Here is a 107,518-nt window from a genome sequence, read left to right on the forward strand (position 1 = left end):
TTTTCCTGCTGTATTTCTCTAAATGGTTGTCTCAGAGACTCGTAAAAAAAACTAGTATAAATACGTTATTTTGCAAAAGGAGTCTGTCAGACCACTTTCCAAGCCTACACATCTATTTTCGTTCACTTCAACAATTAATGTAAAATTCACTCACTTGATGCATCGCACTCCAGTAATCCAGTTTGTCGCCGTGTCGCTTCCCAAGGTCTTCAAGGGAAGCGGTAAAGTCTGACGCTTGGGTCACCTGCACGACCGTGGCAGTCTTGCACGCAGCAGTAGCGGCGTTTATTTTTGGGGAAAACTCTATGCTTAGGGGAGATGTCACAGGAACCCGGAAAGGTCATAGAGACGTGAAGTTGAGACTTAATTTTATAAAAAAAACAGTTCCAAAAAGGCTCACGCCGATCCAAAATGCCACGTTCACACGTGGTTTCTAAATCCCCACAGTCCTCGCGAGTCGCGACCCAGGCCGTCCTGGACTATCCGAGTTGTTTTATTTTTCAGTCGCTAGATGGCGCAACGTGCCGTGCCAACTTCCAAACTGCATTGCTGGTTGCCTATGGGCACACTTAGCAAACTGTGGAAGCTACGACTCAGTGGGCCAATTAGAGCGTCGCATAGAGACAGGTGGCATCTAGAATGGACGCCTGTGAGACGCTGCCATGTGTCTTACTCCAATAAATCTACTGGCTCATCGGGATTCGCAGAATTCGCCGTGTGCCGTGTGCCTTCGCTGACGGAGGCGCGCAGTGGCCGCAACGTCGCGGCGCCTGCCCCACGGCCACGGCCGGGTTGCCGGCGCGCCGGCTGGACGCGACTCCGAGGCGCCAATTGCCCGGGCTTCTCGGGCTTCGTGCGTGACGCTGTGCTCCCCTTGGCCGTTGTTTATTCATGTTTCTTTTTTACGTTCTTATGGTCTAATGCATAGGTGCTCAGAGTGGGGAGGCACTCACTTGATCGAATGACGTTTTAGCGAACGCCCACGTTTCATCGAACGACACTTTAGCGAATAGTCGGACGCCGCGAAGCGGCGTTTTCGGGTGGGCCAAGTGAGTTCATATTTTTGTAATGAGTTGCCGCAGACTGTCGCCGCGAAGCGGCGTAAAGCGCAGCGCGACGGATGGGTTAACGCGCGCCCCCGTTATTCGCTAAAACGAGCATTCGCTCAAATGTCGCCGTTCGCTAAAATGTCATTCGCTCTTGTGATATGGACCCTACAGTATCACAAGAGCGAATGACATTTTAGCGAACGGCGACATTTGAGCGAATGCTCGTTTTAGCGAATAACGGGGGCGCGCGTTAACCCATCCGTCGCGCTGCGCTTTACGCCGCTTCGCGGCGACAGTCTGCGGCAACTCATTACAAAAATATGAACTCACTTGGCCCACCCGAAAACGCCGCTTCGCGGCGTCCGACTATTCGCTAAAGTGTCGTTCGATGAAACGTGGGCGTTCGCTAAAACGTCATTCGATCAAGTGAGTGCCTCCACTCGGGAGGCACTCACTTGATCGAATGACGTTTTAGCGAACGCCCACGTTTGACCGAATGATACTTTAGCGAATAGTCGGACGCCGCGAAGCGGCGTTTTCTGGTGGGCCAAATGGGTTCACATTTTTGTAATGAGCCGCCGCAGACTGTCGCCGCGAAGCGGCGTAAAGCGCAGCGCGGCGGGTGGGTTAACGCGCGCCCCCGTTATTCGCTAAAACGACCATTCGCTCAAATGTCGCTGTTCGCTAGAATGTCATTCGCTCATGTGATATGGACCCGTACGCACGGATGAGCACTATATAAATAGGATTACGCTTCCAGCGAGAGCTCGCGCACGTAGAAGCGGTCAGCTGCCCTATGGCAAAGAAGACGACGTAGGCGATTGAGGAGTTTCAGCGACGATGTCACCGCCCTGGCGGCCGGTCGCCGAAAGAGAAAGAGGGGGATAGGTTAGCTGGGCGTTGGCTTTGTGTAAATGCGTTAGCCACGAACGTAGGCTTATAAACTTAAGCAGCAAGAATATTACGCGGCTCTAGTGTTCCGGTACGAGCAACAGAGCTGACACGATCTGTTACGACTAGCTACGACCACCCGCCGCAGCGATGCAGACGTCGAAGGAGCGCAACCGCAGTCAGTCGCCGTCGCCCGACGCAGATCGTTTGGCATTCAGGGCTTTCCGCCCTGGATTCTTCGCTTGTACTTGGAACCGAGTTTTATTTCCTGTGCTTGTTTATGTGCTCAGTGGTTGGATATGGACCTCATAGAGCAGTTCTTCAGACTCAACAGCGACTCAAAGTTGACGGCGGAGGTGCTTGCAGCAACGCTTTCGTTTGGTGCACAGGTGTGACGACTACACGGGTAAAATTTAAGATAGCTGCTAGCATGGCGGGCCATAGTCGCTTTATGTTGACACGATTTTAAGTTTAAGTACTCCGTGCAAAGGCGAATCTATCGCGTTTCTAATCCACCTTTGTTTTTGTTGTTGTTTTTATCACGCACGACCGACTACTGAGCAAATGCTTCTGTACCGATCACGGAGTGAATAGGGTGTTGTAGTAGATCGTTTTCCTCCTCCGCTACGGTATCCCCGAAGAAAACGCCGCAGCTGCGCCTGCGCGCCGTCAGCCTTCTCTGCATAGTTCAAGGTCTTGTGGCGGATTACGGAGCGCTATCCGGGTGCTTAGCGGGCTGCGGAAACGGTCTACTACAACTCCCTAATAGGGAGTTTTCGTAGACCGCGCTGCCCCCTCCGCTAAGCCCTCCGCAACGAAGAAGTTGCTACTGCGCCTGCGCGCCGATAGCCTTGACTGTGGAGTTCCCGCTATCGTAGCGGGTTGCGGAGGGCCTTGCGGGACGGCGAAAACGATCTACGAAATCTCCCTATTGTCTTCGGCCTTACATTGCGGAACGCCCAATAAAAAGTAATGTTCGTTCGGCGAGAAAACTTCCCTTTCGAGGGTCCTTCTTTGATTGATTGATAATTTCTCCCGTATCTAGGTGCCTTAATCAACACGATCGATTAAGTTTGCTTCCCTAGTTAGGACATTTTGCTGCCACACGCGGCACTAATGCTTGGCACGATGTATGCCACTGGTGGTATTGTGAACTGGTTTACTTCCAAAGCTAAAAGTGTAACAGGTGGGACCATTCAGTTTGCTAAAAATGTGATGATATGGGAATTTCGTCTACAGCATAAGCTTTCCAGATCTAGGATGGGTGTGCTGGTGGCTACAGCCTCAAGGTTTTTAATGGACCAAATGGGTGATTACACGGCGATAATGTGGTGGAAAACTGCCCATTGACTCGGTGAGTTTTGATTGTGACCATTGGTGTGCTGTTGGCAAATTAGGTAATGGCACACCTTTTCCCTGACCATCTGGCTTTAAGGAACATCGTGTCTAGATGTGCTTAAATATGTTTATTTCAAGGTTCAGTTGACCCCTCTGTATCATTACAGGAAGGCGGTCTCAAAACGCAACAAACAGTGGTGAATATACAATGCATAATAACAGGCAGTGTCGAGGCGTTTAGTCCGCAGAAGCCAATTTGAACCTAAAAATGATTTTTTTTTAGATAGTTTGCATTTGGTGTATACTCCGCAGGGCCTGGTTTCCGCGACCAGTGCATAGTCCACCAAGCTGGTGCGTTGTGTCTTCGTGCTTTTTTTCCTGGGTGGCATTTTCTTCGCAAGTTCTTCGGCGAATGCTATTGAGCCTGAAGAACTTCTCTTGAGGCCGATATCCAGCCACTGAGCACAGACACAAGCACAGAAAATAACACTTGGTTCCAAGTACAAACGAAGCACCTGGGCGGAAAGCCGTGAATGTCAAACGAGCAGTGTCGGGTGACGGCGACTGACTGCGATGCACCCCTTCGACGCCAGCATCGCTGCGGTGTCTGGTCGTAGCTAGTCGTAGCGAGATGATCTTCACTTCAAGCAAGAAATCTTGCCATACCCTAGTCATGATATGGGTGCAAGTGTTCGACGACGTGGGCTCTCTCACGTTGGTGCAGTTGTCATCAAGAAAGGTTTCATTTTGATAAACAGCGCGAATACCACACGGACAAGAAGGAGGAACACACAGGACGAGGCGCTGTCCTGTGTGTTCCTCCTTCTTGTCCGTGTGGCATTCGCGCTGTTTTTCAAAATGAATTCATACCAACTCGCCCAACTTTCCATTCTAGTAAAAATCAAGAAAGGTACATATCAACAATGTTTGGCGTTTGAGGCTGAAACTATGACGCATACTTTATCTAAACCTAAATTTATCGGTCTGCGGCTACAAACATTTTCGTTGACGTTGCTTAGATGATGTAACCATTCAGGCCTCGCATTAAATGGTGTTGCGAACTCTTCGGTTGTGTTTGAAAACCTATTTTTGCCCTAATAAAATACATTTTCAAAAGGACACGTGCCTTCTGCTGATACATATCTTTCAATTTACAATGCAGAGGCAAAAGAAAATTAACTGTGTACATCTACCACTTAGCATAAGCACCTTTTGCCATTCATTCTTGAGCATACTCAAATATCAGCTTAGGTTGCTCTTGTTTCAGAAGCTTTGCCCTCTTTTGTAAAAAGAAAAAAAAAGTGAAAAAAGCTTTACCTTTGTTCTCTTTCTGGCATTTAATACGGACTTGTTTATTTTGCAGATCGCACACAGCAGATATCACCGTGGTACATACAACTCGACTATTGCTATTACAATAAAGCTTTCCACAAGAGCCAAAAGGAGGCTTGTAGGGGTGCACAAGCACATCGAAATGAGATTGGCGCTTCCGGGGCTTGTTTACATTATGCATAAAAACAGGACGATCGGCGACCAGCTGATCGCAATATAACACCAAGGATACCGATGTTTCGACACATAAAACGCAGGATAAAGACCTCAGTCGTCCCTTAATTGTATGCTGTAGCTGTCATACTTTCCATCCAACTGCTTTTTAGCACTATTAACTAGAACAACCGAAGAGTTCGCAACACCGTTTAATGCGAGGCCTGAATTGTTACTTCATCTAAGCAACGTCAACGAAAATGTTTGTAGCCGCAGACCGATAAGTTTAGTTTTAGATAAAGTACGCGTCATAGTTTCAACGCGACATTGTTGATCTGCACCTTTCCTTTGGACCCAAGTACATTCGGTTCAACTTGATGACAGCTGCACCAGCGTGAGAGCTCACGTCGAACACTTGCACACATATCTTGACTATGGCAAGATTGCTTGCCTTCGACTGGCTTGAACACTTCATTTGTAGCATCACGGTAGGTCTTGGTTGAAGCGATGATCATCTCGCACACGTAAACAAACAGAACAGCACGCTTTGTTTAATTTATACGCTACCGATCTACGGGCGCCGCAAATCTATCCCCCTCTTTTCCGCCATGTTGGATCGATCGGAGTGCCCCCTATATTCGCTCAAACTCCTTATGCTCCGACTCTATAACAATGCAAATACCTCGTTCATTGGACTTTTAAAGACTACCGAAACCGACATATTAACCTCTACGTCACAACCTATTTCGGAACACTTGCAAAACGTCAGTTGTGGAATTTCGCGTGCATTACTGGGCACAAAATAAGCCTCACATGACGCTACAAAAAATGAGCGGTATACTAAGCCACCACTGCGTCGAGAAAAACTCCTTTTAGAAAAAGTTTGGAATGATTCAGCATCTCGCGAGCGTCAAGTGTGCACGCGGCCAAAAGCACGACGGAAAGCAACGATTACGTCCGACCGTCTGGCTGCCGAGCTCCGAGCCTCAGTTCCCCCCCCCCCCTATAGGGCACGCTCCTTTCGTAAACCAATATCCGCTAGACAGGCCGAGCACGCGGCCAAACGGTCATACGTGTGCAAAAGGCCGCCGCGCCGCACGCACCACTCCAGCAACGTAAGCGACGTAAGCGCACAGCCAACACCACGCACAGCACACTGCACTGCATGCGTACAAAGAGTGAGGAGCATTTGCGCTTGCGCCACCTGCGCCCTGTCCGAAGCGGACACCGTAGTGCGCTGCGAACACGCGAAGAACGCATGACGTCAAGGAGCCAACGCCGCGTCGATGAAAGAGAGACAGAGAAATGTCGTTAGACGTACGAGTAAAACAAAACGAACAAAAAAAGTGTCGACGAAATGTAGTAATATGGTGGCTGAGTAATAAGCTCTGTCGAGCATCGAATGTCGAAGAAACGATTTTCGGATGACACATCGATGAAACAAATGTTGAAGAAACGATCTGCCGATGAAACATCGCAGTGTCGATGAAACAATCTGTCTATGAAACCTTGTTCGACGAACTGATTGCCTATTATAAAACTGCGTGTCAAGAATGACGCGGCTTGCCACATGAAAAGTGGCACGCCCTACATGATCGAGTGCGCGACAAAGAACCACATGGGGACGGCCGCAAACCCCCAAACCACTCCAAACCAAACCAAGCAAAGTCATGCCAAAGTCAAACCAATCCAAACGAAATCAATTCAAGGACGGCTGCATGTATCAAGATAATGAATGCTGACAGTATTTTATAAAGGCCGAGATGACTGAAAAACATTGCCAGCCGATGATTCTCCTTAAATCGCAGCCTACTCCGGCAGGCACGGTCGATCAACAAAATCAGAAGCAACTCAAGTGAGAAGAAAACTCGGCCACCGCGGCCTCTGTTCATAGAATAGCATACGACTGACAGACACCACTGTCAACAGGGATTATAGTGAGATTTCAAACCGTCGTCACGTGCAACCACCCTACCTAATATAACCGTTCTCTCCCCCCCCCCCTCTCACACACACAAACACACAAAAAAATATGGGTCGATGCCCATATGTTTACTATATATACATTCTGCATAAACTTCCGTAGAAGTACCTGTGGGTGGCACAAAAAAAGAAACGGAGGTGATATATGTAGTAATTGTTTATCTGTGTACAAATGAGCGAGGTATGCACAGCGAGGCGATGTTCTAATCACTGCGACATTGTCCGTGTAACCTGTCGGAAGGCGCGTTTCTGTTTTCCCCGCCGCCCTTGTCAGCAGGCGAAAGTTAAACGCACCCACTTTAGTCAGCTTGCATTTAGTTTCTTTCGTAATTCATCCAGGTTTACGAAATTCGGTAGAAATGTGCGGAGCATAAACATTAACATAGTACATTTCTTTCAAATTGGATTAGTGGCTCAGAAGTTTCCCCGCCGCACGACTCACGCGAAGACAAACCAAAGGCTTGAGAAAAACAAAAGAAAAGCACAAAGAAAGCAACCGGCAAGCGTGATGACCTGTGAGTGTGATGAGCGTGAAGACCTGTGTGAGGACCGTGAGGACCTGTGTGAGTGTGAGGACCGTGAGGAGCGGTGAGTGTGAGGACCTGTGAGTGTGATGAGCATGATGACCTGTAACAGTGAGGATTGTGAGAAGCTGAGAGTGTGAGTGCCGTGAGGACCGTGATGACCTGTGAGTATGAGGACCGTGAGGATCTGTGAGTGTGATGACCTGTGAGTGTGAGGACCGTGAGGAACTCTGAGTGTGATGACCTGTGAGTCTGATGATTCGTGATGACCTGTGAGCGTGATGACCGTGATGATCTGTGAGCGTGACGACCGTGATGATGACGGCGAGTGAGTTTTGGTTTTGCGTTGAGCCGTGAGGGTGAGTCCGGGTGATGATCCTATTTTGAATAAATCGTGATCGTGAGGGGGCGTGAGTTCTGATTGAGGAAAAAATAGTGATCGTGAGTTTGAGTGAGGACCGCTTAAAATGCCGACCTATGCTCGTGACTAACCGCTGCGGACCCTATACGAGCCATCCCAGCCAACCCAGCACTGTGGCCGTCATGATTACGCACCACCAGGGGGCTTCACGCGCCCCGCGCACCGATGTCATAGTTATTATAACGTACGCTAGAGATTCATCTGGCGCTAGAGCCTAGGCGATTTGTGGGACGCAAATTGAAGCAGACAGCAATCAGTCTATGTTTGCGGTGCTCCTGTGCGTCCCCATGGGAAAACGCGCGTGACCTTTGTCTCTTAGCCGGAGAATAACGCGCACCGATTTTGGCATTAGGCTCGTACCGAATAATATGTACCTTCATTATCATCGTAAAAGTGTAATTGATTTATTCTGTGGGTCGATTGCATTACCGAGCCCAATCAGGACGCACCTCGCTCGTCCCCGAGGAAGGTCGCACAACGCAAAGCGCAAACAAATGTTGTTGTTTTTTTTCTCACTGTTTTCGATCGGGCTTTGGGAGGTAGTGCGCCGTGCCTCCTCCTGATTCCGACCGAATGTCAGTCTGTCCGAGCCTCTCGTGCCCGTTTAGGCCTCTGTGCCCCCCCCCCCCCCCCCCACTCCGTCGTTTCCACCCTCTTCTTTCTCTTTATCTCTAGCCGCCATCTGCACAAGTGACGATATTTTTATTAATCGGTGAACGATGTTAAACTTGGCTATATTCAAGAAATAAACGTCTGCTCCATCGCAGGCGTGTAAAAACAATCGACGATTCTAAGCACAATGACAATCGAAAGGAATTAGACAGTGTTCAAGATTCTCCAGCATTTCGGTGATGCTAATATATTGCTAATGTGTAATTCCTGCCACTATATGAAGATGACCCCGTCGTGCCTTTTTAGGAGCAGTTAAAAACATTAAAAACGTAGATGATAAAGTACTTGGGCTATGAAAGGTGTATAGTTTTATTATATCTTACGCGGGGCAGATTTTATCGGGCACCTGTTCTCTGGCTTCTCCCTATTTTCAAAGATACGAGCGCTCTGGTGATGTTTTGAACGCAGAACAAACATCTTCGTAAGTATGCACGAGCAGAAGAAATTAGACACTACTGATTGATTGCAAATCGGACTATGTCCCATATCGTCTACATTCACATGAAGGTACTGATCCAGTGTAGCTGTGTAGTTCTTGCCATCTTTCTTGGTTTTCCAGATGTCCTTCGTTCACTTGACACGTTAATCTCCCACGCAGGAAAGCTTCCACGTCGTTTTCGCGCTAACAGTGCCCGACAGTGCACATACATGCAGGTATGAAGCTGGTTTAGCCCTGCGTTGAATGCGATGAATTTTAAAGAGAAACATAACTCACCAATATATTAAAAGCATCGGAAAAAGCAACGATGCTTTTGGCGTTTGGAGCGTGTACGCCTTGATAAAATAATATATATCTAATTTAAAATCCACCTACATAAGTCCTAATTATCAACATGAAGAGGAAAATTATACAATCTTGGTGCGCAACAAAGACCAGGACAAAAGCAGAGAAGAGGACACAACAGGGCGCAACTTTCAACTGAATTTTATTGAAAACGTGTTCCGGTATATATAGTCTCAAACATCGTCACAATGACAACAAAACGACAAAAGTAAAAGAAAAACACCAACACAGAGCATAACTGGGAAACAACACTATCTCGTTCTCAGGAAAAACAATTCCTTCTCCGATAATGCAATCGACGGCATAGCAACACACGTGTCTCTTAAATAATCATTGTGCTCGGCTTCTATGATTTCGCGTGTTACCGCGGACTTGCATTTCCCAATTTTTACGCATTCATCCATTAGTGGGGTACAACCGCATGTCCTGTAATGCAAGTTAAGAAAGCCACCGTTCTTTTTTTGCACGTTGTTATTGTGCTCGCGAAGCCGATCATTTAGGCAGCGCCCCGTCTTTGTTGTCACAAGATTGTATAAGATGTCAAAACAACTCGCCCAAACAACCACTCTTGTTGAGGAAAATTAGTAATGCTCCGCGAGGAGCCGGACTTGTTTTACTCCGGATCTTAAGGTAAAAAGAGGTATAAGAGTGTGTTCGCCTCTGACCCGACTCGACGACGACAAGTCGAGCTGCGCGAAGAGGCGATGTATATACATATATATATATATATATATATATATATATATATATATATATATATATATATATATATATATATATATATTTCTGATTTGTTTTCTGATCGCTGCCTTCTATTATGGCAACACTGCGCCACCCGCCACCACCCGCTAAAAAATATCGTAGCTCTGATTTTATCACGCCGAACCGTTTCCAATGAACCGATAACCGCCACATGACATAGCGGTTTCGTTCCCGCTCGGGTTCGAGTTTAAATGTTCGAATATGGTTTCGGTTTTGTTTTGGTTCAATGAAAAAAAACTGTTTTGATCCGGTTTTCGGTTCTTGTTCGGGTTTGGTTCCGCACTAACCGAAACAAGTTAAACATTTGATAGAAAAGAAAAAAAATTAACTTGCGTTCATGCCCCATTGTGTGTAAGTCAACAAATCTCTAGAAAAAATATTAAAAGATATAAAAAACAAAAATCGGCTTCCCAGTAGTATAAATATGCTATATGCATATTCTACGCGTGTACAATAAACTAAGGTTCTTGGCGCAACAGAGACGGCGCAGGCCAGCTGGTTGAAGTTTACAAATTAAACACATAGTCAAACCCGAGACTGGCGGAACAAAAAACAAAAAAAACACGAAAGTACAGTGCAAGATCGGCGTAAAATAGGGTCTATCTCACCCTGTCCACTCGTCTTCTTTCCTCACAATCGCCCGATATTTTTCACACATGTAACTGTCAACTCCTAAGTTTTTTTTTTTTAATGTCTCTAGAGATCTCGAAAATAAAAGAGGACATAAATTTACTTTACTTTGAGTGCGGCACAAACTGCCCTAGGCCTTTTTATTTGTGCACTGAAAAGTACCCCATCCAATCCACAAAACAAAGCTCTACATATCAGGATGAAAGAAAACATCAATGCCCTTTCGAAAGTTTCCGTCCGATCCAAAAATATCAATACCAAGATTACTTGGGCTAGATCCAAATCTGTTGAAAACCAATTGCAAACGAGTCATGGGATCAGTTTTGAGCGAAGTAAAAGGATAAAATAAGGAGTAAACACGCCTTACCCTCTGAGGAACTCGGAAACATACCCAGTTCAGTAGCGCCTTTGAGTCTAGACAACCATTTACAACCTCGTGCAAGAACATAAAATTTCGAATCATCCGTCTAGTACACAAAGGTTTTAAGCCAATCAGATTCCAAATTTTGTTGTATGCATGACATATTCTGGATTGTAAATAACGATCATAAAACACAGTTATAAATTTACTTTGGATACGCCCAATACTAGACGATTCGCTCACTCCAATGGAGTTCCACACGACCGATGCAAACGGAAGGCGGCTTCATGCAAGGAAACGAAAAACCGCTAGCGTTAGGTCTACCCACTAACCAAACCAATCAGAGCTCGGCATTCTGACGTCCTAGAGCCCTCTCGTCTCCTCCTCTCTCTCAGTTTCTCGGCGCATTGTCCTCTATGCCCCTTTTTCGCTTTCGTATTCTACTCACCAACATTCAAATTTTTACCCAGTTCTACGAACTCAGCAAAAATTGCTCTTTCCTACTTTGTTCATGCTCGTGACAATCCGTGTCTGTGTGTGTGTGGCGCGCAGGGGCGAGGGGCAGCCCGGACGCCAAGCGGCTCTACGACGACCTCATCTCGCGCTACAACAAGCTCGTCCGACCCGTGGTCAACGACACCGATCCACTCACGGTCAAGATTAAGCTCAAGCTGTCCCAACTCATCGAAGTGGTGCGTCCTTTTACCCCTTGTATTGGCAACGTCAACCTCGTGTATTTAATCTCCCTTTCTTCCGTCTCACATCTCGGTCGCCAGGCCATGTCCGTGTTCGCTGCACACTTAAATAGGCAGTTTGTTTCCCCCTGCTTTCCTTAACCGTCTTCTCCGCTGGGTGGCGCCGCCGGTTTTAGTGCTGCCTTTTTTTTCTCACTCTAGATTCGGCGTGCTGTAGTTTCGCCGCGTGACTAAAATAGACAACAACGGAGCTAAAATGAAAACGGCAAGGAATTCGGGAAAAGGTAGTGGAAACAGACTTTTTTATGCACTGGAGATTAATGCTTCAGTCATGCTTGTGATCAGCTTGGCCAATAATGAAGTCTTGAAAAGTATTTTTCGTTGAAATTGCAAGTATTTTGGCGAACGAAGTCAATTCTAGAGGGATTTTGAAGCAGGTCGTTAGTTTGCACGCGTGTAACAGGCGCAACGCTGGCGGTCGGAAAGGCGGATGAAAAGATTATCATATACGCGTTTTCGGAGAGCCAGCTTTGAACCTGTTGCACGTGTGGAAACTTCAACGCGCGCCCGCGCTTAGCACGTGCTTCAAATCATGCAAATATTTAGTGGTTCTAGATGACGCTCAGAAAGATTATAGGTAGAATCATGTGTCTATTTTTACAAATTAGAAAGGTAGTTAAGAAGTTGTACGTAAATATCTTTCTTGTCGTCACGATTATCCTTTTATATTATGTCTCCCTCGTCGCGTAACTCAGGTTCAGATACCACGTTAGTGTAAGCAAATTTCACGGCTGTTTTTTTACTAAATTTGTTTGTGTCAGTGTTGCGGAATGGGCACCCCCATTCCATGCCAATTCCATTCCGGAGAATTAGAGCATCCAAAGATTCAATTCCTTTCAACTTCTCGGAATGAAAACACTGGGCCCAATTCCACTGCCTGAATGGCTGAACTTCACCATTCGATTCCTTTAATTTCTTAATGTGGAAAAAAAATGGAAATTGTCTGCCACAATGTGTTACTGGAAAAAAGAAACATAAAGTTGCTAACGTTATCAAATGTGGGCGCAACTGCAAAAGTATGCAAAAGTTTACTCAAATCATTCATTTTACTGAGTCGAAGGATGGTCGCACAAGCGCTTCGTGACACTTGGTGTCACCGCAGAAATCGATCGTGCGGTCAAGCGTAAAAGGTTTCTGAGTCGCAAGAGACGGCAAAAATGTAAACCACCTATTTTCTTCGCAAACGGACCGTGTACCCTCTACAGGTAGATGGTTAGCGTGTTGTTTCTTTGATAAAGCCTTAAAAGTGTCTGGTTCCTGCGTGCCGCAAAAAGAATCTAACTTGCTTTCTGCTTCGAATACTTGCACTATACAACACCGCTGGTCCGCTGTAAAGGTTCTGTTATACTTCGACGTTGAGCGCAGCGAACGCAGCGGGGCGCAGAACGCGAGCCTCTCATTGGCCGGCGAGCAGGAACTCGATATCTACGACCAATCAGAATCCGCGTGCACTACGCTACACCGGGTTTGCTACGCTCCACGTCGGAGTATAACAGAGCCTTTAGAAGCGACGCCGCGTATACCTGCCCCCAATCTCCACGCAGTGCGGCAAGAACAAAAAACCGCTGAAAAAGTACGATCGATGTACGGCGCTAGGACAGAGGAGTGTAGCAGCATATGATAGAACCTGCCTTAAAATGCACACTTTTACGGTTGCTGTACGATTCTTGCAATATCCTAACATATTCAATCAAATTCTTTATTTCTGTTCCACGCAAACACTATATAAGATCGGCAGGGTTAAAAGTAGGGAGTCGAACTTATTATTTTTCCTGTTCGATTCTGGTTTAGTCGCATTGAATTTTGTTCCAGATCGGTTCTGGTTCAGTGATTCTTTTGAAATAACGGTTCGGTTAACAGTTCCGCCAAGGGCGAACCAGTGTAAACCGGTTCTTAAAAAAAAAAAAAAAAAAAAAGGTTAAGGTTTTTAGTGGTTAAGAATATAATAATAATCATTAATAATAATAATCGCTTTTATTTACAATATACATAACATATGGTGGGAGCTAAGGAAAAAAAGTTGTCTAGGCAGCTTGACTGGTCCTCAGCCCCCTTACAGGTATACAGCGGCTGCAAAAGCATATAAAATAAATTATATAAAGCAAAAACTAATAAAAGCAAAGAGCAAACAAAAAGCACCCACGAGGGAATCAGTGTAATAACATAATTACTTTTATAGAAAAATATCTCATAATATCAGAACAAATAGCAAACAAAAAAACACCTACGAAAGAATGAGTGTAGACAAATAATTACTTTGATAGAAAATATCTCATAATATTACACATGCTACAGGATTCTATATCGAAGATAGACCAGATCATTTTGTTCATAAACGTTGGCAGTGGTTTTTTTAATCATCTGTAATCCATAGTTAGTGTAACTATAGGCATCTACTACCCAGAAATCGGAATGGCGAGTGGAATATACCATAGGTTTATTTCTGACGGATGCTAAGCGTATCAAAAAGCTGTTTATATCTCGATATTCCTCTTCATATCTTACACACAGTCTAAAATCATGGTATCGAAATACATTTAGAACAACCAGCCAACATAAATTTCGTTAGTATGAAAATTATTTGGCAAGTTGCATATGATCCTTAGCACCCTTTCCTGCAGTAAAAATAGTTTTTGCAGATTAGGTTTTGTGGTAGTACCTCAGACTAGATGACAGTAGTTCAGGTGAGATAAAAATAACCAGTTATATAAAATCAGCTTAACTCCCACAGGAAGAACATGACGATGCCTATGTAACATGCCAGTTATACGGGCAAGTTTAGAAATTAAATAGTCAACAAGTTCGGTCCAAGACATGTGCTTTAAATAAATTACCCCCATAATTTTAAATTTTAGAAAAGAAAAGGTTAGTTAACTACGGCATCATCTGCACTAAAAAAAGGTCATCAGAAGCCGTGCTGCTGAAACAAGGACAGCAAAACAAATCTTTATCCTCTTTCGTTTTGTAATCTTGAATTTTTAACGCAAACACCATTGAATGAAAATTACGTGGTTGTACGGGCGCTTGGAAATAGTACCAAAGTAGAGCACTCACATGTGAAGTCAACCAGCCAGCACGCACAGTGACAGCGGGATGGTAGCACGCCCCATACTCTCAAACTAGCCACAAAAAACAAATCAGTCGAAAAGTGGTTAGACCGCAGGAGTTTAGTCTGGCAGAGTATGGCAGCAGTGTTACCCACTCTAGATGAAAATATCCGGTGCAGCGTGGGTCTTGAACGGATATCACGCAGTACTGATACTCGGCCATACGCCGGTGCGATGCTTATCAAGATCAAAACGGCACCCACACCCCACACCCGAACGACTTGCTCGAACGACTGAGTTGAAGAGGAGAAAGACAGCAAAGGCCCGTCGAAAGACGAGTAAAACAAAAGACAAAAAAATACAACAGTTGACTTGCTGTTTCTAAAAAACGCACACACACACATATATATACACACACAGACACGCACGCACACGCATACAGAAACACACACCCACACAAAATTACTTCAAGAAGCGTGCGGGGCTCCCTGCGACTTTCGTTCCGGCGACCGGCGCCGCAGTGTCGCGCTCGTCGCGGCTTCGCCTCTTGGTGCCTCCAGATTTCGCCTCCGCGGAACAAACGCGCCGACAGCCGTAAGCTTTTTGATTTGATTTTTACGTTTATATTTTCTTTATCCTTCATTGTGGAATATTGCTTGGAAGCAAGAACATAACATACACACACACACACGCGTGCACACAAAGAATTGCTCTTTAGCTTCTCGCCCTCGTCAGTAATACTCAGTTTCGCTTTACGACGTACCGCGATGGACGCTACAAGCTACATGGGCCAATCCGTAGTTCGTAGCTTGTCTCGTGAATTCGCGCTCTCCAGGTCACTCCGCCCCACCGGAAGGACACGTGACGCCCTCTGAGCTATTAACTGACTCCGGTGGCTGGTAGCGTCTTTTGAGGTCCATCGCAAGGTAAAACCAAGTATACAAGTGTACGCCTTTACGCTGACTCGCCGACACCAATTTGGGCCCTACATAGACGTGAAATATACTTATTTTTGCATCCTCGAAGGAGCTTAAGCCAGTGAGGCATTGAATGTGTCAGTCACCTTCAGTGCAATGATGTTGTTTTAAGAGCCACTTACCATGCGCTAGCGAATTGCGCCAACAGCCCGTATAGGCCCTAGTTAGAAATCGACGCAGCTCACATAAGAACCGAGGCCATTCCATTTCCACTCCATTCCCCCCAGCGTTCCCGCCATTCCATTCCCATTCCATTCCGGGGTCGCGAAAGTGGAGAATGATTCCGGAATCTTTCAATTCCCGACTGATAAATCCCGCAACACGGTTTTGTAATTAAATCAAACAACTTGTATACGTAGTTGCCTGTACCCCAAAATTGAGTTTAGTATCTGACCTTCACTCTCAAACAATGTATTTTTGACAAAATAAATCGTGTTTCATTAAAAGGTCCACCCCTTGCTCCCCCTTCAACACAAATGCAGGATTACGAGCATGCCCTGAATAAGAAAACTGGGACATGCCGCCAACCATCCTAAAAGCAAATGCTACTATGCATTACGTTTTACGCGTGTGTGTTGTGTGCATCTGCTCGTGTTTGTGAGGGGCGGATTTATGGGTCAGGCTTGTGGGGGGGGGGGGGGGGGGGGGGGTGGACTCGGCTGGATGGGTGAGTCTGCTCAGATATGACGTTACGGCCAAGACTTGGCCCAGATCTATTTTCTTGACCCAATATTGTCTATTTCACCAAAAACTAAACGTTTAGCTGGTGTATATCAGTTGTTTCATTTAAAAAAGTTTACCTTTGGGGGCTTAAAGGGAAAGAGCGGTCGCCTCCCCCCCGCCCCTCCCCCCCTCGCCCCCCCCACCCCTCCCCCCTATATCTGCCCCTGGTGTACGAATGTATCTGTTTGTTTGCCCGTGTGCATGCGTGCATTTGTGTGTGCGTGTATGTGCCGTATATGTGTATCAGACTTGTGCCTATCTCAAATACTTAACTCAAGATACTGTATTTCAAACACTTTTTAAAGTATCTTGCAAATACGTTTGGTCGAGAGTATTTGATACTGTAGTTTAAGTACACTTTGAGTATCTTGTACTCATTTTTTCAAATACATTTTTGACATTCCGCCATTTCCAGAGTTTTTCGGTATCAAGTGGCGTGGGCGTGGCTAGAGCAAACTTCAACATTCTTTCGAGCAACCAAATCCTGTTGCCAGCTCCGATAAGCTCCGATAACTTAGATTAAGCTCGTGAAAGCATCGCATTCGTGCCTATTGTGAGTCATATTTCACCCCAAAGTTCGCACGATGAAGGTTTTCTCCCTCGTATTCTGAGCATTTTTTTTCCCTAGAGTTTTCCTCAAAAAATCTTGAAACAAAAGAGGTGCTCTTAAGGAAGTACTGATTGTTACACTGAGGCGCAACCCAGAACGGGAAACGACCCACGACATCAATGCAGACTTCAGTTTCAAGAAAATAACATATATAAGGAAATAAGAAGTAAACACAAAAAGAAGACACTTTTTTTACTTGTTGTATACTTGATTCCGCTACGGCAAAACGCTGAGGCTTCTTTTCTTTTTTTCTTTTTGTCGTCAGTCCGGCGCTTCTAGCTCTCGCCGACACTGATTGTCTGTAAGCGAACATTGATAATCATAGAACAGGACAGCAAACTATAGTTTCCTGTCCTGCTGCAGTTGTTGCATTTTAAGAGGTCATCCTGCTCGTGGTTATACCTACGAGCAGGATGACCTCTCAAAATGCAACAAATCGTCTCCCAAAGTTGAGTGCCTTTCTGAACGCAACCTACATGAAAAAAGGTGCGACCAGTGCCTTGGCTATTATGTGGGCTCTCTTGGCTATCCGTTGACTCATTTCCATATCCCAAGCTCGTTTATAGTGAACTCCCCATATAGGGAATTGGGATCGCGCTGCCTAGGTCCTCGGTGATCGCCTTCACAAGAAAGGTGACTGCCGTCACCTTCCTGGCTGGAAAAATAAGGCAAGGCTCTAATACTGCTCGTATAAAGCAAAACTATAATTAATTACGAGTCGCAGATCCTGCCTCTTGCTGCTGTTCTACGACGATTATCCAGATGACAGTCATTTTGTTAGACACCAGCGCGCCCCTTATAGGTTGTGAAAGTTGCAACAAGCTAAAACAACCTTTTTTACCTGAGAAACGTGTTGTAACATGTACCAGTGATATTCTGCTCCTTACGGTTGGACTCCATAAAATAGCCCTACAATGTTTCTTTTTTGTGTGTGTGTGTGTTGCGTGTTTATAAATTTTCTAATTACTTGTACTCTACTCAAGATACTTCACAGTGAAAGTAACTTGAGTAGTATTTTAAATACTTTATGCAGCAGGTATTTAGTAACTTAACTTAAATACTTTTCTTGAGTATTTTGTCCAACACTGATGAGTATGCGTATATATGTGCGTATGTGTGTCTGTGTGTGTGGGCATGCGCGTCTGTGTCTGCGTTTGCGTGTGTGCATGTCTTCGTTTGCGTGTGTGTGTGTGTGTGTATGCCCGTGCGAGTTTGTATGTGCGTGCGTTCCCGTTTGCCTGCTCGTCTGCGTTGACATTTACGTGGGAGTGTGCGTGTGTGTGTCTGTGTGTGTGCGTGCATGCGAGTGTGCTCGTGTGTGTGTGCGCGCGCGTGTTTTCATGCCCCACAATGCATCTTTATGGCTCTGATTTGTAAAGCATGCTCACTGTGTGCATTTTCTGACATTGTAATTTCTGTCACTTTGGCAATCGTTTGACGTATCTCAAATGTTTGCCAAAGTGGCGCGTCCGTCTGCTAGTGAGTTCGGGAGCATACTAAGCCCGTTGTTCCGGTAAAGCTATAGCCAACAAATATTGCTAAAGATGACTTGTTGCACGCACCTTTTTAGCAAACCTTTCTAAACTCACCGAATGGCAACGAAAGAACACGTATGTGCTCATGCGGTATTGAGGAAATCCGCTCGGGTCGCTCCGCTAGCATTAGTCATTAAGCAGACAGTAAAATTGAACCTACGTCTCGTTTCGTAATATAGCGCGGCACACTACCTGGCCGCCGCGGAGTGCCGTGATGATAAACATAAGCACAAAGCGAACTCGCATTATAATTTTGATCATTTTCTTTGACAGAAAACATAAAGCCCACCCCGCTAAATCTGCGCAAAACTCGGCATATTGAGGAGAGTGAATATATACACCGTGCGCGTACTAAACGCAGGCTAGAAGAATTTTGTTTTGCACAATAAAGCCTGTAACAAAAGTAGATTCAGACGACTGCGCGTTCACTAAGATTCGCAATGTTAGTATAATCCTGTTAATTCATTAAAAATAGCAAGTATGAAAAGAACAAGGTACTATTCAAGTATTTTGTCAACCAAATTAGGTTCTCTCTCAGCGACCCATTAGCTGACGGGGTTAATAAAAGTCATATGATACTTTGGAAATTGTTCTTAAAACGCAACTAGCCTTTGCGATTCCCAATACCTGAGTAACTCTGTTTAGAAGTGAACAATCCTGCACGTAGATTTTTAATTATTTTTTTTCACTGATACTATTGTCATGCAGAGCATATGATCAAGGATGAGCTACCTTACAGTAGATTACTTAGCCTATATCGAACTTGCATTCCTGAACCCTTGAAACGGTAATAATTTGTCAAGGCGACGGAAAGGCAAAGCGAGACCTTGAGATTTTGAAAAGGAAGGAGCCTTGCATTTTGTTAGACGCTGTAAATTTCTTTAGCCGTTTTGTTTTCTTCTTCTTACGTTTTATTTTAGTGGCTACAGAAATAAAATATAATAGATTTATTAACAACATAATTCGAATTAAAAAAAAAAAAACTTGGGTTCTAAAGTTATTTCCACCCTTTAAGATTGTCAATCGATATGGTACAAAATACTAAGAATGCTATGAAATATATTTTGTTTAGTTTAGGCACTCAAATTCTGAACGTCGGGTTCCAGCATATGACTGACGCGTAATTTCAATAAGGGCGGCATATATGTGTGTGTTTTTTTGTGTGTGTGCGTGTTTTTTTTTTGCTTTTTTTTGCCTATGGTATTTCATACAAAGTCGATCAATGCCGAAATGTCTGGAACTGTCGTTTTTTTTTTCTTCTTCTTTTTTCATATGACTTTGACAGCTCCATGAAATATTTTATGCACTTAATATCTCTTCTTTCTTCTCTATATTTTAACTTCATTCTTTGCATTATAAAATTATGAAGACTGATGCAAGCTTCAACTTATTTTAATCAAGACACTGTCACTCTCAGCCGGCCTATCACGCCGTTCAGTTTTAAAAATTCGAACACGTCATCAGGGTCGATAACTGGGTGAAACAAAAAGAATTGGCTAAGGCATAAAACATGAGCGACCTTCCAAGATACATCGCTTCGATTGTAGATTGTTTTCAACTGCTAACAAAATGCAAACGATCACACAAAGTGTGCTGCGGTTGAGAGTGGCAGCTGCTGCATGATTGAAAGATGTGCTTCAGGAAATTTTCATCTAGTCGATGTGCTTTACGACCGCCGCTTTAGACACTATTGAACCAGAATGAAGACGTGCTTGAAATGCGCAGGCGTCGGGTCTCTCAGAAGCCAAAACCGGTCGCAAAGGTCGCACGTGTCTCCGAAGGGATTGTCCCGGACCGTTCTCTGAAATTCGCCAGCGAAGCAGTATCGCCGTCGTGCAGGTCTCGCCGCCTCCGCCGCTTTGCGTTGGCGCCGTGCTCACGTAGCTCGCATTCTTGGGTCCGCCATCAAAGGAAAGCTGAAACAACTTTAAATATAAAAACAAAAAAACACAAGCTTAGTTAGTTAGACTTCAGCTATCACGAATATCACATTCGTTTGGTCATTTCATGCGCGTATTAAAAGAAAAAAGCTCCGTCAAAATAGCGCTGAAGCCGCGCCCTTCCGGGACAGTTATTCGCGTAGTTATTCGCGTAGTACACAAGGACATCGCGGTGGCAGAACGGCTACCCTGTCTCATCATCCGTCGCACCACAGGGGAAGCTCTCACGTCGCCCGAAGTCGGTTATACTATCCCTTCAAACCACTTGAGCCTTGGTTAACAATGCAGCCTGCGTGCTGACGTGTCCAGCAGCTGCCAAGCATGAAGGCTGGTGTGTGCCGAATTCTTGTCCTCTGACAACGGAGGCCGCCAGAGGGCCAGCTTGGCTCGACCATCCCCACGTGAGCTCCCGTCCTTTTATTTCTTTCGACAAACTCTCTGAACGTTTTCTATCAATCAGTTCGCACAAAACAAAGCACAAACACGTAGAAAACACACAAGATAATTTGTAAGATCCACTCGAGGATTAGAAACCTCGATAAGTTATAGGAAAGAAACTCAAGACGTCGGCCAAATCCAACATGTCCCCTCATCGACGTGATGCTCCAGGGAGCCCAAGGCGACTTCACCCCTGACCTCCATGTGCTCGAAGTGCCCACGCTGAGCGACTCCCATGGATGTGAGACGGAACGGTTCAAGAGAGTCCACCGTGCTCAAGACAACCAATCGTCAGCATCCCGTCATTGAAAGGTTTGACTCGGGAGAGCCAGCGGTCAAGACGGCCCTACAGGTCGGCGAGATTCAAACCGGGACCATTGCCGGCCTTCCGGGATGCCTGAAGGGAGGCCACACCAACGCCCCTCTCCCCTCCCCCAACTTGTCGACGTCACCCATTTCGGAAGACGGAGAGAAAGAACACGCTCCTGTTGCGGCTCCCCCCTCACCCCCCAACCCTTGCCCCGGACTCGCCATGAACGTCCTCGACTCGGCGAGAGGTTTCCCTCGTCCCGCGCGCCATCCCCATGCCCGCCGAGGGTCTGACGAACGAGGCACTTGAGTTAAGCACCAACAACGCCGAAACAACGGGAGTTATCGTGGTGACATCGAACAGCTTCGAATGCCTTGGGCAGGACAATCCCGACGGCGGGCCTAACGTCGGAAGACCAGCACCAGCCAGTCATGTTCCGCCAGGTGAGCGCCGACTACGCAGGGTTGCGCCTGCCGAGTTGCTCACCCAGAATGGCTTCACGCTGCTCACATACCGATCGGATAGAAAACTCAAAATGCCAACAGACCAAGTTGAAAAACTCTACACCGTTCTTCTTCACCCCTCGCTAGAACGTCGGCCATTCGAAACAACACAACGGAGCAATACTTCTAAAAAAAATCAGAAGCACTTTCAGCAAAACGGCCGTCACAAACATCCGTCTACATCACTCCAAAAACATCCTAGCGGTTGACGCACCCTACATTGAAACAAGAGACGGGCTTCTCCTCAACCGCAACCTGGTTCGAATTCCGGTGCGCTTCTTTCCAGCTGCACCAACAAACGTGTTTGTGGGAACAGTGCATGGCATGGCCGGCGAACACTCCCAACAGGTGATTTGGACTAAGGTAAAAGCATAAGGGACCATCCTGAACATCGCCCGTAAGAAAAAAATCATCAATCTCGTTTTTTTGTTTTTTTTTTGAAGGATTAAATATGACAGACCACGTGACCCTGGGCCCGTGGTGGTAAAGGGTTTATTCGGCTAAAAACCAAAAACCCAAGGTTCACATGGATCGCCATCACGACCGGCAGACCTCCATGGAGGAACTCGCGCTCTTATCAACATCAATATCGGAACCGCCACAAGCAGAAAACAACCCTTGTAGGGGCAGACCTGTCTTCGCGCGTGCGCTCCATGCCAGCCGAAGCGAGAAAACCAGAGGTCACAAACCACCGAGGCAGAGCGCAGAGCTCTCCGTGTGGAACAAACTCACCACCGACACTCCATGCCGGGGTGCACCTGTGTCGCGGCGGCGAGGAGAGAGATCCTTCTCGAAACGCGGGGACACCTGGATTCCTGGCGGTATAGACACTCGGGGACACCCATCATAGTCAAACTGTGGCCACAGTCAGCAACTCATGCAGTGCGGTGCAGCCGAGGACATAGCGGGATGCCCAGACGGGAGATGCGCAGCCGATCCGTGCCGTCACCCAGTGAGCGGTCCCAGTTGCAGGGAGCGATGACTGGAGGTCGGCATATCGAGCCCTTTGGTTAGCCGGAATCATCCTCCCGCAAGACATTTTGGCCTGCACTGAGCGAACTTCCTTTTGGCGACATCGATATGCGACGGATGGAAGCAGTAAGTTGGCCACCTGCTCTACCACACGCTGCTCCACCAGAAACTCCGGAGGGAAGACAGACGTCCTTACACAAACGGGTCCACCTCAGACGCGTCTGAGAGAAGCCGAGGCGGGAATTGCGACAGCAGCAGGCATCCCATGGAAATAACCAGCCTACCCTGCAAAATAACTAGTCGGCCTCACCCAACCCTCTGCATACTTCCCCCGACTCCAACCAGCCTCGGCTCCCGGTCTCTCCAAACGATCGCGGCCATCTCCCTCACAGTTAGCCTCAGACGCACGTTGTTGCTCCTCCTCTCTTCTCGGCTTTTCCGAGAGGGGACGCGAAACCAGCGCGGTGCATGTACGGTCACTCGGAGAATTCCACGGAGGTGCTGAATGACTTCCAACAAAAGCGTGTAGTGACGGGAAGGATCCTTCATCACACCTTCACTCCACTGGTCAAAGAACTGTTCTCAAGTCTGCCCGAGGCTAAACCACAAATGAAGGGAACATCTGACGCAAGCCGAACCCCACAGAGCAATGCTAGTGCTGCCCGACAACTGTAAGACACTTAATCATCACAGTCACAATTCGGTGGGGCAGCGGAGCTCCCGCCCCTGCCCTCTGGGCGGGGCAACGTCTACAACCGTTCACGCAGAGGACTTGGTGTCGTCGTTGCGGAAAAACATCAACAGCGGTCGACCTATGAAGACACAACCATCGCCGTCTCCAACAGGACTGGATTAAACGCTTCATGAAGCGATCCAGGCCGATATCAGTGCAGCCCTGACAGCCCTCGTTTCAAGAATCCCTGGCTGAGCTGAAATACATATTAATCATCTCCACCTCAGAACTCCCCCCCCCCCCCCCCCCCCCCCAAGCCCCCGCCCCCATCCCCTCCGCTGGACACAGAATTATTAACTGTACGAACAGTATCGCAGCATGTCCGGAGGCCTCGGCGAGCACGCCATGCATTCTACAGTGGGACTGTCCCACGCTTGCTAACAAAAAGAGTGTACTCACCCATCATTTTCAGACACCAGGTAGACCCATAGCCATGCTTCTTGAAGAGGTTAACGGCACGTCTGTGGGCCTACCAGGCTACGAACACCCCGTGAACCCGTCCATACCCCACAAGCCCACCCGCGCCACCAACTCCGTTCCTGCTTACGCCGGACCCGGTGCCATCTACATAGATCGCTCCCTGCCACAAGCAGAAATCGACATAACAACCAGGTGCACAGCCGGACGGGAGATCGTGGCGGTCCGAACCCAGCTTCGCATACGCAAGTACGTGGTTGTCTCGGCCTACTACTGCCCACAGCTACCTCGTGGTACGCGTCCAGACAGGGGCTGGATGTACCACCCACGCCAAAATTATCCCAAGGACATCATCCTCATTCGAGGGTACTTTAATGCCCAATCCCTGGCATGGGGATACGGCACATGTAACCTCCGGGAAGAAGCTCTCTTCCACGAGGCGCAGATTTGCAAACTGCAGCTCCTCAATGACCCGGACTTTCCGACCAGGTACGGCCAGGGCAGGTGTCAGAATGATTACAGGCCTGACCTCATTTGGGCGTTTTGTCACGCTGGACCCTATTCAACGACCCCATGGGCAGTGACCACTTGCCTATCTTTATCACGCTCAGCAATGCACTGTGGCCCACCCTTTTCAAACTGGTTTCCAGTATTGTTAGATGGAATCGCTGCCGTAAGCTACTGAATGAGTGGGACGACCCCGATACGTGGGACGACCCCAACACGGCTAGATCACCAGATTTTGCGCTCGCACTGCTCAAGGCGAAAAAACACCAGGCCCCCACAACCACACAAACAGACCCTGAAAAACCCGACCCAGACATCCACCTCCTCAATCTTTGGGAGCCTCATCTCACGGCACTCAATCGGTACCGGCTTGACACCGCCACCGCGAAAGCGAAAAAATACTGCCAGGCATTCTCACAAGATCAATGGCACGACCTTTGCAACCCGTTCAACGGCCGGGTGCATCTTTCCATGGTCTTGAATTTTTTCAGAAGTTGGAAGGTGAAATAGAAAGGTTGAAAGGCTGGGCAGACAGTGGCGCTACGCCAGAACAAATCTGACGCCGAGTTTGCACAGGGGGCGGCTAACATTTTCTTTCCACAATCCAAGTCCCTGGACACGACTCGCTACTCCGCAGAAGTTTCAGTAGACAGAGCCCATACATCTGACGCTCCGTTAACGCTGGCAGAGCTGCAGGACGCACTCGATCACTCTAACATGAGGAGCTTGCCGGGTCCGGACGGCGTGACTCCAAGCTTAGCTTCGCAATTTACCAAAGGAGTACAAGCTCAAGATACTTGAATGACTGAAATAGGTGTGGGAACCCGGCTGGTTGCCAGGCAACTAAAAACGTCGCTAGTCCTTCCCATCCCAAAGCTGCAGGCAAGCCAACCACGACGATCGGGAACCTTCGTCGTATCTCGCTGACCAGTAACATATGCAAGCTGATGGAGCGGATAGCCCTTGCCAGGATACAATGGCACCTCGACAAGAAGGACTGCCTGTATCACTGCCAGACACGGTTCCGATCAGACCTCAGCACCCAGGACAACTTTCTGATGCTCCATGACAAAGTTCTAGCAGACCCCTCCTCAATACAACCCAAGACCATCGTTGCCGTGGATGCCCAGAAAGCATTCGGCTCGGTGCCGCACCCATCGGTCATTGAGAGTGCCAAGCTGATTGGCGTCCACGCGTCCATGCTCTCAACTTTACCAGGAATTTTCTTAAAGATCGAAGTGTCAGGTAAAAATCGGGAGCAGTGTCGGATCCGAAACCATCAACCGTATCGGGGTGCCGCAAGGGGCAGTGCTCTCACCGACCTTTTTAACATGGTTATGGCTGGCCTCTCACCGCGCGTCTCACCTCTATTTCCGAATCTGCGCTTTGCCATCTATGCAGATTGCATAACCCTCTGGTCCACGACAGGCAGCGTCGCGGAGCAAGAACATATGCTATAACGTGGCCTCAACGCTGTTCAGTCGTTTCTAGAAGACGTTGGTATGACCGCTTCTCCGGAGAAGACTGAATACGTCGTGGTACTTCTCTGGCCCCCAAAACCTTTCCGACAAAATGTGCTCCCTTTACAACTTGACATTTAACAATGCCACTTTCAGGCGAAAGCGAGCTGTGCGCATTCTCGGACTATTCATAGACGAGGATGGCAGAGCCGGGACATGGCTAAGTAGGGTCAAGAAAGAAGGCGCCCATATCATTCCCTTTCTACGACGAGTTCTTTCCAGACAGCTCTTTCCCGCCCTCCTCTCCTCAAATATGTTCTACGGCTGCAATTACTACTTCCCAAGCACACCTGGCTGCCGGACCTATACGCTCATGGAAATCTCAACAAGTTCGAGGATGTAGCTGAACAACTCATGTCTGCTCGGCTCACTCAGCTGTTGGGTACCAATGCAGGAAAGGCCATTATCCAAGGGATCAGGCGCCTACCATTGTCCGCTCCAAAACCTCCGCCGCTGCCACCACCACCCTGAGAAAGGCACGTCACCTTAAAAGCTGACGCTCCCTTACCACGACGCATGGATTATCACGCATGATAGCCGGTGCTCTGCGGTTCTCTTGCCGCTGCGAGTTTCCGACTACTCTGCTCAGCGCAACGCGCTTGACATTCCCGCATCCAAAGGTCCATACGCACATTCGCGTTTGAACGCGTTTGAATGCGTTGCGGAGTCCTTGCGGCCAGGAGCGGTTGCTTGCGGTGCGACACGCACCCACCTTCCCGCAACGCTCGGCAGCGCGACGCAAGCGAGTAGAGACTCGCTCAACTTTCCTAAGCGTTGCGGTACGTTCGACCAATCAGAAGCCGACAGAGGAGAGGAGGGTGACGTGTCCGCTCGCGCTATCGGCCGACTCGGCGAGAATATCCGAACACTGATATCTATTTCAGTAGGCGGGATCGCGGATCGGGAGCCCGTCGGTGTCGCCACCGGCGGCCATTGCTTGACATCAGGCTTTACACACAATTCTATGGGAGAAAGGCACAAAAGTAGGAATATTGAAGCATGTACGATGTGCTCGGAGGCGGGTATTTTATGGTGCGCTGCGATCCTTATGTCGGGTGTTTGGAGATCGAATCGGTATTCGTCAAACGCTCGAACACCGATTAAAAAAATGAATCGTACCGGAGCACCTACGGCTGAGCTGGCAAGCTTACTCTCGTAGTGGAGGAAACAAAGGAACTTGCCGTCAATGATGCCGTCCTCGGGGAAGCCCAGAAGTTGATGAATGACAAAGAAGTTCTATCTCGACAGTGGCTTTCCGGGAGTGAGCGAATTCCGTGTAGCAAAACCTTCGAGCTTGTCGTCTGCTATACCCAACTCAACAAGACTGCCACCGGCTCCGTGGTAACTCTAGGTAACTCTCGCCTCATTGAGCTGCACTACAGTGGAGTCACTCACGACCACAAAATATTTATTTATAAGAACTGTGAGGGCCATCAGTTTTAATGTTTGTACGCAAGCTATTTGACGTGCTTATCGAAAAGCAGCCAAAACGTTTCAGTGCCGACTACAGTTTAGAAACGGGGGAAACGACACTTTTTCTCGTTTTTCCCATAGAGTCCCATGCATTGGCTGGTGTCAATCAATGGCCGCCGGTGGCGACACTCGGCCCCAGCTGCCGAGGCCGCGGTCCGCGATCCAGCCTACTACAATAGAGATCAGTGTATTTGAATCTCCGCTCGCAGCGCTTGCTTTTTCGTTTTGGGGAGCGGTGGGGACTGGTTATCCAAGGCTGCGATGTTCAAGTTCGACAAAAGGTTGGGGAAGCCGGCGGGATTGTCCCAAGATCGTACACCTCAGCGCTATCGCTGGGCGCCGCCATGTTGCCGTGGATTTCGCTTACTATTGGTGAGCCGCTTACTCAGTCCTAGGAGAGGGAATGGCAAGTGCGCAGCGCTGTGCTGAGTGGACGGAGGGCCGCAGAAGCACGAAAACAGTAAAGGGCGCAGGGCCCCGAATATCAAGCAAGAGAGGCAGAGCGTAAGAGCCAAAGGCGCCGTTTGTTGTTGATGCTGCCCCATCTTCGAAACAATCATCGACACGCTGTTTGGCAATATGATAATAAAAAGGTGCCACTAAAACTTGTTTTCATTTTGTTTTTGATTTTAAGCTCATTTGTTAGATAATTCGTTCCCACCGTCCTATCAGGAATTAAGATAACAAGCTTCACATCAAGTTTCAAAGACAACAAAGAAAAACCGTAGGGAAAATATATGTATGAGCGATAAAGAAAGAAACGTAAAGACCACGGGATAAATACGTCAAGGAGTGGCGACAGTTTCAGGAAGAGCATTTAGCAGCCGCTTCGTTATCTGCAGCGTCGCCAGTTTCATTACTTGGCGGCTCTGATATACTTTCAGCCACAGCTCGCGCGTTATATCTACAGAACTTTGCATCGCTTATCACCCGGACGAAAAATGCTGAGTCACTGAACTGTGGACGCGTGCGCAGACTCTGAGATGCCGCACAGCCAGACTTGTAACTTACGCATTACAAGCAATCAAATTACTTGTAATCGAATACTCTTTGGAGTAATATTGTAATCAGTTGATTAGTTTTACTAGGCAGTAATCACAGAAGTAACCTCGTTACTTTTTGAAGCAATAAAATTACTTCTAACCATTTCTATTTTTCCACGCCCCCCCCCCCCCTCCCCCGCATACACCTTTTTATGAAATGACAAAAATAAAATTTGCTTCTTGTTTCGAACATAAAAAAGAGATTCTTGCGGAGCTGTAGGAGACAAGGTCAACCTCCTTGTATGTACAATTTCTGTGGAATGTCCGAGTTATTTCTTTTTTTTTAAGATTGGACTGGGGGAGTTCGGAGCCCCGGGGAAGGCCCAGTGCGTGACAAAGGCTATTCAGGGCGAAGCTTGAGGGAGCAGAATGTAGCTTTGTAAGTCCTTTCTTCAAACTATAGCCCCCTCACTGACACAAACACACAAATAAAAAAAAAATCCTGTTTACGGTACGTACTCGCAGCACGTGGGAGAACCAGAACCGAAGAATGTCTAAAGGGGACGCAAGATAGAACAAAGCCAGTTCAAATACACGTCAAGATCCCGTATTTCCCCTACGTGGTCTTTGCGACAAATCCTGGAGCTGCTGCTCTTTTGTATAACATGCGAGTTCGTTCACATGTGAATATATCTGGAGAAGCGCGTGTGTGTGCGAAAGAGAGTAAGGGCCTCTTGGTTGCCAGTACAAGAAAATATATAGAGCAAGAAAACAAAATACCTTTTATTTGGAACCAGAGATTTCAAGAGGCACTCTAAGTTTCTGTTCATAAAGATCTAAGTCTCCACACAATAAAGGAATCGGAAAAATAACGGTTACTTCTTAAAGTAATGTCCAATTACTTTTCCTGTCGAGTAATCAAGTAATCTAATCAAATACTTTTTAGCAAAGAGTAACAGTACTGTCATCGATTACTTTTTTTTAGTAACGTGTACAAGACTGCGGACAGCAGAGTAACAGCGCATGTTCAGAAGGCGTTCCATAGGCCAGCAGACGAAGATGGCAGCGTACAGAAGCTGATTTTTGCAGTCCTCTATCTATACCAACGAGCTTGAGTCTTACCTTAGAGCGGTAAACCGGAACCCACTGCCTGCAGCAAAAATGGCACCCTCCCCCCCCCCCCCCCCCCCCCCCGCGGGTTGCCACCATCTTGTCTGTTTGCCACATTAGTGATCACGTGACGTTGAGATGGCTGCGCCCAAAGGTGGGCCAGATATGATTGGCCAGATCGCGGTCAGCAGATGGGCACTCTGGGGCTGCGTTCGAATCTTACTCGAATGGCGCCGAGTTATTCCGGCGGATCAAGTCACGTGACAAGACAGCTGCAGCAACGCTGGACGCGGGTAGGTTTTCGGATGCAACGGGTACGAGAACTTCACCCAGGTCGGTAGTAAATTTGTATCTCCGTGCCGTAATAGTATTTTAGTCGACTATTGTTTTATGTTTGAGAAGCAAATATTCAAGATAGAGTGATTATTGTTTTAAAATGTATTCTGAGATTTCCTGGTTTCAAACGTTAACAAACATGGCTGCCGGCGTCAGCGAAGTGCTGATCGAGGGAAGCTTGTTGATCCCGTCGTTTTTATGAGTGCGAGTGGTTTTGAGTTTACAGAGGTGTTTAGAGGAAGATCTCCATAACCGACATAGTTTGCAACAAACTGCCGCAAGTACTCGCCTTCGGAAGTGCTGTGTGGGTATTTTTTTTTTTTCGAAGCGGGACCGGCCTAAGCCTAGCGTCCCAGATCAGCTAATTTCGTCAATCTGGCTTGATTTATTTCTTTGCGCGTGATGATTCTGAATAAAGATGTCGGTTCCCGTGAAAGCGGCCCCTCTGCTCTGTGAATTGTGCAACTGTCGTGATGGCGACCATGGTTTTAATACTGAGACGATACCTGCATAGCTAAAAGTTGCGAGCCATTTGGTTGCATAGGCAATCGGGCGTTCGGCTCGCATAAAGTTTGCATAGAGTTATTACAATAAACGCTAGAGGTTCAGGTGGCGCTAGTGTGCTGTTGCATTTTGAAGCAGACAGCAAGCAGTCAGAAATTGACTTCCAGTAATGCATTTCTATGGGAAAAAGCAAGGGCATTTTTCCTGTGCGCTCGATTATGAGAACAAATATCACGAATAATTTGTACCTACTAGGCACATTGGACCATTTCTCAGTCACCTAGATTAAATAATTGGTCAGTTACTGCAATTGACCCTGTAAGTGATGACGTCACAACCTGGCATCTGGGCCTAAACAAACCGTTGCTAGGGGCGTTGCTATCGACTAATGCATGGAGACTCCACACGAGGCTAGATTTTCACTTATAAGTAGGGTGTGCATTTTCCGGTTTTAACCGAAAAACACCGATAAACATCCGTCGGTGACGAAAATATAAAATCGGTTAAAACCGAAAAACACCGGTGGTTGGATATTTTCGCCCTGGTTAAAACCGAAAAACACCAGTCATTGCTAGTTTCCGACCTAGCGAAACCCTTTCCTCGTAGAGGTTCGTCAAACGTGTTATCTCGTGGATCCTGCATTCTTCCAGTGTCCATACATGGCTTGCACGTGGCGTCAGTCCGCCCTCCTTTCTGGGGGTCAAAAGCGTCTAGTGAACGCACTGGAAGCTAAGCTCTCATACGCCTTTCCCCTATTGTGTGTCCCATTGCCCCCTTTTGTGGAAAAATTACCACAGTGGAGGGTAGGCTCTCACATGCCTTTTCCTCATTGTGTCTGGCCAAGTGATGTCGGTGCAAGCCATGTATTCAGAGCTTGCTGTGGTTGCTGGAAGACACTGCCAACGTCCGTGTCGTACAGGAGAGTGCGTTTTCATAATTGCGGGTTGCGAACCGCAAGGAACGTGTTGCCATGACGGCAGCACGTTCCTTGCGTGTAGATGCAAGCATGAAAGTAGGCTTGGCATCTACTATAATAACCAAGTGTGAGAAATAGCTGCTTCCTAGAGAAGAAGTGTATGAACTATATGTGAATAAAATTGTAACTCTCTGCCTGTGATCAATCGCTTTTTTTTTCACCGATATTCACCGATTTTAGCCTCGTCGTGAGACGTTCCACCGAAATACCACGGTGTTTTGAAAATAAATAAACACCGAAAAACATCCGCCGATTTTTCTCACAAATAAACACCGGAAAGTACACACCCTACTTATAAGTAACTAAATAGTTTTTTGTAAGCAACCTAACTTCTTGATATATAATTATGAAGATGTTTTTGTCATCTCAGCGTCGTATTGCAACGATGAAAGCCATTTCTGAAATATTACACTCCGTTTTGCTTTGGTAGCAGACGACACGATAGGTTCGCTGGCCTCTGTTGCAGCGCGCGTCTTCATTGAATTGCGTCGGTAAACGAGCGACAAAAACAAGTGCATCGCCACGGCCGTAGAGGCCTCCGCAATGTGCGTTTTTTTTTCTTTCTGTGAAGAACTTAGTTTAGTTCAGGGTTGAAAATGCCGTAAAGTCAAACCACGCCATGCAGATCAGTTACGACGACGACCTAAAGTGCATTACTGGCGTAGTACAGGCCGGCATGAGAAACAAATCGTACGCCGTCGAGGTAAGTCGTTTTTTATTATTATAATTGAGGTTGTCAGGTTATTAAAGAATTGCATGCATCTCTATCGCCATTTCGCAGTATCTTTTTTTCCTTGGTGTACATCAAATTTTGTGGCTGTGCTCTCTTGGTGAAGATCTCTATCGAATCCGCGATGCGAGTACAATCTGAAATAAAGTCACCTTATGTTTTATTTTATATTTTTTTATCCTGTTCTTGCGTGCTTTGGAATCTGAAGAAACTGCTTTGGGTTCTGAAGAAACTGCAAGAATCTTTCTCCACGCGATGGTCACAAGCACGTACGAAACACCCTCCCATAGCGCGAGTCCGCAAACAAAATTTGAGATCTAAACCGATCGACTGAAGTGCTTTTCTCACGGGTGCAATGCGATCTTTTAGCAGCCGATCAACTCGATCGACACTCGGACTTTTGATAAACCATATTTTGCATCTAACCCCACTATGAATTATTTTAAGTTACTGGAAATCATTATATTTAGAACAAATGCTATATCAGAATATCGTCTTTATTCACACGATTCAGACGCCGGCGCCGGCTTGGCCGGAGGGCGTGTGGCAGACGGCACACTACTTGCATTCGTCGTCTGCTGCAGGCATCTTGAGGACCGGAAGTTGCAGTCGTAAACATTTCAGAAACAAGCGATTAGCGGCACACTTCTGTCGAAACATATATGACATTCAAGCTTCCTATATCTGTGACTTTTAGAAGTTTAAATCCTACTCCTGATTTTTGAACGGCCGGGTTTTCGTAGCGAAACCTAGCCACATGTATTTGTCCATAGCAACGACCCTAGCAACGGTTTGTTTGGACCCATGACGTCACACTTACGGAGTCAATTTTATTTAAAACTCGTGGCATGAAAAACGGTGCTAAAACTGCTTCGTACGTGCATTTACGTGCACTGTCGGACACTGTTAGTGTGAACACGGCGTCGACGCTTTCCAGCATAGGAGATATACGTGCCAAACAAACGAAGGACATGTGGAAAACCAAAATAGACGGCAATAACTACGCAGTAACACTGGATGAGTAACTCCTTGGGCATGCAGACGATCAAAATTAATTGGAAGCCACGTAATATGGTTAGGTTTGCAATAAATAAGTACTGCTTTATTGTTTCTGCTTATGAATATGTGCGAAGATGCTTGTTCTGGGTTCAAATCATCACTGGCACGCTCCAAATCTTTGCAAATAGGGAGAAGCCAGAAAGCAGGTGCCCGATAAAAACTGCCCGACATAGGTAATAATAAAAAGACACACCTTTCGTAGCTCACGGGCTTTATTTTTTTGCGTTCGAATGTTTTTTTAACCAATCGTAAACATGCACGACGAACTCATTTTCATCCAATGACAGGACGGGCATATTAGCAGTATATAAGCACTACCGAAATGCTGGCGAGCCTTGAACACACTCTACATTCCTTTCGATCGTTAGTTTGCTTAGAATCGTCGCTCGTTTTTCCATACCTTCCAAGCAACAGAGGTTTGGGCCTGAAATAGAGCAAAGTTTAACATAGTTCAGTTTTTAAAGAAAAGTGCTGTAACTAAAGCAATTACACTTTCACAATACCAATAAAGGTACATACGATCCGGTGCAACCGAAATAACAAAAGTTATTCATGCTATTTTTCTGAGAAGAGACAAAATTCACGCGCGTTTTCCCATAGGAATACACAGGGAGGCTCGAAATGTAGACTGGATACTGTCTGCTTCAATTTAGAACCGGAAGTTTCGTAGATACTAGCGCCAGCTGAGCCTCTAGCGTTTATTGTGATAACTCTATGAAAGTATGTCTAGGTTTTAAGTTTGGCAGTGTACCTGGCCCACTAAAGCGAATATTTTTATGTTGCATTTTTATTGTGCGTCATGGGGGGCGCTCACCCACCTTGTTCGCGGATGTCATGTGAGAAAAATAACAGGAACAGTAAAGCTAGAAAGAGTGCATATTTATTTTATTGATTTTTATAGTTTTCTCAGTCGCTTATTTGCAACTTTCACCACCGATAAGGGGGGCATTGGTGCCCATCGAAATGGCTTTCATCTGGGTGATCGTCGTAGGACAGGGGTGCGAGGCTGGGTCTGCGACGCGTAGGTAAGTCTAATTTTTGGATATACGAGCTGTATTAGAGCCTTACGTTACTTTTTCACGTCAAGAAGGTGTTGGCAGACATTTTTATTTTGAAGTCGATCATCCGGGAGCTAGGGAGCGCGTTTTTCACACCGTGGTGCCACCATCGCTGAAAGTTGCGAATTACGCGCATTGATAGACGATGACAGACGCTTGTATTAGACCGTGGCTCGTGCAGGATGGAACGCTAGAACGATGCTTTCATAGTCGCGTCTTCTGAGCGTTGCAAAAGTTTTAAACGGCACTTGAATAGCAGACGGACGGAAGCGAAAACGGATGCCGACGCACAGCTTTCGTGTCCACGTCTGAGGGCATTGCAGACGTCGATTGACGGCGGTGAAATAGCAGACGGTGCCGGAGGCTGCCGCTCGTCTGCTCGCATGACTAGCAGGCGGTATCAGACTTTTAGAATAGACGCACCGGAGGACACTTGTTAGCCTGTTCGGTCGAGCAGGCTAACAAGTGTCATCCCTTTAAATGCTGCATTCCGTGAATTATAGGACTTTGGAGTAAAGGTCGCAGCCAGTTTCTTTTCGTTTCTTCGTTAGATGTCTCAATCCATCGATGTAGGCCAGTGATGGGTGGTGATCGGTAGCTGGGTGGGCTAACACACCGCAACTCGAAGTACTTGTGAGTTCGCGCCGCAGAACCCAGAAACCCGGTAATCCTGGGCTCGATCCTCACCGGTGCCTGTTTCGATCTAAATTAGCGTACCGGCGCGCGGTTGCGTGTCATTATTTCCTGATGCGCGTTAAAAACGCTAGCTGTTGTACTGCACTTTCTAAATTTCTCACTTACAGCGTGTAACAGCGTCGCCGGAAAACTCGGAGTTAAGTTGTTGGTCCTCCCGGTGGTGTGGGAGGCGGGCTCCGCTCCGATGGTCTGGAGCGTAGTGGCACGAACGTCGCCGACTAACGGGTCGACTCACTGCTTGTAGAGAACTATGTGCATTTATTTACACTAGTTACAAGTCCCAACTCGGGAGACTATCCTGACTCGTCTAGAGTCTCGACCCCGTCGCCAATTTTTCTCAATCGAATCCCAACTCTAAGTCTCCCCCCAAAATCCCCTCGGCACTCTTTTTGTAGGCCCGTAGGGTCCTCTTTTCCCCTCAGAAACCGACCAATCTCTTCAAATTCTACCACTCCCACGCGGTACACTGTTCTCCAATGGTCGGCGAGCTATCAGCCTGGCGCTCCAACCGCCAAACCCAAATTCCTTCCAGAGTCGTCTCCCACATTTTCCCCAGTCTGGCTGGCGCCAACAGCTAAATTATTACACCCGAAAAAGTGACAATTTGACACTAAGCGGCGAAACCCTCTATATACAGGCACACTCGGTTAAAAGCCACAAGCATCTCCAAGCGCGTGCTGTCCCAGGGATCTGTCCGAGCAGACTCCCGAAACCCGAGACGTTTTTTAACGACCGCGGGGGAACCACTCCCGGATTGCGGCCGCTCGGGCCCCGCAAATGCTCCCCCCCCCCCCCCCCCCCCCCCCCAAACATAGAAACCTAAAAGAACAACGCGGACCCTACTATGGAAAGATGAACTTTCCTAACAAGAGAAAACACATTAATTAATAAGCATGATTTCTATATACTTAACTCTCTTCATACTAACCTGACGTTATCTAAACAACTAACGAGAAATTTGACTTTAACTTAGACAAATAGTAAAGTGCCGATAGACCGATAGATGTTTCCTGGTGTAGTACTATTGTGCCAAAAACAAAACAAAAAGCAAATTAGCCGTTAGTTGTTTAGACGGCGGGAGTTTAGTCTGCCACAGTATGGTGACTGAATGTTATATGATTTTTTTTTAAAGCCTTTGAGGAGGTGAGTCTAAAAAAACGACAAAATATTCCTAGCTGTGTTAAAAGATAATAGAAAAGATATGGGCAATCTGGGTATCTTCCAACATCGCGGAAATCTGAAACCAATGTTGAAACCACTGCTGCGTATTGGTCATAGTCCCTGAAGAATAAAACAAGTTTGTCTCAAAATATTGGGACCCCTAAATTTTAGGGCTTCGTTGGAGGACTTCTCTAAAATCTAGTTTTCACCCAACCGGGCAGACACAGTTCTGTCGAATGCTTAAACGTTCCAGGACTGTTTCAACTCGTCTCTTTTTTTCTCTCTCTCTCTTTCAATTCTTTACATAGCCATAAAAAGAAAACGAAATATCAATTGCGTTACCTCTTACCAAACAGTGATAATCCCAACTTCCAAAACACGGGATAGTTAAGAAGAAGGGGGGGGGGGGGGGCTTTTAGGGGCGAAGCTCCTTAAGGGGTATTCACACGGACATACGGACATACGTCGCAAAGCCTGACGGACACGGACATACGGACATACGGAAAACGTCGCAAAGCCTGACGTTTTCGTCATGGGATGCGCGTGCCGGGGAGAAATCCCCAGGATTTCTCCCCGGCACGCGCATCCCATGACGAAAACGTCAGGCTTTGCGACGTGCAAAAGCCTCGCGTTTTTATCTCGTGATGCGCGCGTGTCGGGGAGCAATCCCCGGAATTTCTCCCTCCTGTGAATACCCCTTTAGGGGCTAGCCATGTCCGTATGTCCGTCCGCAGTCGGGTGCACGTGCTCCTGTTCGTGAGCTCACGTGCTCACGAGCACGTGAGCATGTGCTCCCGTGCTCGTGTAGGGAAAAGAAAAACAAAAAAAAAAAACCGCATCTCCACGTGGTGAATGATGTTGATTGGGGCGAAGCTCTGGTGGTGCTTGTCTGCGTAGACGGTGAGCCGCACCATGCCGAGCCTTTCGTTCGTTTTCATTCGTGTCAGAAAGAGAATGTGTGGATGGAACGTGGTTATATACGCATTTGAGCATTTGACCGCAGCGTGAGATGGATGAAAACGAACGAAAGGTTCGGCATGCTGCGGCTCAGCGTCTAAGCAGACAGGCACCACCAGAGCTTTGCCCCAATCAACATCGTTCACCACCTGGAGGTGCGGTTGTTTGTTTTACTTGCTGAAATCTCTTTCTGCACTAGCATCCAAAAAAAATTATATGGTGTGCGAGTTAGGTATAAATAATAAACACTGGAGCAGGACCAGGGCAAGTCAAAGACGTAGATAAGGCAAGCGCTAAATCCACACCTGACGTTTCATGAAATGGTTGTTAAAAATAATAATGATATTAAGGTACTTTTAATGTTCAAATTAATCATAAAAATGAAGAATTAACTACAATATTATTTACTAAGCGCGCTGTTCATTAATATAAGTAACCTCACGAATATTTTGATTAAGTTAAATTACAGTCTACATTCAAAATGTACATATAAAAAACGATGGTGAAACAAATTCAGGGACGATGTCTACACGTAAAAGAAGGAAGAAGGTAATTCAGGGGCACCAATTCATATATTCTCGTTTTTTCGCCGACTAGGCTATTTCAATGCAAGCTTTTGATATTTTCACTTTTGCTTTATAGACTTCTCCAGTTCTTTAGTCACTATGCAGCTTGAGTGATTTTGCGTTAGGAAATATTGGGGTGCAATCACAGTCAACCACATGCACTGTTAGATCACCCACTGGTGGTGATTTAAGAGACAGTGCATGCTCGCTCAGTCTCTCGTAAATACACCTCACAGACTGTCCCACATACATTTTCCAACGAAATAACGGGATTTTGTATATGATGTCGCTGCAACTGTCAACGACCTTCCGTGCATAGTTTATCTTGCACTCGTCATAAGAGTCTTGCTACTTATTGATGTTTGGCCACAGTTGTTTAAGTTTGTCGGGTACTGTAAAGAGGATTGAAGCCTCAAATTTCGCGGCTACTAGTTTTAAGTTGTGGGAAACTCGGTGAACGTAGGGCATTAAAACAGGCCGGATCCCTCTCTGGTTTCTATTTATTTTTAAAATTCTTTAGCTAGAATTAACTTTTCTCTTCTTTACGTGTAAATATCGTCTCTCATTTACATTCATCTTCGTAATTTACAGGTAAATTTGAAATGTAGCCTCTCATTTATGTTAATCAGCAAATTTGTGAGATTATTCATATTAATGAATAACGCGCTCAGTGAATAATATTGTAGACGATTCTACAATGATAAAATTGCTTTTAAATGTAAAGTAACCTTAACATCAATCTTTCGATTCCCAACCATTTCATTAAACGGCAGTTATGAGTTTACCGCTTGCCCTGTTTACGTCTTTCACTTGTCTTTGTTCTTTGGGCTTCAGTGTTTATTAATAAGATTCGAAAATTCCCCCTAGAGACCGCCCGTATCTCATTTCAATACCCGATTTTTCCACATTTATTGCGTGGTTTCCGCGAAGGGATTGCAAGAAATTGTTCTTGATGACGTTATTGGCATCGACCAGTTCGCGTGACCGCTTGCTCTTCGTCGGCCCGGTGGAACCCTTTTGTGGACCCGTCGAAGAGTGCTGATTCGCCGCAACTTACTTGGCCGGCGCAGTAGCATAGAAAGCACAATGCGTCACGCTCTGCTTGACGTCGGTACACGAAGTGCTACAGCTAAGAGAAGACACGCAAAAACCACTCGGGGACCCATCCACTGGAGTCGACACACGCTGAGCGCTCTGGCCCATTCGAGATCCTAAGCGCGCACACCCACTCCAGCGAACACCTCGCTCGTGAAGGCAGCCGATGGAAATGTTTCTTCACTGGGAAACAAAAGAGGTTCAATTAAGCAGTACTCTGACGCGTCGTTTCGACGTATGGTCCGCCCCGTGCCTTGTGCGCACTCCTTACTTATCTTTTGATTATGCGCCTCCCGTAATTAAAGTAAGTAGTCACCAATCATACTAATTGAATTGTGTTCCGATTTGGTTAGCCCGATTGATGGAGAAGTGAAGAACACACCAGCGTTTGTTAATCAAGTCGGCGTGGTGTCCACGTTAGTATAACGCCTTATTAATATAAAGGAATCTAGTACAGCGGCGGTCTTCAAATGGAGGTCCACGGACCCCTTAGGGTCCGCGAAACCCTGCCTCGTCAGTCAAGCCCGGCAATAAAAGGTGTCTTTTATCCGATTGAGTAGAAGCGTTCCAATTTTGGGGTGAGTTTTCCCGTGTATATGTCAATGAGAGAAGTCTACTTAACACCATCTCTTATTAATATCCACTTAATAAATCGTAATGTTAATTAACCTATACATTTACCAACTTTGGGACCCCCGTCTGAATAAGTGTAATTATCTAAAATCTTGTGTACAAATAAAAACACATTTTGACTTGACTTGATCCTCTCACCCAAAACGGGGTCCTCCATTATCTCCGCCGATCAACAAGGGATCCGCGAATCAGCAATGCTTGAGAACCAATGCCGTATAGGATAAGTATTTCGCTAAGTCCACAGTTAAACTCCTGTTATGTTATGTTTCCCCAAAACGGAACATTGAATTCAGCATTGAATTAATCATTAATAATTTAGGCTTAACATAATTTTGATTAATCACAACCATTGGAGGTAAAAAAAAGAAGCGCCAGACGTTTTATACCAGACACTCGTTAGAGACAATATGAAGAAAGCATTTTGTCAAATACAGTCAGTGGCAGTTTAGTAAGAAATATGGGGCGTGTGTCTCCTTATTTTTACACCTCTTGCTTTCTGATTCCTTATTCCGTGTCATTATCGGCTGATGTCGCAATATCACTGGTTTTGAAGCGATAATAACATGCTCCAGACCCGACACGCCCTGCCTTTTTTTAATGAGTCAGCAACTTAATAGTTGTAATAAACAAACAATAATAAAACAAGCTTTAATGGGAAATAAATAAAAGAAACGGGAATACGGATATTCAAATTATAGAAAATGTGAAGTGGGATATTGCATTATATATCGTAACAGTCACCTTATTCGGCCCCGCAGTTGTTGCTGGAGTGCATTCATTTCGGATGCGCTCGGGAAAATTGCGCTTCTGGTGGAAATTTCAGGTTTCTATCGGAGTTTCAGGTACCTTTTCTCCCGCGCAAGATTCTGCGCGTTAAGGTAATGAGAGTGTTCAAAAAAATAAAAACGAAAAAAAAAAAAAAAAAAAAAAACATCAGCATAAAGAAACAGGTGGAAAAAAGTAAAGAAAAAAAAACACGTGCATGCATGGTCGTTTCTGTTGCAGAGTCAAGTCTGCGCTTGCTTCTAAGGAAAGCGCTAGGTCTCAACGGAACACTCTAACTTGGTTATCAAGCTGTTGCCTTTTAGAAAAAATAAATAAACAAAGGCTAGCTTGGTTTGTACATTACATGCGGTGCGAGAAAAAGAGTGCCTGAAACTCTACGACGATTGCACGGTTTTACAATCTTAGGCGACTGAACTAAGGGTGCACAAATCATGCAATCTTCTTGTTTTCAGGTCCATGAACATTTATTGAGTAAATAGTTCGAAATGAAATGAAAACATGAAAAAAACACCAGGTTCTGGTAGAATTGCTTTCCTTGTGACAGAAATATTTTTGTTCACCCTTCTATTTAGAAGAAACGTATTTCTGTGCATCGGAAATCACTAAATTAAATTAAGAATATCAACGTTCGTTTTATAACAAAAAAAATAAGAAAAGAAGCTTGATTAGTTCTACGCGTTATCCGCAAGGTCCTCGATACGATATTTTCATACTCTTGGGACAAACCCGGATGTTGCCAATATGTATTTTACGTTTTGCGTAAAGTTAGATACCAGCTAGGCTATACATTGTATTCCAATAAACATCAAAACTGGACAGAAGTTAGTAGGGAGTTCTAGTCAATCTTTCCGATACCTCCGATAACGATACGCGATAATGGGGAGTTTTCGTAAACCGCGTGTCCCTCTCCGCTAAGCTTTCCGCAACGAAGCAGCCGCTTCTGCGACTGCGCGCCGATGGCCTTGACTGTAGAGTTTCGGGTATCGTAGCGGGTTCCGGAGGGCCGTTGCGGGACGACGAATACGATCTGCGAAAACTCCCCAATGATATATTGCATGCGCAGAGGCGTGGGCGGAGTTTCGGAGGGTATCGTTATATGAGTTATTCGAAAGATCTATTAAAACCTCGTCTCGAATATTTAAGCCGATATTTGCACAGGCCAATATCCATCGTTTTTACGGAAACTTACAGAGAGGTACTGATTGCCATCAGAGTGATAATAGACTAACGGTGCGGTGTAAATACGTTTTACAATCTTATTTCCCTTCGCTGATAAGTCACTCGCAAGTGTTGTAAAAAAAGCTCAAGAACCACTTTAATTTGCATTGCACTAACGCCCAAAATTTACGACTCCTTGATGAAAACCGTGCTTCGGACCGACATAAGAATCTGCCATTAAGAAGGGATAATCTTTCATTCTCATTTTCGATAGGGATGAAAATACTATAACCGGAAAATACGGCGATTTCATTTCTGCTATCAGACTTTAATGACGTTTGAGTTAACACTTTTCCGCACTGAGAAGCATCTGATTTCTGAAATTGGAAAACAGCGCGCAAAAAGACGAAGACTACGAGAGAAGAGCACAGGACAAGCGCTGACTATCAACTGAAGTTTTATTAAAAACGGCTCAAACAAGAAAACACCACACAGCCAACCAACGCCGAAACAACCAATGGCGTGTCGCTCACCAGTCATCTATAAAATCTATCTCTTTTTTGTGAAGATAAACAGAAGGTTGGCTGACGCAGTGCTCCGCGCCAGCTTTTTCGATAGCATGCGCCTCCAGCACTTCTCTTTGCACTTTTGTGCGCCCCCTGCCTATGATTAAGGTATTTTGGAAGACGGGGTGACACTGGCAGTCTCTGCAATGTATGTACAAGTGACCTCCGGTCATTGACAACAGGGAATTCGCATGCTCACGAGAGAATGCGTGAGCATGCGAATTCCCTGCGGTCAATGACCGGAGGTCACTTGCACGTACATTGCAGAGACTGCCAGTGTCACCCCGTCTTCCAAAATACCTTAATCATTGGCAGGGGGCGCACAAAAGTGCAAAGAGAAGTGCTGGAGGCGCATGCTATCGAAAAAGCTGGCACGGGGCACTGCGTCAGCCAACCTTCTGTTTATCTTCACAAAAAAGAGATAGATTTTATAGATGACTGGTGAGCGACACGCCATTGGTTGTTTCGGCGTTGGTTGGCTGTGTGGTGTTTTCTTGTTTGAGCCGTTTTTAAGAAAACTTCAGTTGATAGTCAGCGCTTATCCTGTGCTCTTCTCTCGTCGTCTTCGTCTATTTGCGCGCTGTTTTCCAATTTCAGAAGTCATGAACCAACTCGCTTGCATCGCCACCTTAATAAAGCATCTGATCATTGCATGTCTGACCATTGAGGATTCCCTGTCTTATGTAATCAGCCTTAAGGGTCCTTAACTCCGCTGAGTTGCGCTAGAAGTTGCTTGCTTTATCGTGCCCCGAGACAGCATATACCGTGCCCCTCAAACTTAACGCCGCCACTAGATCGTCCGCTTTATTCACTTGTTGAGCTATCCCTGAACCTAGTGGTCGAACTACTTGGTGAACATACGTGTCCCCGATGAGAACCCAACCAGGGGAAGGTATTCGAGCAGCTGCAGCATCCAATTTATCTTTAGGTAGCATGCAATAGATCAATATTTGTGTAACCGGGGTGTAATCGGGTGGTGGCGTTAAGTTTGAGGGGTACTGTACATTTCCCGGTCTCGCCCACCTCGCTAGTCGAACCCAAAGTTGGATCCGAAAGTTTCGCGGAGTGCGCCGATTGGACTTGGGCGACAAAAGTGCGGCGCCATCGTCGCGAGAGTGCAATCACCGCGCTCCGTAAACTTGAACCTCTACTCTTTAATGAGTCTAGGGCCCAGGAGTGGTCAGTCGACACCACACGGAATACACGATGCGTTACGTTTGTCACACATTGGGCCTTTGTGAAACCCTTACTTTCATAACGAAATATTATGGGAACTGAGTTTTGAGTATGAAACGAGTGAGTTTCATTATTTTCCGACACTACCAAGATCGTTACTCTTCTTTTAGAGCGCAGCTCTTAGGGGCCCGTTCCCGGCTTGAGCGGCGTCGCCGTCGCAACCAAGGTCACCCCAAGGTCACGGGACCCCCAAGGTCACGAGACCCCCCTAGGTCATCCCAAGGTCACCCCAAGGTCACGTGACCCCCAGAGGTCACGTGACCCCTCCCCTAGGGTCACGTGGCCCACAAGGTCACGTGACACCCAAAGTCACATGACTCCCCAAGTCACGTGACCCCCCGAGGTCACGTGACCCCCATCGAGGTCACGTGACCCCCACCCCGAGGTCACGTGACCACCCCGAGGTCACATGACCTCCTCAGGGTCACGTGAACCCCTCCCCAAGGCCACGTGACCCCCTCCCCCCGAGGTCACGTGACCTCCCCGATGACGTCATCGTCACTGATGACGTCACCGGCATCCGCATTGTCATCATCACTGATGACGTAATCAGTCACGTCACTGATGACCTCACCGGCATCCGCATCGTCATCATGACTGATGACGTCATCAGTGACGTCACTGATGACGTCAACGGCATCCGCATCGTCATCATAAAGAATGACGTCACTGATGACGTCACCGACATCCGCATCGTCATCGTCATCATCGCTGATGACGTCATCGGAGTCCGCATCGTCATCGTCACTGATGACGTCATCAGTGACGTCACTGATGACATCATCGGCATCGTCACGTGACCCCCCAAGGTCACCCCCCCCAGTACCCTTCCCTCCTCCTCCTCAAGAGCTGCGCTCTAATTCGGTGTTACAGGGAGTTGTAAACGGCTTTCACTTTTTTATCACGGCAGTTCAAACTAGAAGTGACTTATTAGCGTTAGTGCGCTAAAAAATCAAATGGACACTTCAACTCTTAAATATTCTGGAAATAGCCGACAGGAGTAGTTATAAGGTAGTATTTTATGTCCACATCGCAATCCAGTTTTTTTTTTTATCGTTTGTTTTCTTCCTGGCAACGGAAGGCACGCTAACTGCTTGTGCTGCGGCATGGACAGTGGCCCATAGTCAGCAGGTCGGCGCCTTCCAAATCACAAAATAGTTGGCAGAAGGGCAGCGAGGCAGACACTTGGTGACCAAATCTTCAAAAAGTTGTCGTACTTGTGAATAAAGTTTTGCGAGTGCATTTCCTAAAAAGTAATTGAATTACAACTACAATTAGATTCCATAAGAACCATCGCATTATGATGAGACATTACTTTAGCATTTAATTAGACTATGTCAATTTAATTACTGGTATTCAATCGCCATTATTGCTGCGATCAAATTACCGCAATTATTAGTGCGCAATTAAATCACGGTAATTTAGTTACCGCCTTTAAAATACACTAATTCAATTACTATATTGAATTACTACCTCCATGCCGCAGACACTGCCGGATGCGCGTTCCTTTCTTCTGTGACGGGTGTGTCCCACTGGTCGTACAAAAACTGCCTGCAGACATCTTCGAAACATGTATCAAAGAAACGTGCTTTGAATATGTGTCCACGGACAATTCTGTCACCATGTCATCAGCGAACACCGTCTTTTTTCTTATTATATATTAGCATTTCAACTGTGACTCGAGAGCTGCAGCGAGAGGAATTCCGAAGAATACCTTCGAGTCGCGTTAAGGGCTGTCCAAACAGGATACTTCGGAACGCGTGAAGCGACATTCGTCCGCCGTATGAAACGAAAAGTTGAAGTCCGGTAGTTCGTCTTGTGTTTGGACATCCATCGGGCAAACATCGCGGCTTTCCTCCTCGCCTCGTCTGCTTTTCCGTGACGTCGGTGCTCGTCTGACTTGACATAACACGCCCTCCCGCCAATGACGCGCTTGTCCATCTGTTCTGCCGGACCCTCTTTTCCTTCCCTTTTCCTTTTTTCTGAACTCGAACAGCAGCAGAGGCCTCGACCGATTGACTGCACAGCCAACTGAGCGCGTGAATGGCAATGCGGAACCACGTGATCAGCGTGCTCTATGCCTCCGGAAAGGACATCAGCGGATGTTAACGGAGGGAAACTTTCCCCGCAGCAACAACAATTTAAAAAAAAAAACGGATGGAAGCGGATCGCCGCACTTTATGTGGTGGAGAAGTTTTGCTTCACGCGTTCTTGAAGTGTCCTGTTGGGAGAGCCTCATATGGAACATTGCTGACTTGATTCCTCAGCGCTCGACGGCTCTGCCGGCTACCTTTGTAGCCACGTAAACATCCGTAAAGGAACCGGACTTGGAAGTGAGACGATATCTGGAGATAGCGTTCACTATTACCTCCTTTTTGTTTATCTTTTTTTTTTTTCAAAAAAACTAGTGGCTCGCGTTGATCGCTGAATGTGTTTGGTTGTGTTGAGGAGCACGGTAACCATCGCTTGTCCCCCGTTCTACCGCTTCCAGGTCAGCTTTCGGCAACATTTATGATTGATTGCTGCGTATTATATCCCGTCCGCGTCACTGTTGCAGTGTGCACACTTCGCGCCAATAATGGAAACACAAAGCTGGAATGAACGACCTCGAGGCAGTAGGAAATAACTTGTTAATTCTGCCAACGCTCGTGCCTGAGACGTGTATTGCCCGTTCTTTTCCGAGTGAGTCGAGTCGTGCACACCAGAACAGCGTCAACCCTCCCCGCGGAAAAGTTCATGAAGCCCATTTTCGCTTCAAGGAGCCCGTGTTCCTCTCCTGCGCGCTTCGTTGGCGAAATAGATGACGTCATTGAGGATCCCTAATAACGCCCGGTGAGCACCGACAAAGGGCCGAAAAAAACTCAATATTCCAGCACTTGTTCGCCTCAGCACCGAAACAGAGGAAAAAGAGTGCCCGCTTTATGAGCGCGGACCATCCACTCAGAATGCCGGTACTGAACTCCCTTTACCTTTTGCGCTGGAAAGAGAAAAAAGAGGTAGAGGGAGAAAAAGGAGAGAGGAAGAGATAAAGAGAGAGAGAGAGAATTAAGCTAGGTTCTCCCCGGGGATTTATATAGTCCAACCGTGCTCCAGTCGCCGGCAAATATAATCTCTTTAGGAAGGGTGTAATCGACTTACGCTAGCATAGATTTGAATATCTATCGCCTTTTACCATACAACGGAGCGCCGATGATGCGACCACGTTAAGAGCTGCACGAAGACGTCAAGCTAGATATGTTTGTCGTCATAGAATCGGCAGTAAACAAAACAAACCTATGACTAGGGTAGTGATGATAATGCAAATTATTATAATTATATTAATAATAATAATCTTTATTTAGGTGTCCAAAAACAACAAAGAAGGTCTTCATTTTGGCACACCATCGCCACCAAGCGATGGAAAAGGAAAAAGAAAAAGAAAACATTTAACAAGCAACAAATATAACAAACTATACGAGGCAGATAAGTTCTCATTTGATTGGCTGCGGTACAATGTAATTGATGACAAAATGTAAAGGTTAGGCGGGAGCGGTGATGTTATACAATGACTGGATCCGAGAAAGTTGTGAAGTCTTACAGGGGGAGTGAACATAAAAACTAGCAAAATGTCTGGTTACACGTAAAGGAACATGAGAGATTAGCTTTTTCAAGAAGCTGCACAGAATCAGTTGCCCCATTTATAGGTTTATGTAAAAACACAAAGTCACGAAAAGTTCTTTCGGTAGACAGAGGTTGACGTGGAAATTTTGTTAGTATATATTCATAGTTATAATAAAAGCGGCGCTCAAAGAATCTATCATATAGAATTCGAATAGCCTTTTTTTGAACGTTTTCTATGCTCATAGACTGCGTTTTACATAACGAGTTCCATGTGACAGTAGGAAATTCAAGTCGCGAGCTTATAAATAAATAAAAAAGGAAACATACAAAAAAAAAAAAAGTTCAGCCTTTTCACTCTTGTGAAGAAGGAAGACCAGCGGAGCTGTACTCGATGCATTGTGAGCTTCTTCTTCGTCGTCGTCTGTTTTTCGCGCTGTTTCCTACGATGAATTCCCACCAACGCGCCCAACTCTCCATTCTTCTATTATAGCTGAAAAGGTTGCCGCCATCTACGAGCGACGGCGGAAACTATACTGGTTGTGTGCTTGCCGCCGTCGCTTATAGATAGTGGTAGCTGTCCAGGTAGGTTTGTGTCGACATACACGAACACGATCCAGGGGAACCTAGCCCTTCACAGCTCCGCTGTAAAAGTATGGGGGTTCCTAAAATTCTTCGTCAATCGATATACTATTACTAACACTTTATAAGTACTGCCCACAACAAAAGATTTTTAGAAGTCAAGCCACTGTCGACACACACGCCAAGATACTTAATGAGTGATGCACGCTTTATTGGTATTCCGTCGAGATTATATGTAAAATCAACACCAGCATGCCGTCGGCAAAAAGATAACACCTTTGTTGTTTTGGGGTTGAGAGACAGTTCATTTAGCCTAAACCACTGGAGAATTAAGTACACACCATTTTATTGTATATTAGTCTAAAATAGCATGAATCTTCATGAAAAAGTACTATCACCAAAAAGTAGCAGTTTAGAACTACGTACACAAGACACTATATCAATGTAAATGTCGAAAACAAAGGGGGGCCCAGGAACGATCCCTGACGAACCCCAGATGTCAAATAAAATAATTCGGAGAGACTCTGAGCAACTCGAACAGTGTTCGAACAAGATGGCAAATAGCTTTCAAACCACCAACATAAATCCCGAGAAACTCCATATGAAAACAGTTTCCACATATCAAATATATTCATCAATCAAATCAGATCAAAGCTCTATTTTCCAGAAAATTGGACGGATCGCCAGGCAAAACGTTGTTAAAAAACAGTTCGACCGGGTCTGGAATCCCTTTAGATTGGCAGCAGCTGCAGGTACTCAAAAACACATTTTACATTTAAAAAAAAAATCACAACAAAAACAAGCAATTCAAAATTCCACTACGCGAAGCTTTACATAGTACAAGCGGAGGTATTTTTTATTTAACGTGTATACATTTATGTTGTTTGAGATAAACTTGTTTAATAAGCACGGTGGATTATAGTGCACCAACTCAAAGTTATAGTTCGTGCGAGATGGAGGAAGCACGTATGTCTCTGTACGATGTGTGTTAACATTACTTTCGTTCATTCTAAGTCTTGAAAGAATGCACTAAAAATCTACATATCCCACAGATAAGAAACAAATCGCATAAAGTAAACAGTATTCGTACGTGATCCCAAAAGAAGTTTTCGAAATTTTGTAAAGAAAGGTTCTGTATACGAAACAGCCGGAGTCTAGCGTAATATTTTTTTTCTTTTATAAGTAATATATTTCGAAGAATCGTTTTTGTCGTTATAGCCGACACAAGATGACAGTAGTTTAAATGAGGCTATAATAAAGCATGGTGAATTTGCTGCGTATTGTTGAAAGAGGGGGGGGGGGGGGGGGTTAAACGCTCACTCCGACAACGAGGTTGCAGCCAGCCGAACTGAGAAACAACTGCTGCTACCCGTACAAGTGGGCGGCGCATGAGCCATACACGTATTTTTGTAGAGCAATATCAAACGAGTCTTTTGTCGTCACTGTCATTCTGCCGAATGATGCCGACACGCGGAGCCCTTCTCCAATTTACACCTCCAGGTTCTCACCTGCGCAACTACTATTACCGCCAAGATCTGCACCAGCGGCAGCTCCAGGCGGGCTCATGCCTGACACCAAGAAAGAGGACGAAAAAAAAAAAATAAGGAGTGAATTTATTTGATGTCAAGGAACGACATCATGGTACTGGCAAAACCGAAGACCCACATAGACAGGGTCAGTTATATTTCAGGGATGCATAAATAAACATTAATCAATCAGTCTGTTTTATGATGTCCATGAACAGCCTCTCAAACTTCGTACTGATACACTTCAACAAAACGAAAAAAAAAAAAGAACGAGTGTGGAAGTGGATAGCTGTACACCTCTCTGTCACTTAAATAATATCGAATTCTGATGGTAGTTTTTTTCTTGACAAATAAAAAACAGGATAAGGGACACCGCCAAGGAGTGAATATTTTACGTAAAAAGAATATGAATGATAAGGCATGAATATACACGCAAGTTTTAGCCCCGTTTCAGCCCTGTTTCAGCATCAGCAAGTTTCCAACAGAGCGACCAGACCTACTGCAGCATGAGCTAAAACAAACTCCATGAGTATCCAACGTCCGACAATTATCGATGCACAATACGATATAAACGTGAACATTTTCAACATATTGTGTTACCTATAAAGTAAGATATTACAAATCTTCCACTTTTCTGAAAATTGTGAATCTGAGGATTGCGCTGAATGCCTGTGTTTCAAAATTATTCTTTTTTTTCTTTATAAAATGAAAAAAAAAAAAAGAAATTGGAGATATTTGCAGCCCTGAAGGCCAACATTCCAATTTTTTTTTCACCCTTAATAAAGAAAGAAAATTAATCGGCAAACATACCGATTAATCGGTTAACGCATTATTAATGCATTAATTATGTTTCTAGTCGGATTTACTCATAGAGTTATTATAATGTACGCTAGAGGTTCAACTGGCGCTAGTGTCTATGCGACTTCCGTGACGCAAATTGAAGCAGACAGCAACCAGTCTACTTTTGCGGTGCTCCTGTGCATTCCTATGAGAAAACGCGCGTGCATTTTGCCTTTTTGCCGAAAAATAACACGGAACACTTTGGTTATTTGGGTCGTATCGAATAGTATGTACCTTGATTGACACTTTAAAAGTGTAATTGCTTTAGTTAGCGCATTTTTCTTCATCAGTGAACGATGTTTAACTTCGCTACATTCCAGTCCCAAACGTGTGTTCCGCAGCAGGTGTGTAAAAACAAGCGACGATTCGAAGCAAAATTACAATCGAAAGGAATATAGAGTGTGTTCAAGGCTCGCCAGCATTCCGGTGACGCTTATATATTGAGAATATGCCAGTCCTGTCACTATATGAAAATGACCCCGTCGTACATGAGCGGATAAAAGCATTTAAAACGTAGATAATAAAGTCCCTGGGCTATGAAAGGTGTCTCTTCGTGTTGTTTTCTCTGCCGGGCAGCTTTTATCGGGCACTTGCTCTCAAAGATTTTGAGCGTGCGGGTGATATTTTAAGCGCACAACAAGCAGCTTCGCTCAGAGCAGAAAGCATAAAGCGGTACTTACTTATTTAAAATCGGAATAGATTGCGTGGCCTTTAAGTTATTTTGATCGTACAGGCACGTGTAGTTACTGATTCAGTGTAACTGCGTAGTTCTTGCCGTCTTTCTTAATTTCCAGATGTTCTTCGTTCGTTTGGCACGTATATCCCCCTCGCTGAAAAGCGCCGACGTCGCGTTCGCGCTAACAGTGTCCGACAGTGCACATAAATACATGTACGAAGCCGTTTCAGCACCGTTTTTAATGCGATGAATTTGAAAGAAAAACGCCGTAACTGACCAATTATTTCGTCAGCCTGAGTGAGGAATGTTCCAAGCTACCTAGTACGTACGAATTATTTGGGATATTTGCTCTTATGATCGAGCGCAGAAAGAAAATGCACTCACTTTTTCCCATAGAAATGCATTACCGGAAGTCAATTTTGGACTGGTTGCTGTCTGCTTCAATTTGCGTCAGTTCACTAGCGCCACTTGAACCTCTAGCGTACATTATAATAACTCTATGGATTTACTTACTTTGTGTACCGACGCTGTGGCAAGTATTCAAATCCGTAACAGAACTAAGTAAACGAAACTGTTCATCATCATTGGCAGCCGTTAAAAACAAGAGCCGCGACTTGGCCAATCATGATCGAAGCTTCACGTAAGGTAAAAAGGGAAACCCTCTTTTACTTTTCTTTTTTTTTCTCTCGCGGGGTGATTTGGGATTTCGTAGGGTGCCCGGAAATAGGGAGCAGCTTGTGAGCTAGCCACGTCATGTTGGTCTTAACCTGTCACAGCTTATTGATCAACTTCAATACAATTCGTTTCCTAACCCTGTTCTCGTCATTTTTATGTTTCGTACGCCGCGAACTGTAAGACTTTGTGCAGTGAACAATGTATCGAAAACACACCAGGAGTTCGAACACCACTCTTGCCTGTTAAGCAGGCGTAAATGGTGAGTAGACAATACATCACAATCACCCCGCTTTTTTTCTTTTTTTTTTTTCGTTCACGAAGTAGAAAGCTGTGCATCGAAACCAGCAAGGATCCGGACTGCGGTCATGCCCGTTTATTTTCTGTGACCGCAAATACATCCTGTCATTCGAAAGCAGACGGAAGTGTCTGGATACGGACAAGCATAAAAAAAAAAGAAGGAAAACGGACGGTCGCAGTGTTTTTTACACGCTGGAAGACGGGGGCAACCGAACCGAAAGCGACAACCACCCTACAGAGTTTTACTTCGGCCATTGTGCTGCGGTCGTCCGGGAATCAACGGGGAAGCTGCGCGAAGAAACAGAACCGTTTCCGACCCGAAACACGGTTCAAATGACGCCGATTTCCGGCAGAGACAAAAGCACTCGGAATGGGGAAGCGGGGAAAGGGGGCTACGCGAGCTTTGAACAGACGACCAACATAAATGTAGCGCATAAAAAGGTGAATAAAAGAGTGCTTGCTCCAAGAGAAGTGGAGTGCGCGTGGCCTTGGGGGACACGCGGACATGCGCTCTGGGTTAATGAGGCTTGAATGTCTTCTTCTGGAGAAACAGATTACGTTACGAACCCACTGGCGTTGGATGGGCGACGCAGACTTTACTGGAACGTGTAGTCGGATTGGAAACCGTCGCTTCTGATTCGCGGTTTTTCGCAGTGTGCTTTTATGCTGCCTCAATTCCTTAATTTTAATTTCTCGTTCTTTCTTTTTTTGTACATATATATATATATATATATATATATCTTCACTGGTTGAAGGCCGTTCTGACCGTTTTAGAAAGAAATCAACTACGTTCCTGTTTATTTTATTATTTTGCACTGCTTGTGCAAGTTATATAAGTCCCTTGATTTTAGTGCTAAGGGTGTCAGTAATGATCCTCATTGCATAGACCCTTGCAGAGGTTTTCAAAAGGTACGGTCACCAAAAAGCTTATTATACAGCAGCTGTATTGAAAATGTCAGGGAGCATTTTATTCACGGTATCCGACTAACAGGAGTTAACTTCACCCCCTTTCAACATAATCACCAACCACCTCGAGGGACGTTTGTATTCGATGAATCCAGCGGTCGAAACAACGCTGTAAATCGTCCGGTTTCGGGAGAGAAAGCAGCTCCTCAACGGCGAAAATGAGGTCTTCTCTTTGTCTCAAACACTTCTTCAATGAGGGGTTCCTCCAGTTAAGGGTAGAGCCAAAAGTCACAAAGAGCCAAGTCAGGGGAATAGGCGGGTGGAGTTAGCTGATCAGTTCTGGTATCAGCGATGAAGTTTAACGTTCTGCCAGACGTGTGAGGCGGTGCGTTGTCAGGATGGAGGATGTGACGACGCAGTTCCTTCTTCGGGTGACCTCCGATTAGTTTTAGGAAACTTTCGGCAGGCACAGTTCTGTGTACCGTTCAGAGTTCACAGTTTGCCTCTCCTCAAGGAGGACGGAGGCCACGACAGCCTTGAATCTGAAGAAACTGGCAAACGTTGTCCTTGCCGGCTGATCTGGCGCGGCGAAATTTCTTCAGTGGCGACGCTTCTTTTGCCGACCACACCATGGACTGAGACTTGGTTTCAGGTTCACTCTTGTAAACCAGGTCTCGTCACCGGTCCCAATTTGCTGCCAAGCAGCATACTTGCCTTCCTTGAATCTTTGGAGGTACTGGCGGCAAAAAAATCACACGGGACGCCTAGTGCTCTGAGGTCAGCTGGTGAGGGACCCATCTGGCCGATTTTTCGCTGTAACCAAGTATTTCAGTCGAGACTTTCCAAATTGACATGGCATCTATACCAAGTAGTTCCTTCAACTTCTACGGAGTAACTCGACCATCTTCCTGAACCACCGCCTTTATATCGGACACATTTTCATCGTGGGTTGCCGTTTTGGGGAGCCCTTCAAGGCGGGCGTCCTCCACAGAAAACTCTCCACTTCCAACACGATTGAACTAGCTGCAACCATTGAGAGGGCAGGGGCTTGATCGCCCATAACATTCAGCTTCTCGAAGCGCTCTACAGGCTTCATAAAACACAGGAAGTCGTAAAGAATGAACAACCGCACAAGCTCCTTCGTGAATGCCGTTTTTTGTGGGTTCTTTTTTGTTTTTTCTTTGTACCGCCGCAAGTACTCGAATTTTGATTTCTTGTCTTCATAACTTCCTGTGGTAGAAAAAATAACTTAAGTTAATTTTAAAAAAATTAGGTCAAATATATAGAAAAAAAAATGTCCAAGCCTTTCTAAAAATTTGAAGTGCTCGAGTGACTGTACTTAAAAAAAACAAAAAACACTTATGTGATGCATACACTCTTTTGGCTGTGCAAACTACAAGGAGAGAGGTGGGTCATCTAGTAGATAAAAAGTGATTATTGCGGATGAAAAAAAAAATCGGAAGAAAAAAACAGAATGTAAACCATGACGGCGGAATTGATATCAACGTAGTCCAAGTGTTGTGTAAAAGACTCGTAAAAGAATGTCTGGAAGAAAGAAAGACGTAGAAGCAACTTTAAGACGTACACTCTATTCCACAGTACAAAAATCTCTTAGCTGCAGAAAGCACTTCGTGTGATGTAAACTAAAATGCGCCTCGCTTCCTCGAGTCAGCCGAGGAACTCTCGTTAGAATAAAAAAATAAAAAGTAGCGAATCCTAACCTTTGGGAGCCGTTGTTCTACACCTCTTTTCACTTCTAAGTCCGACCGTAGCCGACGCTATGCGGAGCGCAACTTCGTCTGCTTCTTTGGCACAGGTTGTGGTGACGTCAGAAAGCGAGCTCTGACTGGCTCTGACTGAAGAATAGTGGGTAGACCTCAAGGGAGCTTGCTTTGAGGTCTACCCACTATCCTTTCAATGAGAGCCAATCAAAGCTCGGCGTCTCTCTGACGTCACCGCAACCCTTACAAAAGAAGCAGACGAACTTGCGCTTCGCATACGATTCAATGAAGCCAATCGAGCGGCGCCAAAAGTGCCCCGTCACAGCGCTCGTTATCTTCGTACGCTTGTTATCATCGGATAAACCGATCACGCACTAAGAAGAAAAGCGCAGTGACCACGGATACCTTCACTGTGCGTGATTGTTTTAGCCGGCGAGAGCAAGTCTACAAACACGACGATCATCGTGACAATGCACTTTTAGTACTGCGGTTTTATAGGCTTCATTTAATTATTTAGGGTCGGTTGCGGTCGGACTTGAATTGAAATGAAGTATAACGGACTTCCTCGTGTTTTAGAAGCATATAGGATTCGACTCTAAAAACAATGCTGGCCATGTTTTAGTTAGTAGTACACGCACGCTTTCGTGCTACCGGCAGGCGTCAAAAGAGGAGTCCTTCACACTGCTAAGCGAAACCATTACACTTGATTTTTTTTTTATTCTGCTTGTCGCGGTGGTCGCCACGTTGCTCGAGATAAGTCCGGTGCTTTTAATAAGAAAAGGTAGGGTGGCGTAAGATCCACATGGTCATCCACTTCAATCCGTTGTCGACCAGTTTCGAGATGTTGTCGCTCTATCGTCCTTGACTAATAAGGTCCTACTCGATGCAGTTCTTTACGCGACTGGATATTTATATTCTTTGTGTTAAGAATTGCGTAAGAATGAATTATAACAATATCACAGATCTCGCTTAGCCAGCGGGGAAGGCTTAATTGAATAAGGTAGCTCATAAAACTAATTGAATGTCGTATTAATAAAATAAATAGAAAACATTATTGTAAAATGCTAGAACAATTTCTCGGCGCGAGAGAGAGAGAGAGCGGAGATCAGTGGCGTATGATCGCTTCCAGTGATAATAGCCGAAATAAAATTTACCATTTTTGGTCTCGGCTCTGGTACTCTCATTTAATTATACAACGCAGTCATGTCTGTTTTCGTACTTAATTATGCAGCTGACTAAACTTGGCTTGGAAGATTATATATGCAAATTAATAATGCTACCTTATCCCTTTGAACGTAGCTCGAAGACGCACGAGAGAAAAGAAAAAAAGTTTCTATTTATCTCGAGACGCCAACATTGAGGTGCAACTTAGAAAATTATGCTCAAACATAATGTTTTTTTTATATAAATTAACCGCGTGAGAACGAAGAAGAAATAACATGTCTCGCACATTCTTTCTCGCGTGTTCTTAGCCTTTTGGTATCATGATATTACTCCTCATCATTGCGGCTCCTTTCTCTTAACCTTTCGTGTATTTTTAATTGTTCAACTTTACGGATTCTGGTAGCTCGGGACCGCTTTATACAGCGGTTTTGGAATACATACGGTTGCGTGGCGATCATTTTGTTTTGCGTTTTTATTGTCGTATAATTGCATTTATACTGATGAGCAAAGCGGTAGAATAGAATAGTCCTCTGTGTGAGCGCGAATTTAATTGTGTCTCTCATGTATCATATGAATTCCCAGTTCTCTAGTACGACGATCACGGTATTCATTCCTTTCGTTAAGCTAAGCAATAAGCGGCAGATTTTGGCTGCCCATCAGAACTGGTTTCGCGAAGAAAACCAACATGGCATAGGTCAGCAGTTTCGGACATATTTGTTATTTGATTAAGATCAGTTCAGCCAGCGCTGCAGAAAGTCAGTTGATTTTGCATTGCAAACCGCTGTGTTATATTTCCGGTCACCTGGGAATATGTTAGTGTGCATATATTAGTTTGTTAGAACGGTCACTTACATGCTACCTTTCTTCCCTTTCTGGCAGAACCTGAAAAACCAAATTATGACGACGAATCTCTGGGTTGAGCAAGTAAGTAGAACTTTTTTTTTCACGTCTTTATAATTCTGGGCTCTAATTTCATTGGCATATTTATTATTCGAAAACAATTCATTCTTTTGTACAATACAGTTTTAGATGATTACTGCCATTTCTTTTAACCACTTAAAATTAAAGAAAGTCCTGAAACCGGGTTTTTCAAAGTACTAACGTGCTACTTGTTTTCCCGAAATTCGCCTTCGTCGTTTTCGTCGTTGTTGTTGTTTTATTCCTCATTGGATTATACAAAACAAAAATTGGCTTCTATCCATGGTGGTTTTCTTTATTTATCTTACTGTGATAATTTCGTCGTGCTCTGTGTGTAGTACTGGTACGACTACAAGCTTACCTGGGATCCCAACGAGTACGGGGGTGTGGACATGCTTCACGTGCCGTCCGATCACATCTGGAGGCCCGACATCGTGCTATACAACAAGTAAAGTTTTATCTACTCTTGTTATTTTTACGGTGAAATGAAAAAAAAAAAAGTTCCTCCACAATTGTATTTGTTTCCGCCTGATCAACTGTTCTGGGTGCTTTCAGATATCGAACAACCATGTCCGGTGATCATTTTTAATTTTGATAAAAAAAAAGATATTTTGCTGGCTCCATGCCCAGAAGAATAAAACCAATCCTTGATTTGAAAAAAAAAAATTGTCCTTCCTAAAAACAATTGTAAGCAGCATCTCAGTCACGTGCACGTTTTGTGTATCGCGCGATGTTGGCATTTCAGACGGCTTCCCCAAAAAACCTGTTCTGGCTACGGGTCTAGAAATATTTACGGAAAAATTAGGCATAGGAGGTGTAGCAGCCGAGCTAGTGGTGCTACCAAAACGATAGAAAAAAAAAGAAGAAAAAAAAAAGCCCGTCGGCGCGAGCAGACAGTACGAAACACGACGAGCTTCAAGTTTCGGCGAGCGAGCGGCCCGGCGGCTACATCGAGCGATGTCCACTACAGTTTCCTTTCTTCACGCTCTCAAATGCTATCGACGCCTCCGGGGACCATGACAACGTTGATTTCTCGCTTTTGGAGGTGCACAGCAGTGTCTCCAATGGCTGTAGAAGCTTGGCACAGTGGGGGAGGAAACGCCTGTAAAAGTTTGCAAGCCCCAGAAATCGCTGGAGTGCACGTTTTGTTGTAGGTTGTGGACAACCGGTGATGACTTTGACCTTGTCTGGCAGTGGTCGGATACCTTGACAGTCAGTCTGATGGCCAGGAAAGGTCAGCTCTGGTACACCAAATTGGCATTTGTCCACGTCTATTATAAATTATAATGCCATACTCGTGTAGCCTGTCGAGCAGTGTGGTGAGATGGCGCTTGTGTTCCTCCGGCGTTTCGCTCGCTACGAGGAGGTCGTTGAAGTAGGCAAAACAGAAAGGTAGTCCGCGGATGACCTGATCAATAAATCACTGGAAGGTTTGGGCTGCGTTACGCAGACCAAACGGCATTGTGACGAACTCAAAGAGGCCGGAATGGGTTGTTATGGCCGCCCTGGCGTGTCTGCAAGTTCAACCGGAATCTGATGGTAAGCCTTTATTAGGCCTATCTTCGAATAAATGTTGGTATTCTTCAAAGAGGCAGTGCAGTCTTGAACGTTTCGGATCGGGTACCGCTCAGGAATTGTAGCTGTTTTCAGAGCCCTACAATCACCGCAGAAGGGTTGACAAAAAGTAATAATCACCGAGTATTAGGGTCGCCATTTTCAGAAACAAAATCGCAAATACGGCACATTGCGCAATAACGTTCTGGTTTAAAGATTTGGTTTCTCCGTATCTATAAAAGCTAAGCTCTTCAAGCTTTGCCAGTCTGTTGCCTTGTATATAGGTCATTTTTGCAGGAAATATTGTTGCCCTGGTTAGAGGCAGAAATTTACGAGGATTGCTTACATATACGGGCATTTAACCGAATATGCATTTTTTAATTATTTAAAAAAAAAAACACTTTTTCTTTCACTTTGGTAAAGGAGGAAGAGCAGCGGAGCTTTAGCTTGTGTTTTCGGCGGTGACCTTCCAGGTGAGCGATCTGCTCTTCTTTCGCAAGGGTGTCTGAAGCGCTCGACGCAGTGGAACTTAGGCGATAGCGGCTTCCCGGTGGTTGCACGACCATTCGCGCTGCTGCGCACATCGCCGCTCGTTCCGCTCCCGCTCTTCTTCCTCCGAAGAAAGGCAACCGGCGGCAACCAGTTGTCTGGTTGCCGCCGTCGCTCATAGATGGCGGTAGCTGTCCAGAGTTCGGCGTCATCACTTCTAATCCAGCGGAAACGATCCTGGGGAAACTAGCCGTTAACAGCTCCGCTGTAAAAAGGTTTTCTTTAATATTCTTTCAACTCTCCGAAATTAACGTTTACAATATGTACTAACAGGATCTGAAAAAACATAATGCAGTATTTGTGTGGCTTTGAAGTTATAAAACGGGAAATATGGCCAAATTGACGCTAACGTTGTTGCCATAAATGGTACGTGCCCATGCCCATTCTTCACAATTTCATTATTATTATTTATATTTTTGCATATTATGTTGGTATATATTGTAAACGTTAATTTCGGAGAGTTTGAAGAATATTAAAGATGGCTTCTTTTTGTGATTTTCAAAACAATGATCAAGTTAGTTAAATGCCCCTGTGTGAGCAATTCTTGTAAATTTCTCCCGCTCACCAGGACGCCAATATTTTATGCACAGATGAACTACATACAAAGCGACAGACTGGAAAAGTTTGAATAGCTTAGCTTTTATAGATACGGAAAAAATATCCTTAATCCACAGCGTCATTCTGCCATGTGCCGTATTTGCGATTTTATTTCTCAAAATAACTACCCTAATAGTCGGTGAAAAATACTTTTTTTTTTCAATCCTTCCTATGCCTAATTTGTCAGTAAATATTTCTAGATCCATAGACAGAACAGCTGTCTTGGGGAAGCCGCCCGAAATGCAAACATCGCGCGATACGCAAAACGCGCACGTGACAGAGGGTGCTTACAAGTTTGTTTCCCAAATACATTTTCTTTTCCTAAACAAGAATTGGTTTTATTATTCTGGGTATGGAGCCAGCAAACAAAATTTTTTTTCATGAAATTAAAAATGGTTATTGGATATGGTTGTTCGATCTTATCTGAAAACGCCCTTCTACTTTTCTGTGCTTTGAAGCTACAGTAGGCTTTTAACGAAGCGTCTTACAACTTTTCTTTTTAGGAAGGGTGTCTGGCTGTGTATGGTTGTGTGTATAGCCTATGTAATTGCTCTAAAAGTAGTGAATTATGCTTTCTTAAAAATTGCTCGAGACTGTTCGCGCGAACATATCATAGGCACTTTTTCGGGTTTTACTTTAAAGAGTATTGACGGGCGTCAAATTATACGGTTTAGCTTACTCCCTTAAACGAACACTTTAAAACAGCCTTGTACTTTTTATGGTAGTCTTTTGATTCTAAGATGCAAACATAGAAAAACAGAGATGGCTTGTTCGTGCTCCGAGTGTCGCGTTGTACACATTCCGTAAAGAGACCTTAATCGATTTCAAAAGCTCGCAAGCTTCTTTGTCCCTGAGGTAGTGCTTAAACATTTCAAACATATTTTGGCTGAAAAATTTACAAGGCCCATGTATATATAAATGTCTTACAAAGTCCCAACGCTTAGTGTTTGTGTGCATTGGGCGGCACAGTTAGCACGATGTAATTAGAAAATAACTTATTATTTTCCTTAGAAATTAACGACTTTAATAAATACAACTATTACGGTGGAATCTGTACCTTTGGGGTATTAACTTAAGCGGCAAATGCTGAGGGTTTGCCGCTATGTTGTAGGAGTAGAACGCAAAAAACAAACCCGCTGAAGTCGTTTGCGTCAGCTGTGTCACGCAGTGTACATCATCGTGATGCTATCGTGAAGAAAAAATACGCGGTGTATGTTCAGTGTTACATATAATACAAAAGACGACAAAAATTGCGCCTCTCCTAATTGAGATATTAATAGCATAATATTACATCTATAGACGGCTGTACTAATGTGTCACTTTGTGACATCTTAAGTACGTGTTCATTTTATTAACACTATTTTACAGATGCAACGCCGGCACGTAAAATCAATTAGGCGATCACGTTACAAAACAAACCGCAGTGTTCGTTAAAAGAACGAAAAAAGGAAAGCCTTACGCTTTAGTTCATATGCGAAATTACGTGGTGTTGAAATACCAGAGAAAAGATAGACGAGCTGGTGAACTTTTATCATTACAAAAACCTGAGATAACTAAAACAAACGAAAATTTTTTCTTTATCAGATTTTTGTGAGAGTAACCGTGGTATTGCCTTTCATTACTTGTTACAGTCACTTAATCCTTATGGAAGAGGTATGCGAAAATGCATAAGGACACATGTAGGGTTGTGTATATACGTCCGTTTTCTGTCCTGGGCATTTTAAACAGAGTACATGAAAGTCCTTTTTGGAAATAAAATTGAAAAACAAACTGGTGAGTTTGAAACTGGTCACTTCATAAATATTTAGACTCTCGCATTTTTAGCTGTTGCCCACTAGCGTCTCTACCACACTATAACATTTGCAGTTTTTATAATATTGCATACAAATTTCAAAACGAACTACAATAAAAAAAAACATGGAGCCTAAATATGATTTTTTGCTCATCTTTATATGCAACTGGCACAATTTCTGTTGCGTGACAACGCGCCACGAATCTCATATTTCGCTGAAGATCAAGAAACATTCTATCCAAAAACATTTTACGTCAGCATGGTTTGGCAACAATAAGCTCAGAGATCCAGCCCCTCGCCGTCCCCACCCCCCTCTTTTTTTAAAAATATGTTAGAAAGCAAAGTTCTACTCTCGCGTTCCCATGAACATAAAAAGAACTGCTACTCTAACGTAGGAGAAGAAGAGCCGCTGTGAAAATGTCTCTGGCGTCAACAAACAACCTGAAAGCCGTCGACTTTAGTGTGACGCTACGAGCGCACTTTGTAAACGAAACAACCTTGAGGGGAAACGTTGATTGTGATGTTATCACCCCACAACATCCGCAGCAGCAGTGAAACAGTTTATTGCAGCTGTGTTTGTTCGAGATCATTTATTCTGGTGTGGTTGCGCTCTGGGATTTTTCATGTGGTTGCGCTGTGGATTTTCATGTGGTTGCGCTCTGGTATTTTTCAAAGGCTGTTACTAATCAAATTTGAAAAATATTGATTCTTGATCGATTTACAATAAACTCTTTTTTAATCTCTACTCCAGCGCCGACGGCAACTTTGAGGTAACACTATCGACCAAGGCTCAGCTCAATTACACGGGCCGCATCCAGTGGAAGCCCCCGGCAATATACAAGAGTTCATGCGAGATTGACGTCGAATACTTTCCCTTCGACGAGCAGACATGCCTGATGAAGTTCGGCTCTTGGACGTATGACGGCTTCAAGGTAGGTCTTTAAATCGTTGTGAGAAACTGCAATTCGACAGGACCTTGGTTAAGCTGTCCTTTTATTGTAGTGATGCATTAAAAAATACAAAAAAAACACAAAAAACTACCAATTCACGTTTTGAAAACTCAAGCCAACCATAACAAAAATTACAAAATATAATAAAACTTCTCTGTCATCCATGCAGCTCTCTATTATTTCTTTCTGTGCTCCTTATAAACGCATGAGTAGCTAGTCTCGAGGCGCGTTTTATCTCTGTGCATGCAATTACCTGGGCTATGTTTTGCCATATGGTACTGTAGTGGAGATGTCCGGTACATAAAACTATTTATTATACTTGACTACACAAGGTACAGCAATACATGAGCGCGTTGGCCCCGGTGCGGGCGTGTCTCTCCGATTCCGAAAGTGTAACTCGAAACTGTTTACTCAAACGCCCGCGCCCTCCGGCGGCATACCTCAGCAGGCTCTAGTTGCCAGACGCCGGAGGCGAAACCGAAACTAGACGTGCGATGTCCACACTACTCCCCCTTCCAGAAATGTTGAAAAATTAAAATAATACATGCACAAATCGTTACGGCACAAATCGTACGGGTTGACGAACCCTTCGTCCACCACGCGTCGTCGGAGAGTCTGCAGAATTTCTCGCCGGCGCACTAGTTGGAGTGGTTATTGAATGCTCGAGGTGAGCCGGCTTTAGTCGATCCACCGAAACCACTTCTGATCGTCCACGCACTTCGATTGTGTAGTGTTTCGTGCCACGACGAATGACTTTAAACGGGCCGTCGTACGGCGGCTGGAGGGGTTTTCTCACAGCATCGCGGCGCAGGAATATATGGGTACAAGTGTCAAGTTCCTTAAACAGGTACACGGTAGGACTCTGTTGAGCACGGGTTGGTGTCGGACGGAGGCTGTCCATGATTGTCCGTAAGCGTGACACGTACTGGAGGGGATCTGGAAGCTGCTCGTCTACGTTGGCTGCAACGAATTGGCCGGGGAGCCGCAGGGTAGTGCCGTAGAGCAACTCAGCGCTGGTGCACTGTAGGTCACTCTTGAGTGTTGTGCGCATGCCCAGGAGGACGAGTGGCAGCACTTCGGTCCAGCGTGAGGGCTCGCCGTATGCGGTGATTGATGCCTTCAGGTGCCGGTGCATCCGCTCGACCAGGCCGTTAGCTGCGGGGTGATAGGCGGTGGTGCGAATCCGATGTGTTCCCAAGAGCGTTAGGAACTCTCTGAAGAGGGCAGATTCGAACTGGCGACCACGGTCGGTTGTGACCTTAGAAGGTGTACCGAAGCGCGCAATCCACGTCTGCAGAAATGCCTTAGCGACGGTTTCCGCGGACATGTCTCGCAGGGGGATAGCCTCCGGCCAGCGGGTGAAGCGATCCACACAAGTGAGTATGTAGGAACAGTCTTGTGAGGGCGGCAGAGGTCCCACAATGTCAATGTGAACCTCGCTGAACCGGGCATCGGGCGGCAGGAATGGAGAGAGCGGAGAAACAGTGTGACGCTGCACTTTAGAGCGTTGACACTGGGTGCATGTGCGAGCCCAATCTCGAATGTCCGTGTTCATGCCCGGCCACACATATCGGGCTTTCACCAATGCTTGTGTGGCACGGATTCCGGGATGGGAGAGGTTATGCAGAGAGTCGAACACTGAGCGTCGAAAGGACTTCGGCACGAACGGGCGTGCGGTGCCAGTGGAAATGTCGCATGTGAGGAGCTGAGTGCATGTCGGTAGGGGCACGTCTTGAAAAATTAGCGTGGCTGAAGAAGCACGTAGATCTCTGAGCTCTTCATCTTCTTTCTGAAGCGTTGCCATGTTGTCAAAATCAATGGGAGTAGCGGACGTAAGGCTGCCCACGTTGGCGCGTGAGAGAGTGTCAGCTGCGGTGTTTTCAGTTCCCTTTACATGGCGGATGTCGGTGCAGAACTCCGATATGAACGCCAGATGTCGAACTTCTCTTGGGGAGAGCCCATCCGTTTTGGTGGTGAAGGCGTGGATCAGGGGTTTGTGATCTGTCATGATGTGAAATGACCGTCCCTCTAAGAAGTGGCGGAAGTACTTGACTGCCATGTAGACTGCCAGCAGCTCGCGTCCGTAGGTGCTGTAGCGAGTTTCCGCAGGTGACAGAGACTTGGAGAAAAATGCCAGAGGCTGCCAAGTCTCACCAACAAGCTGCTGTAACACCGCGCCAACGCCGCCATCAGATGCGTCCACCATGAGGCGTGTAGCTGCATCTGGTTGAGGGTGGACGAGGAGCGCAGCTGCCGCCAGGTCTTCCTTGATCTGCACGAACGAGGCCTGGGCCTGGTCCGTCCACTCCAACGGAGCGGTGTTCGGTCCCGGGGATGACAGGAGATTGTTCAGAGGCTGCAGTGTGCGTGCGCAACCTGGGAGGAATCTTCGGTGGAAGTTAATCAATCCCAGAAATTGCCGAAGTTTTCGTTTGTTAAGTGGCTGAGGGTAATCCCTAATTGCTTGCACCTTATCGCCGAGCGGGCGAAGACCGTCGGAGTTGATGCGATGTCCCAGAAAATTAATTTCACTAGCACCAAACTGACATTTGTCTGGGTTGATGAGTACACCATATTCTTCGAGGCGAGCGAAGAGTTGTCGCAGATGTTTTGCATGTTCTTCGGCAGAAGTGCTGGCGACGAGAATATCATCGACATACGCGTAGCAGAAATCCAGGCCCCGTGTTATCTCGTCGATAAACCTCTGGAAAGTCTGCGACGCGTTCCGAAGTCCGAAGGGCATCCGGGTGTACTCAAACAACCCAAACGGCGTAGTGATGGCCGTTTTTGCGATGTCAGCTTCTTCCACTGGTATTTGGTGGTAGGCTTTGACAAGGTCCACCTTAGAGAACACCGTTGCTCCGTGAAGAGTGGCTACGAAGTCGTGCAGGTGGGGCACAGGGTAGCGGTCTGGTTGGGTCACTTGGTTGAGGGAACGGTAGTCACCGCAAGGACGCCAATCTCCAGGAGTGGACTTGGGGACCATATGCAGGGGGGACGACCATGGGCTGGAGGACGGTCGCACAATTCCGAGTTCAAGCATGTGCTCGAACTCTCGCCGAGCCACGTTCAGTCGCTCAGGTGGTAGTCGGCGAGGGCGTGCATGAACGGGTGGTCCCGACGTGATGATGTGGTGCGTGATGTTGTGCTTTATGGGGCGAGTTGTGGTCACTGGAGACGTCAGGGAAGAAAACTCACGCAGCAAATCCTCGAAGTCTGACCTGACTTGCGGTCGAAGTAGTGTTGAAGTCACCGCCCCCGTGGCCTCCGCGATGCCGTGCACGGACAGGAGCGTTGTGGCATCTCGTAGCCGCGTGTTGCGCATGTCAACGAGGAGACCGAAGTGGCGGAGGAAATCAGCTCCGAGGATGGCGTGACTGACGTCGGCAACCAAGAAAACCCAGCGAAAAGTTCGGCGTAGACCGATGTCCATCGTCTGAGAGCGCTGGCCGTACGTTGCAATTTTTGTAGCATTCACAGCTTGCAAGTTGTAGCTTGGGCGCCTCAGACGATCGACACGGGAAGCTGGGATTGCACTGACCTCTGCACCTGTGTCCACCAGAAAGCGGGTCTTGGATACTTTGTCCACAACATAAAATAGGCGTGGTTGAGAAGGCACTCCTGATATGTGAGACAATTTTCCAGGTTGAATTTGCGTTTGGGATGGCACGAAATGTTCACTCTTCAAATTAATTTTGTTATTATGAGAACTGTTCATTGAAGGCTCCCCCCGCTGCTCATTTTGGCTAGTTGGGCGGATGGAAGATGGAGAAAAGCGGCGCGCCGGGAGGCCAGGGGCACCGGCCGCTTTCAGTGCGTGGCCCGGGTGTTTCCCTGTTGAGCGCAGGGCAGGACGCACTTGGTGGCGTTGTCGCCAAAGCGGTGGTGGTACCAGCAAACTCCAGTACTCTCAGGCGCGCGCGACGACCCACGAGGGCGAGAAAAGGAGCGAGGGCGTCTCGGCCGTTGTTTTTCCAGGGTTGCAAGTGACTGCGCGATGCGCTGGACCTCGTCGCGCAGGGCTCGGAATTCCGTGAAGGAAACCAGGTTCTTTACTTCGTTTGAGGCTGGAAGCGTTTGAACCGAGCTGTCGATGGCAGAGATGCTGGGTGACGCAACTTCCACTACCCTATCCGCCAGGGCAGCGAGATCGTCAAGCGTCATGTCTCCGGCACCCGCCAACACCATGCACACATTAGCTGGTAGGCGCTGCAAAAACAACTGCCGAAGAAGCGAGTCGTCGACCGTCGAAGCTTTCTCCCCGAGCAGCTGGCGCATCCCGCGGAGTAACTGGGACGGTTTTCGGTCCCCCAGGTTCTCCGCAGTCAGGAGCTGTTGCAGGCGCTTCTGCTCGGAGAGGGTGGTGCGGCGGACGAGCTCGAGTTTCAGCCGGTCGAATGGCTGGTCGGCCGGGGGAGAGAGTATGATGTCGCGCACCTCCGCCGCTTCCGTTGGGTTGAGGGCGGCGATTACGTGGTGAAATTTCGTTTGTTGGGAGGTTATACGTCTCGTCGCAAATTGGGCTTCAACTTGCGCGAACCAGAGGGCTGGGTCCGCCGGCCAGAAGCACGGAAGTTTGAGAGCGACGGTGGAGACGGTGGGGGAAAGCGGTGCCTGGGCGGCCGTGTCAGCCGCGGAACCGTTGGTGGAAGTCATGTTTGCTCACCGGTGGTTGCTTGGGGTCGTGTGACCGAGGTGTGCTGTCCGGAACTCCGGGTCACCAATTATGTAGTGGAGATGTCCGGTACATAAAACTATTTATTATACTTGACTACACAAGGTACAGCAATACATGAGCGCGTTGGCCCCGGTGCGGGCGTGTCTCTCCGATTCCGAAAGTGTAACTCGAAACTGTTTACTCAAACGCCCGCGCCCTCCGGCGGCATACCTCAGCAGGCTCTAGTTGCCAGACGCCGGAGGCGAAACCGAAACTAGACGTGCGATGTCCACAGTACATTGCAGACATTTGTTTTGTATAGTTTAAACTCTCGAAGGGGGGAATCAGTGTTTAAAAACGAGGTCAAAAGATATTTAGTCAAACATAAAATGTAATCATACAATTTCAAACATGACTAGTGAATTCAAGGCCGTTTTCGCATCATTTATCGCAGCGTCAACTTGCCACTTGATAGAGTAAAAGCAACGCGGCACCACTTTGAATCGCCTGTTTGTGCCCTTGGCCATGGAACCGGGCAGATAATTAAGAATGAGAAATAATATAGCTTTAATTTTCAACTAATTATTGCATCTTTGGAAACTCTAATGTAACATCTAAGCAGGGTTTTAACAGTTGCTCCAGAAATTTACTTAAGATAAAGTTGCATGTTACTCGACCAAGTTGGACGTAAAAAGAAATCTAAATACTTCAGAATTACCCAGAAACAGGTACGATGATTTTATACATACTTTCCTTTAATCTAAAATAATTACACTCAATAAAAATATAACAATCGTTGCGCTGCTGATATTCAGGCAACATTTTAACTGGGAAGAATTGCAAGAAACAGTAACAGATTATGCCCAGTTTGCAAATAATTCATACCTACGATACCATTCTTAGTTTACTCTTCAACGAATACAATAAGCCAATCTTTTGTATGGTTGTATTGTTATCATATGTATGTTTATTCATTATTCATAAATTAACAAACGTATACCATGCACAGTAAAATCTTAATTCCTTCGCAAAACTTTAACCCATTGGAAATATTGTCAGTCACCTCTGCGAATGGCGGTAAAAGAGAGTTCAAGAGACGATCCTAGTTAATTGTCTTGGTTGGCAGTACGGGCTTCTTTAGTGGGTCTGCTTACCTTATCCTGAGATGCTCATAAAAAAGGTGCGTCGCTCCAGACGTTTCAGCAAGCCGTAAACTGTCAGTTTCTGTCTTGCTTAGGAAGCATCGACATAGATATTATCTGAACCGCTGAGTCATTATGTTTTCTGACCCTTGAGAGTCCTGGTGTGCAAGCACGAGCCCTTCCTCGTTCTGCTGGAGAAATCAGAATTGTGCCTGTAGAAAAATACCTTGTCGTAGTTACAAGCTACAAGAAATGGCGCCCCAGATGAAATAACAAATACCAATAATTAAAAGCATTTTTTTTTACTTTTCTTATTGAATTTGATTCGAGGCCCATAATCCGCCGAGCGGGACGCGTCATAGGCATCGAACCAAAGTCAACCGGAGATCCAAGAAGCGGCGTGTCGTCGCCAGAGGACGACTTAGCTCATCCTTTGTTTCTCGAGTCTAAGAGGGAACTACCTGAAACCTGCTCGCGCGCAGGCGGGCACAAGCTGCCTCGCGCCGATTGGTTTCCCGAAGGAGGAGAACAAGACCTCTTCAAATAAGATGGAAATGAGGAAATAGCCAGGGAAAGTGCACAAAGAGTTCACAACTGCCGGAGTCCTTGCATGCTACGACTCAAAAAGGCCAAGTGTGCACAATCGCCTTCACACTGATGTTATGGAACAAAATTATTTCCACAAATGCACAAAGAACGCTCGTTCCTCTTGTGTTTTAGGCCGTGTTCTACGAGGCATAGTGTATAAACATAACTTACCTGAGCAATGGTAGAATTGGACGCCGTGTGTAAATTCTGTAATAGTAATTAATTTAAGACAATTGTCATTATTATTACTTTATATCAATCGGGAGAACCGCAACGCCTCAGAAAGTTAACTGGTTTACCTTGAGGTCTGTGGTGCTGCGTCAAATTAATAATGATTCAAACATATAAAAAAAATTTTAGCCCCCCAAAAAATCTTATTTTTGGCAATTCGGTCTTTCAGGTTTCAAAGGATGAACGAAGGTAGCAGCAAGGCTGTCACGTTGACTTTTGTTTTGGTTTAGCTTGCAGTCTTCACAAGTAGCCTCATTCCAAATACTAGTGTAACAATTAAGGGTTCTTGCTAATCACAGCCGAACTCATACTTGGTTTTATTGCCCAACAAAATGTTGACGCGCATCTAAAAACAAAACTTGGTTCAATTTGTTTGAGTATCGTACATGCCCGGGGTTACACATAGTTGAAAGGCCACAGAAAAAGGCTCTGTTCATCAGTGAACTCACAATATATTTTATTAGTTTGAGAGGTCATACAATTTAAAAAGCAACAATAAAGCTTAGGCATTTTGTGCAGATCTTTTAACACTTAAGGTCTTCATTTTCTCGTGTATCTGGTAAGGAATTGTTGAAAATATAATCGTTTTGCTAAGCCCTTAGGAACTTTGGAAAACAGCAAATGAATTTTCAATATAAACTTGGGAGCGTGTTGGTTATCGGACAAAGACTCTAGAAAGAATAGCACATTAAAAGAAAGGGACGGCGGGCACTTCTTTAATGAAAGAACGAGTGCCCGCCGTCCCTTTGTTTTATGTGCGTTATTCTTCCTGTCGTCTTTGAATTTTCAATTCAATATTTTCAAGTAAAACACAACAGTTAAAAAGTTGGCAAAACTGTAATGTTTCGTATACTCGATACATCAGTTTAAACACATTTGAAGGGAAGGTGAAAATGTCTGGCTTGCAGCATATTTTGAACGTTTGGTTCGGTAACGCATAACATAAGTCTAGTCATAGAAGGATTTTACTTCGTAGGGAACCCCTTGATATGGTCGCGAGGATTTTCAAGGTGTGTCGAGATTGACGCTGATCCATCCCTGCAGGTGGACTTGCGTCACGTCGACGAGGTTCCCAATCAAAGCCTGGTGGAGATCGGCATCGACCTGACCGAGTTCTACCTGAGCGTCGAGTGGGACATCCTGGAGGTTCCAGCGGTGCGTCACGAGAAATATTACACGTGTTGCGAGCAGCCATACATCGACATCACCTTCAACATCAGCATGCGACGCAAAACGCTTTTTTACACGGTGAATCTGATTATTCCCTGCATGGGCATCTCCTTCCTCACGGTACTCGTCTTTTACCTGCCGTCGGACAGCGGTGAAAAAGTGGCCCTGAGCATCTCAATCCTGCTCTCGCTCACCGTCTTTTTTCTGCTCTTGGCCGAGATCATTCCTCCGGCGTCGCTCGTCGTTCCACTTCTGGGCAAGTACCTGCTCTTCACCATGGTCCTGGTGACGCTTTCCATCTGCGTCACCGTGGTCGTGCTCAACGTCCACTTCCGGTCGTCGGCCACGCATCGCATGGCGCCTTGGGTCAAGCGTGTCTTCCTCAGGGCGCTCCCCAAGATTCTGAGGATGCGTCGGCCGGTGCAGGACCCTCCAGTTAAGGTGCTGGTCCGCACTTGCAACGGCACCGAGTTGAGAGACGCGAGCTCGTCCCAGGGCTCTCCTCGGGGCAGCTTTGAGGCTGCATTCGAAGAACTGCAGCAGCACGAGCCCGCGTGCAAGCTGCACGGCACCCTTAGGCCGCCCCGGCAGTCAACTCGCGTCGCCGCGGACGCGGACCCGGAAGACGCAGCACCGTCCCCGGGAAATCTGCCGGGGAGGCCTTCCCCTCCCCCTCCTGCGCCCGGCATGAGACTACACTTCTGCCCGGACCTTCAACGGGCCTTGGAGTCCGTGCACTTCATCGCAGACCATACGCGACGCTACGAAGAACACATTGAGGTGAGTCGCCGCAGTGGGTTACGTTTCCTGCATGTTCTCCGCTCTGTAAACGGTCGACACCATAAACTTTCCCTTAACTTGGATTTGAGAGAGTGGTGCATGCCAGGACGCAGCATAACTGAAAGTGGAAGCCAAATCAAATACTCAAAGGCTTTGAGTGCCAGCTACTCACTATACAGATGCAAAATCACAAACGCGTCGTATCTGTCTATGGACAGTACAGGCTGGACCGTTTTTCGACGACACTGTGTGTACAAATAACTGTGAAGCATACCGGTGTCACGCCAATGCATCATCAAAGAAATCGATTGCTGTCAGGCGTTTCGTGCAAATAGCGACATTTGATGTTTGCATTAGCAGAGACACTCCCTGTTTATGAGGAGCTACGTACAGTCTGCATGATACGTGCATTACGCGTTATCAATTCGAATGTTTTACCAAGCAAACCAAGTCACAGCCCTGCAATAGTTCTTGGGCGGACCTGCACTAGAAACGTTTTTTTTTTAGATTTATGACTCTCTAATTACTGTTTACGCACCTAATACGTAGCTGTTATTTGAATGGGGAACTTGCGGCAGTTCAGCAGATGCATGTGATTCGTATTAGCGATCCACATAGAGAGGCGTTTGATCTTATTTTTATTACATTAACTTGACCTACAAAATGTAATGCTTTAAAAAAAATTCTAACTTAACGCACTTCCGACGGGGTGCAAGGTACAGGAAGAAGCGAGAAGGAAAATATTAGTAGAACGAGGCGAAAGTGCTCGGCTCTCGCCAAAAGCGCGTCAGCCAAATGCGTGAACATATCTTAAAGAGGCCCTAAAAAACTTTCTGCGATCGTCTATTTATGATCATAACTCAATCAATGGCCTCTAAGCATCATAAAAAAGCACAACATTACATTCGTGTGTGGCCGATTTCTCTATTAAAATTGGTATCAAAAGTTTGATTTTCTCGGCACTATTGCGGGCACCAAGGGCTCATCGGACGAGGAAAGGAATTAATGGTAGGTTTCCTCATCTCATGGCACCCTAATGTGTACAAAAATAACTAAGCGTGAATTTCGGGTTTTCAAGGTATGAACGTCATAAGTCATAACGAAGCAGTGAAAACCCGGCTTTCACAAGAGCCGCACATCTGTACAGAACGATGCATCATGCATTCTTGGCGCTCAAAAAATGAACAGAATCTATGGGCACAAGTGAGCTGCTGTATACCGAACATTTTGAAGTAATCCGATAGTGAGAGATACGTATGGAAAGGCAAAGGTAAAACCAATACTTACTTTTGATAGTTGTCATTCGAAGCATATTTCATTTCATTTATTATACTCTCAGGGCCCGAAGGCATTACAGAGAGGAGTGGAATTATATACAGCAATATAAGGTGAACAATAAAAAAAAACGTAAAAAAAAACGCAAGGTACAGAATCGCTATGGAACGTTGTTAAGAACATCAGTTATGGCGGTTTTAAAATCAGCAGCGTCAGTAAGTGAGACTACGGATGCGGGAAGGCGGTTCCAGTCGACGGAGGTCAGAGGTAGGAAGGAGGCATAAAAGGTAGAGGTGATGCAGTAGGGGATTCCTACTTCTAGTGGATGATCGGTGCGCGGCGATATGTATGATGGTTCTAAAGATAATGAGGCTCAAAGTGCTGGGTTAGAGTGATAAATTTTGTGAAATAAGCAGAGGCGAGCTATTTTTCTACGAAAGGAGAGGTTGGGCAAATGTAGAGACGCTTTCATAGAGGTGACGCTGGCTGTACGGTGATAGTTAGAAAGTATAAAACGTGCGGAGCGATTTTGAATGGATTCAATGGATGATGCTAGGGATACGCCAGGGTTCCAGATAGAGCTTGCATACTCAAGTTTGCTGCGCACTAAAGTTTTATATAGGAGAAGTTTAAGTGAAACAGGGGGCAAGGGAAAAGTTTCTTCTGAGATAGCCTATACATGGTTGAAAAAACCCCGAGACTGCGGGTAAACGAAACAACACTAAAAAGAGACTTTTTAGTGTTGTGTCGTTTACCCGCAGTCTCGGGGTTTTTTCAACCATGTGCAATGTACACCAGCTCGTTTGCGCCCTTAATTTTTGTTCATAGCCTAATAAGCGATTAGCGTTGTTAGTGATATATTCGACATGGATGTTCCAGGAGAGATCGTCAGTTGTATGAACACCGAGATATTTATAGGTTCACACAGAAAGCAAGGTGGAGTAGGAGGGACAAGTGTTATTTTGACGGGACACTCTCATAGATTTACATTTGAAGGTGTTAAGTTCCATAAGCCAATTATCGCACCAGCGGGTGACGTTGTTAATATCGGTCTGAAGAGCAGATATGTCAGAGTCGTTAATGATTTCCTTATAAATTACACAGTCATCAGCGAATAGGCTAATAGAAGAGGATACATGCGTGGGAAGATCGTTAATATATATAAGAAATAGAAGTCGACCTAATACGGAACCTTGTAGGACACCGGACTTGACAGGTAAGGTTGAAGAATTAGTTCCGTTAGCGTGAACAAATTGGTAACGGTCTGATAGAAACGATTCTATCCAAGCGATTATATTAAGATCTATGTTAAGTTTAGGAGTTTATGAAGAAGCAACGCGTGAGGAACCTTGTCGAAAGCTTTTGAGAAATCAAGAAATATGCAGTCAGTCCTGGAACCCCGGTCAAGTGTTACGTGAAGGTCATGAGTAAAGGTTAGGAGTTGAGTTTCATATGAATAAAACCTTCGAAATCCATGTTGCGCTGAGTTAAAAAAGGAGTTTAAGTCTAGAAAATTGAAAATGTTAGTGTAACTGATGTGCTCAAGGATTTTACGAGGAATACTCGTTAAATAAACGGGACGAAAGTTTAAAGGGTTATGCTTATCGCCACCTTTGTGGAGAGGGATCACCTTCCCCACCTTCCAATCTTTTGGCAATTCTCCTTGTTCGAGTGATTGCGAAAATAATTTAGATAAGATAACGCATGAGTACGTATTAGTGTTTTTCAGAAACTTAGCATTAATATTATCAATGCCTGCGGTCGTATTGGTTTTAAGGTAAAAGCAAATTTAGTTCGAAATGTGATAAATAACGCGGTCCTAAAGTTTGTTCCCATTCGATTATGACGACGACTCAGGTTATTTTTTCGCGGTTTAAGGCTGCAAGATATTCTCAAGACTTCCTGCCAAAACAGCTTTCGTACATTGTTTCATCAAGCAAGAAATTTCAGAAAAATCCCGAACAGAAAAAGTTCGTAGTCATGCCGTTTTTTCACAAGAAAACTCACTCCTTGAAATATTTCGGTGATAAGTTTGGTTTACGTATGTGTTCAGCACAGCTATTAGCTTTTAAGATTTGACTTTTTTCGCTTCCTCTCAAAGATGTTGCATGAAGAAATACAAGGAGAATTCTATCACATGTGTTTCCGGTGTAGTCTACAAGATCCCTTTTGAATGTGGGTTATGTTACATAGACCAAATGAAACGTTGTATTAATGATAGGCTGGGCGAACATAAATGATTTGTAAGGAACAAAGACCAGTATTCGGAAGTTTCTAAGTGCATTAAGGAGTCGAATAATTGCGTGCCGTTATGCAACTCAACAACCACAATATTAACAGAAATAAACGTCCGTAAGCGCCTGTTGAAGGAATCAGTCGCGATTACCAAACATGAAAACGCTGTAAATAAGCTGTCATCGTCTTTAGGAGCAGTATGAAAGCGTTTCCTGAATCAGTAGTTTTAGTAGTGCGTGTGATGTTTTTTTTGTGTGTGTTTGTTTTTACGTGGGTATTTTAGGAGTTTGTGAGGTCACCATATGATGTCTTTTCATTCAAGGTTATAGGTCTGCCCCGTTTGGCCTTTTTCACCCAGTGTTGTCTTTCTTAGTCCTCCAAGGTTACCCTATTGTGGAGGGTAAGAAGTCGTTTCATTTCTTTGTTTCAAACCAAAGTGGTGTGAGTGGGGAAGAGACTTTCCGCTCGTTTCATTTTGGTTAACCCTTACATAAAGGGTTCTGTCCTCAATAAAATTTTTGCTGTGTTTGAGATGCCCTCAAATTTCCTCTCTAGGTGTCACCTTTCGTATTGCTTAGTCTCGGGTTGCTTCCTTCAAAATGTTCAAGAAATAAACACGTCCGTTACGTAGAATTCAGCCACCCACCTTCAAGAAGTTTTCCGGACGCCATTACAAAATATAAATAGGAGTAGCTTTTTACAAATTCGGTCTTAAGGGCGATTCACACACTTGCGTCGAGTACGACTGAGTGCAACTGCAACGGCTTGAGACGCACGGGTTGCTAAGGCAACGGCTGCGTCGCCTCCAACAAAACCGGTTTTTAGTTTTTTACCCTGTCACAAGCCGTTGCAGTTCCTCTCGGTGGTACTCGACGCAAGTGTGTGAATCGCCCTTTAGTCGAATACCAAACGCCACATGATGAACCTGTTCGAAGAAGGTATGAAACCCAGATAAAATTAAGGCGTAGACGCCGTGTAACTGACACTTCGGTTTTAAGACAAACCCCCTTATGGTAGTCAAAATTAATTATTACTATTTTAGACGCTGTTCTCCACACACCCTTTAGTGGCCTGAGGCGTACGCGCCAACATTTCACTTAATATCCCTAAGGTTTCGTATCTTTAAAAACCAGAAGTTGTGAGTTCTTTATTCCTTTTCACTTGATAGTTAACCTACCACAGGCCTGTCTGTGATTCGTAATTTCGGAGAGTATTTTGAATGTTTGTTTTGCTGCTAGAATTCTAGATATGGCTACGCAGATAAGTAAGCTGTTTTTTAACCGATTTGTTGCATGCTTGGTTTGTTCGTTGTCTTGTCAGACCAGACACTGACCTTCTTTTGCTCAATTCGCTTAGGGAATCTAACGGAGTGTGAATAGGATTGTTTGTGCACATCCTCTTCCTTAAAAAAATGAGCCATAATGTTTTAACCACCAGAAAGCGTGCCCGCGCATTAGCACGACTGCAATTAGTTAAATTGGCTCGGGGCAAGATAATTTTAATGTTCCACATGTGCCAACTCATTTTCAAAAGGCCACTCTTTTCACTTACCCAGTCAATATATGCTATCTCCAGTAACGAGAATGTAGAACTGCGTTAACAATTTCAGGGACAGGTATACCTTTATGTTGTGATGAATAACCTGAACGAGAATTGAACTCGATCGTTCCTTTATATTTCAAAATATCTAAGCCAGCGATAACGTTTCCTGGTGATATATTTTTATCTGTATTATCGGGAGATTTCACGTGACGTACTTCCGGCGCGAAGTCTGGCCGGAAACCCTGTTGTCGAAATTTCGCCTTATACAATTTTTATGCGCGAAGACAGCGTTTTTCAACTCGCTCGGGTTCTTTCGCGTTGTGTGCGACTAGGCCTGCCGGAGTAGTCGGCGACATAAAGGAGCATCGGCTGGTACTCGATATTTCCACGTATCGACCTTTGTTCAGAGTAAAAGGAAACTGGCTGCCGTGAAAGACCTAAAAAAGCGGAAAAAAACAAGGATTTCTGCAGCTCAAATGCGTTGTTGATCGTATTTTTGGAGTTGTATCGGCAACTCCCTCGCAGTGATGCTGCATTTAACGATCACCAAGAGCGACGCTAACAAATAATCATTTATAGGCAAACGAATAGGGTAAATGGTGGAAAGTATTCAACAGCGTGTTTGGAAACTACGTACCGGGAGCGAAATGACGTTTTCTGAAATCACCCTATAAGAATATTGCGTATTTAAAAGCGCAAATATTAAGCAGCGATTTTGATAAGAGCTCTATTTGTCATCATCTTTATAGCCTAGATCAGTGGTTCTCAAATGGGGGTCCGAGAAGGCATTCTAGGGGTTCGCGAAGCCCAGCCTCATCAGTCAAGTTCGGCAATAAAAGTTGTCTTTTCTCAGATTGAGAAGAAACGTTCCAATTTTCAGGTGAGCTTTCTTGTGTATACGTCTATAATAGAAGTCTACTTCACACTAGCCCTTAATTATATCCATTTATTAAATCACTTTCATAATGAAGCTATACCTTTCCCTTCCCCTCACCACGAACGAGGTCCTCCGTCATCTCCGCCGATCCACAAGGGGTCCGCGAAACATCATTGGCTGAGAACCACTGGCCTAAATAACTATGTTGCGTGATTCCCTAATCAACCGCTCCACAAATTCCTGCACATGCACAAGACGTGGCAGGGGAAACTTCACGACGTTTCTCACATTAGAATATTGTCTTAACAAAATCTGGTAATCTGAAACTATCTCTAAAAGTCAAAGTGCTGGTGAGAAGATGCAAACGTTTCAGCACATACATTTTACCGGAACTATAATATTAAAGATATTTCAGATATTCGCAATGGAGAAAACGCCGCTGTTCATGTCATCTTGGGAGGCAGTCGGAAATTTACAAACTGTATTCTTCGCTTCACGAGACGTAACCGTTCAATTGCGCTTTTGACAAATGGCTTCAAACTTCTTTTAGTCATAACATAATATCAACTCGAACTTTCGAGTCTTACCGAAATCGCGAGTGTTACTATAATGAAGGTTTAATCTCACTGCGATTAGACATTTATTTCTGGCGGTGCGGAAGCGGCAGTCATTTTGCAGTCACATACAGCAGGTCTGTAAGCTTAGAGCGTCCAACTTACTACGGCACAACATTATTCACAGCGCCTTGAAGTTTCTGGACCGTCCCAAGTAGCACAAAGTGGGGCCTGTAAGGGGGGCGGAAGAAGAATGGGGATAGGAAGGAAGAGAAGGGGAAAAGAGTCCCAGGTCGGTTTTGCATGTTGGGTCCAAGTGAACCGGGGATGCCTCAAGGCCTACTTGGGTAGCCCACATGGGCCCCCCTCGTGGGCCCCACAGTGGGCGTACGAGACGCCCCCCCCCCCCCCCCCCCCCCCCTCCCCCGCCCCGAGGTCCTCCCGGGAACCTGATCGCGTTAGGGTTTGTATCATAATTTCCCTAGAGTGTGGTATTACAGTGCATCCCAATTCAAGCATGCTTCATCTTGCTCGTGTGCTTACTAAAAATAAATAATGTTTTATACATTTTGATACATCAATAAAACATCTTGAGCAAGACCATCGAAAATTGGGCATTTCAAGTGTACGAAATAGAACGGAAACTGCACACTTGCATAAAAAATCAGGTAGGACAGGTGATTGGTATCCATAGCCAGCTTGAGCCCGCTACAGACACCGAGTTTCAAAAGAAGATACCGGCATTATGATAAATTGACCCTCATAAAAAAATTCACCTCCGTAAAACGGCCTTCTACTTAGACGCTGAGTAGTAAGTTAGTAATGAAGTTTTGCAAATTTAAATTTTATCTCTCACGCTTTAAAAATATTGTCCTCCGTGATATGTTATAAAATAAAGCCGATCTTTGATGTTAACATTTCAGAACGTGCACTAAATGGTCTAATTATCAGCGGAAAGGGTCATTTTCGCAGTGCACAGGCAGTCCAAGTTGGGCATGCCCACGCTTCGCCCCTTCCGAGCCTGCATCTATGCTAACCCATGCTATCTATGTATAGCCGCGGTGGGACCCACGGGGGCATCACATCAGCACCCCAAGTTGGGCAAACCCACGCGGTGTCCCCGTGGAGCCCAAGTCTCCCCCGTATAGCCAAGGTGGAACTCAAGGAGACATTGCACAAGCAGCCCAAGTTGGGTATGCCCACGCGGAGCGCACCACTCTGCTAACTTTCCCCCCGCATAGCCGAAGTAGGAACCACGGGGGCACTGCACCGGCAGCCCATTCACACAGAAAGAAAGGGTATATTCTTACACCCCTTGTTCCATATAAGACACCCCAAAACTTCGGATCGACGTACAGCGCACTGACGTTGAACTGACGGTACCAACTTTCACGAGTGGCTTGATAGCTAATGTTCGTGTGACGGATTGCAAAAAAAAGTAACTGGGGTATTTTTTTTTAATGTAGTCTTTGATATCTACTTTAGCTGTTTAATATGTTATATCGCACAGTCATCAAGCCTCTCGCAAAACTTGGGGCCGTCAGTTCGACGCCAGGACGATGTACGTCAAACTGAAGTTTCGGAGTGTATTATATGCGACAAGGGGTGTAATGGCTGTACCATCATTTTTTTTTTTTTAGAGTGGAGTTGGGCATGCCTACGCGTAGCCGAAGTAGGACCCAAGGGGTCACTTCGTCGGCAGCTGAAGTGGGCGTGCCCTCGATTTGCCCGCAATTAGGTTAACTTTGCCCTCGAATAACCGAGGACCCACGTGTGTATTACACGGACAGCCCGAATTGGACTTGCCCTACCTTACCGACGTTGGACCCACGGCGGTACTGCAGGGGCTGCCCCAGCCCACTTTACCCACGTGGGGCCCACGTGGGCCCACCTGGGCAATGTGCACGAGCCCCGATTCATTTATTCCGCTGAAAGGCAGAATTGATTTCGCCATCGGTGGCGCTGATTACACAAAATGCAGACGTTGCTAACTCAGTTATGCTTCAAACAATTATTTCCCTAATTATGAGCGCAAATAGGAGCTGGAACTAAACTCCGTTTGGCGCTAAACGGAGAGGACAATGGAAGCTACGCGCCCATTGGACCAATTATAGGTCGATCTTTCGCCACCTCATCGCGATCCTGCTCAAAACCACGCGCAAAGAGAGGAGTCAGGGAGGGAAATGGACTTGTGCGGGAAGCGCGTAGCTCCTACCGCCCTGTCAGTTAAGGGGGTAACGATGTATGGCATCCCTTAACGTGACTGACTGACAGCCATTAAAGGGACAATGTAAACTTTAGACACTGACAGCTTAAGAAAGGCTTAGCGTGGCGAACAACGTACATCTCGTTATAGTTCCTCAGCCATTAAGATTGCGGCGTTAGTCGACAAGAATGCAGAAGAACGAATCACGAAGCATGAACAAGTAGGCCACGCCCCGTCTTTCTTAATAAACGGCGAGCGTGTACAAACGAATACACTTTCATAATAGCTTAGTATACCTCAAATTGCCGCAATATTTAAGGAGGGATATCCAGTTTAGATTATCACGTTAAATATAAACCTAAATAAAGTTTGCAAAGTTAGCGACCCGACAATCGACGCTTCTGCTTCGCCTAGCGCCAATAGTTGCTGAACAAACCAATCGTCGAACTCTTCGAAGGTCAGTGACCGTAAGCACCCACATCTCTTCCACCCCGCACAGGTGAGGGAGGACTGGAAGTACGTGGCGATGGTGCTCGACCGCCTCTTTCTGTGGATCTTCACGGCGGCCGTGATCGTGGGCACGTGCGCCATCATCCTGCACGCACCGACCCTGTACGACACCCGGGAGCCCATCGACGTTCGACTCTCCGAAGTGCTCACAGTGCTCTACAAGGGCAACGCGGGCCTCTGACTCGTCGTCACGAAAGTATGGTGGCGGCGAGATACCTGGAGCTCGTCTCCGACTGGTGCGTTCACAGCGTCCTTAAGAGTGGTTCCTCTATCTCCGCCCGGTGACGTCATAAAAATGTGACTATGAGTTGCCTGTCTCAATCCTGGCGGTGCTACAGCAGTGGAGCTTGATGCGGCGGGCGCTTGTTCCGCTCCAAGTCGATTTGCGGTCATCCATTTCATTAAAGCCCAAGCAGAGTTGGGACGCCGTGATGACAGCGACCCTTGTATCCTGACGCCCTTTTCGCCAACGTTTTGACGTCCAACCGCCAGGATCGCGACATCCGATAGCGTGCCACACCGGCTTCTCTAATGCAACTTGTTGCCACTTCGGAACCACTTTCGATGCATGGGCGGGAGAGGACGGTGAACAGACCAGTTGAAGACGCGCTTCGGGAACCGTATACCCAAAGTGCATCCGGTCGAGGTCCATCGCGTGTGTTTGCACTAACTGCTCTACCTTCTGCGCAACTCTGGACTGGGACTTGTTGTTCATGTTTGTGTATCGATCGCTTTCCCCGTGAACGCCGAGTTGTTGCTCGAACGAAGAGGTGGACGTTAATTTATACGGCATGCTTCCGGTGAAGGTGGACTATCCGAGCTACGTTTAGTATAGCGTTTCTTGGAATGTTATAGGAGGGTGCGTTGAAAGTATAAACATGTTAGCGCCGCATTTCGGGCTGGTTTGGATACAAGGACTGCGCCGTCTCTTGCCTACACCCAGTTAGCTGTGCAATATTTTTTCGGAGTTATAGTAGCACAAAACCTAACCGACGAAATACCGTAGGGAAATGGCACGCTAAGTAATTTGTTGACTTATTTACTGTGGAGTGTTATCGGTGGGCGAGCGGGATCAAATAAAAATAAAGCGGCCTTAAAGGAAAAAAAGAAGGTGTTACAGTGAACGCACTGGTAGCAAAGTTGAATTTGACAACCGTGGCCATTGTCATATGCGAATATTTTGTATAAATATTGTTTTTCTTTTTTATTTTTGTTGTTAATATAAATGCCCTCATCTGATGAGGGCGTAAAGAAACGCCGGCCCTATTTTAATTTCCTTGTTAATCCTTACTTAATTGTACAATATGTTTAGCATCGGTCGATACAAATATACATTCCAGTGCAAACTGACAATGGTATGAATGTAGTTATCAAGAGCTTGTTAAGTTATCACCGGTTACACTTATTCTATTCAGAACCCTCGCAACCGACCAATCCGAGCCACGGAATCATCGTGAAATAAGCAGGTAAGCGTGAGTCCATGAGAGTGGGTCCAAAGAATGTTTGTCCAGATGTTGCATTACCTTGATAAAAAGTACAGCACCCCCCATCACACATCTTAGAAACATTACAATAAGTGTATTGTTCAGTCTCGTCTTGATAACTAAAGAAACTATAGGATGCTGTTTCTCACTTCGTTTTTTTTTAAGAATTATATATCGATAGCGCAATACTTCCCCATGCTTTTGACAAAGACTTAAATTATTTCAATGGATGCCTGACAGGGTAAAATTAGTATGCCTTATAATTTAGCCATTTGTGACTAAATTTCAATCATGTAGCCCGAACGCCCAATTCGAAGGGGCCCTTTACGTACAAGCGCAGTATATGTGCATTAACACTCGCCTGCACGAAGCCTCTCTGCACTGATACCAACAGGGGTGGAATTTGAACGTATGTCTGAATCTGTGGAGCGAGTTTTTTTGCCAAGTTACTTCGCGTGATTGTTATAACTAGCTTTGTCCGTACCCTTCGTAACCCGAAAACCTGCGCGAATGCAATGGTGTGATTGCTGCGAAATGTGCTCCAAACTGCGTCAAAGGACTTACCCTGCTACATCTTAGTACATTTTACCATAGTCTGAGGAATTTGCGCCAACATTGAACTTCAGTTCCCTTTAATAATACTGATAATAAATAGCTCAGGCCTAGCTACCAGGCCGTATCGTTATGATATACTTGTGCGTGTTTTCAGAGCTTTCGATAATCGCCTCAAATAACGAACTATTCGATTTGATTTCGCGTGAAACGATGATTGTACTCGGCCGTTTCGCAATAATTCTCATTTCGTGGTCTGTTCTGGCGGGTTAGCTAGTTTCGTTGAGTGCGCTTCTCACCGGGCACTGGTGTACTGAAGTGAAGCGACAACCGCGGTATGTAGTCATCACGATTGTGCGTTTTATTGCTTCTCTGAGGTGCGCCCACGTGCTAAGCGGAAATCACTTCTACAAAGCGAGACGTGGCACCAATTTCAGAATAAATCTTCGGCCTATTTATATACGATAAATATAGATATCCTGGCGGCATCCTTTTTTTTTTTCATTTAGAGATTTAGCAAGGATACTTCGGTATTGCAGGAAGATTTACTTGGACTCTCCTGTGGGTTTATTTTAACGTGAAACGATTATAGGTTCGGTTTTCAGATTAAGTGAGGCCTGAAGAAGCCCGTTAAATTTAGCGGGAAAACTGATTTTGTGTGTAGTCCACGTGACATCAAGCCATGTGACGTCCTTTTCCCCACTAAATTTAGCGGGTGGAGGGGAGTGGAGAATCCTGGAGACAGAGCTCGAGAAGAAATGTCTGGAGGTTGCCAAGAACGTTTCACGTAGCAACAAAATTGCAGGGCAATTTGTGATACCTGTTTATGTTTTCTTTTCTTAAATTAAAAATTGCAGTTTTATTACAACCTCTAAGAATAGAGAAAACATAAATTTAAGTGCTTAACATTATTATTGTATTCTAACATTATTTCAGTGGGATTTTGTATCCAAAAATACCATTCACGGCAGTTGTGCTGTTCTTCATCGGTCATCATTTTGTTAGCGTGTCCGGGGTTTCTACACGCAACCAAACAGCTATACTCAGTGTCACGAGTTGCGTGCAGCACAGGCCAAGGCAACGCCAGGCGAGGGGAAAAAGGGAAGCACTATGAAGGCTCGGGAGGAGAAAAGAAACATCCTCTCCTCTCTAACGTTCTTAGTGCTCTCCCTTCCTACCCCTTGCATTCCGCTCCCGTCCCGCTTTCCTAGTTCTTGCACGATCTCTCTTCGACCGGCGTTGCCTTCGCCTGCACTGCATACAACTAGTGACACGGAGTATAGTTCTATGCTCGAGGGAATCGCTTTTGCTGCGCAATCGGTGCTAATTCAAGGTTACACATAAGTGAGAGGCAAAGCAGGTATTGCCTTTAGTTGGAAATGCCAAAACAAGAATTTTTACGTAATATTTTGGGTAATATGCATGAAAATGAAGTGTGCGCTTATGCTCCGAAAGCTCTTTTTTCTGTTCCAAAGTTTTTTTGTTTCTTTTTTCTGCTGCTCTTAAATGACTCGGACTGATCAGATCGCTGCGAATGGCATTTAATGATTCCACGCGCCAACCAATAGGCGGTAATCACTGGACGCCGTATTTGAGGTAACTGCTCACAGCACGTGTTCGGGAGGAGTTTCCCGTCAGCTCTCGAGCAATCGCGAGAGAAGAAGGGAAGGAGAAACTCTCTTTTCACCGGGACTTTCTTTTGTATGTCCCAGGCTTCCCCAGACGTCGCTATTCTCCCTCTAGAAGATTAACGTTCACTCAAAATTCGTACAAAAGCAGCTTTACCCTCTCTCTCTTCCCCGGTGGTTCGAAAGCAGCGGCGAGCTCAGCTATGACCGCCAGTAAATCCAACCTAATGCTTCTGGCAAACAACTCGAACAGCCTTTCAGTTGCGCAGCCTTATGAAAGGTTCTAGCGCTGCATGATTCGCTCTCAAAAATGTAATTAAAATTAACAAATTTGTTTTTGATATGACTTCCTAACATTTGGAGCGTTGTTTTAAGTGTAGTCACAGGCCGCGAGACGCGAGTATTGAGAAATATTCATTATTCCAATTTTGGCTCAGGCTTCTGAACCTATAAGTTTTACAGACTAAGTTGAACATCCTGTAAGGCATGCTTGGCTGTCATCGACTACAGGTCACTTGTTCATCGTTAAAGCAACCGACGCTGACACAAACTAACGGAGGCTATTTCAAATATATGAGATACTTATTTTTATTTTTAAACACATAAAAATTTAAGAAACTGCTTCTCGTCTAGTGCCATAATAGGTAACGTGGGTACCTTTGAGTCAAGCTATATATTTCTACGATACGCAATTTATTTGTTCGCTGCATAATCAAAAGGCACGCTACGCTGCTGCAAAGAGCTGCATTGTTAAAATTACTTTCAAAGTCTCTCAGCAAAAATCAAACCAGTTAAAACAAATGTTCAAATTGTTTTTTAATTGCTTAGTTTGAGAAAAGTGCATAAAGTTTGCAGTCTCAATAACTAACGACTTTTTTTCTCCTTTATTTTTGGAAAGGGATTATTATTAGTGTGTTGAACTTGTCACGTCAAATATTCTGAAAGAGAATAAAAATATATTTTTCTCAATCAGTTTATCAAAGGAAGAAGAGTAAGAGGCAGCTTTAATTTTCAAGTTTCTTATTTAGTTTAAAGAGTTTTTTTTTTTTTTTTTATTGACACTAGAGTTCATTTCAAGTACTAGAAACGTTGTCATATTCAAATCAGCTCAACTTTGCAATAATTTTTTATCGTAAAGAAAACACAAACACTCGAATATTCACTGTGGCCGCACAAATATAGACAGAGCGAATAAATGCAATTTAGTATTATGTGTGATCATGGTTTATTTTTGAGTCTCGATTCGTATGATCTCGATCTATATATATGACTCTGACGTTTTTTCTGCCCTGTCGATCCGATGTCCTTAATTTGTACAAAACGATATACCCTAAATCTTCTATGGCGCCACATGCTTACTTGTGATCCATAATAAAAATTTGAGTCAAGCATCAGAGTGGCAGCCGACGTTTTGTCATTCACTTGCAATACTTTGGCTTGCCGCTCTGAGGCATCCGAAAGGATTCTCTCTCGACATCTTTCTAGCCGCTTCCACGCCTTTGTATTCCGGGTATGCATACGTTTTAACATAAAAAGAATCCAGAATATTATAAAATACTGTTGCTACACTTTTTGGAAAGTTAAGAAGTGCGAGACGTCAATTATATTAATACCACCCATTTCCTTCTTTTTTTTTTTTCATTTTCTCTGCGGTTGCCATTGCAACACGCCGTATTGCTACCCTAATCTAAATCGACCTCCTAATGAGAAGAGCTCGCGTGTCGGCCATTCCGCAGGGCACGCGAAGAACCAATCATTGTTGGTTGCACAAGGAAGACAACGCGAACTGCGGTGGCATCTCTTACGTTTGCGCAATCGGGTTCGAATGATATAGAAACAGCGCAGGGTGTGGTCATCGACAGATGCTAAGCCTCCTCGAAGACTCTGGAAACTGATAAAACCGCAGGTTGGAGAGTAGGGCGCTGCAGAGGTGTGCGTCCTACAGCGATTTGTTCGGCCCTCGACTAGCACAACTCAAGCTTCAATGCTGCGGCGGTAGTGCGCTGGAAGGTCCATGGCAGGCACTTTCGTTGCCTCGGCACGAATCACGTAAGGAAGCTCGCCGTTCACAGCAGGAGCAAGCTGCTTGCGCGCGCGTCCGTTTGGCATGACCGCAGCGTCGGGCTCCTTCCAAACTTGCTCCGTTTCTTTTTTGCTTTTCCTTTTAAAACGTTTTTTTTTTTTTGTTGTTGCTCTTTGTGTGTGTGAACAGTATTGCAGAAATTGTGCAACATTAGATACAGAAAAACAAGAGGAGACCCAAGATGGCTGCTTACGCCTAAGTGAAGTCAATTACTCCGCAGACTTTTATATATGAGCTTCCAGCGCTCGCCCCGTATCCCCTCTATTCTTGCGTCTCGTGTGTGGCGCTGGGATTGCCAAAATGCAGGTCCACCAGCTCCTGAATGCACCAGTCATTTGAACGAAATGCAGTAACTTTATCTTTGGCAACTTTTAGCAAACCGTTACCGGATTCCGCGTACCCCACTACCGAGCCTTTGAAGCATGCTTTTAGGCGCGCGCCCCGCGGTCACGGTATCAACCGAGCGCACCCTTAAAAGCATGCTTCACAATCCTCCGGTAGTGCGGTATGCGAAACAAAATAACGGTTTTCTGAAAGTCCCTGTTGACAAGCCACATTTTGCACTCAGCCAGGATGTCGTTCAGCGCGCCCATTGAACGATCTCCCCGTGTGTCAGAAGCGTGAAAGAGAAGTTAAAGCAGTTCCCTCGTGCACAGAAAACCTGTGTAGCTGGATTGACGTCAGTTATCCGAACCACGCAGATGTCCTCGTGAAGTACCGAGAGCGCAAAGCGCCTGAAAAATAATGCGCATTAAAAAACGCATAAAAAAAAAAACTCCGCAACTTAGGAGGGCGCGGGACGCTGGGGTCATGGTAGACGCGAGCGCAAATAGCCTGCTCCTGCTAAGAGCGGCGAGCTTCCTCGCGTGGCTCGTGTTGAGCAAACGAAAGTGGCTGTGACGGAACTTCCAGCGCACCACCGGCACAGCATCGAAACTTGGTCTCTGCTGGGCCAGGGTCAAGCGCATCCGAGTAGGACACACAACCTCGCAGCGCCCTACTCTCCACTACGCTGTTTTATCAGTTTGCGGAGGCGTCCAGGAGGCACAGCATGTGTCGACCATAGAGTTATTTATAATGCACGCTAGAGGTTCAACTGGCGTTAATGTGCTGCGGCAAATTGAAGCAGACAGCAACCAGTCGATAACTGACTTGTGGTAATGCATTTTTATGGGCAAAAGTGAGTGCACTTTCTCCTTGCGCTCGATTATGAGAGTAAATATACAGAATATTTCTTACTACTAGGCAGATTAGAACATTCCTCAGTCAGGCTGACGATATAATTTGTCAGTTGAGACGTTTTTCTTTCAAATTCATTACTTTAAAAACGGTGGTAAAACGGCTTCGTACATTGATTTATGTGCACTGTCGGGCACTGTTAGTGCGAACACGACGTCGGCGCTTTTCAGCATGGGGGATGTACGTGGCAAGCGAGCGAGGGACATCTGGAAACCAAGAGAGACGGCAAGAACTACGCAGTAACACTGGATCAGTAACTACCCGTGCATGCACGACTAAAATGATGTGAAGGCCACGTAATATATTTCGATTTGACATAAGTAAGTAGTGCTTTATTCTTTCTGCTCTGTGCAAAGATGCCTGTTCTCGTTGAAAACATCAGCCGCACGCTCGAAATATTTGATAACAAGTGCCCGATAAAAGCCGCCCGGCAGAGAAAACAACACGAAGAGACACCTTTCATAGCCCACGGACTTTATTATCTACGTCTTAAATGCTTTTAACCGCTAGTAAAGATGCAAGACGGGGTCATTTTTATATAGTGACAAGACTGGCATATTAGAAATACATATGCGTCACCGGAATGCTGGCGAGCCGTAAATACGCTCTATATTCCTTTCGATTATTATTTTGCTTAGAATCGTCGCTTGTTTTTTACACACCTGTTGTGGAACACGGGTTTGGGCCTGAACTATATCGAAGTGAAGCATCATTCACTGATAAAAACAAATACGCTAACTAGAGCAATTACCCTTTTACAATGTTAAAACGGGACATACCATTCGGTACGGCCCAAATAGCAGAAGTGTTCCATGTTATTTTCCGGCGAAGAGACAAAATGCACGCGCGTCTCCCATAGGAATGCCCACACTCTAAAAAAAAAGTCCGCGAGTCTGCTTTCCCGCACAACACTCGGAAAGCCAATCAGCGCAACTTACGGAGGCAGCTGAGCGAATGACGATGCCAAAACATCTGTTTAGACCCAAAAACGCAGTCTGAGTTGTTACATTAAGCAATGCAAAACGTCACTCTTGCATTGCTTAATGTCACAACTCAGATTGCGTTTTTGGGTGTAAACATATGTTTCGGCATTGTCAAAAGCTGAGCTGCCTCCGTAAGTTGCGCTGATTGGTTCCCCGAGTATTGTGCGTGAAAGTAGACGCACAGACTTATTTTAGAGTGCAGGAACACCGCCAAAGTAGACTAATTGCTGACTTCTTCAATTTGCCTCCCGGAAGTCGCATAGATACTAGCGCCAGTTGAACCTCTAGCGTGCTCTATATCAACTCCATGGTGTCGACGGCCACGCGCTCCGCTGTTTGCATTTCATTCGAAACCGATACTACGTGTGACAGGCTTCCACGATGGTCCGAGATAAAGTACCGGCCTACGAATACCTACAGAAGAATCCGCAACATTATGAAAAAACTTATTAGCTGAGATTTCGGCAAGAACTCTGGATGACCGTAGTTCATCCTCAATCCTTCGCTCGACCGTGAAAAACTCACTTTGTTGACTGGTCAAGAAAACTTTTTATGTTATTTCCAGGCATGATATAGTGACGGAGAGCTTAAGAATCGCAGGGTGTGACTTATTATGTTAATTCAAACTTCTTGCTTTTTGATTGGTTCTTCGGTGTTCTTATCGACTGATGCCGCACTCCCATTGACCGCGGAGAGATAATGAGATGTTCGGGCACGCCACACCCTGCGTTCCTTAAGTTGGCCCTGAGTGCAGACATAGTTGACGTTGCTGTGTATTCTTCAACACTTCTAACATTCCGTTCACTGCGTTTTAATTCACACGACGAGCGTTAGATATCAAAACCCTGAAATACGCTCATTTTGGCGGCCAGGCTGAGAGCCGCTGCCTCCTACCTTAAAACCGCATCATCCGGAAAAGAAAAAAAAAAGTTACGAGGGTACAGTGCAGCGTTTACTGGCCAAACGTATAGAGGGGTGGAAGGAACGGTGTTTGTTGGAACTCGCCTTTGTGTTGTTGTTTTGTTTATAAAACCAATACTGCTGTTGAATAAAATTGTTACTACCCTTTTCCCGCACGTTTCGTTGTTTTCTTCGTGATCTTTCCCTTCTAAGAACGTGACTACCGGGTGTCCCAAATAGCGGCCAGGCTCCTTAAATCGACCGCGAAATTTGGTTACTTAACCTATCGCGCTACGATTTTGTGCAGCGTTGCCCACAAATGGACCATGGTGTTTTTTTGTGTTTTTTTTGTAAAATTTGCAAAGAGCGAACTTACCTGAGGTAAAAGTAAAGAACGAAAAAGGCTTAGCTCCTATGGAAATGCAGCGAAGCCAGCGGTCTTCAAACAATACGGCGCCGTTTCTCACGGGAGCCAAGAGATGGCGCGAGCGGTCGCGACGCCAACTGCCGCCAACGAACGAGCTTACGGCGCCGAAAGCCGGTGTAGGACGCCGATCTCACTACCCCTCCGCTTCGACTACGGTAGTGGTAATGGCGTACGCCAAAATCAATACCGTAGTCGTTTCGGCGTACGCCATAGCCAATACCGTAGTCTTTTTCGCATACCCCAAATACACTATCCTTACGCCAAATTCAATACCTTGAATAACGTTGGTTGAGTAGGGATTGAGCTCCGCATTTCGCTAAAACTGGCGGAAGCAACTTTCTGCAGCAAAATACCCTGATTGTTTGTTGTTGTTTGTATGAGCAGCGGAAAGCGCGCGGCAGGCGTTGATTAATTTTGATTAGCGTTGATACGGCTGATGACGTACAGAGCTGAAGGGCACAAGCAAGGAAGCTTGGAGTGATTCTGTGTGAATGTGATTTGACATCGCTTCTTTCTGTTTCTTCAATCGTGGTGCAAATGCAGGTGCCCGACTCCCGAACGATTCGAAGGCAAGAGTGGTAGCCCGCCTATCCGCTGGTCTTTCAGTCGCATGCACTGTCGTCATTTTGGACACAGCGGAAGAAAATAAGACGCTCACTATTTTAAATAGCGTGCGATCGGCCTGTCTAGGTTCTGGCGACACCGTTTCAGGCTGGAGATGAGAAAATTTAGCCACTACAGTACGACTGCTAGCCTGGGGTCTGTGCCTCACAACAGACCGAATCGGGTGGGGGTGGGGATCCCTGGCAGCGGGACCTTTCGCCCTACGAGCTGCGGTGCGCTAACACGCTCGACCTCCGAAACCCCCTTGGGTCACAGCGCTTGCTGAAAGAAGTTTGGATCGTTTCACGCAGATTTTGCAGTGCATACGAGACGCAACACAGCTACGTACTGCGTCCTAGATGCCCAAACTGAGGCTCGCTACTTGTGCGCGGCTCTCGTGATCTGGGGAACAGCCATGAAAATGTTGCATTGAGAAGTACGAAAAAGTAATATTATAAAAGTAGAGTATTTAAAACTGGCTTTGCATTGTCACTGAGCATATGAAAATAAAACTGATTAGGAATGCCGATCAGATCGGGTGGGAATGTGATATAGATCTTTAAATAGGCTCGGATGGTATCGGATTATGTGCGAAGTTGCATTGGAACAGGTGGCCAGGGTTGCTATATTCTCCATCCCCCACATAATTCAAGCTCATTGCCCCCATCCCTGTTCCTATATTCTTCCAATGTGGCAGGTTCTTTTTCTTTATTTGTGTGTGTGTGTGTGTGTGTGTGTTTAGAGCTGCAGTGTTCTATACTTCATGTCCCCTTAGCATGGACTGTTGTTAGCCAGATTTTACAAGTGTGAGCTAATTGCTTTGGATCGCACCGTGGCGGTTGCACGAGTGCTCTTTCACTGCAAGCTCTGTGAAGGCAGTGGAGGGTAAACCATCTTGTGCTTGCGCAGCCTTTGCGGTTTGAGGTCCTTTGTTTTGGCCTGTTCTTTTGTGTATGGGTTTCATGTTCTTTTTGTTTCTCGTTTCGTGTGCTGGATATGGTTGGAAGTTATGTCACGCCTAGTAGTAGGATCTTTTGTAAAAACATCGGTTTGAGAGTGAATGGTTCTAGTACCTTCTTTCTTTTCCTTCTGGCCGAGCAATGACCCTTTTGTAGAAACATTGGTTTGAGAGTAAATGTTTCTAGTACCTTCTTTCTTTTCCTGCTGGCTGAGCAGAGAGGGAAAATTATTTCTTTGTGTCGACTTCGGGACAGAAGATAACCCACGATGGGGACAAAGGCAAGTTTGGGGAAACCGTATTTAGGTCACAGCGGCTCAATGGGCAAACAGGATGTGGCTTACGTTTTGCGTGTGGAACAGGTTAGAGATAGAGAGGCCTGGTGCGTGCGTTGTTTTCTAGCCATTTATTCTCTATCCCAGTCGCGTGTCTAGGTGGCAGCACGTATTCGCCAAAGGGTGGATTGTGAAGGAGGTTTGGACGTGTATATAAGGCGGTGTTTGTTGAATAAAGCGGGAAACACATGTACGACGAAACTGTCCGATCCGACGTCCGACCGCGCAATACGACGGTCGGAGGCGAGGGTTTTCGCAGCATCGGAGAGCGTTGAAAACCCTCGCCTCCGACCGTCGTATTGCGCGGTCGGACGTCGGATCGGACGGTTTCGTCGTACATGTGTTTCGCGCTTAAAGCGCGAAACACATGTACGACGAAACCGTCCGATCCGACGTCCGACCGCGCAATACGACGGTCGGAGGCGAGGGTTTTCAACGCTCTGCGATGCTACGAAAACCCTCGCCTCCGACCGTCGTATTGCGCGGTCGGACGTCGGATCGGACGGTTTCGTCGTACATGTGTTTCGCGCTTAAACCTCAACCTGTGTCCGAGACTTCAATGTTCATTTCATTTTTATTTTTATTTTCCTAAGTCTCGGAATGTTTGTCATTCACCAGCTCGCCTGTGTTTTCTCCCTTTCTTCACTAAATAATGTACTGGTCAAGAATTATCTGGTCTTACCCAAAGTCGAAGGGAGACCAAGGGAGTTTGAGGTAGACACAGCAGCTTACCACCTTGACCAGGGCAAGATCCTAGATGACGCGTCGCTGACACATGAGGAGGTTCTTGACCCAGGGATGAGCAGGCACAAAGAATCCTCGGTGAACCTGGATCTGAAAAATGTGCAGTACTGCGCTTTTTGAAGGCTAGCCCTGTTCCGTTTGCAATGTGTACCGCAGTGGAGGCAGAACTCCGGATGCTCCAAAGCTAAGGCATAATCGAGCCAACCCAACACTGAACGCGGTTGAAAAACTGGCGGTAAATCTGATGCGGGCTGTAACAGATTTTGTGGTGAGCGTGCTTGGAGGCACTATTTTTTCAACACTGGACCTCACTAATAATAATAATAATAATACTTTTTATTTGCGCGAGAAAGTTTGCCCACTCAGCGGCGTGCGAGGCTAGACAGAAAGCCCTTACGGATGCGCGCCTGCTAGCCCGCCGCTGAGTAGGTGTAAACATAAACAAACTGTTGTTGTAAGTACAAGATAACACATATACATGTATGGAAACAACGAATAATCATAACCTAGAGGGGAAGATAAGAAAACTCGCTGTGCCCCAACCCACCCCCACGCAGACCACGGCAGAGGCCCCAGCCACAAGGCATTCCACTAGCTGTGTGTGACAGTGGAGACAGCAGATATGCTCACCATAAACACCATCGAAGGACGACACAGAGTGAAAAGGATGCTCTTGGAAATTTCAGCTGCCGCGGCAATTTTCCAGCTCTGCAAGGAGACAGTCCTAGCAGGAAAACCCATCATGAAATTTTACCTGGGTAATGTTGTGACGATCTGGATCGGTCATCAAGATAAATGGGCACCGTGCTCAGGAAAGACATGTCAACGTCATCACCTACCATGCCAAAACTACTTCTTTTATTTCGATCATGAGCACTCGCACGAGCCGCTTCAGAGCGATGTCTCTTTTGCAGCTTGTCACGTGCCAAGGTTTTTAAGTGCCGACCTGATATCACGCTGCCACGCAACAAACATTAAACAAATACTGCGTTGAGCAATATGCACATGATTAAATGATGATATACATACGATGTGATAAATGAGAAAAAAACATATAAAGTTTACAAAGTTCACATGCAGTCCCCAGGTAGAGGCTGCACAAATTTGACGACCGGCTTCAGTTTCTCCACATGCACTACATCGCGGCCAGTACCGTCCACGAGTTCAAGCTAGCAGTTCACGGGAGAGAGCCGGCTCACAATTTGGCGAGGGCCAGTAAATCATAGTGTTGCCTTGACTCTGATGAGTGGGCTCTCCAACAACACGAGCTAGTCCTCAAAAAGAACATACATGTGCCACTGTCAAAGTCGCTTTCTTGCTTTTCTTGAGCAAGCTTGATTTGTCTGGAGGTCAACTTCCGAGCTGCGTACCGCTGTCAAATGTGACACCAACGTTGGTGCTGAGGGTTGACAACTTTCCAAGGTTCTGAGACAGAAGTCCCCTGGCAAAAAAAGGCTTGATCAATGGAAAATGGGGTCAGTGTCCGCATTGCTGAGCTTAATTGTCTTGATGCCCACTGTAGCACCAGAGGTGATGTAACAAACTACTGATGACACCTTCCAGGCGGTAGGGGCATCAGGTTTTCACATTTCTCCGTCAACAATGCAACAGACCCAAAGTGCCGTTACCATTCCAGAAATTCTTGGGTCAGCTCTTGCCGGCATCACGTGACAAAGTGGCCGCTTCTCTTACAAATGAGACGGACGAACTTCAGGGTATTGGGACGAAGAACATTGAAAGTCCCGCGAAGTGTTTGACACATGCTGAAGCGACGCATGCTGCTTCTTTTACTTCCCTGTTGCAGAAGGGTGCTGGTGACGATTGCTGTCGTCAGCGTTCCGATGAGGCGGTGGCCGGCCCTGCTTCGAGAGCAGGATGGAGCGCGCTTTCTTTGTCTCTGCGCAGCTTGCACTCGCTCTGCAGCGAGAGCCAAAACCGGTGTCTTTGGTTGGCAGAAGACAACCTGGTCAAAGCAAAGGAAAGAGTCCAGCAACTCATTCAACGAAGCGAAGGGCCTGTCGAAGCATGCTTTCGTGGTTTGTGGAAGAGTGTGGGCAGGATAACCTTGCATTTCTCTGCCTTCGTCTCTGGGTAGCTGCACTCATGGATGAGCTCCAGTAAACGGAAGGCGGAGTTGTTGCAGGACTCTCCCGAGTGCTGACTTGTGCTGAACATCTTTTGTTTCGCCTCAGCTTCGTTGTCCAGGTTGTAACGACAATGGAAAGCTTTCTTCATTTGCTCCTACATTGTTAGCTTGGCTGTCTTGAGGTGGTACATAATCCACATGGAGTCCTTAGATGGTAGCTTGGATACAATCAATGGGATGGCCTCACCTGGTGAAACTTTAAACGTCTGGAACCCGAAATCTATCTGGTGAAACCAGGCGATGATGTCCGTGCGCAGTTGAGAAACCGAGCTGACAGTCACGTTGGTCAGCGACTGCAGTGTCTGCGGCTGACTCAGCTTGGGCAGGAACCCTCTTCCTAGGTGCCTTAGACCTTTTTTTCTTTGCGGACTCTTGGAGCAGTGTACGTCAGAGTCCACGCTGCACGAAAACTCTGAGAACCAGGTTTTCGGCATCCTTGCCTCGAGTTGATCAAGACAATCCATGATGCTGACAGGTGCCAGCAGGCAAATTCAGTGTTGCCTGTAGCTGTGCGTGGAATAATCTGAACGCAGACATTTTGAGTAGACTGCCTTTCCTGCGGGCAAGGATGAGCCCAACCCTCCCACAGTTCTGCTCATGTTGCAAGCGTTGACAAGGGTGCTATAGTCTGTTGCAGGTCAAAAATAGCATGAGAGTGGAGAAGAGGAAACCACCTCTACTTGTCATAATAGGTGGTTTTCTTCTCTCCAGTGTTTGCTCCGCCAATGTCGAGAGAGAGGTACAGAGACTTCTGCTATTCTTGACCTGCAGGAGACTCTAATTATGTTCCAGAAGCTGGCAGAAAAAACCACATAGAATTTTACCCTTTCGCACATGTTTGAAGCAGTTCAGGGTAGAAATGTCGGAAGCCCCAGAGAGGATATTTTTGACCTATTCAAGAGTTTTATTACGCTGCTGCTGCCGCTATTCATTCTGAGAACTGCAGTCCCCTGCACGCGTGATAACCCCGCTGTGGGCCTGTGCCTGCAGTACACGAAACGACACCACCTGTCTTGTGCACGGCCGTCTGTCCCCTGTGAGCAGTTAGGCGTCACCAAGCATGTGCACAATAGCTGGTGAGATCAGTGTGTTGGTGACATGATGTTGTTTAATGCAGGGATCATGTGTTGTGATACTAGTGCATCCACGGTCTGCAGGGTCGCTGACTCTGGTGCACTCCGTATACCGCAGAATCATCGCGATGAAAGCCTGTGCCAGAAGCTATATATCTGATGGCCAGGAATCGGGGAAAATAGCATATATGGGTGTAGGACAATATGGTCCTGGACAATATGGTCCCGGGCAAAATGGTCCCGGACAATATGGTCCCAGACAAAATGGTCCCGGGCAAAATGGTCCCGGACAATATGATTCCGGACAATATGATCCCGAACAATATGGTCCCAAGCGCAAACCTGGACAAAATGGTCCCAAGTTAAATTTCCGACACATTTGACGCACTGTCTAAAATGTCACTAATATCTGCAGCGATTACTTTTAACGGTCTATTCGTCACATGTCGATTCATCATAGGGGGAATAAAGGCAATGTACCGTGCAGATACCGCATGTTTTGATGCAATGTTAGAAAATAAGAATGGAAAATAATAAACATGCTTTTGAACTCATGACATGTTTTATTACGTTCCCACAAAAGGTCTACCCTTCTTTGATGCTGTTTGGTCTCAGCAGCCCTTGCGCTATAAAAACCCAATCAAGTCCAAAAGGTCTACGATCCTGAAACGGCACTTGGCCCACGCCTTTCAGAGGGTCATTCATCGATACGGCTCAATTGTTTGTACTGTGTGCAGATTGTTTGAAGTTGCTGTTGCATTTCTTGGTAGACTGGTTAAAACTCAAGTTGAACACACGAAAAGTAGAACAAATGGCGAAAATTATGCGTGAAAAATATAAACTCTACATTGACGGATGGCTCGCAATATAAGTATTTTGCGAATCACATTTAATAACATAAACCTGTGAAGACCAAGCAATTAAAAAGTAACTTTAAAATAATCAATGGCTCATGTCACAAATATTTATCAAAAATAAATACATGCAATCTACAAACCTGTGAAAAGCAAGAAAAAAAAGAAAAATGCAGCGAAAACAACATAGGACCATTTTGTCCGGCCTGGCACTCGGGACCATTTTGTCCGGGACCATATTGTCCGGGACCATATTCTCCGGGACCATATTGTCTGGGATCATAATGTCCGGGACCATTATGTCTGGATCCCATAATCAATGCCAAACAACCAGAAAGCCAAGCTAAAAGCACTGACAGTGAGAATGGCCAACATCTTGGAATGAAATGCACATAGACTTTGCTGGTTCAGTGATGAAAAGCATTTCAGGTTGTTATATATATATACACCAAATGGCTGGAGGTGTGAGTGGATAGCAGCATGTCGTCGAGCATAGTAATCAAGGATTTATGGTCTTTGTTAGACACAATTGAAGTGTTAATAAAGGTTTGTTTGGGCAACGGAGCTGCTTTAAGATACCATGATTTATTGCATGAATATCATCTGAGTCACCAGCGCACCTCATCACCGGCAACTCACAGGCTGAGCAGATGGTACAGGAGCTCAAGCAATTGCAACTACAGTAGATAAAAAAATTGCAGGTTTATGATTGGTTAAACGTCATGTAGGTACAACAGCGCAAAACAAAGAGGACTAAGGAAAAGAACGAACACCACAGGACGAGCGCTGCACTAGTCCTGTGGAGCTATCCTCGTTGTTTTGCGCTGTTTTATGTTTAGCCTTCAATAAAATGACCAGATGTCTCCATTTAGGCGGGGACAGATAACGCTTTTCCGGCCAAGGTCGCTGTCCCGCCAGCGGGCTTGTGGGACAGCGCGTTTTCTTTTTTTCTTTTTTTTTTTAGGGGCGAAGCTCTTTGGGGGCTAGCCATGTCCGTATGTCCATCCGATGTCCGACGTCAGGTGCTCGTGCTCACGAGCACATGCTCGCGTGCTCACGTGCTCGCATCTCCCTGTGGTGAATGATGTTGATGAGGCGAAGCTCTGGTGGTGCTTGTCTGCGTAGACGCTGAGCCGCAGCATGCCGAGCCTTTCGTTCGTTTTCATCCATGTCAGAAAGAGAATGCGTGGTATATGGAACGCGGTTATATAAGCATTTGACCGCAGCGTGACATGGATGAAAACGAACGAAAGGCTCGGCATGCTGCAGCTCAGCGTCTACACAGACAAGCACCACCAGAGCTTCGCCCCAATCAACATCATTCACCGATGCGGTTGTTTTCGCTTCGGCAGTGAGAGGTTGCTTTCCCTGATGAAGGGACAAAATATGCTTGGCAAAGAAGATGCTGGTGCTGAAGGTTAATTTGCATATGACATCCCGGGCCATTTGAGAATTCCCATTAGATTCCAATTGAAATTTAAAATTGGTACCGGTTGGGTTTTCAGACAACCAATTTATCCCAGCCTAATGGCAGCCGAATTCGCTAAAGGGAAGCTCATCGCCATCTTCTCTGAACTGGGTTCTCAAGGGATTCGATAAACCGGGGTCGGTAAAACGGCGTTCGCTAAAACGAGTTTCTCTAAACCGGATGCCTCCGAATTATCAAATTCCAATTGGTGAGACCCATTGGCCAATGTGCTGATTGGAACCCACTAAAACCAATTGATTCCGGTTAAAACCAGTTAAAATTCCAATTGGATCTAATGGGAATTTTAGCTGGGGATCTACTATACAAAGAAACCAAACAGTATGCAAATGGCAAGAAAATGTTTTCACAGTGTATACGGTATAATAAAAAGGAGTGATTTGTTACTGAAATTTAAACTTTTCAAGTCTCGCAACACAATAATTCCCCCTCCCCCACCCCTCTCCCCTGCAACACTATGATTTACTCATGTATACACCGTGGCACGTAGCCAGGAGAGAGACCCATGTTGCCCGGGCTCCCCCCGAAATCTTCCATATTGCTGGGACCTCCTCTCCCTCTCCTTATACACTGCAGAATTTAGTCATGGGCGGGCGCCCCCGAAACAAAATCCTGGCTATGTGCCTGCAGCGTGCAATGGCTTAAATGTCGGCTAAATATTGCTTTGCGGCGCTTTTGGAATATGTGCCTAATAACTAGTGCATGCCTACCCTAACTGATCTGTACCCACGCACAATCAACTCCATAATACCTCACCCCCTTCCTCCTCATGCCTTCCACATCTGTCAGTTGGAAGAGCTGGACCGCCCCACCCCGGGAACCACAACTGACATGGCTCCAATTAGTGTCACACATTCTCAACGTCGCAGGGACCATGCTGCCGCCCTCACTACCAGCATCGTTTTGACCACTAATGAGATACAGATAATGCGGACGAAGCATCATTGTAAATAAAATTTGTCTCCCTCTCCCTCCTAGCTGTTAGCCAAACGTCTCCAATTAGATAAAAGTAACTGGTTTTTCGGCTAAATGGATACAAGCTCAGCATGTTAGATTTCCTCACACCTTAGCATGGACTAACCATAAGGGCTGCATGTGACCCCCCCCCCCCCCCGAGGTCACGTGACCCCTCCTCCTCCGAGGTCATGTGACCCCTCCTCCTCCGAGGTCATGTGACCCCCCTCCCCCGGGGTCACGTGACCCCCCCCCCCCCCGAGACCCTCCCTCGAGGTCACATGACCCCCCCAAGGTCACGTAACCCCCCCCCCCTGGAGGAGATTCAAGAATGAGGGGAGGAGAAGGATAAGGAGGGAGGAGGGGTATACCTTCTCCTCACTACTTCCCTCCTCCTCCTCAAGAGCTGCGCTCTAATTCGGCGTTACACGGCTTTCATTTTTTAACTCGAGGTTAAAGAAAGAATATTTTATATGGCAAGATTTGTAAATTCACTCAATTAGGTATGATTGGCTGTCTCTATAGGATTCATTTTATATCAGATCCGTCGTTTACTTGCCATCCCATGACATCAGACCTTCTGAGGTCACAGTTCATAAATATTTTATAGTTAAACTTACCTTAATATAAATGAACAAGTAGAACAACCTTCACGATTTTAGCAGGGTTTTCGTCTAAGCATATAATGCAGTGAAAGGCGTGGGAAAACTTTTCAATATTCAAATTGAAAATATTTGGCCAAAACTTTTCGCTTCAAACTCAAAATCCACTTTTGCATTTGACTATAACTTAGAATCAACTGTTTTCAAAATTGTCATCGGCCCATATCAGTTAATGTTTTTGTTTATTTTTGACCTTGAAACGACTGAGGACAAGGATGATCGCATAATTACCTCACGGGATATACTCGGAAGCAGGCCTGAACGTAGCGGGTCAAACAGTTTCGAAAGAATATACAGGAAAGGAGGCAAAGTGAGGCCTTTTGGTGCTCAACGAGAATGTATGACGACCACTGCGGCTTCTCCGTCCAAAAAGCCATCTGTGGTTCCACAACAAAGTGTCCAAAACCATTGGGGTGTTCCTTGAGGCTATCAGCGAAAAAGGATATTTCATTTGAACCTGCCTTCGTGTTTACTCGAGCGGCTCTGAAGAAAACAAATAAGTGAAACAAGCGCCGGCTTTCTGCACAATGTCGGGACGGCTTCCTTGAAAACTAATAGGGAAGAGGAGACGGTGACCCGCTGGGTGTAAAAATGACAGCACGGACATATCCTACAAAGGCGAAGGGAGAGGGGGGTGCAGACACAGTTCAGACGGAACACTCAGAGACATACTGCACGAGCACCGACACCCGCAGATGGTCCCCACATGAGAAGAGTGAGACAAAGTCGGTGAAACGGACATTTTTCGCCGCCCCTACCACCGCGCAGGTGCTGCTTCCTTTATCTCCCGGTTTCGTGCTGACTCGATTCTCAGTCGTGTGGCTAAACCAGACAATTTTTTGTTTGTTTAATGCATGGAGTTACAGTTACAGTTACCCAATACAAAAGAAACAGTCTTACAGTTACAAGTTACCAGCAGTAAAAAGTAGCTCGTTACCAAAAAGTAACTCTAGTTACCAGTAACACATTACTAGTAACTAGTTACTGCCCAAAACTTCTTGTCATGCACGGTCTGGATACGAGTGCTTTGCTTTTACCAGCGCTTTGGTCGTATAAAAAGCGGCCTTTGGAGCGTCATCTTCGATGCCGCTCATCAAAAGCATTGGCTTATCAATTATTGCAAATACATTATGCAGATCAAAATGCTGAAATGGCGAATCACGCAAAAAAAAAAAAACACCCTTTGGGTTTAAACTTTTCTAATTTCTCAGTTTACCTTTCTTCTTACTGTAGTGTAACAAATAAAATAATATTGTTTTGGTTTGTTAAGTCCAATTTTTGTACTGTGACGAGAAAGTAACGGCGTTACTCTTTTTGCAGTAACTGTAACATTTTACTTTTTGAAGCCGGCGACTGTCACTGTAACAGTGTTACTTTTCCCCCCTAGGTAACTGTAACTGTAACACTGTTACTTTTTGCTGTTAACATGCCCGCGACTGATGACTAGGTTCAATTTCTTTGTTATGCTCTGGCAGTAAACACCGGGCTGTGGGGACAAGTTCAAATAAAGTACCCCTTATAGTTTGATCTCCTGCCCATCGTATTATCAGGCACCGAACAATGGTTCTGAGCACTGCGACACTTTGTGCACCATACTGCACGACATTAGAGTCTTTACCCAAAAGGAGACTTTGCTATCTTTGACGACTTAAATTTTCCAAACATTGACTGGGTTCATCTTACCACGAGCAGCTCGAATGCTGCGCGAGAGTTTTTCAATAACTGTTTGAATTTTATCCTCACCCCAGTTGTTGAACAACCCACCCATGGCGACAATATTCTTGACCGTACCCTTACAAGCACACCAGATATAATAAAAACTGTCAACTGTGTTGCTGGCTTAAGTGACCACGGCATCTTGATCATCGAGTTATCTATCCCTGTGCCGACGCTGAGCCCAACTGTTCAAACAATTCATGAGCTATAACAAAGGTGATTACTACGTCACCATAAATCGGAACGTGTAATCGTTCTATCAGTTGTATGTCGAAAACCTTTGTTCAAGATCGGTGGAAGAAAACTGGTCACTATTTAAAAACAAACTTAATATTTAAACATTGTAAAACCCGAGACGTAGGACAAAAGGAGAAGAAAAAAGGGGACAACACAGACACAGTTCACCAGCTCGCTTGCATCTTCTCTGTAATCAGTTGAAAGTTTACCAGCTCGCTTGCATCTTCTCTGTAATTTCTATATATATATTAATATTTTAACTGAGCATTTTGTTCCGAATGTTATTGTACACACCGACGGGCATAACCCCTGGTACAATATAAAACTTTACAATCATTATAAATAAGAAAAAGAAGCGCATGTATAAAAGAGCTAAAAAAGCAAATAATAACAAAGACTGGGACAAATATTTTTCATATCTCAAATCTTGTACAGAGCGTAAAGTTGACGAAAAAAAAGTTATTTTTTTTGGGCCTGCCAAGAATTCTGCAAAGTAACCCCCAGAAGTTCTGGAAGGTATTTTCACCCAGAGATAATACTGACTCTATTCGACTAAAGAATGAAAATGTAGATGCCATGTCTGAGCCACATTGCGCTACAGCTTTAAACAAATATTTCTCTTTCATACTATCAAACGAAAGCGTTGATCATATACCTATATAGTTTGCCTTGCTCTGGTTTTGAGCCCATGGCCCCCATTGACACTAACGTTTTTGCTTCCAGAATACTTTGACTTATAGGTTTAAAACTCTCATCATCTTGTGGTCCAGACAATATTAGCCCCAAAATTCTTAGCAACACCAAAGTAATATCTAGTGAATTCCTCACATTCATATTTTCTTAGTCATTACGTCAGTATTGCCTATACTCTGTTTCACCTTCAGTCCGAGCACAGCGGACGCTAGGAGCTATCCCAGCCAATCCAGCGTTGAGAGAGTGTCAGGTACGTGACCTTGAGCTCCCTGCGTCGCTCTGGCCAACTGAAAGATCACACGATTTTCTCCCGACGCTGGATCGGCTGGGATAGCTCGTGGCATCCAGTGTGCTCGGACTGAAGGTTGAACGGCGTATATCATTGGACTGGAAGCTGGGGAAGGTCATTCCGGTCTTTAAAAGCGGTGATCGTGTGCTGGCCTCAAACTATCATTCCATATCATATTTAGAAGCCAATCATATTTTTTACAATCATCAACATGAATTTCGTAGGGGTTTTTCATGCGAGACGCAATTGTTTGAACTCAAACACAAGTTAATCACTAACCTTGACTCGCAGGGCCAAACCGATGCTGTATTCCTCGACTTCTCGAAGGCATTCGACAGAGTTCCCCATCGTCATCTAATTTCAAAACTTTCTATCCTGGGTATCGACCCTTTGGTCCCTTCTTGGATTCGTGACTTTCTCTTTCCTCGCACTCTGGCTAACAACCATATGTCAAATTTTATTAACGTTATATGTGGGGTTCCACAGGGGGCATTACTAGGTCCACTACTGTTTCTTATTTTTATTAACGACTTATCAATTGTAGGCTTTGTCTCTTTGCTTACGATTGTGTCCTATATCGCAAAATTACTTTGTCTGATGACCATTTGAATCTTCAGAGTGACCTTGACCTGATTCATGCTTGGTGTTTCAAATGACTTATGTCATTAAACATACCAAAATGTAAAGTACTTCGCTTTACTTGGAAACATGTAACAAAATATTTTTCGTATTCCATTGGCTCTGGACTAATCATCTCTGCCTGCCTCCGTCTATAAATATCTTGGTGCAACACATTGAAACAGACTCAGCAGAGGCTTCACACACTCTCAGGTACATCAAAAGAAATCTCAAGGTGCCACCATCTCATCTCCAGAAAATGGCATATGAGACTTACGTTGGACCAAAGTTCGAGTATGCAGCAGCAATTCGGAATGCCTATCAAATTTATCCCATTAAACATCAGGAGTCAGTTAAAAATCGCACGGCCAGGTCGATTCTTAACGACCATTACCGAAGAACTAGTGTCTCTGCACTGAAATGCCGACTGTATAAGTCACGCCATAAGATATATCATGCTTAACCCCGTTTTATAAAATTTTCTATTATAATCCAATGCTTCATAGCTCACTCGTACTTCCTCCTTGAAGAGCATCGTCTCGACTAAACCACCCATGTCACGTATCTCGGATCACAAACTACTTCAACCAATCAGAGAGAGAGAGAGAGAATAAACTTTTATTCTGAGCATTTCAGCACGGTGGTCTGTGCTGGAAGGAAGGGCTTCCCTCTTCACGAGATCCTATATGCTGCCTTATCTGCCTGGCCCCTGTTGACCAATTGAAGCTGATTCTCCAGGGCGGGGCTGTACAGCAAGTTCTCCCATCGCTCTACAGGGGGAAGGGTGTGGGTGGTGGGTGGTCTTGATAGAATCTACACTCGCCTATTTTGTGACGGAGGGCTCCTATCTCTTGGCACATTGGGCAGTTCCCACTGTATTGAGTGGGGAACATATGCGACTGAATAAAAGGGGATGGGGGAAGGACCCCGACTGAATTTGCCTATACGCTACCTGTTCCTCCAGCGTTAACTTAGGATGTGGGGCTGGCAGTCTTCGCCTTTCCTTGCAGTAGAATGCGACTAGTATTTCCTTTTAGGTCACCATGGGTTTGTCCTGCACCTCTTCCACAGCTGTGGCCCGGTAAGTAAGTGCCTGCTGGTGAGGAAGTTTGTTGCCCTCTAATACGGAGGGGCAGGTACCGATTCAAATTCTATGGGCTCCTTTGGGGGTCTTTTGTTTTTGAGCACCTGCAGCGCTTTTTAGGACACCAAGCCCGACTGGAAGCTCCGGTATGCTTGGTGTGAGTCGGTGATTACCATGGTTGTGCCTGGCCATACGTGACCCCGTCTTGTTCCGCAATGCTTTGATTACTCTTTTTTCTAGTGTATTTATGTACCAGTTTTATTTCACACACAATTGTTCTCACTGTTTATATTACTTACCAGCACTGTAGGTGTCAGTCACCTTTCTGTTCATGCGTTGATTTTTTGTATTTTTCATGTACTTCCACCCCCCCCCCCCACACACACACACTCCTTATGTAATGCTCCTGTTGGGGCCTTTAAAGTTACAATAAATAATAATAAAAAAACTAAAAAAAAACTGCCAGCAACATTGGAAGAATTTAGGAGCGGGGGTGGGGCAACAAGTTACTTCACACATAACTTGAGCACATTATATCACATTCCCACTCGATCTGATCGGCATTCCTAATCACTTTTATTTTCATATGCTCAGTGACAATGCAAAGCCAGTTTTAAATACTCTACTTTTATAATATTACTTTTTCGTACTTCTCAATGCAACATTTTCATGGCTGTTCCCCAGATCACGAGAGCCGCGCACAAGTAGCGAGCCTCAGTTTGGGCATCTAGGACGTAGTACGTAGCTGTGTTGCGTCTCGTATGCACTGCAAAATCTGCGTGAAACGATCCAAACTTCTTTCAGCAAGCGCTGTGACCCAAGGGGGTATCGGAGGTCGAGCGTGTTAGCGCACCGCAGCTCGTAGGGCGAAAGGTCCCGCTGCCAGGGATCCCCACCCCCACCCGATTCGGTCTGTTGTGAGGCACAGACCCCAGGCTAGCAGTCATACTGTAGTGGCTACATTTTCTCATCTCCAGCCTGAAACGGTGTCGCCAGAACCTAGACAGGCCGATCGCACGCTATTTAAAATAGTGAGCGTCTTATTTTCTTCCGCTGTGCCCAAAATGACGACCGTGCATGCGACTGAAAGACCAGCGGATAGGCGGGCTACCACTCTTGCCTTCGAATCGTTCGGGAGTCGGGCACCTGCATTTGCACCACGATTGAAGAAACAGAAAGAAGCGATGTCAAATCACATTCACACAGAATCACTCCAAGCTTCCTTGCTTGTGCCCTTCAGCTCTGTACGTCATCAGCCGTATCAACGCTAATCAAAATTAATCAACGCCTGCCGCGCGCTTTCCGCTGCTCATACAAACAACAACAAACAATCAGGGTATTTTGCTGCAGAAAGTTGCTTCCGCCAGTTTTAGCGAAATGCGGAGCTCAATCCCTACTCAACCAACGTTATTCAAGGTATTGAATTTGGCGTAAGGATAGTGTATTTGGGGTATGCGAAAAAGACTACGGTATTGACTATGGCGTACGCCGAAATGACTACGGTATTGATTTTGGCGTACGCCATAACCACTACCGTAGTCGAAGCAGATGGGTAGTGAGATCGGCGTCCTACACCGGCGTCGTTAGCAGCCATCTTTTGGACTCAAAAGCGGCGCGCGTTCCGCAGGCGGCGACAGTCACAAAAACAAAAACAGGCGCGGTAACAACAAGAAACTGCAAAGCAGACGACATCAGTACCACGAAAAAAATAAGTCAAAATAGCCCGACAAACCATTTTTTTATCGATTATGTGTTCATTCAATGCGTTTTATTAGTAAGGATGATAAAATAATGAATTGGCAACTGATATAAAAAAGCTAGCGCCGCTTTTGAGTCGAAAAGATCGTTTGCTAATGACGCCGGCTCTCGGCGCCGTATGCTCGTTCGTTGGCGGCAGTTGGCGTCGCGACCGCTTGCGCCATCTCTTGTGTCCCGTGCGAAACGGCGCCGTATTGTTTGAAGACCGGTGGCTTCGCTGCGTTCCCATGGGAGCTAAAACTTTTTCTTTCTTTATTTTTCCTCAGGTAAGTTCGCTCTTTGCAAATTTTACAAAACAAATGCTCCATCTGTGGGCAACGCTGCAAAAAAATGGTAGGCGATAGGTTAAGAAACCGAATTTCGTGGTCGATTTAAAGAGCCTGGCCTCTACTTGGGACACCCGGTACTTTTTGCGTTGCGCCAAAGAGCGAAACGGAAAAGTATAATCCGTTTCGCAAGAGCGAAACGCATTATACAAATGGTGGTAAAAAGTCAATTCTAACACTTCCTCCTTTCCATTGTAAAATGCCCATTAAGCAGCCGCATCTATCCTGTTCCTCGCAGTAGGTTTGGTTTGTTCTTACATCCATATAATACCACTATTTGATTCAAAAGTAGGTCACGCGACCACTCGCATTATTTTGTGATGTCTTTCCCCGTTCGTATTTGTAGTGCATTTAACGACACCATCCGTGGTTAATGATGGGCACCATTTGAAGAAAATTTAACAAATATACTACTTGCTTGAGTGGCACTCAACGTATATGTTGTGATTCTCAGATCAATAAAATCTAAGCCAGAGGAATCAATATAAAAATTACAGGCGAGCTTCTGTTTGTGGTTCTGCATTGCTGCCACTCCAGAAAGTTGGTCCACACCTTTCTAGCTCTTACGTCGCAAATGCTTTTATATGAACTTCCTAGCGAGACTATACCAACCCATTGGTATGTCTCTTATAAAAGCAGGCCTTTGTTAGAAAAAATCGTCAACCAGCGTGCTTGAGGCTCTTCCAAGACATTCTTAAATAGAGCCGGATAAAAATCTATATAGATGAACTCAGAGAGAAATAGAGTCGAGCCTGTGTACACGAGAAACAACCAGAAACCTTTGATTTACGAGACTATGTAGAGCGTTTTAAGACACCCTAATTCTTTTGGTTGAGGAGTTTCTCACAGAATCAGTGGCAACAAAAGTTGGCAGAAAGTAACTATTTTAGTTAAAGAGGGCTTAATATGCAGCATGATTTGCGAAAGCAAAGGCGCCGGTTCTTGTCAAGAAATTGGAGTGGTCGCGTGTTTGGGAGCAATCCGCCAGTAAAACACCCGATATGTAAAGTCTCTGGTTACTGCAAACCTGCGCTTCGTGAGAAATGCCTTTCTCGCCTAATTTCCCTGAACACACTCAATGTTTAGGAATTGGCATGCCAGGTAGTTATTCTCTCTGTTAAATCCTTTTTATGCAAAATAATTTACACTATTCATTTTGACAGTACTCTACAGTTTAGTTTCAGCGAACCATGCTACTCAATCAGCTGTACCTCAATGAGTAACCATATTGAGTTCTGTCGAATGCAGTGTCTTTAATTTCTAGGCTGGCCGCTAAAACGAACAAATAAACTAGGTCCCATAGCGGACTGCCATAAATAATCTTGTTTTTATTTTCTTCTGCTATATTTGTTACACGACTCTGCTTCTTAATTCGAGGACATTCATGTAGCCAACAAGTATGGCACATACCATAATACATAGCTGGTGATATCCGTTGACCATGATGTAAAGCCACCTCCCTACCTTTACAGGTGTGCTATAAATAAATAGATACGTACTTAATTACACATACTTGCAGTGTATCCTTAGAAGAGAGCAGGGGAAAACGAGAAATATGAGGTCTCCAGAATGAGCTCTAAAATCTCCCAATCAAACGCTCTCTGTTGAGAGGGCTTCCCGAAGAGATTTTTAATTGTTTTAGAGCACGGGAGGGAAACTAAATAATCGTAACTACTGTATGTTACATCCGCACATAAGCAAAGTGCGAGTAGGTTACCAGCTTTGAACTCGTGGCAAAAAACAAACAAAAGCTTTATCTGATGAATATTGCTTCTAAATGTCATTAAGTGTTACCACAGATCCTTTCTTCTCATATCCGGCGCGCCTCTCATTCGTAAATAAACCCTGAGCAAAAAAAATCAAAATCAATTAAGAAACCTTATCTGGGTACTGATTGTATCACTCACCTTAAACAGGCTGGCAATTCAGACGGGTTCTGTTGATCAAAACAACTGAATTCACGACCAACGTCACCACATTGACAGACACTTCGAAATCAGACACTCAAACATAAACCGGCGACATAATAAAAAGGAAATATTTATTTAAGTTTTGGCGGCTATATACACCGAGAAAAAAATAAACAAACCAAACACATTTTGGCACAGTGTTGAAAAGTTGAGATCACAGTCATCGCACAATACTGACCAAAACGTTCCTGCCCCGCTGCATGGGAGCACTTTGGCACTCTCGCACTGTCCATTCACTGGTCTTGTTGAACACGTAACGGGGAAAAAAAAAAACAGCGGGAAATTTGTCATGGATGCAACACTCCCCACGAACGAGTAAAAACATTCAAGACGAGCGCCCATCCAACAAAAAAAGGGGTTCCAAGCAGGAGCCGAGACTTTTGTTATTTTTCCGGGGGGCGGGGGGGGGGGGGGGGGGGGTAGGGGGGGGGGTAGGGGGGGGGGGGGCTGAATGATTACGAAACACTGGTTCCAAGCATTTGCCGATGGACAGAATGAGCTTGTTTGGCGCCTTGGCGGTCACTAAAGGCTGGTTCGCACATTTGCGTTTGACACAGTTCGCAACCGGTAACAATGAAAGAACACGATCAAATCTTAGCACTATCTACGAGGAATGGTCGCTGATAACACTGTCA

The 107,518-nt window shown here is 45.6% G+C and overlaps 1 protein-coding gene across 1 annotated transcript; it reads left to right on the forward strand.

Annotated features, from left to right (window-relative positions):
* The first annotated feature begins 11,474 nt into the window (after positions 1–11,474).
* LOC8027997 (acetylcholine receptor subunit alpha-like) lies at positions 11,475–79,262 on the forward strand. The gene is made up of 6 exons (XM_042292007.1): positions 11,475–11,592; positions 55,834–55,878; positions 56,211–56,320; positions 61,116–61,296; positions 68,977–69,882; positions 79,071–79,262. Exons 2-6 carry the CDS (start codon positions 55,852–55,854, stop codon positions 79,260–79,262), a joined length of 1,416 nt encoding a protein of 471 aa, XP_042147941.1. The 5' UTR covers positions 11,475–11,592; positions 55,834–55,851.
* The last annotated feature ends 28,256 nt before the right edge of the window (positions 79,263–107,518 follow it).

Source organism: Ixodes scapularis, unplaced genomic scaffold (assembly GCF_016920785.2).
Source record: "Ixodes scapularis isolate PalLabHiFi unplaced genomic scaffold, ASM1692078v2 PGA_scaffold0__279_contigs__length_252992795, whole genome shotgun sequence".
In the NCBI taxonomy this organism is placed as follows: domain Eukaryota; kingdom Metazoa; phylum Arthropoda; class Arachnida; order Ixodida; family Ixodidae; genus Ixodes; species Ixodes scapularis.

Excerpts from the sequence above, each read along its gene's own strand:
- LOC8027997 (XM_042292007.1), top strand. The coding sequence starts at position 55,852 with ATGACGACGAATCTCTGGGTTGAGCAA. Across the intron at positions 55,879-56,210 it reads CGAATCTCTGGGTTGAGCAA|TACTGGTACGACTACAAGCT; the intron begins GTAAGTAGAACT and ends CTCTGTGTGTAG. Across the intron at positions 69,883-79,070 it reads GCTACGAAGAACACATTGAG|GTGAGGGAGGACTGGAAGTA; the intron begins GTGAGTCGCCGC and ends CACCCCGCACAG.